Here is a 141695-nt window from a genome sequence, read left to right as displayed (position 1 = left end):
TCCTTCCTTCCTTCCTTCCTTCCTTCCTTCCTTCCTTCCTTCCTTCCTTCCTTCCTTCCTTCCTTCCTTCCTTCCTTCCTTCCTTCCTTCCTTCCTTCCTTCCTTCCTTCCTTCCTTCCTTCCTTCCTCCTTTCCTTCCTTCTTTCCTTCCTTCCTCCCTTCCTTCTTTCCTTCCTTCCTTCCTTCCTTCCTTCCTTCCTTCCTTCCTTCCTTCCTTCCTTCCTTCCTTCCTTCCTTCCTTCCTCCCCCCCTCCCCTCCCCTCCCCTCCCCTCACCTCCCCTCACCTCCCCTTCCCTTCCCTTCCCTTCCCTTCCCTTCCCTTCCCTTCCCTTCCCTTCCCTTCCCTTCCCTTCCCTTCCTCTTTCCCTTCCTTTTTTTTTTGAAATGGGGTGAGAGGTAAGAAGGAAAAAAAATCAAAATTAAACTTAAAACAACAGCAAAGTAGGTTTACACCAGAAAGAAGATGTACAATGTTGATTGCAAAAGAAAACTACTTTAATTTGGGGTTTATTATTGTTATACCTCCAGAGTCATTTAGAGCAGCTTAAATAAATCTCGTTGGTTGTTCGAGTATAAGGGGGGGGGGGGTGTGTCTCCCCTTAGAAGTCTCTTTGGGACTATCTGAATTTTATTCCACTGTCAAATCAATAAGCATTTAGTCATTTTTGAAATTATCTAAGAGTATTCAGGTCTCCTGTTAAGGACCATGCATAGAATACAATATGTGTCAGAACACCTGTATAGTTTGGGGATCTGAACAGTACTGGTGCTAGGTGGGGAGAGGTGGCAGAAGGGAACAGGAGCTATACTACACAGGTCCTTGGAAACAACAGCAAAAGACTGGTGTCTGGGTAAGTCCATAGCTAGTAATTTCACTGGCCTGCAAAGTGTTTCCCTGAGATTCCACATCTGAAATAATGGAAGAATAGCAGAGGATGAAAATGGTAGGTACCAAAAGTAGTCATAAAGAGCCAAAGCTGAGATCAGGAACCAAAATAGGATGAACAAAACTATATCAACACCAGCAAAAACAAGGAGGATGCAGGGAAAATGTAAGTAGAGATGATTAGCTGGACACCTTTGGGTGAGAAAAAGGGCCTCAGACCTTAATCCCCCTACCTGAGCCCACAAGTAGTCTTGAATAGAAGCTTCTGTTCCCTGCCTCTTTGTCCTTATTCTTTTCTGCCCTTAAGTGGTAGTTTGGATAAGACCCGACCTTACAAACTTTGAAAGGCCAGAAAAGGGAGCCACCAGAGATCTGGGAGCTGTAATTCATGACAGATTTTATGGATAGCTGAGAAGAATGAGAAACAAAATTCCCAGCAATCTCTTTTGATAGCAGATCAAAAGCAGAAAAGATGGAGTGACAACATCTCATTTACCAACTGTGCTGTTTCTAGAAATTACCTTGGAAAGATAAAAGTTTTGTTCAAATTGCTTTAAATGATTTCATTTATTATTTTTAGTATTCTTTTTTAAATTTTGAGCTCCAAATTATCTCCTTCCCCTTCCTCAGTTCTTTATTCGCTGAGAAGGCAAATAAAATTATATTGCTTAAGATGTGAAATCATGCAAAATGTTTTCATATTAGCCATATTACAAAATAAGCAAGGACTAAATAAACCAAGAAAAGTATACTTTAATTTGCACTCAGAATTCATCAGTTTTCTCTCTGAGGAAAACATTTTTTTCATCATGAGTCCTTTGGAAATGCCTTGGATCATAGTAATGATCATAATAGAGAAGTCATTTATAGTTGATCATCATTCCAATATTGCTCTTACTGTGCACAATGATCTCCTGGTTCTTCTCACTTCACTTTGCATCAGTTCATATAAGTATTGCCATATTTTTTGTTGTTGGTGAAACCACCTTCCTCATCATTTCTTATAGCACAGTAGCACTCTATCACAATCATTATCACAACTTGCAACCATTCCCCAATTGATAAACATCCCCATAATGTCCAATTCTTTGCCACCACAAAAAGAGCTGTTACAAATATTCTTGTACATATAGGTTCCTTTTCTGTTTACCTTTGATCTCTTTGGGCTACAAACTAACAATGATATTGCTGGGTATGAACAGTTTTATAGCCCTTTGGGCATAGTTCCAAATTGTTCCCCAGGACAATTTTGGACCAGTTCATAAAGCCACCAATAGTTTATTTGTGTAAGTATGTTCCTCAACCACTTCAGAATTCATTATTTCTGATAGGTGTGAGGTGTATCCCAGAGTTGTTTTAATTTGCCTTCTCTAATCAATAGTGATATAGCATGTTTCCTTATGACTAGAGAGAGCTTTGATTTCTTCTAAAAACTGCCTATTCATATCCTTTGACCATTTATCAATGAAAAATGGCTCTTATCTGTATAAATTTGATACAATTCCCTTCATATTTGAGAAATGAGACCTTTATTAGAGAAATTTGCCCTTAACATTTTTTAAAATAATACTTCATTGTCCATGGGACTTTTAAAGCAAAATGCAGTTTGCCAGACTCTTTTAAATAGGTCTGTTTTTGCTTTTGCTTTATTTGAGATCATGATTGCTACCCCTGCCTATTTTACTTCAGTTGAAGCATATTAGATTCTGCTCCAATCTTTTGTGATCCTGACTGTGGCTCCATGATATCTGAATTATTTCATTCTGGCTACTTGAAGCATTTTCTCCTTGACCTAAGAACGCTAGAAATTGGCTATAATATTCCAAGAACTTTCCACCTGAGTTCTTTCAGGAAGGGAGCAATACATTCTTTCCATTTTATTTTACCCTCTGGATCCAAGATATCAAAACATCTTTCCTTGATAATTTCTTGAAATATGAAACACAGCCTTTTTTTTGATCATGGCTTTAGGTAGTTCAATAATTCTTAAATTATCTCTCCATCTAATTTCCAGGTCAATTGTTTTTCTGATCAGATATTTCAAATTTTATTCTATTTTTAGAATTCTTTTGACTTATTTTACTGTTTCCTAATGTTTCATGGAATCATTAGCTTCCAGTTGCCCAATTCAATTTTTTAAAAATTATTTTCTTCATTAAGTTTTTGTACCTCTTTTTTCCATTTGACCTGTTCTGCTTTTTAAGAGATTCTTTTCTTCAGTGAATGTGCTTTTTTTTTTAACCACTAGGCAAATTCTGTTTTTAAACATATTACTTTCTTCAGTAGTTTTTGTGTCTCTTTTAGCAAACTGTTGATTCTCTTTTCATATTTTCTTGTACCATTCTCATTTCTTTCCCCATTTTTTCCTTTACCACCTTTATCTCTTTAACTCTTCTAGGAATTTTTGTTCATCTTGAATCCAATTAGCATTTTTCTTTGAGGCTTTGATTGTAAATTTTTCACATTTTTGTCTTCTTTTGAGTTTGTGTCTTGGTCTTCCCTGACATCATAGTAGTTTTTTTTATGATCAGATTCTTTTGGGAGGGTCTGTGCTCACTTGGGGATGGGGAGGCACCAAACCAAGCTTTAGACTTTTTTGTGCTGCTGCTTTCAGAGGTAGTTGTGAGGATCTATAAGTTTTTCAGTGCTTATAAGGTAGTGTGATCCAAGTAGAGGGGTAGTCACTGCTATCCTGGTCTGCACTCTGGTCTTTACCTAGGGAGGTCCTTTGGTCCCCTGTAGCTAAAATTTGCTAGCACTTCTCCTGGCCCTGGAACTGTGACCAGGTCTCCTGTTCTCCTGCCACCACAAGTGTTAATACTCTTCATTGCTTGGAACTGCAACTAGGGACCCTACTACTTACATGTGACTGACCAGAAGTGCTCCTCTCTGCCCTAGAACTATAACTCAGAACTGATTGTGGGCAATATGATTGCTAATCAAAGCCACTTGTACCCAGTGCCATAAAAGGTCTCTTTTAATCCCAATTATCTGACCCCCTTATTGACTGTGGGCTGAGATCTCCTGAAACTGTTGCTCCCCCCCACCCCCACCCCCATGGTTGCTGTTGCAGCTACCTCTAGGTTCACTGTTGGTGCTGCTCCAGTGTATGATACAGACCATTTCCTCCCCAGTGTCACAGTCCTCTCTTACTTGTCTTCTAATTGTTTTAGCCAAGAAAAATGTTTCACCCTGAGCTTTTGTTGGTTCTGCCATTCCAGAATTTGATTTGAGAAGTTATTTTAAAGTTGTTTGGAGGAGTATGTTAAAAGAGTTTACTTAAGTTGCTGTCTATACTCTGCTACCTTGATTCTGACTCCTTTCGCAACTACTTAAAAGATGAATTCACTCTCAACAGGGATTAAAGTAATATAGGAATAAGTGTGCCCCCAAAATGTTGGGGGGGAATATTTATATAAGGTCTTCAAAGGCTAATTTATCATTTCTGGTCAAGTGGTTGATTACAGGACAAAGACTGATCCCCTTAGAATGTAAATTCCATGAGGGAAGTGATTGTTTCATTCATTCTACTTGTATCCTCAACAATTAGCTCAGTGTCAAACACACAATAAGTGTGTATATTTATTATACATAATATTTGCTGATTGAGTGATTCAATCTAACCACACAGGAAGATCAGTAGGTTTTGAACTTATCTGTTGCTTGTCCCCAGCAAAACTCCTAAGTTTGGCTGAACCAGATTAAAATATAATTGGGAAATGGTTAACAAAATAAATAAGAATACATGCAATAGAATGTTAACTTGTGATTTTCCAAGTCAATATATATATAGATATTCCACAGGAATCTGTTTCTATTTGAATTTGACACTGCTCACTACTCTAAAGAATCTGTTAGAAATTTTTTGTAGTATATAATAGTTAAAAGAATTGTAGGGATTTAAGAGGTACAGGGAACAAGGAAGGTTTTGTAATAGGGAATAGAGGATTTAAAGGGATAGAGGGAATATGGATGCTGGTAAAAGGAGGTAAAAGGAGAGGTACCCCCTGATGAGAGGCTGTCTTTGAAAAATGGGGTTCCTGAGAATTGGGCCAACTATGATAGCCTGAGGGGATGTCTTCTCTATTGACTGATGTTGAAGATACTCCAGGGCAGGTAAGTACAGATCCTCCTGAAGGACAAGCCTCCCTCTAGACCAAGGTCTTCTGGCAGAAGTCCAATATGGTTGTATGGCTGTCCTTAGGTTCAGCTCCCTCTATGTTCCTCTGAAATGATAGTCCTCTTCTCTGACTGCGGGTTATTTAACTCAAGATGAATTTAATAACAAGTTTGGCTTGAGAAGGTATCAGGGAAGAGGGAATTGGGATTTCCCTAGATTGGGTTTGAGTCTCTCTCTCAGCTTTTGAGCTGAGGCCAGGCCTTGCAGGCTGGTAGAGTGTTTCTTTTTATTCCTGTCTAATGCTAATCTGTGCTAGGTTTCTTAAGTTCAAAGTCTTTAGCAGCAGCAGACAGCAAGAGGAAGAAAAGGTTCTGACCTTAAAAGCTGGTTGGGCCTGTCTCTTTGGGCTGACACCCCTAAAGACCGGCCTTACAGTTCAAACTGCTCCCCTTAAATCCTTTTGTTCGATGACACTATCACAAGAATCCAGGTAGAGCACACAGTTGGGAAAATCAGGAATAGAGGTACTTTTATCCCGAGACAGGGAGAAAGCACTCCTTCCAGTATGAGGGTCAGGAAACAGAGTCCTTCAAGAGCAATTGTCACTCCCCAAGTTGCCCCTCACCCCCCCAATTGTCATCGCTGTTCATCAGTTTCACTCTAACCTTCCAACTGCTGTTTGCTCCACCTCAGTGGCAGAAAGTCCAGAGCTTGATTCAGTTTTCTTTTCCACAAGTATTACAAATCATAGGTGTTTGTGTGTACATATATTAAACTAACAAGTGATTTTTTTTTATCAAAACACTCCATGAAATGCAGAAATGTAACCAAGAAGAATGATAATCAAAATACTCCCAAAGGAAACACCAAAATGAAAAAAAAAAAACTGGTTTGTGTACAGGAAAAACATAAAGATGATCAATGTAAAATAAATGTTAAATGATCAAGAAACCCTGATAGGTTAATTTATGTAGTGCAAAAAATGAGTAAGGATACAAAGATAAATGTATAAGGATATGAAGACTGAATGTATAAGGAATTATCTTATAGAAGCAGTAGCCTTCCCATTGCATAATTAATCTAACAATGAGAGAACAATTAAAGTAATGTGAAATAAGATAAAGTAAGAAATATAAATGTTTTAATGAAACTGATCAAATTTGGCCCCACAACTATAGATTTTAGTATGAAAATGCTGAGATTCAGGAATGCTTCTATTTTTCCTTTTTCTATAGATGTTTATTTAAATTTGTATGCATTTTCAATTTGTCTATCCCACTGACCTTTTCCTATTTAATGAACAACCAAGAAAACAAGAAAATCCTCATCATAAATCAAAGTAAAATAAATTCCCACATCAGCCATAACTGAAAATGTTTGTGTGTCTCTCTCTGCATTTTAAGTTAATTGTATTTCTGGCAGGAGTGAATGAAATATTTTATCTTCAGTCTTCTGGCCTCCTGGTTTATCATGTCATTTAATATTATCTTGATTAGACTTTTGATCAATAATATTTTTAGTTAGAATTAAAAGAAATAAATAAAGAAAATCTTTGCAACAAATTTTTGTGATAAAGGTCTCATTTCTAAAATATATAAGGAACTTATTCAAATGAGAAAGTTAAGAGTCATTTACCAATAAATGAATGGTCAAATGATATGAACAGGTAGTTCTCAAAGGAAGAAATGCAAGTTTTAAAAAGTATTTATTTAGGGGGCATTTGGGTGGCTCAGTGGATTGAGAGCCAGGCCTAGAGATGGGAGGTCCTGGGTTCAAATGTGGCCTCAGACACTTCTTCCTGTATGACCCTAGGCAAGTCACTTAACCCCCATTGCCTAGCCCTTACCATTCTTCTGCCTTAGAACCAATACAGAGTATTGATAAGGGTTTAAAAATATTTATTTATGATGTTGCAATTTAATAAATTATTATCATAGTTCTGCTCACTTTGTCTTGCATTAGTTTATAGAGGACTTTCCAGTTTCCTCGGAAATTGTCCATTTCGTAGTTTCTCATGACACAATAATATCCATTTCATTTATATAGCATCATTTGTTTAGTCTTTTCCCAGGAAAAGAATATCTCCCTATGTTCCCAATTTTTGACTACCACCAAAAGGGCTGCTATGAATACTTTTGTATATATAGGTCTTTTTGCTCTTTTCTTTGATGGCTTTGGGGCATAATAGTCTTAGTAGTAGGATAGTTACATCAAACAGTATACACAGTATAGTATCTTTTGGGAGTAGGGAGGGTGAAAAGCTGTACCAAGTTACATTTTGCATCAATTGTGCATCGAAGTCCCTTTTTTTCCACAGACCATTCAACATTTAACATTTTCATCTTTTGTCATCATTGCTTTGGAGGGTATGAAAAAGAACTCCAGATTTGAAATTGCTGAATTATTAGTGATTTAGAGCATTTTTTCCTATGGTTATTGATAGCTGGTATTTCTTCCTTTGAGAACTAGGTGTTTGTATTTTTTTTATTATTTATCTATTGGTAAATGGCTTAGTTTTCTAATCTGATTAAGTTCCTTATATATATTTTTTTTTAAAAAAACTTTTAAACATTATTTTATTTGGTCATTTTCAAACATTGTTCATTGGAAACAAAGATAATTTTCTTTTCCTCCCCTCCTCCCCCCACCTCTCCCATAGCCAATGCATGATTCCACTGGGTATCACATGTGTCCTTGCTCTGAACCCATTTCCATGTTGTCAGTATTTGCATTAGGATGTTCATTTAGAGTCTCTCCTCTGTCATGTCCCCTCAACCCCTGTAGTCAGGCAGTTGCTTTTCCTCGGTGCTGTTACTCCTACCATTTGTCCTCTGCTTATGGATAGTGTTTTTTTCTCTTAGATCACTGCAGATTGTTCAGGCTCACTGCATTGCCACTAATGGAGAAGTCCATTAAGTTCGATTGTACCACAGTGTGTCAGTCTCTGTGTACAATGTTTTCCTGGTTCTGCTACTCTTGCTCTGCATCACTTCCTGGAGGTCGTTCCAGTCTCCATGGAATTCCTCCACTTTATTATTCCTTTTAGCACAATAGTATTCCATCACCAACATATACCACAATTTGTTTAGCCATTCCCCAATTGAAGGGCATCCCCTCATTTTCCAATTTTTTGTATATTTTTAAAATACCTTTATCAGAAAAAATGGTTTGCAAAGATTTTCCTTCATTACCTGTTTCCCTTTAAATTTTAACTGTACTATATTTGTTTATTAAAAAACTCTTACATTTTCTAAAATGAAAATTGTCCATTTTTATGTTATATGATCCTCTCTATTTTATTTTTAGGTATGAACTCTTACCCTCTACATAAATCTGAATAGCAAACTCTCCCCTTGCTCTTCTACTTTGCTTATTTGTCATGTGTCTGTTTAGAGTTTAAGTTGGTACATGTATTTTTATATTTATATATGTATAATATAATAATTTATATATGTATAATATTAAAAATATAATATAAAGTAATAACTATAATATAATATATATTGTAATATAAAAGGGATAGGCAGGTAATACAGTAGATTGAGAACTGGGCCTGGAGGCAGGAAGATTTGAGTTCAAATCTAGTATCGGACTCTTACTAAACTGTGTAACCTTGGGCATTTAAATGACATCATTATTTGTCTTAGTTTCCTCATCTATAACATGGGAACACACTAGAAAAGGAAATGGCAAACCATTCTGTTATCTCTGCCAAGAAAACTCCATGGATGACTATATGGGGTCACAAAGAGTCAGACAATTGAACAACAAAAATTATATATATATATATGTATTTTGCTATCCAATTTTCATAGCAGTAAAAAAAAATCAAATACTGAGTTCTTCCACTAGTAAAAATGGTCTTGTTTATCACACTACTATTATTTGTTTACTTCCATATATTATATATCTAAACAGTTCCATTGATCAATTTCTCTATTTTTTAATGAAATCATTTTAATGGTTGCCATTTTGTAGTACAGATTGAGCTCTGGCATGAATAGATTCTTTTTCCTTCCCATTTTTTCCTTTATTGATCTTGAGAAAATCTTGTCATGTTCATAATAATCTTGGAGTACCTAATCTAAGAACTGAAGAAGTTAAAATGTGGTAGTATTTGGAATCTATCAAACTTCTAAAGATCAATAAAAGAGAGTTTTTATTCTTATACCTTTAAGAAAAAATCCTGAGATTTCAGAAAAGATCCCATATTTAGAAAATATTACAATTCCATAATGTTGGTGGTGAGATTAAGGTAGTCCAATGGAAAAAATTTTACTTGTGGCACCAATATAGCTCTAGGGACAGCTGAGGAGGTTCAAACCAAGAGAACTGAGGATCAGGAATAGGAGGAAGAGGCTATGGGAGTAGTGACAGCAGAGTCATAGAAGGGGAGTTTCAAAATTAAAATTGAAATCTAGGTTATAGCAATTGATTGGGATCAAGGGCTATGGTTAGGAAGGCTATAGTGATTAGTGGGGCCAGATCTACTCTTTTTTTGACTTCTATTTATATAAGCCTGGTTTGGGTTATAATTAGTGCAGTATAAATTATGGAAAGACTTCAAAGTATTGTTCTGGTCATGAAAATAACTATATGACATATTGAGGAAGAGTTATGTGACATAAAGTAGCACACTTAGTATTCAGAGAGGCTGCATGCATTTTTATAGAAATACTCTAGGTGAACATTAAAAATACGTACCAAATTTAACTTTGCAAACCTACTGTGGCCTTTTCAATATGAATCTTATTTAAAATTTGCCCTTGGAAAATGTCTTTCATGTGGAATATTCATAAATTTCTAGGTGTATGAGACAGTATGTGATATGGTCAATATTAAAAGAAGATTTTAAAAACTCAACTGCCAGGAATTACTATGAACATTACCTTATACAAAGAATAGAAACAAAGGATTCCCTACAAAGGAAACTGTGAACTACTATACATAACTTATTTTTTTTTAAGTATAGAGCAAATTAAGGAGGTAATTACATTACTGCTTTTTTTGTCTATCTCCTTTTGAACTTCCTTTTGCTCTCTTCTGTACAGTTTTTAACATTTTACTGATATTTTCTATCTTTTCTTTTTTTTTCTTATCACTATCCTCACTTCCTCAACAACATTTATTGATTCATAATTAGAAGGGATCTTAGAGGTCATCAAATCCAGTTGAGGAAAGTGAAGATAGAAGAGGTTACAGTGACTTGTTCAAGAATTGTCAGAGCGCTGAGATTTGAACACTGATCACTGACTTTGAATCCAGGATCTTTCTGTTACTCCAGACTGACTTTTCCCTTTCCCCTAACAAATATAATTGCTCCTTTTTAACAAATAAGAAAAACCCGTTGTGTCTAAAAATATATACCTTATTCTCTAACAACAGTTCATCTGACTTCTCCTGCAATAGACATGAATGATGCCTATCAGTCATCTAGACATTGTTAAGTCATTCAAAGTTCTTGTCTTTTACAATACTGTACTGAATGTGTAGAAATAGTTTTCCTGGTTCTGTTTACTGTACTTTTCAACTGTTCACAAGCTTTTCTGAATCCATCCCTTAAAATTAAAAAAAAAATCTTAATAATAAATTTTATTTATTTATTATTATTTATTAAATTTATTATTATTAAATTTATTAAAAATATATTATTTTTATTTATTAATTAAAATAAAACATGAGTTTTCCCTAGTTATATAATCTAAATTATCTCCCTCCCTTCTTCCTTTCCCCCAACTGGGGCTGACAAGCAATTCAATCTGGGTTATATATGTATTGTCATGCAAAACAAGTTTCCATATTATTCATTTTTGTAAGTGAAATAAACTTGTTAAACCAAAACTCTAAAACATATACTCAAATAAACAACTGATAAATCATATACTTCCATCTGCCTTCTTACTCCAACAGTTCTCTCTCTGGAGGTGGATAGCATTCTTTTTTATAAGTTCCTCAGAATTGTTCTGAATCGTATTTTAGTTGCAAGGTCTATCACATTTGATCATTACAAAATATTGCTGTTACTGTGTGCAAAATTTTCCTGGTTCTGCTTATTTCACTTTGCATTAGTTCATGTTGGTCTTTCCAGCTCTTTCTGAAATTATCCAGTTCATCATTCCTTATAGCACAGTAGTACTCCATCACCATCAGATACAATTTGTTCAGCCATTCCCCAAAAGAGGGATGTGATGTCTCTTTAGTTTCCAATTCTTTGCCACTACAAAGAGAGAAGCTATAAATACTGCACAAACAGGTCCTTTCCCATTAAAAAAAAATCTCTTTGATATAGATCTAGTAGTGGTATAACTGGATCAATTTTGGGGGCATAATTCCAAATTGCCCTTCAGAATGGTTAGATCAGGTTCACAACTCCACCAGCAATGCATTAGTGTCTCAATTTTGCCACATTCCTTCCAACATTTATAATTTTCCTTTACTGTAATATTGGCCAATCTGATAGGTTTAAGGTGATACCTCAAAGTTGTTTTAATTTGCATTTCTCTAATCAGGAGAGATTTAGAACACTTTTTCATGTGCTTATTGATAAGTTTTATTTCATCATGTGAAAACTGCCCAAGAGGGATTTAGACATTTTTCCCATAGGATTATTGATAGCTTTGATTTCTCCCTCTTAACATTGCCTGTTAATATCCTTTGACTATTTACCAATTGGGGAAAAGCTACTATTTTTACAAATTTTACTCAGTTCTCTTTATATTTGAGAAATGATAATTTTATTAAGAAACTTGCTATAAAATTTCTCCCCATTACCTGCTTGCCTTATAATTTTACCTGTTTTGTTTTTTAAGACAATTTTTGTAGGTTTATTTTATATTGAGCTACTTTACTAAAATTGTTTCTATTTTTGTTGTTGATGTTGAATCTCTTATGTTTCTTCATTTTTTTCTTGTCATGGCTTTTTTTGCATACATTTTTATGCATACATTAAATGATAACGATGACAATAGATATAGCTTTAAACCTAATATTATTGGAAAGGCTGCTAACATTTCTCAATAATAATGCTAGCTCTTAGTTTTGGATATTATTGATTGTATTAAGGTCTATCTATTTCTGTTTGCTAGTGTTTTGTAACATGTCTGGTGCATTTTGTCAAAAGTTTTTTCTTCATCTATTGATAAAATTATGTCTTGATTATTATTATATTTCTCCTAATGTTGAACCAAATATTTTTCAATAAATTCAAACTGATAATAGTATGTAATCTTATAAAAATGTTGCTGTAACCTTCTTGTTAATACTTTATTCAGTATTTTTGATATACATATTTATTAAAGACATTACATAATTTTTAAAAATGTCTTTCCCTATCAGGATCATGTTTGTTTCACATAAATTTATTAAGAAGCCATCTATTACCAATTTTTGCAAATAATTTAGGTAAAAATTAAGTAAATAGTTGTTTGATAGAATTCATTTGTAAAAAAGCATTTCATTCTGATCTGTACCTGGGAATTAATTTATAATTCTTTCAATTTCTTTTTCTGAGATCAGGTTATTTAAATTGTCTCTTATTTTGTTGACCTAGAGATTTTATAATTGATAAACATAATTATATTACTTAAACCATAAGCTTTTGTGATATAACTAGGTAAAAATAATTCCCTTTATTTCATCTAAATGTGTTTTAGATTATTCTTAATTTTTGATATTGGCCACTTGGTTTTATTTTTAACCTTTTAGTGATTTTTATGCATCAATTAGGCTTTTTAAAATTTTGCTTCTCTCTGATTTTCAGAAATTCTATTTCTTGTGCTCTTTTGGGCCTTTTTTATTCATTGCTATTTTGTATTTGCACATCCAGTTCACTGAACTGTTTTCTCTTACTTTTCTTTTAATTGATGAAAATGTTTAGAAATATACATTTCCCCTTAAAAATGGTTTTGGATGCATTCCAAAAGCTTTGACATGTCTTCTTGTTGTTATTTTCTTTACTGAAAATATCTTTTGTGTCTATTACTTTTTCTATGACTAATTATTTAGAATTAAATTATATAGTCTCAATCAAGATTAAATAAATTCTTCAAGAGTCTTTTTTATTAATTATAATTTTATTGTATGTTGTATTGTATTGTTCATGAAAATGTGCTTTAGAGTTGTTCTAATTATGATGTTTTTATTGTTTGTCACATATTTTTTGTACAAGTTTTAATTACAACAAGAAAATTGTATAATTATTTCAAGTACTATTCAGTAACTGCCAGACATCTATGACAGCTAAGTTTTCTCAAATTCTATTCCAGTTCCTAATTTTTCTTATCTCTGTTATATTTTCCTGGGCCTGAAGGGAAACATTGAATTAATCTATTTCAGTTTTTCTATCTCTTCCTGAATTTTTAGTTTTTCCTTTAAGAACTTATATTCTATGCCATTTGGGTTGTATGTGTGCATATTATATAAAGAGATAAATATTGCATATTCTATGGTGCTTTTAAATGTTTAATATAGTTTTAAGTATATTTTAGTTTGCTTAATTATTTTTAATTTTGTTTTGTCTGATATTATTGTTAACTGCTTATTGGGGTGGTGGGTGGGTGGGATTCACTTCAGGTAGAATATTCTGTTCCAACTCCTCATTTTAACTCTTAAGGAATGTTTCAAGTGTGTTTGTTGTATGTATTATTTGATTTTGATTTTGATTCCATTCTTCTAGTCTTTATCTTGTGGGTGAATAGGGCCCAGTTATGATTGAGAATTGTTTGCCTCCATCATATCCTCTTATACTCTCCCCACCCTTTAACTTTCCATTTCCCTTTTTACAAAGGAGATAGTAAAAGTAACAGAATGATCAACACTAGTAATCTATAATGTCAGTCCATTTTTTCACCAAAGTCTACTTCTTTTACAGCCTTTCTCTCCTTTTAATCCCCCTTCCACTTAAAATTCACCACTGAATGCAATATTACACTCAGCTTTGCAAGTGTTATTCTTGGTTATAAAAACCATTGACTTCTGCTTTTTGTAATATTATAAGATTTTCTCTCCTTTAGAGTAGCTGTTTGTGAGAAACTAGGTAGCTCAGTGGGTTGAGAGTCAGACCTAGAGATGGGAGGTCCTAGGTTCAAATCTGACCTCAGATAATTCCTAGCGGTGGGACTCTGGGCAAGACACTTAATCCTCATTGCCTGCTCCTTACTGCTCTTCTGCCTTAGAACTAATATATTGATTCTAAAATAGAAGGTAATGGTTTAAAAAAAATTTTTTTAAATAAAGTAGCTGCTTCAAGGTCTTGTGTGATTATGACTAGATCTTCTTTCTTACTCCTCATATTTCTTCCTTTGATTTGAAAATTCTAGACTTTGGCTATGACAAGCCCAAATATGGGAGTTTCTTTTAAAAGGTGAACAATATTCTATATTCATTTTGCCCTCTGGTTCTAATAAATCTGGGCACTTATGCTTTTTGAATGGTTCTTGCAATATTATTTTTTTATCATAGTTTTCAGGGAAGCTAATTATCTTGGGCAGTTGACTTGGGCAGTTTTTTAAAATGGTAAATATCTTTATGGACTTATTGAATTATAACTGCTCCATTATGTTTTTCAATGTGCCTAATACTTCCATATGGTCTTCCACTTTCTGCTGTATTAGGTTTCTTTCCTCTTCAGCTTTCATTGTTTATTTTTTGCTTCATTTCTTTTTTTTTTAAACCCTTACCTTCCATCTTAGAATCATTACTGTGTATTGGTAGAAGAGTGGTAAGGGCTGGGCAATGGGGGTTAAGTGACTTGCCCAGGGTCACACAGCTAGGAAGTGTCTGAGGTCAGATTTGAACCTAGGACCCCCCATCTCCAGGCCTGGCTCTCAATCCACTAAGTCACCCAGCTCCCTACCTTGCTTCATTTCTTCCAAGTATTCTTGTAGTGTTTATGATGCCATTCCTTTTTTTTTTTTTCGAGGTTCTACTTGACTTTGCTACGGGATTCCTCTCCTCTTCTAGTTTTACACCTTGGTAAATTCATATTTTTTTAAAAATGTCTTTTTTTCTTTCTTTTAGTTTACTTATGTCTGTAGATTCAATTTTTGAAACAGAACTTTGTTTTTGGAACAGATTCCACTTACTCCTACACGAGGTGGTAGACCCTGCTTGGCCTTGTTCGCTCTGTAATCTGGATAGTGATGGATGTGGTGACTGACTAGGACTAGCCCTGTAATCTGCAGGTATTCCTAGCTTCTGGTCCAGGCTCCTACTTTCTTGGCTGTTTGCCTTATTTTTTCTTTAACAATATTCAACTAGGAGTTAGCTTAGTCTCTTGCTATAGCTCTATACTCCTTTAACTGGATGATGTTTGCATTATCATCAGGTGTCCTGAAAGATCTAAGCCACTGCTCTGCCCATTTCTTACTGCTCAGACACGGTCTGATTGGGTGCCATACTGGCCTCATCTGCTTTGGTTCTATGTGACCTAGCTTGCCTTAGTTCATCGTCCTCACAGGCTTCTGACAGTTCTTCTGGGCAGTTCTGGACAGGGTGGTGCATATAGCCATTTCTCTTTGGTTTTATTGTTGTTCCTTCTAATGCATTTTTAGAAAAGGAAGGAAAGAAGGGGGGGAAAGGAACAGAAGAAAGTACTTATTAAGCCCCTCCTATGTATGTCTGACACTATACAGAACACCTTACAAATATCTCATTTGATCTTCACAACCCTAAGAGGTAAGTGCTATTATTGTCCTCATTTCCCATAAAAATATTAAAGTAGCAGAGATGAAGTGACTTGTTCAGGTTCACACAGCTAGTGTCCAAGGACCAATCTGGATTCAGGCCTTCTGGGCTCAAATCTAGTGTCCAAACCATTGTTCCTACTTGAATGTTTGTAGATTTGGATTTGTCTAGGTTCTTTCATATCACCAACTTAATCACTAAAAGCAGTAATTATAAAACTAGCTGATACCTAGAAGCTGCTTCTTTACACCTCTGCTAAGGTGCTTCCCCTCCTTTCTAATTTAAGGATCAAATCTGGCCTAGAATTGGAGTCCCAGCCAGAGAAGGTTCCTATTCTCTAATATCACGTCTTTGTATAGCGACTTCTGAGAAGGGTCTAAGTGATTTCCCACCTCCTAGATGAAGACCACAGCCATACCTTTGAACGTCTCCCCCTCTCCTCAGACACTGACTGGCTTCAGAGACACAAGCCATTCCAGCTCTCCCATTGCTCATTCCTCTTAGGGAAGAGCACAGTGCTGGGAAGGCGGAGTCCTCTAGACAAGCTCGACCCAACAGACCCAATAGCTCATGGCCTGGGCCACTCAGAGCCCAGTATTGATGTTTCCATCAGGTATGAAGATATCAAGTAATTAATAGGCTAAAGATTTTGAGGATTTTCTGAATGCTAGACCCAGCTCCCTGACTCAAGCAGTCTTTTCAATGCTCTGGTTATAGAGGTGAAAATGCCTACTTTTCATTGTGTCATTTCAGGCAACACAATGGTTATTTTACAGTATTTGGTGGGCCATTCCTTGGGAATCTATCATATTATAAAGTACTTTATATGTGTCTTGATTATCATGATATGGATAGTGGTTATCCTAGCTTTAGAATTCAAACAAAAAGATAACAACAAGGAGAGCTCACTTTGGCAGAGGGTCAGCCATACAGTTGCCAAAAAGTACATAGCAATAAATGGTCAAGTCCCTGGCTAACATTATGTTGAGTCCTATCCAATGTCAACCAATTTCTCTGTACTCTAACTCCTTTTGCATCAGCATGCACTGCCTTTGGCCTGTTCCTAAGATATTTTTAACTTCTTTAATATGGCCCTGGCTCCTCATACCAGCTGCCTTCCTCTACTCCCACCAGACTATTCCTCCTTATCCTCTGCACTTACAGCCCATATCTTTTTCCGTGGCTCTCTTCACAGAACTTGAATTTCTTGGGCATTTCTTTGTCATATATCTTAGGAATTTTCTTCATCCTGTGTATATGAAGGATCATGGGCTAAATACCTTCAGAACTGAAGATTCCTTCTTTCCTGAATATGACTGATGCACTATTTTAAACTATCATTTATGAATTGAATGGAGGAATCCTTGGAGTATAAAATGTTTCAAATTAAAGGATTGGTTCTACAACAAAGACAAATTCTTTAATGATGGTAATTCCTCTGAACACTAAGCACATTAACCACCAGTTAATCACTTCTCTTTGGCAAATATTAACAGCTCCATTTTATGGATGAGATAACTTGCAACAGTAATGGATGTCTCAAACTATTATTATATTCATGGCCTACCTATGATAAATGGACTGGTGGTCTACTGTGCACAGATGAAAAAATATTATGTAAAAGAAAACAATGGTCTCAGTACTGCCCAGGATACTTAAGACTGTTAGTCTAATGGACTTCAACAAGCCAAATATTTAATACTACATGACAAGCTGATACTTTTTCACACACATTTTCTCTATTCTCCATTAAACAATCTATTTCAAAGCTATTTTTAAAGTCTACCTTCAATGTAGAAAGAGGTCTTTGGTTGGAGTTAAAGGAACCTACAGGATCAAAATCTTGGCTCTACCACTTACTACCTTTGTGATCTTGGGCAAGTCCTTTTGATTTCAAAGGAATTCAGTGTATCTGTATAATGATGGTGTTAGATAAGATTATCTCTGATTTTTCAAACTCTAAATCTACAACCCTATGATTGTAGATGATCTATTTCTATAGTAATAGAATAAAAACACTTTAAGCAATATTTTATCTTTTCAAAGTATTTCCACATTAACTGGATAATTAAAACTAAAATCCAATTAATAGCCCTAGGTTTATCCTAAACCCAAAATAACCCAAAATTGGTAGATTCCTCAGTTTACTTTCCCCTAAAAACAATTGGTATTTTTTCCTAATTAAAAATTAAGAGAACTGAATTGCTATTTATTTTATGACCTTTCCAAAGACTCGTTACAGTTGCAATTGTCTAGACATTGCTTAGTGTTATCTTAACAAGAGATGACATATGGTACTGTTACAGTTCAGAAATAAGACAAAATATTAATTATAAAGAAAATTTGCAGCTTCCATTTCAACTAACTTCCCCATCAAAAAGAAATAAATGCAAGGATAAGTTTTATTGGAATAATAGTTACCAGCACTAGAAGATAGTACATATATTTTGGAAGCTAGAAAACCAATTAGACAAGAAGAAAAATTACTTATCAATTCTTTAACATTAATTAAAATAGGTCTAATTAAAAATAGGTCTAATACTAAATTTTTTTTAATAACCCTTACTTTCTGTCTTGGAGTCAATACTGTGTATTGGCTCCAAGGCAGAAGAGTGGTAAGGGCTAGGCAATGGGAGTCAAGTGACTTGTCCAGGTCACACAGCTGGGAAGTGTCTGAGGCCAGATTTGAACCTAGGACCTCCCGTCTCTAGGGCTGGCTCTCAATCCACTGAGCTACCCAGATGTCCCCTAATATTAAATGTTTTAAGTAACCATAATTTTTATGCTTGATAAAATGAAAACATTTAAATAATTTAATTGGACTAATTTTGGAATTAAAAATATAGCTTTTCATAAAATCTTTGTGCTCTTGAGCGCTCCTACCATTCTTGTTTAATTAATCAGTAAGTAAGCCTTTATCAAGGACTTACTATTTGTCAGGCAAATTCCTACCTTCAAGGAGATTACATTCTTCTAGGACTGAGGACAGGGTGGGAAAGAAGCCAATATATATACAAATGAGTATATATAAAATAAACACCAAGTAATTTAGGGGTTGCTAATAAGGAGAGAAATAGGAAAGGTTTCACTTAGGATATGTCCTTAGAGTTGAGCTTTGAAGGAAACCAGGGATTCTAAAAGGCAGTAGAGAGGAGGGCATGAAGGGGCAGTCTTTGCAAAGATATGAAAATGGGAGATGGAATGTTGTATCCAAAGAAAAACAAAATGAGTTTGGCTGGTCTCTATTTGTGTTCAATTGAATAACAGACAAACTCTTCAAATCCAAGTTTCTACCTGAAGGTATCATAACAAGGACCTACAAGCAAAATACTCAAGGCAACCTGAAGTAATCCTTTCTTCTATGTAAGTTTGTATAAGGATGATTTGGGTGTCCTTATATATGCCACTAACATAGTTGTCCAGCTGAATAAGAATTAAGCTCACCAATTTATAATTAATTGAAAAAATAATATAGAAACCACTCAATGTAGGTCCAATAGTAATTAGCTAATTAAAAAAAAATAAAATCTTTAATGGGGCAGCTGGGTAGCTAAGTGGATTGAGAGTCAGGCCTAGAGACAGGAGATCCTGGGTTCAAATCTGATCTCAGACAGTTCCCAGCTGTGTGACCCTGGGCAAGTCACTTAATCCCCATTGCCTAGCCCTTACCACTCTTCTGCCTTGGGACCATACCCAGTATTGATTCCAAGATGGAAGGTAAGGGTTTTTATAAATAAATAAAATCTATAAAGGGTGAAAAAACCAGCTTATAAAAATATATAAATTTATGTGGCCTAATGGGGGGGAGGGGAGACAAAAAAAAAACTGAACTTAAAATAAATGTCAAAACATGTACAGTGAAGAGAATACTGGGTTTGAAGAGGGGGTTCTGTTTAAATTCCATCTCTATATCTATCAGTGCTACCCTGGGCTTTAGGCTTCCTCAACTATAGTCTTTAACCTTTCCCACTTTAAATCAGTGATTTGAATTTAAAATGCAGTAATAAATTAGCAGCAAAAGAATGTATTTCCTGGAATATATACTCATATAAATGACTATGACTGCAACCCTTGACTGAGCACACCTGAAAATCTTAGGAAACACTAAATCAGTTTACCAATTAATAAAATCTCCAAGTTAATTTATTTTTACAATTTGTTTAAAAATTGAGCTCTCCTAGCACATTTTAAATTATTTTATTTACAGAAATTTACACACAAGTTTCAGGAACATATCTATTGGGAGAAAAAAATATGAGGTATATATCCACACAGTGAACATCAGCTATCTTATAACAGAAAATCCATTATCTAAAACATTATATATATATATATGTATATATATATATATATATATATTACTATTTGGCATAATATACCGTTCCTCAAATGGAAAATATCATAGGATCAAGTTCTCCCACTTTAAAATTAACATCTTTTTTCTTATTTTTAGTAGTTGGAGAGAACTATTGAGTGACTATACTGTTTAGAATGATTAAAAGCTAAAATACTCCCCCCATAGAAGTAAAAAAGAAAAAAGAAACAATGGTCCACTGTGTACCAATATTCACAGCAGCACTTTTTATGGTAGTTACTGGAAACAAGGTGGGTACCCATCAATTGGGAAATGACTAAACAAAGTATGGTATATGAGTATAATGGAATATTATCCAGTAAAAAATTAATTACAAAAGTGAACTCAGAGAAACATTAGATCATATGAACCGATGCAGTGGGAAATAAGTGGAACAAAACTATGAAAATGACAAATATACAATTCAAATAAAAAGGTCACCAACAGGGAGCTAGACTTTCGAGTAGCGGAAAAACCAATAAGGGTCCCTAGAGAACAAATAATAAAATATACCTCCTTCCCCATAGCAGTGGGATAATGTAATTGCAGGGTAGAATGTTGTACATATTATCAGGGAAGGTCACTGAATTGGCTGTTTTTGTTTTAACTTGTTTTCTTATGAGGATGTACGGTTCAATTTGGGAGTAGGAAAAGGGAGAGAAATTTTCAAAAATACAGAAAAGACATCAATAAAAATTAAAAAAATCCTAACACATTTTAGTGCCTTATATTTCTAGCATAAGTTTTTCAAGAATGTAAAATATAGGCTTGCTTTTATACACAAAGATTAAACTGATTCAAAATTAAAAGAACATGAGGTTTGAGCTGTTTTTTCAGGACCAGCTATTGGTGGTTCTGGCTATCCACCCACCCACCCACTCTTTGAATTTGTTCCCTTGAGATTTAATGCACCGATTTTTAAGATGGCCAACTGGAGTCTAGGTATGCTCTAGCATCATGTCAGAACACTGGCCCCAAGAACTACTTGTACTAGACCAAATTAGTTTTAATCAGCCACAGACTTATAATTTGGGAAACCTATTTTCCAACAATGTGAGTATAGCATACAATTCACGATTCACATGCTACATTATATGCTTTATACTATAGATCGACTCCTACAAAATGATGAATTTTCAAGTATTTAAAATTTTTCTCTAAAATGTAGGATTTCTAAGACTGAATATGAGTGCATTTATAGATTCAAAAGGAAAATATTTCATAAAAATATTTCAGGAAGCAAAACATAGGCACTTAAGGCTGATGTGTTTTGTTTTTTTTTTTCTTTTCTGAAAAGTAGATAACTTCAACATAACCAAAACTAAGGTCCTGCCTTTGGGTAGTTATGTCACAAAACCTTTTAAATCAGGGATAGAAGTTATATGTTAAAAGATTATCAAGATAAATGCAAATTAACTACACATTTTTCCTACCAACAAAAGCAGCTTTTTTCCACCCAGCTTAACATTTTTATGTTACAAATAATGAATACTGAGAGGTTTAAACTCCAATATCCTATTCTCATATATTTTCTTCAAAAGTCAGTCCTCAAAGTGACAGGATTTGCAGCAACTGAAATGACACTAGTTCTGTTAAGATAACAGTTCATTAAGACATTGGTTTCAAGGATTTTTTAAAAATACTTTTGAAAGATCATTATATCTTTGGGTTACATTTTACATTGGTTTCTCTGCCTATAAATGCAAAATATTACATTCCATCAACTTCTTAATTATTCTGATACTAAGAACATTAATTGAATGTATGAAAAATCAATTACTGAAATCTCAGTAAATAAAATTTACATATTCAAATCCTTTCATATGATTTCTAAACAAGAACAATTTGACAAGAGGATTTTTCATACATAAAGGTAAAAAGTCACCCAATACTCACACAGGTGATTAATACTGACAATTCCCAATCTAAGACCAATCTTTTAAAGTCCTTAATAATTACAATGAATGTGCTTATTGAGGCTGTCTGCTTTTTTTTATCTTGAAGCTTCAGCTGACAAGTTACTTAAATTTAGTGATTACTGTGCAAACAAAAAAATATACCTTAGCAACAACATAAAAAATAATAAAAAATATTTATAATTTAAATGATTGAATGCTAACCGCACAGCAAAAGCACCCTGCAGAGCTTATTAATCCTCAATGTAGATGACTCACTTTTCATGTACTCTTTATGGAAAATAAAGCTCATGTAATTAATATTCAGAATGATTATCCAAATTAAGTAAAGCCACTATAAGTAGAAAGTTAATTACTTTTTTTTTTCCTAAGCAGGTTTTCAATTCATTTAAGAAAGAGAAGTGGGGAGGATTCAAGGGATATTGGCTGGATTTTCCTACCTGGCAAAAACAAATCTTCCAATCACAAAAAGGAACACACCTGCATTTAAAAGAAAAATGCAAACACAACTTAACCATGTTTTATTTGACTGCATCTTGTTTAGACAGCTTGCACATTTCAAACTCCATTATAATCCTTTTCTCCAAAGGATAAGGAACAAAAGAAAATAATGCAGCATTATCAAACAGCAGTTCAATATTTTGAAATACACGTGATATTTTATAGATACCCAACTCATATCCAACTCCACTATAATTTATGGTTATGTTTTTACAAACCTGACAGCCCTGTAACATTATAGCACTCAATTTTAGTGATGTCATGGTGCAATGAAAAATAATTTTGAAGCACTATGCCAATTAGAGTATATCTCCACCTCTGGAAAATGAGGGATTTCATGATTTGGGGCCACTGTGATACACATATCCATACTTATACATGTCAGCCAATGCCAGCATACAGTGCAAGGTAAAGTTAAAACATAAGTGACAAAGACAAACCCCTTTGTGTAGACTTGTCAAGCAAATGATAGTTGGGGAGAAATGAGGAGAGGGAAATCCTTAAAACCAAATCTAAAAAGGAAATTAATCATTTCTTTGTTGCTAGTTTTAACTTGAAATACTATTGCATTGTTTTCTGAACTAGGGCTTTATGAGTATTCTGGTCCTAATTCAAGAATTACAATCAGATCACACATCAACCATGAGAGTACATACCCATTAGCTTCTTTTAATGCTAACATGCACAAGCTTCTTTATAGCCTGTAATGAAACTATGCACTGTGGAAACTGCCAAACTGTAAATCTTTAATAGGCAATACTCTTTTAAAAGAAAGTTGTACCCATTTTGCTCAGTTTTAGCTATGTGATTTTCAGTGTCATTTATAAATACAAACTCAATGGTACTATAATTATATTCAAATGAAAGTCCAGTACCTCAAAATAATGGGCCTAATACTGTAAAATCAGGGGAAAAAACTCTAATTTACCCTCCCCAAATATCCATTTTAAAGGCTAAAATTATTTGAACTGAATGGGGTTTTAATTTTGATAGTGGGTTGTTACAGTTCAATAATTTCAATTGGGCAAAATAATTTTTGTGTGTAGAAAAAAATGTCTCAAATATGCACAGGATATGTTGAATAATTGTGTTACCATGCAACTTTTCAACTTAAGTTATGTGATTAAGGCTTTGTCTACATAATGCCAAAACAACCAACGGATTCAGTCAGTTCAGTGAAACTGGTCAATCTGAAAGAAAAAAGGTCTATATCCATTATTTCACTGACTTGACAAATTAAAATGCTAGTATGATTTGTGTAGAGGCAGAAATTTTGCCTTCCTCCTTACAACTCTGCATGACAGTGGTCAAATTCCACTAAGTATTCACTAACTTATAAAAGCATTCACTTCTGAACCATCAATTTAAAAAAGTAATGAACTAATCTTAAGGACTTCTGTGCAATCAGTCTGTTGTTTCAATTCAACTTCCCCTTATAGTTAAAATATAAAAAGTACCACTATGATTGGTAGTATTCATATCATTAAATGCCAGGGCCTAAATGAAAACTGCCAGGTTATCCTTAAAAAAGGATTCTGTTCTAAAGGATGTCACCCTTACAGTGCTATGTGAGTTCATGTGCACCAATCCTATTTTTTTTTATTGTACTTGTTGTTTTGACAATGGGGCCTTTAAAAATGGTGCCAGATGAATAGGATGTGGCAGTCTTAATAATAAAATCTCTTTAGAACAAAGACAAATGAACCCACAAGCAGAATTTTAAAAAAATTTTCACCATATATATAAACTGATAATTTTATTTGAAAAGTGCTTGTTCACTTCAAATGCATTCTACTGAGCAAAGAGTAGCTTTCCTTTAATTTTTTTTTCCTGAAAGTGGAACTTTTTCAAATGTTAATGGAGGTAGGGTTTTCTTTAATGTACAGTAATTATAGTGATTTAAAAAAATAAAATTAAAACCAAATCCTAACAGTATAGGTATATAGTAAGGCAAATCTGAATTCTGAAAAAGCATGTTTTCTATAGAACATTCTTCATAGTGAGTGCATCCCTTCCATGGATACTTCAGGTTTTCCAGTTACAGGAATAAGCCAATACTGGTTTATTGCTAAAACTGAAAAACAATTTATTTTTAATAAGCTGTTATATTGTGCCAATTGATAAGTTAGCAAAACACAAGGAAGCCAGTGATGATTGGTGGATCACACAGTGATCACCATGATTGATGATTTTTTGACAAGTCTTGTAACTCATTCAAAAAAGGATGTACACTCTTTTTCCCTTTTCATTTTTAGGAGGGAGAAAAAAAAAAGATAGCTCCTCCCCCAGAACTTGCTCACATAGCTTAGAGGAAAAAAAAAAAGCAGCTGAAATGGATAAAATACACCTTGAAATTTATTTCCAAGACCAAGAACTGAATATCAAAGCATTTTAGAACACTGAAGCAATCTGGATCCAAATCAAGTGAAAAAAAGTTCCAACTGCTTTATAAAAGCTGTTTTTCACAGCTCGTAGCAATAATTTTGATTAAATAAAATCATACCAATTTACATTAATTTTCTATTCTTTTCCAAAAATCCCTATCAAAAAGAAAAAGTGCATCCAAACCCAGCAATTTACTGGAGCCTTCAAGTTCCCACCCTTTTCACCCCTACACCGTTTTAGCAACTATTTAAGAATTTTCCAAACAGCTTCTATTTTTGTTGTTGTTGTTGTATAAGAATAGCTCTGTCTCTTGCCTGGGAAAAGTATCCAAATTATAAAATCTGAAATAATTTATTATCAAATTCAGAATTTAAATAAAAGCAGTTTTCTTGCAAAGACATTTTTAAAGGAAATAAAAAGAAAGCATGCACTAAAAAATTAGAGATAAAGACAAATATACTTATCTATACAGGCACTGGGAGACGCAATTTAATTGTTACTGTTACTCATTGTAACACACACACCCCACCCTACAATACACTTTTTTCATTCACTAATCACTGAGGTACCAATATTCAAAAATGGAAAATTCAATATTGAAAAATAAAACCTAAAATTGAAGCTTTCCCTCCCCCCAGAAAACTATGGCAAGTTTTGTATGAAATGTTAGTATACTTAGAGAATTTTACAATCTAAATTGGCTTTTTTTCAGGAACAAAAATTATGTTCCACATACAGGTTCTGTGATAAAATGTTCACTGTGTATATAACGTTGTCAGTAGACTTGCAAATGAACAAACAAATCTTGGCTAGCAACTGGCACATCTTGCTGGTACCAAAAGAACTTTTGAAGTTTGAAATAATCTTTTAATTCAGAACAAATGTGCCATGCCATAGTGCAACAAATATGTGCGACACTCAATGAGACACTGACAGGTAAGAGCTGCATGGAAATTACGAAATCCACCTGCAAAGCAATTCTGTACAAATTGCATTGCATGCAAAGGCCGACTGTGCGCTGTTGGGAAGTTGTTCCTTCATGTCATAGTTTCTTTTAACGCAGCCATAGTTTAAGACGCAGTGCATCAACTCCATTTAAATAGTATCTGAACAGCCTTTTATCTCGCACAAAACCAAGATTTTCATAAAGTTTCAAAGCAGATTTATTTGTTATTTCGGTTTCCAAGACAACCTTTAAAGAAATGAGAAAAAGCTTTATTAGTTATTTCAAAATTAACAATGTGAAAACTCAATTGTTTGATCTGAGTAAAATCTGACAGTGTAGTACACAAAACAGTTGTTTAATATTACTGAACCCAATAGCTGTAACAGCAAATCAATGTAGTTTACACATTTTTCTTTCCTCAAAAAATTTCAGAAAGCAAACTAGTTTAGGAAAAAAGAGAAAGATGTAAAGATTTATCCTTAAATTTTTCTTATTTCTCCTATCAAAATATAATTTTACCCCAACACTAACAGATTTGCCTGGAAAACAAATATACCAAAATTCAACCTAAAGAGATAGCATGAAATTTCTACCCTGGATATATGAAGTGTCTATTAGACATTCCTAGTTTAGTAATGAAGAAAAGTGAAAATGGATCACCGTTGACACGTCAGGATGCAGCAATTTCAAATTCCTCCTAACACTTTTTATGTGTTTTTTCTTTATAAATTTCATCTTCTTATAAAAAGGTAAATTCAAAAGTGATGCTTTAATTCAATTTCTTTTGTCAGTGAAAAGGAACTAAATAAAAACTTAGAAATGTACATAAAGTTATCTCTAATAGCCTTCATAAGACATTTAACATATGAGTGGCAAAAGCCCAGCAAGTCAGTAAGGAGAATTGCTTAAGAGAATATTGAGCAAAAAAATTGTTTAAGAGAGTATATACATATAGAAAAATAAAGATCTATATCTATATATTAAATAATATCCAGGTTAGCATCTATTTATTTGGGGAGAATAAACAGCACCTATCATTTTAACTTACTAAAATTAATCACCAAACCTGAAGCAAAATGTTGACAGAATCACATCCTAATATATGAATAGGAGACACTTTTTTGGGAAAGAAACCTAAGGCTATCTTTTGCTATATTGGGTCAATGCTTTTATACTTTTCACCATCAGTATATTCAGTACAGAAAGATCTGATTTATATAACTTAATAATACCTTCTGCTGTCACAACTAACTGATCAGAAAGAAGAAGAAAGGATTTATTTTGTTGTACTGGCATAGGGGAAAAGCTTTATGGGTTTTAACAATCACCTCTACTGACCACTAGCTCATTTATTTCCAAGTCTTGAAATAGACAAAGGAATGTAAAAATCACTACCTGTTTGTGCTCCTACTAGGATTACTTTAGGATATAATTTTATTTTTGTATTTTTAAAAAGGAGATCAGTTTATAAGAGAGATAGTATAGCAAAATGAAAAGTTGTGAAGTGGAAAATAGGAAACTGCTCCTAGTTCACTATGACTGAATTATGGGATCTGGGGCAGGTTCATTGACCTTAGTTTCCTATCTATAAAATCAGAGGGGTTTGTACTAGATGTTATCTAAAGTCTCACTATGGACAATGTGGAAAATTAAAAACACGTGAAGATCAGTAAATTACACCCCCCCACCCTTAACAGTAAAGACCATGTTATTAATGTTTCAATACCAAGCACAGAATTACACTGTACAAGTGATGAATCAATACTTGTTGATATAGTAAATATATTCTTCTAAGAATATAATTTTTAAAATTTGGGGGCATTTCACAATTGTTAACATCAAAAACTTGGATTCTACTTTCAGCTGTTTCCTACTATTTTTGTGACCTTGGAAAAGTCACTTACTGTCTCTGAGCCTTAGCTGTAAAATGAATAGATTGAACTTGACAGCCTACAGGGTCCCTTCCAGCTTCAAATTCAAATATATGATTCTGAGGCCTTTTCTTAGTGTCAAAACAAAAGAAAAAACATCCTACTTCTAAGAACATTATTTATTTTTTAAATACCAATTTTACAATATTCTTGGAAAACACAAAAAACTCAAGCAGCAATAACTTCATATACAAGATAATGTACACTACTGACCAACTTCCTTCTCTAGTCTTCATTACTACTTTCTCCTGGTTCTCTCTAGTCTCTTGAGCAACAAAACAGTAGTATTCCTCCATGTTCTGTCCGAAGTACTCTATTCTTTTTTTCTCTCAATGATCTCATTAGCTCCTATGGGTTTAGTTACAATGCAGATGATTCAAAGATCTATATACTGAAGCTCTCCCTGACCTTCAGGCTCCTCTTCCTAACTTCTTATTGGACATTTTAAACTGCATATTCCAGAGACATTTCAAATTCATTATGTCCAAACGGAACTCATTCCATTTCCTCCCAAACTCATCCCTCTTCTACCCCATTTCAGCTGAAGGCAGTACATTCTTTAGTTGCCCAGGTTTATAACCTCCGGGTTATTCTCTCATCCTAAGTATCTAATCAATTGGCAAATCTTCCAACTACCTCTGTAACACCTCTCATGGCTGATAGTCTTCTAATTGGTCTCCCTATCAAAGTCCATCCACAACAGAATAGATTTGACCATGTGACTCGACTCAAACTCCATCAACAACCTATTCCTTCTAAGAGCAAATACAAGCTCCTATGTTGAGCTTTCAAAGTCCTTCATAACCTGAAATCAACATTATCTTTCCAAGCCTACTATATATCACTCTCCCCCCCTCCCATACTCTGCAAGGCAGCTAACCTGACTTCTCTGTTTCTTACACATGGCACTCTAGCTCCCATCTTCATGCCTTTCACTGGCCATTCCCCTTGCCTGGAAGGTACATTTTGTTCTCTCTCTCCCTCTCTCCATACACACACACACACCCTCCCCCCATTACATCACATCTTTTAAGACATAGTTCAAAGGCACTATTTTCTAACATCAAAGCCTTTCCTGATCCCCCTCAAAAAGTATAACTCTCCCTCTATAATATATTTGACAGTCATAGGCTCTGTGTGTGTGTCTATCTGTCTGTCTCTATCCAAGATTACAGAACGATTTCTACTCACTGGAATTGTCTCAACTGGTTACTATATATTGCTCTTTAAAAAAATCTCCAATTTAGAAACATTTTAGAAATTTAACCTTTCAAAAGAAAACTATATAGAGTATTCCAAAAATCGTAGTGCAGTTTTAGGCTAAAAGCTTACAACTGCACAAAGACTTCTAGGATACCTTATCTAATGATAAAAACAGCTTTCGTTTATATAATCCTTCAAAATTTATCTTCCACCTTAGATATTTGATCTCTACACAAATCTCCCCAAGATACAAAAGTATACTGCATAGGGCTGGTCCAGGGATGCATTTATCATCTAAGCAGAGGTTGACAGAGGGTGTTTTTTGACTGTTAAAACTAATGAAATCTATCTATGTAAGTTATGAAAATCATGATGGTGACTTTCACTGGTGTAGAGTATACATACCAACGAAATTATTGATCCTTGAAATTAAGGATCAATTAATAAAGTTTGCAAAAGCTTGAAGTAGATAGTACAAAAGTTAATATCTTCATTTTACACATTAAGAAATTGAGGATCAAAGAGATCTAAGTGAGAGGTGGGATGGTATTGGGGAGGGGGGGGGGGTGAAATGCTAGGTTTGAACCAGTAGACTAATGTTCAAATTTAAGTTCTGCTTCTTAAAACCTGTATTTCTCTATCTACAGCCAGAGGAAAAACTGTGGGAGTAGAAACACGAAGAAAATCAACTGCTTGACTTACATAGGTCGAGGGGGATATGGCTGGGGAGGTAGACTCTAAATGAACATCCTAGTGCAAACACCAACAACGTGAAAATAGGTTCTGATAAAGGACACATATAATACTCAGTGGAATTGCATGTCAGCTATGGGAGGGGTGGGGGGAGAGGAGGGAGGAATAGAAAATTATTTTTGTAACCAAGGAATAATGTTTGAAATTGACCAAATTAAAAAAAATGTTAAAAAAAAGAAAAAACTAAAAAAATGTATATAACTCTAATATTAAAAAAACAAAACAAAAAAAAAACCCAAACCCCCAAAACTGTGTATCTTGGATAAGGCAAATAACCTAAGTATGTTTCCTCATCTGTAAAATAAGAGTGCTGGATGGAGAACCTCTAAGATCCCTCTATTTCTAAATTTAAGTCACTATGACTCATCCAAGATCACATATCTAAATAATGTGGCTGAAATTGAAACAGAAGTTTTCTAATTCCAAGTCTGGGTCCTCTCCAGTAACTCCATGCCATCTGAAAACGCTTATGTACTAAAAAGTTTGTAATCTGAAAAAATAAATATTTGTCAGGTTGGTCAATCCCTTATTAACCATTCCAGTCCTCTCTGGGATGTGTAGGGACAAGAACATGCAAAAGTAAATAATGTATCATGAAGACAAGAGTTGTTTTTTTAATATTCTTATTATTAACATGCCGAAGAGCTCTTTCATTATATCATCAAGCCTTTTAACTTCTTCCGTTGAGGTATGGACACTGATTCTTATTTGACATCACAAGAGTATATATATTATTACCTGGCCAATTCCAAGCCAAATCTGCATAAGAATAATTCATTTCATGTTTATGAAGCAATATAACCCCTTGTTTTAAGCCAATTTTCTCTTTTTACATCATAAATTTCTATTCATTTACATAACTGTAAAATTTCAATAGTCTTTGGGTTGCTGTTGTAATGTATGATCACATTTCATTTTTTAATGTAAAGGCCCTGTAAAAATGATTTTAAAATAGTTGTTAAATTGATATAATGTATATATTATAACATGATTTGGAAGAAAGACATTAGTTTGTTTGATCACTGATGTATTTGGCTTAATTTATTTCTGACCTTGCCTTAAAATGGCAAGGGATAATTTATCATAGCTTAATTAACCATACCATAATTTACCCTTGGGCAACTATATGGTGCAGTGGATAGACTATCAGGTCTGGAGTCAAGAAAATTCATCTCCCTGAGTTCAAATCTGGCCTCAGACATTTACTAGCTGTGTCACCCTAGGCAAATCCCTCTTTGCTCAGTTACATCATCTGAAAAATGAGCTGGAGAAGAAAATAGCAAACCACTCCAGTATCTTTGCCAAAAAAACCCAAATAAGGTCATTAAGAGTCAGCCATGACTGAAACAAATGAACAACTGAATTATCTGTAGATAATTCTTTACTTTTTCAGAATAAATAAAAAATATAAGTAAATGATTTACTACTATAAGCTATTTTGATGGTGGTTATATAGTAAAAGTATATATTGAAATAAAAGTCAAACTATTATGTTTAAAAGCATATATACAACACAGAAGTCTATTCTTAAAAAGAACACAAGCTTATCCTCGCAAGCATACCAAAAAACAAAACAAAAATTCAAATATTTCTAAATTACAGTAATAATTATATGGAATTCTACATTTGTAAATGAAATCTTTACTTCCCAAATGAGTTAATACTGCTATTGCATATATAATTTTTTAGGAGTTAGATAAGGCAATCTAAAATTGATTTAAAAGGCTTCTCTTTTCTCTTGTTTTTGGCTAATTGTTAGGTGGTGCTTGTTGGAATGAGTATCTTTGGCTACAGGGATATGTTTAGGTCTAGATGGATTGAGCAGATAAGGGGCAAAAAAAAGGCAGAGCAGGAAGGAACAGAGATGGCTTGACCAGTCCAAATTATACTGCTGAAAATTATATGTAGTAATCACTGTCTATAAATTCATATTCCTTAATTCTTTGGTCAAAGTTCACTTAAGCTAATAAAAACAAAAATATTCATTATTGACAGTTACTCAATTATTTGACTAAATGAGTAGCATTTATATTCTTGGAAATCAAAACTTTCAAGGTCTTATAACACATTCTTATGTGTAATTTTGTTTCTGTCAAAAATAATATGAATAGCTAATACTGTGATAAATGCAACACTTTTTTTACTTTGTCTACATTGTAATCTTTCAAATATTTTTGTTCATATTGAAGCTTGCCCTTCAAGTTCCTCTATTTCTTGGCATTCTTCTCCTACTTAGAAATGCTCTGAAACAACTTAACATCTGATGTGTAGAAAGTGTTCAAAAACTCCTTCAGAATGAATAAATCAACCTATCAGTTTTCCTATAGCCCCAAGGCAAAGTCTATATATGCAAATTACAAAGAACTAGAACTTTCTAAACATATGAAAGGTATAGGGGGAAAAAATCACTGTATTAAGGACTTTCTAGATCTATGACCCTGGACAAGCCATTTAACCACTGAGTTGTATATGTAAAATAGAGATTGGGTATGCTTAGCAGGGTTTTCTTTCAGCACAAAAAGTTCTGTAATTAACAATTGGGGAGGAGGGGGAGCAGCTAGGTGGCATTGAGAGCCAGTAGGAAAGACTGGAGATCTTGGGTTCAAATTTGGCTTCAGATACTTCTAGCTGTATGACTTCTGACAAGTGATCTCACCCCTACTGCTGTTCCTGTCTTGGAATCAACAAGATAAGGGTTTAAAAAAAATTAGTGAGAAGAAAAAAAAAAAGATATCCAGATTAAGAAACTATTCATAAAAAGAGAAGTCTAAGACAGAAAGCATGTTTAAAAAAAAAATCTTTTAAAAGAAGTTAATTCATGGAATTTGCATATTTCTGGATGAAGTAACATTATCTAATCAGCAGATTCTTTTGCACAATATTATTTCTACAAAAGCATTAGTCTCATTTATCTCCTTGTGTAAATAATTTAGATGTTTAAATTTTAGGTGAAGAACTATAATTTTTGTTTAAATTTTAGGTGAAGAACTATAATTTTGTTTTATGGTTATTACAAAGAGATTATCATAAGGCCATGAACAGAAGGGAAATTTCATCAACTTTCATATGACTGATGTCTACAGGACTATTTTCTATATAGCTATATTCAAAATGCTCTAGGTTTAATAGTTAGGATTATATTGCAGGGTGACTACATTTGGGAACATAAGACTATTTCTCTATAATTAAGTCCCTTTTGTTTTTAGGAACTGGCTATCAAAGGTTCTGATTACAACACAGCAATTTGTTTTTGCATATTTAAATTGTTCCTCACACTTCCTTCTATGGTCTGTCTTATCCTTTCTTTCCTACAACTCATGCTTTCAGACTAAATTCCCAAAATTTCACAACTTCTTTAGCCTTCCTACTATAAAACAAAATACATTAGAATTCAAGTCAGAAACAAAGTCATTTACTGAGACTCCAACCTTTTCCTAACCACAAATTCACCTCAAATTCATACCTTCTTTCATTTGGAATTTCTAAAAATTGATATCTTCAAGATCCTTAGCTGAAATGAGGAAAAGTCTTATAGGACCAAAATAAAAAGCAAAATAGTTCTGTCTCTTTAAATGATTCATTTTACCATAGAAAAACTGCCCAACCCAGAAAAAGAATCACTTAAACTTTAAAAGGAACCCCACTGTATAAAAACATCTGTGACAGTGAACAACTCATAGTTTTTCACATTTCAAAGTATTAGTGATTGTTGTTTTAAAAGCAATAGAAGGGGGCAGCTAGGTGGCTCACTGGATTGAGAGACAGGAGGTCCTAGGTTTAAATCTGGCTCCTGCCACTTCCTAGTTGTGGGACCCTGGGCAAGTCACTTAACACCCACTGCCCAGGCCTTACCACTCTTCTGCCTTGGAACCAATATTGGTTCCAAGACAGAAAGTAGTAAGGGCTTTAAAAAAAAAAAGCAATCGAAAAAATAAACCAGTGGTGGATAATGCAAATATAAGATATAATAGCCATCTGAAACCATAGTTCCCACTAGATTTTTCAGAACATTCAAAGAAAAATTATTTAGGCATTAACCATATGAACCAGACAGGGAAAAAAAAAGCAATGCATAAGAAAACTAGTATTATAATATTCATTAAGATAATGTCTTATTTGCTAGGGAGTTGGTGGAAATTACCTCTCTACTATTTGGAGAATGGAATATATTCTATTATTCAAAAGTCTTCCCCAGTTTATTTATTATATAGTGATAAATTTTTTTTTAACTTTTTTCCTTAATAGTAATCAAGCCAGCAAGGATATAATGTAATGTTCATGATTCATCTTCCCCAGTTTTCCCCTGAAAACTTCAGTTGTCCGCAATCATCTATCTTTTCAATTTTAAAACAAACTTCATAATTTTCCAAATTGGGAAGTCAACTGTTAAAATTCCCTATGCATGAATTATCCACTTAAAGAATTTTATCCACAGATGATTTTAAATCCCTAAATGTTTCTTTTTTTCTTCTGCTAAATAGCATGTTTTTTGGGATCTCCTCCTTTAAATCTAATTTCCCCTAGTAACTTATAAAAACTCTTTATCAGGAAGATAGACCTGCTGAGGAAAAAAAAATCTGTGTTTTATAAAATTATTTGCTAAAGAGGTGTAAAAGGAAAATGAGTGTTCAAACTAAAAGTTCCCTTCATTTATGATCCTTCTTCAGAAAATTACTAACTCAATATGCTTTCACCATTCCCCTTGTGAAACTCCTGCTACAGTTTCAAAATCTTATCAATTTAGTACTACAATGGAACCCAGGAAATCATCTTCATTTTAGTTCAATCTGAGGCCCACAGAGAAGTGACTCCTTCAATGATATAAAAGTACGAGGTAATTAACAAAGCAACATTGAGAAGCCAACTGAATTTTCTGCCTCTAAATTCAGTTCTTTTTTTTTTTACTACCAAAAGTGGTAGTATAGTTATGAGTTAATACTTTGCTTTTTGAATTTTCTTCTATGCTACCTATTAGAGTCATGATCTTGAGTGAGTTGTTTAACTTGAATCTCAATTATATCACCTACAAAATGAGGATAACACCTGCCCTCCTGATCTTAAAGATTTGCTGTAAAGATCAAAAGAATTAACAAATGTGAGAGTATTATACTTTGTAAACTATAAAGTGCTAAACAAATATATGGTATCATTATTAATACATAAATACTTTTTTCAGGCTACTAACTCCCACCACTTAGCATCATAGTAACATAATATTTATTAAATATCCCCCCCCCCCCAATTTTTGGAGGTTTTTAAAGTCTGAATAGTCTTATCTCTGGGTAGGCAGTTTTCCTCAAAGTGAAAAAAATATTTAATGAGAAATTAAAGTTTATAATTAATTTAGAATAAAAAATATATGAAATGTATCTAGCTCCTTAGTTTGTAATATATTTCACATATATTATCTTACTTAGAAATTCAACATAGGCTGCATTGCTTGACAGTGACATTATTCAATGAAAAGTAAGATTGAGGTAGTAATTTTCTGAGAAAGACATATGGAATTATTATTATTATTCATAATTAAGAAATCAAATTTTTGAATGTTTATTTAAAATACTTACATCAAATCTTACTTTTAACTTTTACTTACATTTCCATTAATATCTCAAAGTATACATGCATAAAATATTAATCTTCCAAAACATGTAAGAAAGTTTATATTATTTAAATCTATTAAACATTTACAGAGACTTACCTCATCACAGTCTCCTTCAACCATGGCATAAATAGCTTTCTTAACCAAGTTAGTACCTAGAATATAGATTTCACTGTTAGTGTTCTCCAGAAATCGTTCTGACTCTAAAATTGTCTTTGGAAAAACAAAAGCACAAAAGAAAAATAAGGATCCATGAGCAGGGCCTAAAACAAACTCACTGTATCTTAAATTCTATAAACCACTGGTCTCACGAACACTAGGCTAATTCGGACAAATCTGTGCAGTGGGTCTAGGATTTAAAGCTGGAGACAAGGATACACTAAAGCCAGGCAGTATGTACTTAAGTATGATCTTAGGGGATATTATAATCTAGGTAAAAGGATGCCCTACCATATGCTGATCCATTATGTCATATAGTTAAGTAACCAACTTGCTTATTGATATTTTTGGTAATGTAAGTTTCAGAAAGAGTCTAAACTTAAAATGTCTTTATGTAAAACAATATTTATTCCAAAATAAACTGGATTTTTTAATATACTACTTTAAATTACTTAACTATAACATCGAAGATTCTTCCTTTTTAAATTTTTCCCTCTTTCCCCTCCACTTGCCCAACACACCCCATATCCAAAGTACAGGGTTACCAAATAAAAGGGTCTTTCTCCTTCAACCTTCTGCCTATTCCTTTTCTCCTTTCCTCATTCCCATCCTTAAGAAGAAATCACCCAGTATTTCCAAGACATATCTTTAAGGACAATCCCTCCCCAATCCCTTGACCATGCCCTGCAGAGTAGATATGGTTTCTCATAGCACTTGGATGAGCTAGGAGTTTACCAATTACCATCCTCGAGGCCTTACCATCTGCCCTATTACCATCATCTGAACTGCTAATTCATTCTAAGGATTCTTGAGCCTTGTCATCTATCCTGTTGCTGTATGTTTAGGACTTCTGGGCTTTCTTATCCACCCTGCAATGAACCCATCTTTTATGTGTTATCTCCTCCAGTTTGGGGAAGAGTTCACTGAGAAGAGGTTTTTGTCTTGCTTTTCTAATTGTGTCTTTCCCCTCCCTATCTACTACCTAATCTAGCATAATGCTTCACTCTTAGAAAGCACTTTGAAATTGCTTTTTCATTCATTCATTCTTTACACAAACTTCATAAAAGATCAATCACGTAATCATATAAAGTAAGAGTTGTTAATCTGTGAAATTTTTACTAATATAGACAGCTGCATGTAACTTTTCCTGTTATATCACTGATATATTTGCATTTTTAAACTAGAAAAAAACAAAATATTTACATTTATGTTCAGTTGTATTAATAGGTTTCAAAGGAATTTTCTGGAATCTTTCTGAAAAATATGCCAAAGGTACAAAAATTAAGTAGTGTCAGGAAATGGTCAAAATATCAAAATGAATCATAAAGGTTCAAAAGAGCTATTATTTAATTAGCTGCTGGGACCTCCTCCTCAAATGTTACCAGTACTTAAATACATAGAAATCAAGTCTTTTGTCTACAGAGTAAGTTCTAAATGATAAAATTTTAATTTTCTTTATAGCTTTCCAGTCTACCCTAATCATGTTGTATTTTTATGTTGGCTAGTAGACTTAGCTCAAAAGTTTTAGGAAACCAAAATTACAAAAAAAGAGGCATGTGGGTACATTGGATAGGATGCTAGACCTAAAGTCAAGAATACCTGAGATCAAATCCAGCATCACTTATTAGCTGAGTGATCCTGGGCAAGTCACTTAACTCCTGTCTACCTCAGATTCTCATCTTTAATATGAAGACAATAGTACCTATTTCCCTCGGGAGTTATGAGGACAAAATTAGCACTTTGGAAATCTTGAAGTGCTCTACAAATACTATCATCAACAATGACACTTTATAGTGAAATTGTGAACTATTAACAAAGCCCAAAGATAAAAAACAAAAACAAAAAAATACAGATATGATCAGTTCCTCTAGGAAGACTCATGCAAGCTGCCAATGGAAATTACTTGGGAATCCATATCGTTCACCCTCATCTTGCCTTCTATTTCTGTGCTTTTGTCTATAGCACAACTTATGCTTGGAAAATCTACCTCTTCCGTAATTTGCCTCCTTTAAGGCTTAGGTCTTCCAAGATGGCTTCTAGGATCCCACCCCAACCTGAAGGGACCTCTTCTTCTTAACTTTCTCAGGTAACTCTACTGTATCTTCTCTATCAGCTTAACTAATGAAAAGCCTAAAATGATTTACACTTTACTTCTTCTCCCCTTCACAGAAAAAAAAAATTAAGTTCCTTCAAGATAGGGATATCATTTTTCTTCTTTATATCCCCAGAGACTTACAAAATAGAATACATGTGTTTGTTGAATTGAATTTCATGAAAGTCCCTAAATCATTACTGCTTTAGTGGTAAAATAAGTCTCCAATATATTCAGAAAACCCTTCCCTGTGGATTCCTCCATCACAACAAACAAATAACCCAGTGTTATATGGATATGTTTTTGACAGAAGTCACAGAAAAAAAGGACAAGTTTTGAAATTGTAAAATACATCAATTTTTATTTCTTCACCTTTCCGAGTCTTCCTTCTATTTATAAGAGTTGCTAGTGATTACTATTTGGTGCTAGTGAGACCTGAACAAAAATTGTATCCATTATCTGAGGTAAGTAAATTGAAGTTTTCTTAAGGACAAATATCAAATACAACTACAACTCTGCGAAGCCTGTAGCATATATTATAAGTCAAAACATCTTAAATGTTTCAAAGGTATTTACAGGTGGAAAAGCTCTCCAGAGGCTTAGAACAGAAATTCTTTATATGTGTTCCTTCAAGATCCAACTCAGTTGAGTTTCTATATGAAGCCACCTTCCCTGATCTTCCCTAACTGATAGTTATCTCTCACTCCACATTTCTCTATAGCACTTTCACTGGCCCTCTCCTTTATTCTTAGCATACTCTTTCCTTTGTATCCATGGTTTTCTGTGTATGCTCTTCCTGTTAACTGTGAATTCCCCTAGAATAAGGTTGTATCATATTTACATATCCCAAGCACCTAGATAGGATCTTATATATCACAGGTGTTTAAAAATATATATATGAATTAAGTTGAAAAGCATAAAAGAAAAAAAAATTTAAATACCTTAAGTAAAAAATGAGATCTTGTTAAGTATACTGAAAGGGTGTCAGATAGATTTAGCTTATTTTCCCTAGTTTCATAGGCTCATTTCTAAATATCATTTTCATTTTTACTAGCCTTTGGTTTCAAAACTTGTAAGTACCCAATCGCTTCTTTAACTACATGAATAAAAAATTTGTTTTTCTTACCAATGCCATTTCTTCTGTATTTGGAATCCACTGCTAACATGGCTATATAACCTCTGCGGAACATCTTTTTGTGCATATCCAACTTGCAAACGATGGCACCTACACACTCCTCCCCTACCACGGCCTTAAAAATAAATGAATATTTATGAAATATATATTCTCATCAGACACAATACATTTCTACAATCAAATAGCTCTAAATATCTGAATATTTTTTAGCCAAGAACCTCAAAATAATGATAGTCTAATCAAGTCAGAATTTCCTTAAAAATTATAACCTAGGACACCCTGTGACTTGCCTGTCTTATTATATTATGCTTATTGACAGCCTGAAAAACAGGTCAGCTAGAATATCTTGCACAATGTACGTGTTGAGTAACTAGTGATTTGACAATGAAACAAATAAGAATTATAAAATTTGCATGAATCATGATAAGCTAATATTACTGACTTTTGGGGACAGAAAGGAGAAAGAATATATGTAGAAAAGAGAGAAACCACTGATTCAGGACACCTGAGTATGAACCATAGGCTTAATTCCAATACTCTACATTAGCCTTTACATCATATGGACTTTTTACTAACATGTTTAATGGAAAGGGCAAATATAATTATATTGGAATAAAAGTGCATAGCATATTACTTCAACCATATTAGGGTCTTTTCTTTAAAAAAATGTGTCTTTACTCAGCTGCCACTCACTTTTTAAGAAAATGGATATACCCAAATGTGCTATTATAAAATATAAATTTTACTCCTGCCTTTACTACCTAGAAAAGAATTCATTGAGAGAAAAATACATTTAAAAGGATATGTTATTTAGTAACTAAAATTCTTTTGAGATTCAAGTGTCAAAAAGACCACATGTAAGGCAGCCTAATCTATAAGGCGATCTTAAATCATAGGCCATGAGAACACTATCGTGAGGAAGTTCTGGCATATGAATTTTAAGGTTTTAAGCTTAATAGTGCTTCTCAGTTTTTCTAGAACTTTGTTTTTTAAAAAGTTTATTAGCTGAATTTATAGGAGTCTTAATTAATAGTATTGAAGAGATGCTCCACATAATTCCAGTCACAAAAAGTTTGAGTCATGCTGGGTTTTAACAAATTTCATCATAACAGTCTCTCCACCCATTCATTGACTGGCGTGGATGAGCTGTGATTTGTCTTCATTTTGTTCTTAAGACAGAAAAAGTTCAGTGTAAGAAAACACAAAACATTGTTACTTTAAAAAATCATCTTCCATCTCTAAATCAATGACCCAACAAACCTTTTTTTTTTTAAAGAATTATATAGAATACAAATGATTAGACTGTGGCTTCTGAATCTTTTATCCTAAATTCCCTGTCAGTTAAAATATATTTGAATATCTCATATAATTATTTGTTTTATCACAGTTCCCAAGCTATTTAGTACTTACAAAACCCTGAAGTTTTATTTGTGCTTTCATAACTTGAAACAAATTAATATATGATTCATTTTGATTTTTTAAAAACCAAAATTCTTTTGCTATTAAGATTTAATGGTTAGTTTCATTCCAGAGGAAACTGTATACTAAGCCTGGATCCTGTGGAAAAAATAGAATATTATAATCATGATGGGCTCTTCTCCAGAATAATGCAAGCACATTAAGGGCAGAGATTATGTCTTCTTTTCTTTTTTTTTTACATTTGTATTCCCAATGCCTTGTACATAATTAAGAGCTCAATAAATGTTTGTTGAATGAAACTCCTGTAACAATGATGAAAAATTACATAGAACGCATATCTTATATAGTAAAATGTATTTACAACATGACCTCAATAAAAGTACAACTACACAAAATAGCATTTGACTGAAATTGTAATTCATTTTAAAACTTAAAAGAAAAATAAATTACAGTTTTTAGAGAAAAAATGAGAGATAAAAGCAATACTAAAAATAATCTGAATTAATCAACTTGCTTATTAGGAAAAATATTGATGCTAACCCACATAAATTGACATAATATTAAAAAAAAATCAACAGACATACATTAGTATTGATTTCCTTGAGTTGTAACTTTTAAATAGGAAAATGTCCATATAATTTACTATACTTATCTAGAAAATTATGACAAATACTAGAAGAGACTTCTGGAATTAACCCAGTTTATATAAATAAAATTTTAATAAGTCTCTTATCTCTCTAAGACTCAAAACTGTAATCGCTTAACTGGAGTACTGAAGTCATCAAAAACACTAAATCTAATACACCTTACTATTAACAATTAGATTGAATTCACTCAGTCTATCTCTAATCCATTAGTCAAGCAGAAATAAGCAGACAAAATACTTGTGTATCATTTTCAAGAATAAAAACTCCATTTTATACAAAAAAGTCCAAAATCTAATATAAATGAAAAAAAATTTTTTTTGCAAAATATTAGTAACAAAGTTTATTAATCTTAAAAAGCTTCTGGCTCAAATCTTAAAGAACTGCTAAGGATATGTCCATTTTAAATTGGAATTGGGGGCAGCTGGGTGGATTAGTGGATTGAGAGCTGGACCCAGAGACTAGAGGTCATGGGTTCAGATTTGGCCTCAGATACTTCCTAGCTGTGTGACCCTGGGTAAGTCACTTAACCCCTATGCCTAGCCCTTACTGCTCTTCTGCCTTAGAACCAATACCCAGTATTGATTCTAAGACAGAAGGTAAGAGTTTAAAAAAAAATTAAATTGGAATAATTTTGTTAAGATTAAAATGATATTTGAACAATCTAGACTTCATTGATTCCAAATAAATTTGGATTTCCAAATTCTGAATCCAAAAACTTTTGAACATACACTCTGAATCTATTACTATTGATTTTTCTAAGTACAGAAAATTATCTTTGAAATACAACTTAAAAAAGATCAGTGCAATTAACCCGAGAGCAATCACAAAGAATATAAATTGGACAATTATATGGACTTGTTCACAAATCTAGGGAAAAACCAACTGAAGCTTTGGATCATGCATGTTTAAAACAAATAAAATAAAGTAGTACTTTTATAAATCTAACACATGTACAGAACTCATTACCATAGGACACATATTTGGAAGTAATTTTCAAAAAAGTTTTAGATAAATTCAAGGATGGTTATAAAAAGAAATATATAAAACCGCTTTGTCAATTCAAATAATTTTTATGGTTTCTGCTATTTTAATGCTATCTTCTTTTAATCCATTAGAGGTTAAGGACATCGTTAGGGGCATAAGCTATATTCAACTTCATTTATGGTCATAAGATACACAGGCTTAGGAAGAGACAGTACAAAACAGTGGCGAAATGGCTGGTCATGGAGTCAGGAAAAACTGGGTTCAACTCCTGCCTCCCTTAATAGCTGTGTTGACCATGGGAAACTGGATTAGCATTTCAATGTCTCAAACCATTTTCCAAGGGTAGGTATTTTGAAAGGAAATAAGATTACCTCTTCTATAGAACCAAAATTAAAAGAAAAAACACATAGCTCCAAGGAATCTTTGAGATTATATTACATATTGATTTTACAGAAGGGGAAACAAACCCCAGAGAGGTTAAGTAACTTACTTAATGTGGCACAAGGCATAATAGGTCCCACAGTTCAATCAAGATACTGTGATTGATAAAGAGGCATAAAGGAGAAAAATAGAGACAGTGAAGAGTCTTAAGACCAGATCAAGCAATAGGCTGAAAAAATTAAGATATGATAGATATCTTCAAGTATCTGAAAGGGCTGATGTGATGAGTAAATTTATCCCGGATGATCACTTGTTGGGAAGATTCCTATACAGGTAACCTGTTGGATGAAATAGACTCTAAAAGTCCCCTCCAAAACCAAGATTCTTTAATTCCCCACCTGATGTTCTTTCTAATCTACCATTTGCCTGCTCTTGGATCTAAATTTTCATCAGGAGATACAGTATCATCCAGCAATCAAAAGCCTTGGGCTGCCACTATATGACCTTAGTCAACACAAACTCTATGGGTTTCAGTTTCTTCATTTGTGGGAAAATAAAGTTAATCTACAGTTTCTAACAATTCCTAAAACCTGCAACTACGTACAAATTTGAATTTATCTTTAATAGCTCTAGTTCTTAATGGAAAATCTAAATTTTTAAAACTTCCATAAAAGGAACACTAAGTTCTAACTGGACTCTAATCTTCACTGCTTAAAGAGCTAAATATGCAAACAAATCTTGCATTGGGAAATCCCAATTATTGGATATTAAGCCTTTGTCCCTAAAAATTAGCAGGAAAATCAAATGCCCTATAAAAATCATGACCCATGTCTTCAGTATTTACTACAAAAACCTTTCCTTTAGAACTTATAGTACAATTCTATGGAATAAGAGAAAGACCAACTATGAAGAGTCTAAAAACTCAGTTGACAGACAAAAGTTAAAGGTATTTCTATTAAAAATCTAGCTCAATACAAGTGAAAGGGTTATTTCTTAATTAATACTTAAAGTTACATATTTAAATACAAAAAAGGCAACTGGCATAACCATTAGATATTCCTAATAAAACTAGAAAATCATGTTTAAAATACCGAATGAAATCACTATTTCTTACAAACAATAATTCCCTCTCTAATGGCAGATTCAACATAAAGTAAAAGAAAAATTACCAGTCCTAAGGATAGACTGAAAATGGTACTGTGAGCCACAATGATCAAATCATTTTCTCAGATTAACAGAGTGAAAAATTACTTTTGGGACAAACCACCTGTAAGAAAAGTAAATAGCTTTAAACCAATAGTGAAAAAATGGTTTGGATAAGTAAGTCACTGAGAACACATTACACTGAGAAAAACAGTGCTAATGTAATAGATAGTTTCTCCTTTCAAAATCATAAAAGTTCTAAGAATTTTGGGAGTGCTACTTTTACTTTTACTGGACAAAATAAACAATTTATTTGTATTTACATAATAATAGTCATATATATTCACTCCTATTAGAGCTTACTTAATATATATATATATATATATATCACTGCCACCAGCAAGCAGTAGGCTAAAAAACTTGGTAACCAAATGCATTAAAAAAAAGAAAACCTCATTCCATATATATCCTCTCAGTACTAAAAAAAATTGCTAACTTAAAAACACAGCAATAAAACAGTTTTATATGACACATAGAAACCCTTATTTTTTTGTCTGACTACCAATTCTCAAACAAAAATCAAATTAGTAACAATTTCACAACTAGTTTTCTACAATCTTACACAAGTACAACTCCCTTGGTTTCAAACTCCAAGCTAAAATAATTGTTAGTAGGAAACTAAAAACCAAGTCAGCTATCATGATGTTAATTGTTCTAAAGTTTAAAAAAAACCTTCTGATTACAAAATGTATTTATAGGATTTAATGCTTCACCTTGGCCATACCATTATAGATAATCAGACTCATCAAAACATGTTTTTGATTACTCTTATTGTCACTACAGAAGTTTTTGGATACATTTCTCTACTGAAAGGATAATACAGCCTGTCTGAGTAGAAACATGTTCGAAATTAATGACTGTAAAGCGTTTTGAAGATGATGAATGGATTTTCTCAACGACAGTTAAAACACAATTACATACTACTGATATGACCCAAGAACCCTAATCCCTTTGCATTAAACTTCCATTCCATCAATATAATTGCCCATCCAAGATTTCTTACCTTCAAAACAGTTTAAAAAAAAAAACAAACTCTCAAATAATTGTGTGTATACATTCTGTACTATGAAATGCTGGGGTTTAGGAAATGTGTCAGCTGCCACACACATTCCCTCCCCTGCATGGTCTGGATCCTGAGGGGTCACCCCCACTTTCTCCTTCCACCCACTTACCAAGAAGCATAGCTGTGGCCAGTTGTGGATAAAATATCTATAGGTATAAATGGAGTAGGGTTCAGACAGATCTTTGGTGATCAGTCTCATGATATCGGGCATTTGTAGCTCGGATTCATATCGGACATATCGTATCGTCCGATCCTCCTCAGGTTCTGCCTCCCTGTCAGAGGAGGTGGTTAAGCTGCAGGCAGCTGTCAGGGACGAGGAGAGCACCAGCAGCGATTCATCTTCCTCCTCCTCTTGCTCAGTCCCTCCAGCCAGTCCATTGCGGGCCGACGCCAGGCCGCTTGTTGCTGCTGTTACAGCTGCTGCCGGTGTTGTAGGGTTTGGGAGCGCAGTTCTTGCATTATTGGGGAGAGTGTGAGGGGGTCTTTCACTGGGGGGCTGCCCAGCTTTTTTGGTTGCAGTTGCCCTCGGTTTCCCGTCGGTGGCGGGGCCCGTGGCCGCCGTGTCAGCAGCGCCCACGATCTTGCTCTTGAGCGAAGCGGCTGCTCGAAGGTGCCTCAACTCGGGGCTGATCAACCCGTTGAGTTGCTGCTGCTGTTCCTGCTGCACCGGTGGCGGCGGAGGCAGCGACGCCGCCAGTGTCTGCGGGCAATGGAGACGCTGATGCCCCTTGGAGGCAGCGACCTCGCCGGCCGGGCTCCTGCCCCTGACTCCGCTTTCTCCTCTTCCTCCTCCTCCTCGGTGCTCCTCGTCGTCCTCTTCGTCCTCGCTGCAGCAGACCGGGGCGGCCCCCGCGGGGAAGGGGCAGCGGGGCTCGGCCGCGGCCGGTGGCGGCGGCGGAGGGAGGAGGCTGCTAGGCCCGGGCGGTATCTCCGCCATCCTAGAAGTGACACAGACCGAGAAAGGAGCCCATGAGTCGGGCCGCTTCTCTAGGTGAAGGGAAAGGGGGTGAGGGTGGGGGGCGTAACTGGGGAGAGGGGAGGGGAACAAAGGCGGAAACCGTTCCTCCCAGAGTAGGTACCCCTAGACCCTTTATTCTGACCCCCCACCCCCGCCCCTCCTTTTACAGCGCCGCCCAGCTGCCCGGCGGCACCCTCCACCACCTCCACCCCCAGCGCCCAGGCCGGGCCGCCGGGCCTGCCGCCCCCCTCCCCTGCACCTCCTCGCCACTAACCCCACACCAGTCTCCGCCGCCGCTCCTCCTCCTCCTCCTCCTCCTCCTCTGCCTCCTCCCTCTCCTCCTCCGCTACCGCCTCCTCCTCTTTGGCCGCCGAGCCGCCGCCGCTGCTGCCGCCACCGCCACCTCCTCCTGCTCGGCCACCACTGCCGCTGCTGCCGCCGCCGAGGTTTTTCACTCAGCCTCCCCTGCCGTAAAGCGCCGTCGCTGTTACCCCCCGGTAAAGTTTCCTGTCCCCAGCTTTACGACACTTCCCTGCCTAGCGGCTTCCTGAGTGCTCAAAAGGAAAGAGAGGAGGAGAAGGAAGGACAGACCCACCTGAGCTGGTGCGGGGGTAAGGAGGGCTGACTTGCTGCGGTCTAGTCGCGCAGGCCCTTCCCCCTCCCTCCCTCGGGCCGCTGTTGGGTGGGGTTTCTCGGAACCTTGGGCGGGGGTGGCGTGGCCGACTTTGGAGCCCTTCCCCTCTCTTTCCACCCACCAGCAGCCCGCGCCCCTGCTCACCTTTCCAGTCTTCTTTGCTAGGCATGAGTACCAGTCGGGAGCGTGGGGCTATAGGTCAGAGGTGCGCCTTCCTTTCCTTCCCCTCCTTTCCTTTCCCTTCCTCCCGCCGCTCCCTCTTCCTCCGCCCCTTCTTTTTAGGTCCACCCCCATCTAAAGCGTGCTAGGTTAGGGGAATTCCTGGTCCTTTCTCCCGAGTCTGTTAGCCTCTGAGCACCTGAAATTTCTCTGAAGTGTTTAGGCTTTCCATTTATTCAATGAGGTCCCAGCTTTTAAGGTTTGCCCTGCTTATGAACAAACTCTTTTCATCAATGAGACGGGGTAGAGAGTAGGGGAGAAAAAAATGTAGAAAGTCCAAATATCCCTTCTGAGCTATATGGAGAAAGTTGGGGATTTCCTGTTTCCATGTTTGTAATAAAGCTTCACTTTAGCCCATAAAAATAATTTGAAGCATTCCCTTTCTCAGAAACATCCTAAACTTTACCCAAAGGTAAAGGTTGTTATTTTTCTTCCTCCTGTTGGTATTGTGTTTTGCAAAAAACCCGGTTTTAATCTCTTTAGTGTTGGTGTTTTAAGATCCTAAATGTTAAAAATCAAATCGCGAAAATAAAAATGGAAAAAGTGTGATTACGACAGAAATTTTAGTTATTAAAATTTACATGCAATTACTTCATACAGTCTATTACATACAAATCTATTACACATAAGAACGTAAATTAAATGAAAAATAAAAATTAACCGAACAAAATAGAGAACTTAATAAATTTTCAGAAAAGAAATTGAACTGAAGGAACCACCAAAGGGAGGATAGAGTAGCTAGCTTTAGGTGAATTTACAAGTGAATTCTGTTAAACTTAGTGAACAATTAGCATCATTAATACACAAAATTTTAAACATTATGGGGAGGGCTATACTCTTAAGCAAACAAATACACAAATAAAACAACTTAGGGAAGGACAAAAGCAAAAACAAACTATAAACCAATATCGTTAATGAATATTGATTCAAAAATATTCATATAAAATGCTGGCAAAAAGACCACAGCAAAACAAGCCTCCAAGATTTCCTCTCTACATTCTAATGGACCTGTTGATGTTTTGATCTATTTGACTCATTTTTATACTTTACTTAAATACATTAAAATTAAATTTGTCTTTTGACTTCCCCATATCCTTTCAGAATAATGCTATTTATCAAATTGTTCTATATGAAATGTAATAGAAAATGGATGTTTAAGTAAGAATACACATTTGGGTAGTTACATTTTTAATAATAAAATATTAATGACCCCACACATTTAAAATAAGAACTTAATGGAAAATTTTATTTAGATTTGAAGCCTGAGACCATTATTCCTTATGTTCTTTAGATAGATTTACTAGTGTACTAGTATCATACAATGGAGGATTATTGATTAACATTTTGAAATTTTTATTTGTAAGTCTATACTTATATCCTTAGACTATACTAATAGTATATTTTGCATATATCTAAAAATTTAGCTCTGATTGAAAGTCCAAATCATTCATTAAAATAAGAATGTAGTAGAACTAAAACTTTTTTGAGATGGTCATCTACCTGCTTACCTGTTGCTCTTAAGCCTGAAAGTCAAATGTGATACTTTGTTTCTGTTTAGAGTGAAAAGTAACAGTGTAGCATTGGTCTACCAGGAGCTCTAGCCTTTCTGGGAATGAAATGGTTCTCATCACTTAATTGTGTCAGAGATTGGGTGCTGGTGGAAAGAGCTACATAATCCAATCCTTCCTTCCTTCCTGTTTAGTTTGCAACCATTGAGATACTTTTACTGGAATTCAGTGGCATTGACAGGCCACTCAAACTTACATAGTGTAGAATGAGTGGTTCAAAGTAATTTCTCCTCCAATCAGTCTACTTCCAGAGTTCAGGCCTGTAATGCAAATAAATTGTGTGATTTATTGGAGGTAAATTTAAAATAAGCAAACAAAGAACTAGAATGATTTTTTTTTTAACCCTTACCTTCCTTCTTGGAGTCAATACTGTGTATTGGCTCCAAGGCAGAAGAGTGGTAAGGGCTAGGCAATGGGGGTCAAGTGACTTGCCCAGGGTCACACTGCTGGGAAGTGTCTGAGGCCAGATTTGAACCTAGGACCTCCTGTCTCTAAGCTGGCTCTCAATCCATGAGCCACCCAGCTGCCCCCAAAAGTTTGTTTTTTTTTTTAATGATTCTGCCCCTAGTACATAAGGTATATATAATACATTTGGCAAGTCACCTAACTTTACTTTGGATCTGTGTTCCTAGAAACATAGAAAGGAAAAAAGTGTGTAGTGGAAAAGGAACTAGGGTAGGTGGCAACATGTTAGGGCCTCAGATTCTCCACAGTAAAGTCCTTTCCAAAGTCCCTCTGATTGGAGAACTCCGACCTCACTCTGGAAAAGAGGCAAGTCTTCAAGACAACCAAAGTCAGGAAGGAGACCTTTAGAATGGCTCCAAGGTGCACATGTCTACCTTTTTCTACCCCATCTTAAGAGTCTTGTTTACATATAGACAAAAAAAATTGTCTCCATTCTTATTGGACAAGAGGATGAGGGAAGAAGCAAGTTGTAGCTTCATTTAAAAATTTCCCCTTACAATCCAAAGGTTGTTTTGGGGTGCTAAAGAAAGGGAAACAGTTTAGTACTAAATTTCCTCAAAAGGATATGGGCTTGCAGCTAAGAATAACTTGCCCTGCAAAATTTAGTATAATGTTTCAAGGGAAAAAAAAGATATTTATTGAAATAGGAGACTTTCAAGCATGCCTGATGAAAAGATCAGAACTACATAGAAACTTCCCAGGAGTGAAGAGAAACATAAAAAGGTAAGCATCAGTGAACAAAAAAGATCTAGACAAGTTTAAACTGTTTACATTCAAATATGGAAAGATGGTATATGTATCCCCTCTGAATCTTCAGGGTGTATAGAGGAAGTCCAATTAAAGGCCTGATAGTTGTATTATGTCTTGATAGATGATTTTAAGGGGAAAAAATTGAAAGAGAAGGGAAGAAGAATATAATAGGGCAGGGCAGGGGAGGAAGGGAAAGGAAATTTAGTGAAAATTATCTTACATAACTAGGGTGCACAATAAGACATCTATATAAAGAGGAGGTAGTAGAGGGAGTGACTGATTATTGAGCCTCACTTTTATCTGAACTGGTCAAAAGAAGGAAGAATATATATACACATAGTTGGATGCAGAAATACATTTTACTCAACAGAGAAATAGGAAGGAAAGGGGAGAATGAGGAGGGGAATTAGGAAGTATATTAAGGAAAGAATTAGTCTTAAACAGAACAAACTTAAAGAATATACAAAAATCTGTTTAGCTCTTTTTAAGGTGGCAAAGAATGGGAATCTAGGGAATGTTCTTATGTTGGGAAATAGATAAACAAGTTATAAAATACAAATGTGATTAAAAAAAAAAAACTATTGTACTAAACTTAAAAGCATAATGACCAAGCAGGACTCCAGAGGACTAAGTATGAAATGTTACTCAACTCCTGATAGAGAGGTGAAGGACAAAGAATTCAGAATGAGACAAAAATATGTTTAAAATATGGCCAATGTGGAAATTTGCTTTGATTAATTAAGCATGTTTATAATGTATTTTATTTTTCTTGTGTTCTCAATTTAGGTGGGGAGAATTCTGGTGGGAGAGTGAAAAAAATGGATCTTGGCTGATTAAAACAAAATTTTTTAAAACACTGCCACTTGCCTATTTGGATTCTGTTTTCTAGCAAACAGATGATGCAAGGTTATACTAACACCTTTTGTCCAGAGTTGTCTCTTAGGAGTTTGGTGATTCAAGATGGTCTGTTCAAACAAAATGAGTAGAGCACAGAAGACTACTGCTAAATGGAAGTGGTACATTAAAAATCATACTTGTTTGTGTTCCTCTGGTATTAATGCCCTTCACAAACAGGTGTTGGCTATTTTAGAGACTGAAACCTCCCATCTTGAAACTTTTCCTTTTTTCACTAGCCCCCACCTATAAAAACATGGATCCTTTGGAATGCTATTTTGATGGTTTGTTAACAGTTTCATTTGCTATGAGATCAGTATATAAAGTTGGACTTTACTAGCCACTAATATGGCAACAAGAGATACTCTAGGGAACAGAGGCCTTGGCAAGTCTCAGTGGGCTGAATTCCAGGCTGCATGATTGGCATGTGAGATAGCCTGGTGTGAGAGGGCAGAAAAGATCTTCATCTACATTGATTTCTAGATAGTAAACATGGGGTTTTGATTTAAGTAGTCCGGGATCTGGAGAACATGGGACTAGGTGATCAGAGACCCTCACCTTTGGGGGTCAGGATAAATGGAAGAATGTTTCTATGTCTCCCAATAGAAATAGTATTCCTATATTATGTGAGCACCCATCAGAGACTACATATACTAAAGAAGCTTAGAACTATTATAAGAACAGCAGAGGTTGAGGAACAAGTCCTTTGCCAATATGGACACAGAAATGGTGAAGCAACATTGTGCTGGACACAGGACCATATGATCCTCCTTCCTAAGAATTAGACTGCTATTCCTGCCTAGCTATACTTGTGTGAGTTGGAGCACTTGACTAACCCAGACTCTCAACCTGTCCCCAACTGGCAAAACGTCACTTTCCTATTTCAAAGCAAAAGATTTGCCCCAACTAATCAACAACTGCATAATCATGTACTTGACTGCTCATGTCATGTGTCCAGCCTCCTGGAAGCAAATTAGTGCCACCGCAGGAATCAGAAGGGCTTTCTAGTCTAATGATTTCTAAGGCCCAAGCTCCAGAAAGATTTATCTGATAAGAATGAATTGGTTTTTAGAAATAATTCTGGTGAACTCTTTCTATCTTTTCCTTAGGCCTTCCCCAGCACACAGTGACCTTTGCATCAAGGTTTATGCCCCCTTAGAAGGCACCCTACCCACTGGAGAAATTGTTTATGTCTTCTTCAACTGACTGGTGTCCTTGCCTTGTAGAAAGAGCATATGAAAAAGCATAGGGGACCAAAAGGATGGTATTACTGGGATGTACTCTTGCTTTCTAATAGTGTGGGGAAAGTTAAACTGTATAATTAGGATGAATTTATCCTAGGGGAGAAGCCCCCTATCTAATTCATTAGTAATTCTTAGTCCTTAGATGGAAGTGACAGAGAGTATTTTACTCCTGTGGAAAAAGAAAAAGCCCCTCCATGGGTTTTCAAGAGAGCAAAGATTTCATATTCCACAGAAGTGGCTCTCAGGGAGGAGAGAGGTGGGAGAGTTTTGGTATTAGTTTAGATCCAGGCACAGGTTGCATGTAAAAAAAAAACCTCTTAGCTACTTTACTATAGATGATCCTGAAGTATGAAAATTTGTTGCCTGCTGGAAGTCATCTGTGTCATGTTCTTGGTGTTTCTGGTGCTACCTCTGCTCATCATCATTGATTTTCCTCAGAAGAATAATCTGTGATTATGGCTGGAGGTATTATCAGTAGTGCTATGTCTTGTATATTACTGCTGCAGCTCTAGGTCCTCATGAGCCCTTTGCAATAAGAGACTCACTATGAAATGAAAAGACAGCATCACCTACCATATGGATCATTTCATTGATATCCTATACTTATTTCTTCTGAAGGGGAATGAAAGGACTAAGATTTTTGGCTTCTGTTATTAATATTGTTTTATTTTTCTTTATGGTAACTCCTGGTAAGGAAGAGGGTTGTAATTTTTCTTTCATTTTTTTCTTTCTGTAGTACTACCTAGGCTAGAAAGATAATCCAGTAGAACCCGTGAAAACATTTAAATGGTAGAAGGTTCTCTAGAAGATCCCTAGGATGATAGGGACAGTATTTACCAAACTTCTTTTTTGTCTTCAAAATATGAGTTAGGAAGGCTTATGCTTTGCCTTCCATAACATAGGCTCTTCTTGATAGTGTCGTGGCTTTTTTTGGAAAGCCAGGAGCATAAAAGTTCTCACTTTCATGGAGTCAAGGCCCTTCCAAATTGGAAGATTATCCAACTACCTTCATCCTGTTCTGCTGACCAGATATGTTTCTATATGGATTTGAGGAAAGCTGCTTTTATAGAAGCTAAATACTATCCTATCCTTGTATGTTCTCCCTATATTAGGGCTAAGCAAGACTCCTTTTGTTAAGTGTTTAATGATTTATTAGTATTTCATTTCATTCCAACATTAGACCTGTATTAACAGAGTACTGAGGTCAGGCCCCATCCCACTAATAATGATCTTTTAGCTTCTTCCAAGTTGCTTTTTAGGTTTGTATTTCAAAATTTCTCAACTATGCTCTTTTCTTTAAGAATGCTTGAAAGACCTTTTTTTCTATCGGGATATACAGAGGGTTCAGGAAACCTTCGTACATCTGTTGTGAAGGCTTAGTGAGTCCTTCTTTCAAGGTTGCTCATCTTCCTTTGGTCTACTTCCACCCAGTTCTCACCTGTGTCGGCAAGAAACTGTAGCATATGTATGCATTGGTCACACTTAGCAAAACCTCAGCAAGCAAGCTAAGCCAACCTGAAGGAAACTGATAAACCTCAAACCCATCAGAGAGTTAGAGGGAGTGTCTGCCCCAATCAGACCCCTGGAGTCATGGGCAGAGGAGAACAAATTTTCCGTTGGTTATGAGCATGGCAGAAGTAGGCACCATGGAGTGCTTAGAGCATTAGACACTGAATAAAACAAAATCATCTATTGCGGTTCAACCTATCACCGTATCTTGGTTTTTGTCTTGCCACTGGACTTTGATGACTTTGGGAAAGTGAGGCTGACCACTTCACGCAACTCTGCCAAACTTAAATCCAATTTATGCACAAGTCAAAAGATAACACCCATACCATTTTATGTTTTACTATTTAGCTTTCATTATTTTATACCTACATTGAAATCCTATAGGGATGAGCAATTAACAAAGCAACAGTTTCAGATACACTGGGACAGTGGTCATAACCCTGCACCCAGGTGACCCAGGGCATAGAGTCATCTTCTCATTGGACTGAAATAGCAGTAGGATTCAGCTGACCCCATACTTCTCACCTCCTGGCATGAGTAAGGGAATAGGAAAGGTTCCCTAGGAATTGTCTGCTTCATCCAACCCTGCTTATAGCAGTTAGTAGGGATTCCACCCTTCAGTCAAAGCAAGAACATTTACAAAAACTTTTATGAAGATGATTTCATTCACATTAGTATATGGAACATGTGCATGCTTTTGGACACATAAACTCTAATAGACCTGAAAGAGGAATAGCTCTTGTTGCTTGAGAATTCAGCACAGTTTACATCTAAAGAACAGTCCTGAGTGAAACAAAACTGACTAATGAAGGTCAACTAATTGGAGTTGGAGCTAGAGATACATTTTTCTGTGATGAGGTAAAATAGAAAAGGAGTAAACATCAGGCTCATGACAATGTGATTGTCACTTACAGGAAAATGCCACACCACCATCATCAATGTGTATTATCCCACTATGCTGAACCCTTATGAGGTCAAAGAAAACTTTTACTAAGACCAAGAGACTCCTGTCAACAGTGTGCCAAAAGAGGATAAGTTTGTAATTCTGAGTGACTTTAATGCCAGAGTAGGCACAGAATATGGAAGGGATTCCTTGGGAGGAATTGAGTTGGAACAGCAACAACCACTTACTACTGAAGACTTGTGTGTCACATCACTGCATCACCAACATTGTCTTCCATTTATCTAAACTCAATAAAACTTTCATGGATTAGCCCTTGAAGCAAACAATGGCATTTAATAAAATGCCACTATAAGGGAAAAACAAAGAATGTAATAGTGATGAAGGCAATATGTGGCATGTGCAGAGCCAATTATAGCCTTATCCTCTCCAAACTAAGTATTCTAATTCAACAAAAGCAGTGGCTCCATGGCAAGAAGACTAAAAGAAGAATTCATGTCAAGACATCAGAGTGCTTTCTCAATTGCAAACAGTTTGTTGCTGACTTGGAGGGAAAATTGATCCAACATATCATTAGCAATAGTGGAATAGAAAAGTAGTGGTCAGCTTTCAGAGATTTGGTGTACATCATTGTAGTTACTCATCTGGGTGAGAGTATTCAAAAACATCAGGATTGGTTTGATGGAAACAATGGGGAAATTCACAATTTCTAAATAGAAAATGAGAACTCCATAGGGTTTACCAGCAAAATAGTTAATCCATCTCTAAGAAGTCAGCATTTAATTCCATAAAAAGTAAAGTGCAAATAAAGATGAGAGATTCAGGATTCTTGGCTCAGTAAAAAGGCCAATGAAGTTTAATTTTATTCTGATAGTAACAATCCAAAGTGTTTCTATGATATACTGAAGACTATTTATGGGCCAAAAACCTATGGTGCATCACAGCTACTTAGCTCTAAGGGAGCCACACTGATCCAAGACTAAAGTGAAGAGAGAGTTGGCACATGACTTCTGTTTGCAGAGAATTGTGCATTCATTGCAGTCTCTGAGACTGAAATGCAGTAGATGGGTTGATTCTCTGCCACTTGTAGTAATTTGGCCCTGACAATTGACACCAAGAAAAAAGAGGTTCTCCACCAGCCAGCACTGTACCATCCATATGTGGAACCATTGGTTACAACAAATGGAGGAGTTTATAATGCTATGGATTAGTTCACTTACCAAGGCAGTATACTTTCCAGGGATGTACACATAGATTATGAGGCTGATTCACGCTTTGCCAGAGCTAGCTCAATGTTTGGGAGGCTCTGAAGGAAAGTATGGGAGAAAAGAGGTATTAGACTGCCCACCAACCTGAAGAGCTACAGAACTGTTGTGCTGACCTCTTTGTTGTATGTGAAACCTGGACAATCTACTAATGCCATGCTGAATCACTTCGTTGAATTGTCTTAATCTGAAGGTGAGCAGGCAAGATGAGGTACTAGGCACTGAGGCCCTTTCTTGAGCTGAACTGCCAAGTGCTGCAAACTCTGTTGCAAAAAGCATAATTCTGATGGATTGGCCACGTTGTTTGAATGCTGTGATAGGGAAAGGACGAATGCCAAATGTTCATTTACCTAAAAGACTATGTTACATAGAACTCACACATGAAAGTCAGAAGAAATGATACAAAGATACTCTATAAAGGTCTTTCTGAAGAACTTTGGTATTGGTTGTATGACATGGGAGATACTGACATTGGACCTTCCTGTATCAAAGGAGGCACCATACTCTATGAGCAAAGCAGAATTGTAGTAGCTCAAAAAAATATGAGATACAGAAATTTAGAGATCTCTCCATCCAAAATGTTCATATAGGCTATTTGTACCTGCCTGTGATAAAACCTTTTGAGCTTATACTGATATATAGTCAGATGTACTACACAGTGACTCCAACATAGTGGTGTCATTTTGGTCCTCTTCCAGTAAGAAGGGCAGCAACCATTCCACTGAAGGTATCCAGTATTATAAAGTAATGTGTTTAGTTGAAAATTTTTATATGTTGCCTTTTGATATATCCTCTGCCAAAATTTTCTCATAGTACCAGCTGCCAGTTTTTGCATGATCCTGATCATGATTCCTTATAACTTGACCTCTTTATGATAGTTTTTCTCTGACTTCTTCATTTTGGACATGACATTTCTGGAACTTTTCATTTGGTGAGAGAGAAGAGGCATAGAGGCCCTACAATTCCAGAGTTTTGCCTTGGCTGAGTGTTCTAACATTGCATTTTAAATTTATGCTCACTCTCCCCCATGGACACAGTGTGTATTGGTAAGAGAGTATGTCTCAGCTTTATGGGGAAAATGTTTTTTTAAACTATTTTTTTTTGCTGTGCCATTTAATAACCACCTTTGTTAAGAGTTAATTGAGTAAGGAGCAGTTAAATAGCATAGTGGATAGAGTGACAGGCCTGGAGTAAGGAGGACCTGGGCTCAAATCTGGCCTCAAACACTTTCTAGCCATGTGACCCTAGGCAAGTCATTTAATCTTTCTATTTTTTTTTTTTTAGAATCAATACTCCCAATTGTAAGACAGAAATAACTTAAAGAACTCTTTAAAAAAAGAGTTAATCGAGTCTCCTGGATGACTTATTAATTGGAAGCACATCAGTGTATGCCTAGATGCTACAGTATTAGTAATATAACTACCCACAAGGGTTAACCCTAGAACCAGAAGTAGCAGCTGCCCTACTGACAGATTTCAGCCTTAGATCGTAAGCACAAGTTTGTGGGGACCAATACCTATAGGAGGTTGATACATTTGTCTCGGTTTTCTCATCTCTCAAATAGTTTGATATTACTTTCATTACATACCTCACCTGGTTGTTATGAAGAACAAATGAGAATGTATAGCCATATAAATATCAGCTATTATTATTTTCATTATAGATTCAGTGATACTTGCATTTGAAATACTTGAGAGACAATACTATCAAAGTTCTTATTTTTGTATTCTGTCAGATAATAGAGGTAGAGGAGGGCTAAATATATAGATTATTATTTATGAAATATGAGAGTTGTATAAAAACCAAAAGATTCATGTTTTATGCTTAATTATCTTTGATCTTAGAATTCTATGGGAAAGATTTAAAATAAGACTTTCTTGTGGATATGACTTTTTCATGTACATTTTGAATCTTCCCTTTGAGATTGGAGAAGAAAGCAATCACAGGTTCCACATAATCAGCTTTTTTCCTCTGATGGCATGTCTGGAAATATCTATTTCTTTCCATAGAATCCTATTTGTAGGTCTCTAAACCACAATGATAACTACGAATTCTAGGAATGGGTGTATGTCAGAGTTCATTTATGTTAAAGAGGTGGTGGAGGCAAAGAAGATAGTTATAAGTGAAGTCAGTAACCATCACCCTGGAAGGAGACAAGATAGAGATAAAATCAAGAAGGCAAGAAGGTAATGAGACCATAGGGATGATGGGGGTAAGATTGGGAAAGGTCTCGAAGGGAAATTCCAGGAAATACAGGGATAATAATGGGTTCCTATGATCAGCGGTTCTCAACCTCTCAATTTGTAGCAATGAGAATACATAACGCTTATCAGGTATTTACATTCCGAATCATAACTGTAGCAAAAATTACAATTTTGAAGAAGCCACCAAAATAATTTTTTGGTTGGGGGTCACTGCAACATGAGGAACTGTATTGTGAGGTCATGGTATTAGAAAGGTTGAGAACCACTGCTATAGATGGTAGTTTGGGGTAAAGGAAGGTCAACTTAGGGCAAACAGAGAAAAGCTTTCAGGAGGAAACTTGTGTCCCTTTCTCCCTTCACCCCTAATTTCAGCATCTTGGGAATGAAGCTTCAGTTGCCTTACCCTGCTCAATCTATTGCTCCTTAGAGGGAGGCATACGGTATCAATACTAATCTTAGTTTCATTCTTCTTTTCCCTGCTAATTCCCTACCCTCCTAAATCTAGAAGTAGAGTTTACTATATACCTAGGTATAATAGCTATCCTATGTCCAATGCAAGAATGTGATCTTCCTTCCTTTGGAATAGGCAGTTATTTTAACTCAAGTTTGTTCATTCCAGCAGAAACCTCAGTCTTAAAATTATTTTTTACTTCAAACAATTGATTGCTTGCAATTCAGGTTTTACCATGAAAAACTCCAATGTTCCTGGGTTAAAGTACAATATAGAATTCTTTAGTTTAAATATTTTTGTCATTGTTCAGTCATTTTCAATCATGGCTGACTTCATGAACCTTTTTGGAGTGGTTTGCCATTTCCTTCTCCAGCTCATTTTTCAGATGAGAAAACTAAGGTAAATAGGGTTAAGTGACTTGTCCAATGTCTGAGAGGATTTGAACTCAAGTGTTCCTGATTCTACACCCAGTTCTCTATTTGCTGTATTAGCCACCCTAGTTTAAATAGTATATACCTCAGAATTGGTATATAGCAATTTGCCATATTTGCCCCCTTCTGTCCTGTCATCGAGCTAATATCCTAGTTCAACACTTTAATACCCCATTGTCAAGATTATTACAATAAACAGATTCCTAACTGATTAGCCTGCTTTTACTCTTTTTTACTCTCTAGTTCGCTTAACCATATAGCTACCAAAAATATTTCTAATACATTGGTACCATGCAATCAAAATCTTCAGTGGTTTCCTAACACTTTTAAGTGATGTTGCTCTTTACAATCTGGCACCTATATTCCTTTCAGTCATTCATTCCATAAATATTTATTGTGACTACTATATGCCAGGCATGGGATGTGCTAAAACTACCAATAGTAAAACAGTTCCTACTCATAAGAATCTTTCATTCTAATTGAGGACACATTTAAGACATATAAAATTGTATACTAAATAAATATAAAGAGTTAAAAAAATACAAAGTTTTCAAAGAAAGGCACTACCAGTTGGGGGAGCAGGAAAGGCATTATATAGACTTTTTTGAGCCCTGTCTTAAGAGAGGAGAGATAGTCTATGAAACAGAATGAGGAGGCAGTATAATTCCACATCTCAGGATTGGCATATGGTATAGGATTGGAAGACAGCTAGTCCAAAGATAGAGAAAAGAAATGGAATATACTATATAAATTATTAATAAAAGGCCAATTAGGCTGCGCTGAAGAGTACAAGAGGAGGACTGGTGTCTAAGGTCAGAAAGGGGTTGAAGTCAGGAAATGAAGTACTTTAAAAGCTAACAGAAAAAAAATCATATTTGATTGTAAAAGCAACAGGAAGTCACTGGATATTGTTGAATAATGGAATGTCAGTGTCACATTTTCACTTAAGGGAAATTATTTCAGCTGAGCTATGGAGGATGGACTGAAATGAGAAGCAACAAGGTAAGGAGGGCAATTGAGACACTCTTGTAATAATCTAGGTGAATAGTATTAGGGCCTGAAATAAGGTGGTACTTGGGTGAGTAAAGAGAAGAGACTGGATATGAGAGATATCCCTGAGGTAGAAATGATAAGATTTGGCACCTGAATGGGTATGTGGATTGAGGATGAGGAATTGAAGATAATGCCAAAGTTACAAACTTACAAGGTTACAAACAGTAGCCAAATAGTAGTGCCTTCAAAAGAAATAAGGGACTTTGGAGGAAGCATAATATTGGGAGGAAAGATGATGGGTTCTATTTTGGACATATTGAGTTGGAAATAATACTCACTTTGAAATGTCTAACACATAACTGATGAAGAAAATGGAAAAAGAGAGAGAGAATAATAGATACAGAGAGAGGCAAAGGGAGAATGGAAGAGAGAGAAGAAAAAGGAGAAAGGAAGAGAAGTAGGGGAGGAGAAAGGAAGAGGAAGAGGAAGAAAGAAGAAGAAGAAGAAGAAGAAGAAGAAGAAGAAGAAGAAGAAGAAGAAGAAGAAGAAGAAGAAGAAGAAGAAGAAGAAGAAGAAGAAGAAGAAGAAGAAGAAGAAGAAGAAGAAGAAGAAGAAGAAGAAGAAGAAGAAGAAGAAGAAGAAGAAGAAGAAGAAGAAGAAGAAGAAGAAGAAGAAGAAAGGAGAGCAGAAGATTAGAGAGGAAGGGAGGGGACAAGAGAGACAGAGAAGAAGAAGGAATCTAGACAGTCTCATGGAACACCCAAACTTATTAAATGCTCTATTTCCTACTTCTTACTTCCCACTACTTCAACTGAAACATAATTCTAGCCATACTGGCTTACTGCCTATAACTGGAACTCAATGTAGTAGGAATTTGAGTCCTAATTAACATTATGAGATTTGTAGTTCTGAGCAACTAATGTTCCACCAACCTCCCTTCAACTCTGAGAAAGATTTGGACCATCTCAATCTTTTGAACAAGGAAGGGATCTTAAGTTACTCCTGGGGATTTTGAAAAGAGGTAAACAGAATCAGTCATGGAGAGACAATAAAGGATGTGGAGCAAAGCAGATGCAAATGATGGAACAAAGCACTATGGAATCCCTACAGATAGCTCACAGATGTTGCTTTAGCTATATGAACTAGACTTCAGGTCAAAGCCTCCATTTGATGAAGCAAAGAACTTGGGCAGATGTGGAAAGTTCTAATTGCCCTTTTAAAAATTACCCTTTTTATCATTTCCCCCAAATTCCCTTCTCATGCCCATTTCAGACATACTGTATTTTTTCTAGTTCTTTATCTAAAGTTATATCTTACCTGATTTTCACTTCATATGAAAATCTGTGCTCAAGTATTAGTGCTTATATTGCAAGAATATACACCCCCATATATATACACACATTCTTACACATTTAGATATGTTTTACATATATGTGTATATAACAAGTACATAAACATACATGTTATGTGTGTGTGCACATGTGGGCAGTGAAAGAGGAAACCAGTAACTAACATATAAATACATAATCATAAAAAGGTCAGGGGACCTTATCCTAGTGTTCAGACTTCAATTCTGATCTGGAGCTTAAAAGCTATATACAATTTTTATTAATAATATGCATTTTTAAAAGGTTCCCCAAAGTAGAGAAAGCAGTCCCACATATACCAGGTTAGATTAAAATGAGCTTATAACAGGATATGGCTGCTCATGATCCTTAAACAATTCATCCTGGGATGCAGAGAGCAGAAAGTTGTAGATGGGTAGGGTCCTGGGTCCAAAACAAACTTTATTCTCTACAGAGACACCTAGTGGTTGCATTAACTTTGCATTCCTCTCTGTGATTTGACACCACAGAATCCCCTTTAGTTGAGTAGTTTAGTAATCTTGCCAGTAAAGGATATGAAGTTAGTCTGGCATGACCTATTCTTGATGATGCCCTCTGGCTCTGAAATCATTATTTCGCCTTTTAGAAGTTCATAAACCATATCCTAATGATGCATTCTAAAATTTCCCCAGAAATTGGGAATTAATCTTGCCAGCATTTAGATCGCCCATTACAATCTCTTTACTTATTTTGAAAACCAGGACAACTTTTTCCATTCTCCAATTTTGTGGTTTGTATATAGTTTATCTCTGGCAGGTGTCTTAAATTTGTCAAGGGCAGCTAGGTGTTCTCTTACCAACTCCCTTATTTATCTTGGTTATTAACTCTTTTATTAGTCCTTTCTGTTTTGTTCAAAGTCAGGTCCTCTGCCTTAAAGTTCAGCACTCTCCTTAGTGTCCTTCATCTCTTTTATACATTCTAAATCAAGGTGGTTTTTTAAAATAGTATTCAGGTTTTCTGTTTTCTCATTCTCAAAGTCAACAAAAGACTATTTGTCCCCCTCCCCAAAAGGTTATATTTAAATTTATAATTCTAGGGCAACCCAAAGAATTCCCTAAAAAGAAATGAAGTGACAAACTTATAGCCATACAAAGAACGTAAGACCTTCTTAACTGGTTTTTATAAAATCATTTTCTACCAGAATGCAAATCATCCTTTCTTTCCTTAAGATCTCATCAAAAGTTATACAAAAGTCATGGATGATTGACTATAAAAACCACCTGAGTAGTTATTTGGCATGTAGGATCATACATTTAGAGCTGAGGGGACCTCTTGAATTATTTTAAATAATCCCCTCAATTGCAGATGAAAAAACTGAAGTTTAGATAAGTTGGGTGAATTGGCCAAGGTCACATGGGTAGTAAGTTCCATACCTACAAGGTGAATATGAGTTTTTTGGTCTCACATCCATTTAGCAGAAATTACATTGTTTTTTTGACTGAATGAATGTTTTTTTGACTGCATAACCAATTAATCTTGTTCCACATTCACTTAGATAATAATAACAATAACTGGCATTTTGTACCTTCTATGTGCCAGGCTTTGTGCTAAGTTCTTAACAAATGTTATTTTATCCTCACACCAACTCTGGGAGATAGATTCTTTTATCCCCATTTTACAGTTGAGGACACTGTGACAAGTTAAATGGCTTTGCCCAAGGCCACACAGCTAGTGAGTATCTGAGGCTAGATTTGAAATCAGAAAGAGGAGTCTTCCAGATTCCAGGGCCATCACTATATCTACTTCACCACTTAGTTGAACTTTTTAATTAAACCTTTTTTAATTAAAATCAAGCTTTTTTTTTTTTGAAAATCAGAAAAACACTTCTCCAATATTAAGATATCTTTTACATTCTTTTTTTTTAAACCCTGACCTGTCTTAGAATCAATACTAAGTATCTGCACCAAGAATGGTAAGTGGTAGACAATTAGTATTAAGTGACTTGCTCAGGGTCACACAGAAGGGAGTGGAGGTCATATTTGAACTCAAGGTTATGTGAGGAGATGAAAGTAATATCAACTCAGCAACTGCTGAAGGAAATGGAGCCAAACAACTTTTAAGTTTAAAAGAGCTCCAGAAAACTCTTTAGCATCCTGTCGTTCCAGAGTTTGGGATTTTAACCAATGCAGCAATGTTGCCTTGAGGCATAAAGAGAGTCAAGCCTCCTTCAGCATCCATTCATTACAGACTAGCTTTCATAGGCAGCACAGCATTAATGCCTTGAAGAACAGAGTAATTTTGGGATGTGAAGTTCAGGAACTCAACCTAATGGTAGAAGAGATACAGAGTCATCTGTCAGTCATGCCAGCTCTAACATGAATTTGTTGGGAGCAATTCTATGTGAGAACTGAGCTGTTTCAGGGCTGATCCCCAATTCAGGAGGGAATTATGCCCTCAAGGCAGAGGGGGAAAATATTTTCATACTTGTTCTTGAAAAATCTTTGAAGTAAATACTCCTTTGTAAAAAAGACCTCATGTTGACTCTTTAATGTGGGGTCTTGAGTCAATGGCAAAAGATAGAGATACCCTCAAACCAATCTTGGTACCTTAGAACACTGAATCAGCAAAAGTAGCCTGCCTGGTACTGAGGGAATGGGGCCAGAGTTTACATTATGTTTTAGATTAGGTAAAACATTTGTGAATCAATTACTATGTTTTAAGCAATATGTTGGCAATACAAATACTATACAGGCAAAAAGAAAAATAGTCCTTTCCTCAAGGAGCTTACATTCAAAGATGTGAAGACAGAACCCAAAAGGGGGTTGGAAAACTGAGGTAACTGGGGAGATACACAGAAGGGAAAGATAGAAAAGTCTGAAGATTCGGGAAATAAACAGGACTTGAAGTGGGCATGATTGGCATGGCATTAAATAGAGATTCTGGGGAGGAACTTAACAGTTCATAAGGGGAGGATGTCATGGGGGAGAGGCATCTCCAGCAAGAAAAGGTGGCTATGGTGAAGGTGGAAAAGATTGAAGAGTCTGGAGTAGAGTCAGGTTACAAGTGAGCATGGATGGCATAGGTTCTTCCTCAAATAGACATTCTGGGGAGCAGCCTATCAATCACATTTATTTGTGTGATTAATGCTGGTGTGGTTAGAGCTTTCAGAAGAAGTTTAACCCTTTCAAAGGAAAAGGATGTATTATTTTTCTTTCAGTGCAATAGGGGTTTGAGGTTGGGTGGCTCAAGATAATGTTACCCCCTGAGATTTTCAACAAAATAAGTCCTACCTAAAAGTAGCAAGTCCTTATTTATTGCATAGATCTTCAGGCAAAAAGTAACTGTGCAGTTTAGGGGTTTGATTTAGAAAGAAGTCTTGGTACAGATTGAAAGAGACAGCCTCTCAAGTACCCTCCACCTTTGAGGTTCTTTGTTATTTTACACCTTTATGAATGCCATATCCTATATAAGTGACTTCACAAATATTCAGATAATGTCAGTATATGTTTTGAAAAGATGACATTGCTGTTCTATTTAAATATTTTGTCTTAACTTTGGTTCATTGTGTGGTGGACAGAGCAATGGACTGGAACAGAAATCTGAATTTTCATTCTAACACTGCCATTTATTGACCATTTGACCTTAGGCACAGTTACTTTCTGAGTCTTAGTTATCTGTCAAAAGAGGCATTATTAAGCCTGCCCTCCTCATAGGGTTGTTATAGGATAATATGTGAGAAAGTACTTATAAGAGATAAACACAATACAAAAATAAGCCATTATTATTTTATGAATTATTAAAGAATAAAGAGGAACATGCTGTAAAATGATATGAAAATAGGGCTTTGGATTTCATTTTTAAAATGTGGTTTTTAAAAGTATGAACCAATACACTTCATGTCATATTAAAGTTATGAGGCAAGAACTTAACATTTCTGAATTTACATTATTTGAATAAATTAGAATCTCAGCATTAAACTTGAAAAATAATCATGATTTAACCAGAGAAAACACAAGAGGGCAATCTTGCACAACAATAGTGTGTTCGGAGAAACAAAAAAAAAACCCTTTTCAATCAAATGAGTTTAATGTTAAATTAAAAAAAAAAAACTCACACATTAATAGTATTCATATTTTGCTACACATTTTGGCAATATAGTAGTTTGCAAAGAATGCCTTTCGAATGTTCAGTGATAGTGTCAATACAAATAAATTGCATGAATTTTTAGTTAATTTCTTTTATCTTAGAAAGAAATGGATTTGTATTCCATTTGTATCCCTGATGAGTAGCCTGGTTTTTCAATGCACTAAGGTTAGACATATCTAAAAATAAGAGAAAATAAATCTGACACAGAAGAGATCCTTTAAATCTTACCAAATGCTGAGTAGATATTATTTTACAGAATTATACAGAAGGGTAAACTAGAAAGAGAAGAGATATGGTCTAGTGATCAGGAGACTCTTAGACCTTAATCCTTAATCTTTAACCAGACCTTCATTTCCCTGCAATTAAGTGGAACTGTGCTTTCAACTGACTGACTATGCCCTCAAAATTGAGGGCAAAGAAAAATAGCAGATTTAGTTCAATTACAAGTGCCTCTTTGTACCCACAAATTTTGAAGGAATTATCATTTCACAAACAAACCACAGCCAGAAATACAGTAGATTCTATATTTAGGACAATGTCTGCTTATTTTCTACTTTTAAATAATATTTAAATTAAGTTTTTAAAATAATCATTAGGAGTACAATGCCAAATAGTTAAGATATAAAACAATATCAGAAATAAGCTTTCTATTATTCTCTTCCTTCTAGGTCATCTGTACAAATAGGAATGCACTAATTTCAGCTAATGTGTACTCAGCAACATCCTTCATGAATGTTATTATGGCATTGGCTATATTCTGGGCCAGTCCTACCTCAGGCAAAGTCTAGAGATTTGGGGTTAAGATTAGAATTCAATGAGGTCCTCATTGTCATAAAATGCAAAAAGAATTTTAAAGGATACAATTCTTACTTAAATTTAAATTTTAAAAGGACTTCCCTCTAGATCTGCAACTGATAGTACTCTGATTAGTGAGGTGTCTTAGGTAAACAATAAAAATTCTGATAAAATTTCAAACACCAACTCCCTATGCACTAAGCATTTTATGCCTTTGGCAGTAAACCAATGTTGATCTCTAGAAGGGCCTTTCCCATCCCCCATAAAGGAAAGCCAGTCCAACCAGCATAAAATAGAGGCACTATTACCGTAGGGTTTTACTTTTCAATCAAATGAGTTTAATGGCATTAAATAGAGATTCTGGGGAAGAACTTAACAGTTGATAAGGGGAGGATGTCATGGGGGAGAGGCATCTCCAGCAAGAAAAGTTATAGAATCAACCCTCAAATAGTTATTCCCAGGTGACGCCTCCCCCCCACCCCAGATAAAAAGCTGATTTTGCAATTTAGGGTTGCTGCCATCCTTGGTAATAGTCTAACATCTTCAGGTGGTCCAAAACCAAACAGATGTACCCCACCTCTAATCTATTAGATTTAACTGCAAATTTTCCATTCTTAAAAACAAACAAAAATACTTGAGTAAAACCAGTTTAAGCAAGGAACAACATTTTCTTCTAAAGGTGCTACTTTAAAAAGAAACAAATGCCATAGGTGCAATTTGTACCATTCTCACTAATCCCTAATTTTTCCTTTATTTACCTTTAATCCTAATTTCATAGTCCACAGTCCTTTCTGGTGGTTTATCCTCAATGTCTGGACTAGTTTGAAGTCAAAGTATCCTAGCCTGCTCATTTTTGATATCTCCTACTGCTTAGAACTTCAATAGTTGCCATGGAGAACAAGAAGGATGACAACAATGAGAATCTTCTAGTGTCTACTGAATTCAGAAGAATTAGAAGGGCAAGATCAGTTAAATATTGTCAAGAATTTGAAACATAAAGAAAATCCAAAACCTTTTGTTTTTCTGTAGAACAACTATGTTTGCCAAATTGAGGTAACTTTGTCAGAGTGCTCAATGATTATAGCCTAACTGAACCTTTCATTAGCCTGTTGGACATTATTATGATCCTCTTGGCTTTGATCTCTCTTCCTTTAAAATACCCTTTCTTCTGTCCTTGTAGCTTCATGATACACATCCCCAACTATTGATCTTGACTCCCCTTTTGCAACTTTTCTGCTGTCAATGTAGGAACCCTCCTACCACCCTTCCTTCAAAATCTCCATGATACCCTTTCAGATATTGATGTTGCTGAGTACTGGCCCTAAGAAGAAGAAAGAAGAGTATACCCTTGCTGGCCATTTTCTACTTGTCCTAGCCTGGTGGCATTCACATATGAGTTAATAATTAATATTTTAAAAGTGTTTTATAATAACCGTTTCAGATAGTACAATTAATTTGCCCCATTTTACAGGTAAGGAAACAGGTTCAGAGATGTTGGATAACTAAACCAGTTATATAGCTAAAAATTGTCAAGACTGGAATTAGAAACTAGATTGTTGTGGTGGTGGTGTTTGTGGTTGCATTTGTTGTCCTTGATGATGATGATGATTCTTGTGATCAATCAATGGAATGAATCTTCTCTCTGCTCAGCTATTTAAATTAATTATGAAAACAATTACTTATTTTAACATTTTCCTTTCACATAGACTTCAAGCACACTAATGTAAGGGAAAGGATATTGCATTGAAAATATAAAGATTTTAAATTCAGGCTTTGGCGGAGTCACTTTCCCACTGGGTAACCACAGCAATCACCTTATCTTTTTGGCCTAACCTTCTTCATCTATAAAAGGGAAAATTTTCCTATATTACCTATCCCAGGGATTGTTAAGAATCAAATAAGATGTATATGGAAGTGTTTTGTAACTATAAAGCAATAAAAATAATAATAGTATCTATATAGCATATACTATGTGCCAGGTGTGCCACACACTATACAAATATTATTCTATTTCTTTCTCACAAGAGTTCTGAGAGGTAGATGCTAATATTTCCCTATTTTATAATTGAGGAAATTGAAATATACAAAGGTTAAGTGACTTGACAAAGATCAAACAACCAGTAAATATTTGAGGCCAGATTCTTCCTGATTCCAGGACCAGTCCCATTAATAATAAAAATAATAACTAACATTTATATAGTACTTGTTACCAGTCAATTTTATAAATATTATCTCTGGAGCATACTGCTTCTCTGTATAAAGGAATAGCTGGGTGATTTACTCCCTGAGAGTAAACTCTCCCCTCACTTTATCCCCTTTAACAATAGACAGTATTTAATTTCTCTTCCCACTATCTATTTCACATCTTAATGTAGAACCAGGAGCAACTTGATTTGTATATGTAACAGAACACTGAGTCCAAAATCCCCCAACAGACAGGAAATTACCCCATGTAGCTCTGTGTCAGGGCTTCACCTTTTGTGGATCAGTCTGATGAAGCATATGGACCCCTTCTTAAAATTTTGCAAATGAATAAAACAAAAAACATAGGATACCAAGAAGGATAAATATAATGAAATGTGATTATTAAAGTATTAAAAAACATACACATTTCATAGACCTCCTGGTTTCCTGAATTCTCTGGAGATCTGTTTTGCCCCTGTGGCTGACAACATGGTACCTTCCATTCTTAAGAGAGGGGGAAGGGAGGCAGGGAGAGAGGGAGAGAGGGAGAAGGCCCTGGAGGGAGGAGAGTGTGGAGATAAGAGAAAGTGATTAGAGCTGCAATCCTGCCACTGGTAGGCTCCAAGCTGGATGAGGCATTTATGCAGGTGGGTAGAACTACTACTGACTGTAGCCTCCTTGAGTAAGTTGGAGGGGGAACAAAAGCTAAGAAACCAAGACAAGGGCTGACTGGTCGGTGTAAGAGGGACATGGAGTAAATTTCAAATTGCAGGGACCATTCATGCACTGGAGAACAGAAATGATGATTCCTCACATTTTTTTGCTTCACCACCACACCTTCTTGCTCTCTCTTGGGAGAGATTTGAGCCTATTTCCCAATCTCTGCTATTTTGTTTAATTTCTATTTCACCATTGTTTTAGAAGCTGGTTTCTCTAAGATAAAGTAGTTAACCATTACATTGATATCATTATTCAAAGGCAGTTGAGAAACACAATAGGGGGTGAAGTTCACAGAAGGGAGAAAGATGTAGATTCTCTTTCTAATTTCTGGATGAAGGAAGGAATTCCCTGGTATGGGATAAGTTGAACAAAAGGGAATTATTATTTCATAATTTTATAACTTCCCCAAAAAGTGAGAAAAACATGAATTCAGATGACCCAGCTCCTTGCCCCCACCCTGGCCAAGCAAATGAGAAAGATTGGAATAAAGTAGAACTCTTATGAAATTGGGTACTTTGAATACTACCTTTCCCAACTATTTCTTTCCAAATTCTTCTTTAAAATTTTTTTTTATTTATTTAGAATATTTTTCTCTGTTTACATGATTCATTTTCTTTCCCTCACCTCTTCCCTCTTCGCTCTCAGAGCTGACAAGCAATTCCACTGGGTTGTACAAATGTTATCATTTGATACTTACTCATTTTTGCTATAGAGTGATTTTTTAAAAGCCTAAACCCCAAATCACATATCCATACATACCTGTGATTCGTGATGTCATATGTTTTGCTTTTGCATTTCTACTCCCATAGTTCTTTCAATGTGGATAACATTCTTTTACATAAGTCCTTCAGGAGTGAGCTGGCTTGTTGCATTGCTCCTAATAGCAAGGATTTGCATTGGATTTTTCTATAATGTTTTACTTTCTGTGTATGATGTTCTTCGGGTTCAGGCACTTTGCGTCAGTTCATGGAGGTTCTCCCAGTTCATATGGAAAGCCTCCAGATCATCAATCCTTATAACACAATAGTATTCCATGATCATTAAATACCACTAATTTATTCAGCCATTCCCCAATCGATAGACACCCCCTTATTTTCTAATTTTTTGTCATTACAAAGAGTGCAGCTAAGAATATTTTTGAACAAGTATTTTTCCTTATTATCTCTTTGGAGTACAAACCCAGCAGTGGTATTGCTGGATCAAAGTGTATGCATTCTTTTAAAGCCCTTTGTGTATAATTCCAAATTGCCTTCCAGAATGATTGGATTAATTCATAACTCCACCAGCAATACATTAGTGTCCCGATCTTGCCACATCCACTCCAACATTTGTTATTTTCCTTTACTATTATATTGGCCAATCTGATAGGTGTAGGGTAGTACCGCAACATTTTTTTTAAACTTGCATTTCTCTATTTATGAGAGATTTAGAGCATTTTTATGTGCTTATTGATATTTTTTATTTCTTTATTTTCCAAATTCTTTAAAGGAAAATCAAGTCACTTCACAGGAATTGAGTAGAAAGAAAGTCATCTTGGGTGAGGGACCACAAAGAGGATATAATGACTCCTTTCCTCAGTGTTACTGTTGCTCAGACTGTCATGTTCAAGTTCTTTGTGATCCCATTTTGAGGCTTTCTTGGCAGAGATATTAGAGTGGTTTGCCATGTCCTTCTCCAGCTCATTTTACAGATGAGGAAACTGAGGCAAACAGGGTTCAATCACTTGCCCAGGGTCACAAGCTAGTAAGTATCTGAGGGCAGATTTGACACAAAGATGAGTCTACCAGACTTCAGACCTAGTACACGAGTACTGGATAGATCCAGTATCACCTAAATGTACATATATATGTGTATATATTTACAAATAATATGTAAAATCTCATTGTATCCTTACAATAACCATTTGCTGTATAAGTGATTATTATCCTCATTTCACAGAAGAGGAAACTGAGAGAAATAGGATTAAATGACTTACTCAAGACCACACAGCTAGTCAATGTCTGAAATAGGATTAGAACTCTGGAAGATGATTCTTGATTTCTGGACTAGCACTGTAAAGTGCCACCTTGCTGCCCTCTTTCCTTAATAGTAGCAGCAGCTACCACAATTTAGACACAAAATACTCTTTTCCTTCTTTAACAATCTTTTGTGAATTAGACTTGAGGCAGAGAGGTAGGTTATCAAGAAAGATCTCATTAAAAACTTTTGTTTCTAAGGTACTTAAGCTAAACAAAAGATTTTTGAATACAAGTCAAATATACTTTTGTAAAACAGAGGTTTAAATGTTTTACTACAATCTTCTCAATGATTCTTCTGGTTAATAGATTAAAAGGAACTTCTTTTTCTTGTAGTGATCGGATATCCAAGAGTTCAATTACTATCTTTATGTAGATGACTTATGAAACTATACTGTATATCCATTTCTAACTCTCTCCTAAACTCTGGTCTGGTACAATCTGTCTGCTAAACATCTTTATCTTGATGTCCTGCTGGCCTTTCAGACTCAATACTTCCAAAACCAGCAATCTAGAAGTCAGGGCAAGAATGACAAAACATATCTGGAGTAATGAGCACAAAGGACCTCTCCAATAACCAGTTAAAGATTAATTCAGGTACTAAGAGGAGCAGAAGACCTTCCCTATGAGGTGGAAACAATGACCTTCTAGCCAAGTTGTTGCTAAGGAGACAGTGGCTGGGAAGGCCACTTCTAGAAGGGAGGGCAAGTTGGGGCCAGACTGGAGCCCAGCTAGGCTGCTGGTTGGAGATGGATGAAAGTCTCCCCCCTTTTAGCTTCCTATTTTAATTAAATTATCCTTTCTAACCAGGCCTTAAGAAATAATTGTTTCTGTCTGTTAGAGTATAAGTGCTGTTAGTGTCTTCTAAGTTTAGATATTCTTGGCCAAAACTTGTACCACCTTCTCTGGTTATACCTGTGCAGAATTTTTAAATTTTTAAATTTTTTTTATTAGAACTCTTACCTTCCATCTTAGAATCAATACTCCAAGGCAGAAGAGAGATAAGGGTGAGGCAATGGGGGTTAAGTGACTTGCCCAGGGTCACACAGCTGGGAAGTGTCTGAGGTCAAATTTGAACCCAGGACCTCCTGTCTCTGGGCCTGACTCTCAATCCACTGAGCCACCAAGTTGCCCCCCCCACTATGCAAAAATTGAACTCATAAACCAGTCCCTTCTCTAAACTTCTTATCTCTCTTGAGGGCATTATCCTGCCAGCCATTTCAGTTTTGCAATTTATGGCAGCCTTGATTATTCCCACTCCCTCCCTCATCACTATCCCATATTTGATCAACTGCTAAGTTTTGTTACCTGCTTAGCATATCTTATGTTTAAAACCTTCCATAATCTGAGTCTAATATGACTTCCCAGATATCTTCTATTAGGGGTAAGGGGAAAATGAATAAGTACTTATATAGAATCTGCTATGTACCAGGCACTATAATAAGAGCTTTTTGTAAATATCTCTTTTGATCCTCACAACAACTCTGTGAGGGTGGTGTTATTATTATTCTATTATTATTCTATTCTTATTCTATGCTGCTATTATAATATGCTATTCTTCTTTTATAGTTGAAGAGACTGAGGCAAACATGTTTAAATGACTTGCCCAGAAGCACACAGCTAGTAAGTGTCTGAGGTATTGAACTCAAGTCCTCCTGACACTAGACCCAGCACTCTATCCATTGTACTATTCATCGGCTGCCTCAACCTTTTTATTACAATCTTTAAGCACAAACTATTCCAGGAAAATGGGCTTACTAGCTTACTGAGGTTGTTCAGTACTTAAAATACATCTTCTCTTCATTCTTTCCTTTTAGAATCCTTCCTTTCTTTTGTTGGATAGAACTCAACCCAGAGGTTCTAAGATTGTCCTGGTAGTAATTCCTCTATTCTCAGTCCATTTTGCTGAAGGGTCAGTCAATCAGGAGACAGAACTAGAAGATTAAAAAAAAAACCCTTTTATTTGCATCAACTAATGGATAGTTGCCAAGTGGCTAACAATCCAATGAACTGAATGAAGGGAGATACACATTTATAGGATTTTACAGAGGCTATGGGTAAAATTACTAAAGGCAAAAGGAGCTTTTCTGTCAGATTGTTCAGCTACTTTTTGTATAGGGGAGATTGACAATAGTGATGAATGCTGGGTGATTTGGGAAGAATGTGTTAACCTTAGATTCTTGGGAGTTGCAAAAATAAGGTTTACTTCAGTGGAATAATGCATTTCTTGGAAGTTAGTCTTATCAGAATCCCCTGGTGGGACAGGAAATCTATAAGATAAAAGCGGTAGAATATTTCTAAGATAGTAAAGGGCTATCTTCCAGAAAGAAATATGTAAGCTCCATCCTGCCCTTGACAGCCTAAGGGTCTCTACCTGACCCTAGAGTTCTGGTTCTCTGACTTCTAAGATTACTCTTTCTGAGAAGAAACTATTGTCCTCAAACTCACAAGTTATTTTCCTCCATATATTCAAAATGCAGAGACCACCCTTTTAGTGAAATCTTGTTGGTTTTTTTTTTTTAACCAACCTTCTTTCCTCAAATTATCTTACATTTCCTTATGGATGTATGTGTTGTGAGAGACACAATAGCACCAATGGATAAGTGGATCAAACATAAAGAAATCTCCAATTGCAAGAAGATCCAGATATTGGATTTAGGTCTAGGTTCCATAACCATTTATGTATATGTACATATATATATATGTCTGTGTATATATGTATATATATATATATAAATAATATCTTGGTAGTATATATCTACTGTTACATACATACTATCTATGTATAGATAAACACTTTAGTTTCTCAGTGCCCTTAGGCAATTATGTCCAAAGGTTACAGCTGTTGACCCATATAAATAGAGAATGGTCCCTCACCCTGAATTCCCTAGACTAATGAAATTACACCTGAATTTTCTTCTGGGGAAAAAAAAAAGCCAACCCAGATATTAAGCTTCTTGAACTAAATAAACACACAAGAATCTTGCTATAAAATTGGCATTAAAAAAAAAAGTGTCTTTGATCCTTTCCAAAGAGTCATTTTGCTTTGTCATTTTTGACATTATCATGACATTTGACATGACACAAATGACATTTGACATTGACAGTAACATTGTCACTTACTTGATCACCTAATAAGCATCTATTATGTGCCAGATACAAAGCAAAACACTGGGATATTTTTTTAATGCTCTTATCTTTTGTCTTAAAATCAATATCAAGTATCAGTTCCAAGGCAGAAGAGTGGTAAAAACTAGGCAGTGGGATTAAGTGACTTGCCCAGGGTCACACAGGTAGAAAGTGTCTGAGGCCAGGTATTTCTTCTTTTTTTTTTTAAGTGAAAAATTTCCTAGCACGGAGCTTACATTCTTGGGAGGGAGATAATATATGAGCACATACAGAATATATTCCAAATGAATGCCAAATGACTTTGAGGTGGAGGGCACTAACAACTATGGGAAATGAGATAAAGCTTTTATTAGATTGTGAGTTCTTCCTCAGATTGTGAACTCCTTGAGAGCAGGAACTGTTTTCCCCTTTCTTTGTCACTGACACTTAATGTGATGTTAGCTTCATAATGATACTTAATAAATGTTTGTTAACTCTGATTTAAATTGAGCTTTGAAAGAAACTAAGGATTATAAAAAATAGGGATGGGGTTGGAGTACATTCCAGGTGTAGGGGGACAGTTAATACCTAAAAACAGCAGATAGATGGTCAAGTAGAAATGAAATACAATAAAGTGGGCATTTACTGTCTGTTGTTGAAGGGAATAAGGTGAGGGAAAAGTTTACTCTCAGGAAAATCACACAGCTATTCCCTTATACAGAGAATCAGTATATTTCTTATAAAGAAACTAGATCTGGAATCAGGAAGGAAGATCCAAGTTCAAATCTTGCCTCAGACACTTACTAGCTGGTAATCTTGGGAAAGTTACTTGATTTCTGTTTGCTCCATTTTCCTTAAATGTAAAATGGGGATAAATAATAAAACCCATCTCCCAGGGTTGTTGTGAGGATTAAATGAGATAACATTTCAGCATAGTACTTGGCACATAATTAGTGCTATATAAATGTTAGTTATTATAACCAGTCCTTTAATAATAAAAAGAATAATAATAACTAACCAGATGTTATATAACCAGAAAACAATGCTGTTACTAAGACTAACTCATGTATTTTTTAAAAAACTCTTATCTTCTATCTTAGTATCAATTCTAAAACAGAAGAGTAGCAAGGGCTAGACAATAGGGGTTCAGAGCTTTGCCCATTGTCACACAACTAGGAATTATCTGAAGCCATATTTGAACCCAGATCCTCCTGACTCCAGACCTAGTGCTCTATCCACCATGCTACCTAGATGCCCTAAGAGTCATCTTCTTGAATTCAAATTTGACCTGAGACCCTTACTAGTCATGTGACTTTAATGATTTGCCTCAGTTTCCTCATCTGTAAAATGAGCTAGAGAAAAAAATGACAAACTATTTCAGTACCTTTACCAAGGATAATCCAATTAGGATAATGAAGAGTCAGATACCACTAAAATGACTAAATGACAGCAATGACCATTATTATTATCACCATTTTATAGTTGAAAGAAAAAATTCCAACAGGTTTGAATGACTTTCCCAGGGTCACATAGGTAATAAGTGTCCAAGGTCACATTTGAACTCTGATCTTCCTGACTTCAGGCCCAGAACTCTATTCACTGTACCAACTAATTGCCTCCACAGATGTTCATTTTGGAAAGTGCTTTAGAGGAAAAGATGATTTCTTATATTTGCAGTTTTATATTTAAAAAAAGGAGGTTTTTTTAAATTTGCTTTTATACCTGGGCTTGAGTAATGGTCTTTCCTCTAGGGAAGAGCATGGTAGGTACCAAATACATATTTGTTGAATAAATCCAATATTATGTAATAAAATGCCAAAGAGAGTTAATATGTTAGTTCTCATGAATCAATCAATAAACCATTTTTGTACTTACTAAATATTATATGTATACTCACATATATATTACTCTGCTAATTCAACTTTCCCTTATATTAAGAGAAAGTTGAATGCATTTGAAAATAACTAATACAAGAATATTTTTCCTTTGTACATTTCCATCTCTACTTTAATTTCCCCCTGAAAATGAGTTTGTTAGAATCTTTTCTGAGCATTTCCTGATATGATCAATTTAAAGATTTCTTTATTATCCTTGTATAAAGGTTTGGGAGAAAGCCCATTTCATCTGTTGTCCTTTTCATACCTTAAATGTGTCAACAAGATGATAGAATCACTATGGCATTAGCTGACTTCTATTTTTTAAAAAATGAATAGATTTAATGGAATGCACAAGAAGCTCAGTTTGGGAGCTTTCATGTAATTTGAAGGATGTCTAGCCTAGACTCACATGGCAAAACTGTTTGCAAAAACTAAGTTGCAGATGGTTCAATATAGTAAGTGCAGAATTCCTTTTTAAAACTATCTTTGAGTACACAAGGAAAGAACCACTGACTTAATTTCAAATGAATATTCAACTAAAGAAAGTCTTAACAGAGAAGAGCTAAACAGTTTGAGGAATGAAACATGGTTAGTGTACAATTGCCTATTATACAACCCAGTAGTATTTTATTAACATTTATTAACATTGATCTGTACCAATCTTGACCAAATTTGGAAGACTTAATAGACTGAGTTTACAGAATGGAGGGCAAGCATTGGGATACTACTTGGGACACTTGCTTTGGGAAATTTCAACTTCAGCTAACTCTAGTATCCTTGCCTATATAAACCACAGAAGCTCAGCTAAAGAGTCACATTGATTGCCCAGATTCAAAGAAGGGGTGATAAGGGAATAAGCATTTATAAAATGCCTACTATGTCCTGGCACTTTATAAATATAATCTCACTTGATCTTCACAATAATTCTGTGTGGTAGATGCTATTCTTGTCCCAATTTTGCAGTTGAAGACACTGAGGCAAACAGAGGGCAGATAACTTACCCAGAATCACACAGTTAGGGTCTGAAGCTAGATTTGAGGTCAGATCTAACTGACTCCAGGTCCAGCGTTCTATCCACTGTGCCATCTACTTACCTATAGGTCAGAATCACTAGCACAGTATGAGTAAAAGTCACTTTCAGAATCAGTACTAGCCACCATAGAAGCAAAGAAGTATTATTTTTTTTGCTGCAACCATGACTTAGACAGACACACTAGTGGCAAACATTCCTAAAAAGAACTCAAGTTGATGTGTTAGAAGCTGAATTCCAAAGAATCAACATGAGGAAATGAAGATGGTGCCAAGGATGGAGGTCATTCTGGATTTCAAAGCTGTTACCATCATTTGCTTATGTACCTATATCAGTGTTGGCAAACCTTTTAGAGATCTCCTGCCCAAACTGCACCTTCAAGCTACCTGTGAGCCTTCCCCCACCCCCGTTACCTCAGACAGTGGAGAGAGGAAGTACTCGCATTGGACTGCTGGGTGGAGGGGCAGGGCATGTGAAAAATGTTCTCAGGCACTGTGAAAAGGAGGAACAGAGCAGCCCCCTCTGGCACACCAAGGCATGTGTGCCACATCTTCACCAACATGGGCTTGTATCATCTGGACTCATTGAACTCTTTACAAAAATTACAATAAAAACTGAGAATGTGGCACATATGACTGTGCTGTATAGTGGATCACATTTGGGTATAACATTTTAATAATTTTTAAAGAAACAATTGAAACATTATTATTTTATAATCTATGAAATGACTAGTACTTAGTAGACTGAGTACCAAAGGCTATTTGTAACCTTGAAGTTTCCTAGGAAAGTTGCTGTCATCAAAAGTAAAGTAATGTTTAGATCCATCTACTATTGCTGAGGTATAAGCATTAAATGGGGCTAGTTCCAATTTATTTAACAAATATTGTAAGCAAAAAAACTCATGATGTCAACTGTTCTATTTGACCATGCATATTGCCTGCACAGAGGCTTACAGAAAAATAGAAGGAAAGGTAGGTCAACATTGGAAGCATACTAGCAATTGAAACTCTATCTTGAGAATGGATCTTAAGAAAATTAAATTTGATCGTTCACCAGTGCCAGATCAATGAAAAAAATCAGTTGAAACAAAGGTTCAGAAAGAGAATACTCTTATTCTCATTTCATGGATGGGATGTACAATGTGATAGAGAAGCAACTTATAGAATATACTTTACAGATTCCTGATAATTTCAAAAATAACATCAGAAGAGTATTTTATCTATGATGGAAGAACCCCCAAACCATCTTAAAGAATTATTGAGTCTAATAGGTCATATCAATCACAATTGTGTAGCAGTAATACACAAAAAAATGAGAAGATATGTGTGTGGACTATCAAACTATAAACAAAATAACTAAAATGGATTTATGTACAATCCCAATTATTCATGATGTTTTGGATTGTTTCTTAGGAATTCAGTTGTTTTCCATGTTACCTATGGCAGAGGAAAACATGGGTAAGACAATTTTCATTTATCCAGCTGATATTTTACTAATTATTGTGGATGACTAATGATATGTTGGTGGCATCCTATTTTCCCATGGCTGATGGAAAAAGCAGCTATTAGAGATATGAATTCTCTGGAAGTGTTACTTAGATGATCTCATTGTTTTTGAGAAGATACTTGAACATGAAGAGAGACTGTTGAAAATATTGGATGAGATAGAGAAGATGTGCAAAAACCTTTCAATTGGCAAATGGAAGTTTTACAAAGTCTCTGAAAAATTTGTTGTCAAATATACAAAACATATTTTATCTCATCAAGGAGTTAACTTATCAAGGAGTTAATACTGACCTAGAGAAAATAAATACGTCTTAAGTGGACAAATCCAAATAACCCAAGAGATTTAAGAACTTCTCTGGGATTTGGAGCCTATTATCATAGTTTTATAAAGAATTATGCCTCTGTTACTACATCATTTAATATTTTACTTGGGAATATATGATTTAAGAGGACCAAAAACAGGTCATGAAAAGACAATATACCCTAAATCCTTCCAAGTTATTTAGATATTGTTGGATGAGGAAATGTGAAAAATCTTCTTAAAATTTTATCATTTTATATATAGAGGCAAATATGTACACATGCATACAAATACACATACACCAGTATTGGCTTATGCATGTCAAGGTTTTTGTTCTACATACTGATGATAACTTGTAAGGCATAGAAGTTTTAGTAAATACGAACACCTAAAAGTCTGGCTGACTGTGATATTAACTGATAATCATTGAGGGAATCATAAAAATGAGGGGAATTATGAGCTATGGTACCAAAGGACCCGCTCCACCCCCAACTCTTCAGGATTTCCCATAAGAAGGGTTTACTTTTACTCCTGTAGAGGGGACATAGTAGCCACCCTCTGGGGAACTGACTTGCCAGTGTGAGATAGAGTTGGGATAGTAGTCCTAACACCTGTGCTACACATCAGAATGATCTATAGGAGTGCTATTTGGGCTCACTGAATAGCAAGTAAAAAGTAATGACTAGCAGTTCATTAAGAGGACTTTGAGAAGAGCCTGTACAGCAACTTAGGCATCTGAGCTACTATGTATAGAAACCCCACAACTTTGCCCATCACTGAGAAAGATCCAAGTTCAAACAAGAATGGGAAGATGTACTAAATCAAAAAATAACAACCTTCTTGCCTAAAACTTCATTGATGGAGGCCTCAGAGAAAAGGAATTGGTTATAAAGTCCATACAATCATTATCAAGTTCAGATGCTGTACACATACACACACACATACACAGTTGCTTTGTAATATTGAAATATATATATAAATATTTTTGACTGACTTGCAAGTATCATGTTTATGTTACTATTTTTAGTGTTGTAGTCTTCTCATTTGAAGCAGGCTTTCAAATGATGCTTTGCATTGTATTTGTATTTTATTATATTAATATGTATTTGACACACCCCAAAATCATTTGAGGCAACTAGTGGCATAGTAGAGAATGGATTGGTCTAGAGTCTGGAAGACCTGAGTTCAAGCCCAGTCTTAGATACTTAGTAGCTGTTTGACCCTGGGAAAATCACAATCTCTGTATGTCTCAGTTTCCCCAACTATAAAATAAATATAAAATCAGCGTTTTATGAACTTCAAATGAGATAATATTTATAAACGACAGTTAGCACAATTCATGGTACATAATAGGTTAGCTATATAAATGTTTATTTTCTTCTCTTCCTTATTTTTAGGGACTAGATATTTGTGGTCACAGTGAATGATGTAACACCAGATTCAATAGCATCTCCCTCAAAGACTATCTTTAAGGTGGTATTGGAAAGTAACAATTTAACTGTTATTCCAGAGAGATTGTTAACCATGATAACTAATGAAAGCACAGAAGTAAAGGACCAATAAAACTTATTTCCTGAGAGAGTTGTCTTTAGTCCTCCTCTTGCAAAGAAATACCCAGAGACCTCTTGTAAAATATTTTACTTGGAAACCTCAGAGAACAAAATGGTGGGATTATATTTCTAGAATGGAGGAAGTTAGTGGTTGTTGTGATGGTTAAAAGTGACTTTGGTTCTGGTTTTTCTCAGAACTGATACATTGTAAATATGTATTTATATTTGCTTCATTATTTGCTACATTATTAACACACAGCATTGGCATGACCTTGATGCCAGATTAGTGGGTTAGAGAGGTAGATAATACTTAATGGAAAAAAGTTTCTCTAGGTTTTTAAAAAATTATATTTACCAAATTGTGGTGGTGTATAGAACTAATTGTTTAATTGATGGGAAATATTTATCAACTTTAGTAATTAACATGGAAATATAACATATTCCTTGATTACCTTAGAACCCAGGATGAGAATTAATAAAGAACATGAAAATGAGAGAGACAGAGACTGAAAAAGCAGAGAGGTGATGTTACTTAGGCTATAGGAGAGTATGATTGACCCTAAAGCCTTGATACACAAAGATAGTTTTTGCTAAGTCATCATAAACTCTGATGGCCTTGCTTGACCATGTATTTCCAGCCCCCACTAGGAAAATGTGCAAGGGATAAAAAACAAAGCCAAAATCTTGTATGTCTTGTTTAGATAACTATTCTTTGTTATAAAGGGCTTGGTACTAAGTCATGGGAATGTCCTGCTCACTTGTTGAGAAACCTCTGAGGCAAGACTTTTGGGAAGAGAAGAGGTGGGAGCATAGTAGTATCACAGCCAAACAATTTATGTACAAATAATATATAGATAGGATAGATTGGAGATAATCAACAGAAGAAAGATATTGACATGAAGGGGGATTGAGAATCGCTTCTTTTCAAAAGGCTTTTAGCTTGGGCTTAAAGGAGGCCAAGGAAACCAGGAGGAAGAAATGAGGAGAGATAACCAACATACCAGGCATGAGAAACAGCCAGTGAAAATAGCTAGAGCTAGAGATGGAGTGTCTTATACAAGCAATAAGAACAGTGTTATTAGATCATAGACTATGTGGTGGTAAGATGTAAGAAGACTAGACAGGTAAAAGTGGGTTAGGTTATGAAGGATTTTGAACAACAAATACAAGATTCTGTATTTGATCATTGGGGGGGGGGACAGGAAGCCACTGGCAGATCTAAGATACCAGGCACAAACTCCACCTCATTGGTAATATTAAAACTTTCTCGGGATACTAAGGGTAACCTTGTTGATGGGAAATACATTTTCCCTACTCACTATAACTGTTAAATCTTCACTCAATGCTTTTTTTGTATATGAAACTAGCCACACTAATGACACTTTTGGATCTTAAACACAACCATTTAAAATAAATAATAATATTATGTATAACAATATGATAAAGCAAACATATTAATAATAAAATACTTTACAATATACTTGTAAACACAGATCTCACTACTTCACGAATATACTCACTACTTATGCTAAAGAATGGGTATACCTGGTAGAGAAACCCACAAAGAAGGAAAACTCATGTGCTTAGGATAACTCATATCTCATAGTTCTTTTATTTAGCCTTCATCTTCTTTTTTAGAATTGATACTATGCATTGATTCCAAAGCAAAAAAGTGGTAAGGACTTGGCAATTGGAATTAAATAACTTTCCCGGGGTCATACAGATGATATTTGAGGTCCCATTTGAACCCAAGACCTTTGGTTTCCAGGCCTGGTTTTCTACCCACTGAGCTGCCCAGCCATCCCCTCTTGCAGTCTTCAATGCTGTTGGTCCCTTAAAAATATGACCACAATATATATCCACATGAAACTGCTTTTCTGTTCACAGATAGATTGTTGACCCTTGACACACTTAAACTGGGAAAATCCTCTTTCCTGTTTTAACATAGCCTTTACAAACTCTTAGTTAGTTATCACCTTTAAAAGGGCATTTAGAAAGTGCTAACTCTCAATGTGAATGACAGTTCTCTTTAAGTCAGAGAATGGCAAAGCTCATCAAACTGGCCATCTTTGGGCTCACTCAGTATATGTCATATTGTCCATCTCGAATAGAGTTTAACTCTAGCTCATCAGGATATGAAAGCAGCTACAAAATCCCCTCTACTTTTCCTTCTCAAAGCAGACATAATAGCAGAAAGTAATAAGCCTTTACCTTTCTCCAACTCTAAGTCATCATCATCAACAGACCTCTTGGCCCAGAGGCGTTTAGCTGTCAATGGTGCTCTTGATCAACAATGTCAGTTATTTCCTCAACCAATCTGGAATCACTCAGCTTGAAGTCTTCTTTCAATTTACTGCTTTATTTTGTTGTTGTTGAGAGTTTTGTTAATTCATTTGTTTAAATTCCCAGATTCACTGTTAAATTAAATTGTTACATTGTTAAATAACATCATTGTTAAAATTTCCAGATATCTCTATCCCTCCCTCCCCTCCTTGCCTTAGGGAAAGCATCATTTGACAGATATATTCAGAGACTATGTCTTTCATGTTTCTATTTTTCAGTTCCTTCTCTGTAGGCAGACATTCACATATTATCCTTCGAATATTAATTCTGTATCTGTAGACAATGTTCTCTTAGTTCTATTCATTTCATCTTTTATAATTTCATGTAGATCTTTCCATGTTGTGGATGTTTATTAAAATTAACCTGTTCCATCGGGGGCAGCTAGATAGTTCGGTGGATTGAGAGTCAGGCCCAGAGATGGGAGATCTCTGATCTGATCTCAGATACTGTGAGTATACTTCCTAGTTGTGTGACCCTGGGCAAGTCATTTAGCCCCCATTGCCTAGCCCTTACCACTCTTCTTTCTCTGTCTCTATAATATTAAACTTCACCTATACATGAGGCATTATTCAACCTTGTTGACGAAGTTCTAAATCTCATTTTTCTTTCAAACTATCCAAAAGCTCATCTGAAAACTATATTTCTTCATACAAATTATGTTAGCAGTGTATACAGGGAGTTCCAAAAGTATTAGTGCATTTTTGAGCTATTAGAACACCCTATATTGAAACAAAATTCTTTTTCTATTCATCTATAAGGGCAACAATATCCCATATCTTTTGACAACTAATATAAATCCTTTCCTTTACATATAATTGTTCTTTCTGCACTTTTGGTCATTAATTATTCCTTATAAAAAGAATCTGAAAGAAGCAGTGTCCTAGGACCCAATAACATAAGGTGAACATTTATCTGTCATAGTCAGAGGACCTAGAAATTGAGTTTAAGATAGTCAAAATGCTGATTTGTTCTAAAAAGTTTTCTTATTTGATGCAAAGGAATATTAATCTTGAGAGAAGGCAGAGTCAAGATAATAGAGTGAAGACAGCATTTTTGCTAAACTTTCCTAATACATGCCCTCTACAACAACCTAAAAAAATGCTCATCTGAATTCTATAAAGGAAAGCTGAAAAGCCACAGTAAGTCATTTCTTTTCCAACTCAAGGAAACTTAGGAAGATAGAAAGAGGGGTCTATGGATATTAGAGTTGGGATAGGCAAGGAGTAAACAGATCATCAGAAGTGGTACTGACTATGGTAGCTATGGCAGCCAAGGCACCAGTAGGAGCCCAACACACAGGGATGGTAAGAAGACTGAATACCTGGGCAGAAAGAGATCCCAAGGGACCTGTTTATTAATATTGTCAGCAGAAACAAGGTTTATCTAGTCACAATGTCATCCATTATCCAGTTGTGGGTCACAGTTCTGGGGGAAGAGGAGTAGGAACAGAGGTCCAATCTGAGAAAGAACAGAGAGCAAGGGGTGATAGCCAGACCTCTGCCCAATTCCTACAACATTAGAAGCACTTACAGATTACCCAAAATAAGCTGAGAAAGCAGCAAAAGCACATAAAAGAACAGAAGCTCAGAACAAAGTCCACCCCCCACTTCCTCACACACACACACACACACACACACACAGAGGTATTCAGAGTCTAGCCTGACATGAAATCCAAAGTCATGAAGTAGACTAGAAAAATGTGCAAACAACATAAAAATAATATGGGCCTTAAAAAATAAGCATTTTGGTGACAGGGAAGCTCAAGAAACAAACTCAGAAGAAGATAATGACTTGAAAACATCTATATGCAGAGCCTCAGAGAAAGATATAGATTGTGCATTAGCCCAACAAGAATTACTAAAAAAGTTTAATGAAAGAAACTAAAAAAGATAAAAAATAACAATCAAATAAACACTAGAGGAAAAATTGGGAAAAGAAATGAAAACTATTCAAGAAAATGATGAAAAGAGAATTAACAGCCTAATAAAAGAGGCACAAAATTCTTCAGAATATAACTTCTTAAAAATTAGAATTGCAAAGAATCGAAGGATTATAATGAAAAAAATGTTTTATTTACCAGTTTATATTTGTGTGAATTTTGAATTTAACAAGGTAGGTTTTGCCAATTGAACTGTTATTTGTTAATGTTTATATAATTAAAAGGAAACATTTTAAATAGATTATAGGGAATTCCTCTTTTCATTTTCCCCTCCTTTCTAAACCCTCTCTCTCTACTCCTTAGCCAACAATTCAGTACCTTAGATAGATATATATATAAACCCTAATTGCTGTCTTTTCACCTGTGAATACACCTCCATGTATTTCACATTTTTAAAAGAATAATGAGTAAGAGGGTAGTGGTGGTAGGGCAGTGTGTGGTACATTGTAAAGCATTACCACAAATGGATTTTGTATACAGTTATGGAATGCCTTTCAAATATTTGTCTTCCATGTTTATCATAGTTGAAAGAATATGGTTGTGATAATATATGTCATTTGGGGAATACAATCTTTCTAATATTTACTCAATATAAATTATGAAAAGGTATTTTCTACTAGGGATAATTGGAAGCCCTTCACATTAATATTCATCCTTTTCACAAATTGTATCACTTTGGTGGTGATACTTCCCAATACAAATATTGAAGATTCAGACACTCTCATTCCATTCAGATGAATGCTAATGGGCTCCAAAGGCAAATGAGGAACCTTTAGGTTCTGTTTCTTTAGTGAATCTGAATGGAAAACCACACCCTTTCTAACTGTACAGAAGGATGCTTGTCTATAATATAGAAGACAGTATCTTTAAAAAGGAAAAGCTAACAAAATGGTTCCTTTATTTGGTCTAGTTGTACAAAAAATGCAGTGCAGAGCATGGACACTGGCTGTATATGTCCCTTGTTTCCAGAGGCATAGGGGTTGTTTAGGGCAATCCACAAAGTTTTTCTCCCTAATGTCCATGCCCCCTACTCTTTTAAGACTGATTCATCAAAACATCATGAACTAGAAAATGAAATTTGAAAAGCATCTTCTGCTTTATTTTCTTAAGAGTATTTTCTGAACCTTTTGCTCAAAAGAACATATAAAAGTGGGTTAATAGCTGAATTAAGCAATACCAGTCAGTTAGATATTGTTTGCAACTGCAGAGGAAGTGTCCACCTACTGTTTACCATTGTGATTGCCTCCAACATGTGTTCCATTATGTGGGAGATCTAGCAACAAAAGAAAATAAAAATCACCAGAAGTAGATGAAAAGTGCTATTGTGTTCAGAAAGAAGGGAGTTGTGCATTTTGCAAAAAAAAAAAATACACCAATTTTCCCTTTAAGGAAAAAAAAAAGCTGGGTAAGTGTAGAGTATCAGTACTGTTTTGAGAACATTCTGTGTTCTGATATGAGATATTTCTCCTAAGGTGTGCAATTACCTCTTAGAAAATTCTTGCCTTTCCTGTCCAAAGAAACCTATGTTTGACTTCACCATTCTCTGCAATTTGACATCCACTGTCATGTATTTACCTGGCATGATCCCTAGCTCAATGAACTCTATTCACATAACAAAAACATCATCCCATAAGGAGAAAGCAGGAAAAAGCAGGACATCATAAATCTTGGGTGGTTTGAACTATATCTCCAGTTGTTCATTGTGAAACTATATATTTCTGTAAAGTATACACAATGCCCATGTTCTGTTTTTAGTAATATTTTATTTTTTCTAATTACATGTAGAAATAATTTTAAATATTCATTTTTTTTTTACATTTTGAGTTCCAAAGTCTCTCCCTCCCTCTTTTCCTCCTTCCTTGAGACAGTAAGCAATTTGACATAGGTTATATATACAGTGCTCATCTCTACAGGGGATGAGCATCTTGTAAAGATACCTGGCATATCGTAGTCTATGTGTTATAATCAAAATGAACCAAATTAGTAGAATTAGTACAATAACTAGTAAAGGGGTCCTATGTACCCAGGGTGTAGCCATGGCGAGCCCTGAAGATGTGAGGGAGACTCTATAAGCATATCCTATATATAATCATTAATGTATAAACAAATGCAGCAGAAAGAATAGGTTATTACTGAGTAGATACACCTAAAATGCACATTATACTACCAAAGTTTCTGGTATTATAGAAGTGAGATCAGAAGATAAAAGCTTTCTGGAAAGAAATTTTAAAAGGATGGAGTAAAAAAACTTTGGCATTAGTAAATAAGATCAATCATACATTATCTTAATACAATGAATTGTAGCAGTTCTAATAATTTGTCTGGTGTTGGAGGTTTTCAGGTGAGCAGAGAACTAGCTAGGATAGCACCACCTTTCTTAACTCCTCCCTTCAGCCAATTTCTGTTCCCTCTTATGATGAGAGGGACAATTCCATTAGAAAAAAAAATGATAGTCAATAAATGGCAAACTTTCCTGAAGTGCCCTTCTTACCATTCTTCCTTCCCTAGTGGCAACGTTTTAACTTATTTATATGAAGTAGATAAATAATAATCTATTAAAGTTTACTTTATTAAAGCACTGTGCTAAGTGCTGAGGATTAAAAAACAGTCAAAAGACAGTTTCTGCCTACAAGAAGCTCACAATATAATGGAAAGACTGTCAAAGGAATATATATATATAGAGAGAAATAAGCTATATATCATATATATGTATGCACAAACATATATAATAGATATGAAAGAATTCTAACAGAGGAAAGGCATTAGAATTCAGAGAAGTTGGAAAGGCTTCCTGTAGGAGGTTGGATATCATGAGGTCTAGGTTTCTGTGGTTGGTTATCTTGCATATATGAAGGTCATAAAAATATTAAAAAGCAATATTAATAAGTGTCTCTCTTTTAGCAGCAGCTGGGTGTTATAGTGAGTGAGTAGAATGCTGGACTTAAAATAAGGCATACTTCAGTTTAAATCCTGCCTCAGACACTTAAAATATATATGACTCAAGGCCAATTATTTAATCTTTCAGCTTTAGTTTTCTCATCTGTAAATTTGGGATAATAATGGTACCTAACTCATCAGGTTGTTTTTAAGGTCAAATGAGAATATATGTAAAGCACCTTGTAAACTTTAAGCATTATTCATTTATGTATATTAGTTATTATTATTATTTAACTCATTAGTCAACAATGGAGAAGAACAAAAACATTCCTTTTCCTATTAATTTAAAGCAAAATTCTTTTCCTTTCACTGTATACTTCATCGCTACAGCCTTTTTTCCCCTCTGGTTTTCTTAGAAATTGTGAAGCACGCAGATCCCAGATAGTTACATCAATCATGTAGTCAGCAAGTTCAAAATTAATTAAACAGGAATATCAATGCAACTTAAAAACAAAAACAAAACCAAAAATGAGACGCTTTGGAAAAGGAATGAACTCTCCCTGGGAGAGGAGTTAAGGAGACAGGGAAGGGAGACAGGCAATTCACCATCTGTAATAGTTCTCTGCCAGGGGAAGTTCAGCACTGATTAGACATGCCTCTTGTTCTCAGGCTGCTCCATCTGTCCAGTGTGAGCAAAGGTAGCAGTGGCAATAGTGGAGCCCAGTGACTCTCCAATATCATCCACATCAGCCATTCCATTTCTAGTCTGTTTCTCCAGACTCCATTTTGCACTTCATTTCTTCATACTGACTCCCCAGATTCTGAATCAATTCACCACTTGCTGTTCCTCCTCACATAATTTCTACCTTCTCTTTCCATATCCAGGAAAAGAAGGGTATTGTATTTTCCTCTGAGGCAATGACAGCTTCTCTGATTCCAAAGGCTGGTTCAGTCTGCCAGCAGAGAATTGGCCTTCAGTTCCCAATGTTATACATTCAAAATTAACACTCACTCCCTGAAGGAGAAGTTATATTTTGGTGTTTCTGGATATAATTTAGCCATAAGCATAGACACTGTTAGGTGGCAGTTACAGCTTATTAACTTATTCAGACTATATGGTATCTTACCAAGAGACAAGCTCAAATAATTAAACTATTGAGGAACCTCTCACAACAAAGACTATATGAACATACTTATATTGTGAACTGGAATGTGGCAAGGTGGAAGTGAAGGGGTGGCTGAATAATGCTTTACCCTCAGGAAATAAGCACACAATAGCTGTATTATCTTTATGTATAATGACAATCAGAAATTTAGAGAGATGGTACTAAGAACTGAGGATCATAAGATAATAAATTTCTTATTGTAATAGACCTCAGAGATCATCTGTGGTTTAATGGTTTAAACCTCCCATTTACGGTGTATCTATACTAAAAGAGCTGGACTTAAACCAAGTCTTGAGCTATTTATTTTGTATGTTTCATAAACCTACAGAAAAAAGAAATTTCATTGAATGCAGTCAAAACTTTTCTCAATTTTGTTTTTGATCTTTACCTATTTAAAACCATGCTTTCCCCTTTCTGGTTCCTGGATTTCTTTGCAAAATGCTTATATACATTGCTGTTCCAATATTTTTTTTAATTTAACATTTTCAAATTACATGTAAAAACAATTTTAACATTCTTTTTTAACTTATGCATTCCAAATTCTCTCCTTCCTCCTATCCCTCACTTCTCATTGAGAAAGCAAGCAATTTGATGTAGTTTATACATGTGCAATTATGCAAAACATATTTCTATATTAGTCAAATTATGAAAGAAAACATAGCCCACTCTCAGACCTCCCTTCAACAAAAAAAAGTTTTAAAAATATGATCCAATCTGCATTCAGACTCCATCAATTTTTTCTCTAGATGTGGATAACATTTTTTATCACAAGTCCTTCAAAATTGTTTTTGATCATTGTACTTCTGAGATTAGCTTAGTCTTTCACAATTGATCATCATACAATATTGCTATTATTGCCTACAATGTTCTCCTGGTTCTGTTCATTTTGCATCTGTTCATAAAAGTCTTTCCAGGTTTTTCTGTAATTATCCTGTTCATATTTTTTTGAGAACAATACTATTATATTACAATCATATACAACAACTTGTGGGGTGTATGGGGTGCTCAGGGAGGGGTAATATCTCTGGTATGGAGGGCTTATCGTGCCCTTCTAGGACAGCTCTCCAGCCACTGACCCTCACCTGACACCCAGCTCTCACTTGTGGCTCCTAGTAGCTGCTAGCATGCAGCAGTGGCCACACCCCGGGTAATGGCTTCGACAGGCTGGCTAAACCTTGTGAGGGTAGCCATCGGGTCGATGTCAACCCCTGGTGAACTAGGGCTTTGCTCACCCAGCATGTGAAGACTGCTTCGGTGGAACAGGTGGAAGAAACCAACAAGAAGGTTCAACGGCTGAGATGGCGATGCAGCAGGGCACTGTGGAGTGCTTAGGGCGTGATGGAGCACAAAAGACAACACGGCCATCCAATGCAGCTGAGGAAGTCTCCAGGTGTAATGACTTTTCATGCCAATGGACCCAGGCTTCCAACACCGAGAGAGTGGGACTGTCTCTGTGCATCGACTTTTCCACTTAAATCTTCATGCACAGGTATCTTTGTGCACAAAAACGCACAAAGACAATCGTCATCCTTGCTTGAGAGACAACCAACAACAAAAACAACTTGTTCAGCCATTTCTCAATTCATGAATATCCCCTCATTTTCTAATTCTTTGCCACCCCAAAAAGAACAGCTATTAATATTTCTGTACAAATAGGTCCTTTTCCTTTTTTATAAAATATTTTGGGAATGTAGACATAGTAATGATATTCCTAGGCCAAAGGATATGCAGTTTTATAACCCTTTGGGCAAAGTTCCAAATTTCTAGAATGGTTAGATTAGTTCATAACTATCAACAGTGCTTTGGTGTCCCATTTTTCCCACATCCCCTCTAACATTTGTCATTTCCCTTTTCTGCCATATTAGCCAGTCTGATAGGTATGGGGTAGTATTTCAGAGATGTTTTCATTTTTATTTCTCTAATGAATGGTGATTTAGAGCATTTTATATGCCTATAGTTTTGATTCCTTTGTCTTAAGACCCCCGTCTATATCTTTTGACATCAGTTGTAGAATGACTTGTATTCTTAAAAATTTGAATGAGTTCTCTATGTATTTGAGAAATGAAACCTTTATCAGAGAAATATGCTATAAAATTTTTTCACAGTTATGATTACTGTGTACTTTCCTCTATCCTATTTTTCTCCTATTTATCCTTCTTTTTCTCCCCTTTCACTCATCCTTCCTCAGAAGTGTTTTGCTTCTGACCACCACCTCCTCTGATTCTCCCTCCTTTATATCAGGCCCCCTTCTCATCTTCCTCCTCTCTTATTTTTCTGTGTAGATTTCTATACCCAATTCAGCATGTCTATTATTCCTTCTTTGAGCCAATTCTAATGAGAATAAGGTTCAGGCATTATCCAACCCCCCCATGTTCCCCTCCATTGCAAAAACTCTTTTGTACCTCTTTTATGTGAGATTCTACCTCTCCTACCAATGTATCTCTCTTTCTTACTCACTAATTACACCCATGTCCTCAGTTGTTTTTTCAATGAGGTATTTCATGTTTTCTTCTATTTTTCATATTCATTCTTTTGATTTGATTTTGTTTCTTTATGTCTCATGGAATCATTAGTTTCTTTTTATCTGATTCAATTTTTAAATAATTTTCTTCAGTGAGCTTTTGTACTTCTTTTTTCCATTTGACCAATTCTATTTTTTTTTAAAACCCCTACCTTCCGTCAGTACACAGTATTGGCTCCAAGGCAGAAGAGTGGTAGCTAGGCAATGGGGGTCAAGTGACTTGCCCAGGGTCACACAGCTGGGAAGTGTCTGAGGCCAGATTTGAACCTAGGACCTTCCATCTCTAGGCCTAGCTCTCAATCCACTGAGCTACCCAGCTGCCCCCAGACCAATTCTATTTTTAAAAGCAGTTCTTTCCTTCAGTGAATTTTTATATATCTTTTCTCATTTGTCCAATTCTGCTTTTAGGAATTTCTTCTTTTTGTACCTCTTTTTCCACTTGACCTATTTTGGTTGTTAAGACGTTATTTTCTTCAGGGTTTTTTGTGCCTCCTTTACCAAGTTGTTGACACTTTTTCATGATTTTATTGCATCATTCTAATTTCTTTCCCCAAGTTTTCCTCTACCCTTTCTTATTTTATTTTTTAAATCATTTTAAAGTTCTCCCAGGTGTTCTTTTGGAGCCTCAGGCCAATTCAAATTTGTCTTTAAGACTCTTTTATAATTATTTTTAAAATATATTAAATAAAATATAAGAATTACAAAGAAAACAAAAGGTTCATTAATATAAAAATGTGTTAAGTATTTAAGAAGGCTTGATCTAGAAAATCAGAACCTCTCAATTGTAAACAAAGCTCTATGATGTAAGGTGATTTACTCAAATTTAAACCAGTAGCAAGTAGCAGATTTCCTCTCAGGCATTTTGGCTATAAATTTAATATTCTTTCTACCACTCTATGAAGTGATTAGACAAAAAACAAATATTATTAGCTCTATTTTGTTGGTATAAAACTTACCCAGGATGTAAGGGGGAAAAAAGGAGTTTTTGTATAAAGGCTGGACTGGATTATTAAGAATAGGGTCACCAGGAATTTAATTAATTTCAAAGAGATTTATTTATAATTTATTTACAAAATATAGAAAGAGTGAAGTAAGGAATCAGAGAGAGGATAGGGTAAGATATATAGCCTACTCACTAAGTATTTTGCTCTGACGCCTGGCTCAAAACCAGGCAGGGTGGTTTAGTCCTTAACCAGAGAGGCCTTGGCCCTTGTAGCTGAGGACCTGGGGATGCAGGGAGGCCTCTTTCAAGAGGGTAGGTCTCTCCTGAGGCTGGTCTCTTCAGAAAATCCAGGAAAGGAGTCAGCTCTTTTCACTCACCATGTGTCAGTCCAAAGGGAGAAAGATTTAAGAATAGCCTCACCAGGAAAGGTCTCAGGTCTAGTCAGCAGATTCTTTACCAGCCCACAGCTTGAACTCAGAACTCTGATGACTGAGAGCAGTCAGAAGACCCAAGCACAAAGAACTTGAGAACTCCTAGAAGAAGTCTCCACAGGAAGTTGTTACTCCCTTTTAAAGACACTTTCATTTAAGTCACTTCCTGTGCCTTCCTCCACTTTTAGGCATACCAATTACAGTTGAAGCTTTGCTTAGGCCTGCCCAGGGGCAGTCAGTTTGATACTGATTCATCACCCACTATCACACATGTGGGTCACAGACCTCCCACCCTCAAGTGTGAATGGGATATTTAAACTTTTGGTGATTAAGTCTAAAAATGGGCAAGTGAGTTAATTTAATCTTCACAGAAGCTACTGTGAATTTTAGATTTACTCCACCCTGCTTAGTCTAACAAAACAGGAATGTCTACACCCCTATTTAAGGATTAAGTACTGAGGAGGATGGCCTATGACAGACATGTGCTAGCAAATGACAGATCAGCAACAACTGACAGACCCCTGGGCTGTCCTAAGTCAAGCTTAAGCTACCATTGGTACATGTGAGATGCAGGAAAGTGATGTAAAAATGGTCTATATATTTTGTGTCACTTCCTCTCTCTGGCCTCTTTTTGCGGAGAGGAGGCTCTGGCAGCAGCGTGCTGAGCGTCTTGGCGTCTTGGTGTGGTGGAAGCTATTGTCCGGGTTTTGTGGTGAGTTTCCTTGATACAATACTGGGAGAAGCTTAGTAGTCTAGTTTAGGTGAGGCATCTTCACTGAGCTCTCTCGGAGTTTAGGCTGATTCTTTTCTCCTTTACCTTCCAAACACTATCCTCTTAGGAAAGCCTCTAATCTTCTGAAAAAACCTCGTAGCAGAGATTTGAACTCCCCCTGGCACAGGCCAGGTGGGAGAAATCCTATACCCATTCTTTCTCTCTTCTCCTTAATTCTTTCCCTCTATATTAATTAAACCACCATAAAATTTCCAAACTGACTTGGGTATTATATTTGGGATATTCCTTGGCGACCAAATTCATTTAGATGAAGTGTCAACCCTAAAATTACCCTTCATGAATCTTAAAACTGCTCAGACTCTACCTTAGAACATTTGGTTAAGGCTATTCCCTTACTATAACAAATGGAGGTACTTGATCAGGAATGTATTGGGGATTTTAACATTACTCCACCCATACTTAGAGCCTTAGGGGAAGATAAAGTTGTAAAATTCCTTACTGAACAATGAAAAGTCCCCAACTCATACTTATAGTGAAGCAAAAACCCTAAGCTAGGTCTATTTTAGATCTAATACAAAAGGGTGCTAAGTACCTATAAAGGTTAAATTAATCACTGAAAAGGTCAAGCAACTTACAAAAGGCAAGAAGTGTAAAGTTTTAGTCTACTTAGAGAAGGTGATAGCAAAAGAAGATGTGAACTAAGAATGGTCAGTCCTGGAAAAAGTCTACTGTTATTGGTAGATGTGAAAATTTAGGGGAGGTGACATAAGAGAAATTTCTCTTTAAAAGGAGCTGGCTCTCTGAACTTAGGGAGAGTTTGGAGTTAGTTTGGAGGAGCTGGCTCTCTGAACTTAGTTGAAGTTTGGAGTTAGATGGAGGGGCTGGGTCTCTGAACTCAGTTCAGGAGTTGAGGATTTCAGTGAAGGACTGGAGTTTTGCTCAGTACAAATCTTGTGATGAGTGATAAAAGACTGACTAGTTTCTCTTAAGGTTCAGGCCTAGGCCATTTGGCCTAGGCCCTTCATACTAATTTTTCTCTTATTCTCTCTCTCTCCCTTTCCTTAATTCCTTCATTTGTATTAATTAAAATTTCCATAAAACCCAGCTGACTTGGGTATTTTCATATTTGGGAATTTTTTCCCATGGTGACCACTTATTTTTTATTTAAATCAAGACACTAAAAATTATTCTTACAGTTTTGGCAATTCAAAGTCTTGAAACCCACATTTTCACGGTTACACCTTATACTACCATATGATTTTTTCCCCCAAGAGAAATGACTTAGAGAAAGAAACTAGCTCTATCTGAGGCAAAATCTGAACATGAGCTCCTTGAGGACTATTGGATTTTTGTTTTTGTTTCTACTAACTAGCACACCATAAGCACTTAATAAATATTTGTTAAATTGAATTGAAGGGAGACAGAATGAATTAGACTTTTAAAATGGTTTAAAAGATTAGTTTTCTTCCTTTAGTTACACAGATGATCACATGACTGATCATTAGTTCATACATTGGGATAAATTTAAAAGACCATCTGTTATTCACTTTGTCCTATTTGCTTTATCACATGGACAAAGATCAAATAATTTTACTTTTAGAACCAGTTTTATTTCTGCCTATGCACTTGACATATTACTTGAAATTATTCAGTTTTTTAGTCTTGGCAAAGTTGTTTTTAATTTTAATTTCTCACATAATGGAGAGACAACCTGTGATTTCATATTCTGAGAACTCCTGGTGTGGAACTATCACCACCAATGCAAATCAGCCTCTGACTATAACTTATTAATTTATAGAGTTGCCTAGAAACATGAGAGATTAGCTACCTTCACATGGTCTCACAGCTAATATGTGTCAGAAGCAGGACTTGAGCCCAAGTTCCTAATTCCAGTGTCAGTCAATTACTATGCTATTCTTCCTCTTTAACTGGGCTGTATCTCAAGGAAATAAAGGTTTAAGGTAGAATTTTTACATTAACTTTTAAAAAATGATTCTTTTCACTTTTAAAATTTTTGTTTCAAAAAAATTTTGTTTCAATATTTAAAATTACTTTAATTTCTAAAAATATAAATTAAAAATAGGCATGGGCCCTTTCAGCATATATACATATACAAGTATAAATGCGTTTATATTCTCAAATGAAAAATTGCCACCTTCAAATTTTATTGTTGACAGAGACCTTAAATCTCAATTATATCTGACTTGTAATCATCACAAAATCAAATATCTTTTTTATTTGTGATTAAAGCAGAAACCTGCAGAAGGTCTGGGTTAGATTATAGTTCACTTATGAATTTGTGACATGTCCTCAGGCAAATTGCTTAAGCAATCTCTGTACTTCCTGTGTGTATAATGAAGATAATCATACCTCCCAGGGTGCATGATTCCTGAGATGACTTTTTTTAGAACTTTTGAGATTTTTAGTTATAAACTATAATCATGAAGCAAGATAACACTTAGAACAGTAATTTCTGTCGAGAGATACATATTTATAACACATTTGTTCAAAATATACACTTATATAGATGTTTCTAGATAAATGCATAAAAATGAAATTATGCTTTTCTACCAATTTTACTCATATAGTCCTTCACGAAGAACTTGACCCCGTGCTGCTTTTTTTCAATTTTATCAAAGACTCAGTTAAAGGTATTGATGTCACACCTATCAAATTTGCAAATGATCAAGCCAAGACAGATAGCTTATTGAAACAATTTTGAATCCCTACTGGTTTTCATATAGGAAAAGAAGGTACCTAGTGGTGCATAAGTGGACCTTCCACGTGGAGTAAATGCCTCCTCCTTTTTTTTTGCAGCTAAATGCTGTTTGCTCAATGGTGTATGTATGACTTATTTCTCCTACAGAAATAGGTTCCAGTTTAAGCCAGGGATTCTCAGGCATTGAAAAATTAAAATATTTATGAAGGAGTGTGTGAATGGAATCATGTCACAAATATATTAGATACTACTTTAAAATGTAACACCAAATACCCTGGTCTCTCACTGCCTAATGGCATATTTCACTTTTTCTCTAGGGTTCTCCAATACCCTTAAGAGAATTTAGTAGTATCTAAACCCTTTGAAAATGATTCCAGTACCCACTGATGGTGTTTTTTCTGATCACAGAGGTAGGTCTCCTGCACCCCAGTTCCAGTTAGCTACTAACAGAGAATTACTTACTTCAAAAGGTATAATCACAAATATATAAGCTGACTTCCCAACCTTTGTGTGTGGCATAATTCTCCCATATACCACCTTAGTCTCTGGGGTAGGAAAGAATATTAGGTTTATGAAATCTCATTTCCTACATAATATGGAGTCCAACTAATTTCCAAATCTAAACCTCACCTCATCCTTGAGTACCAACCAAACTGGCTTCTCTGAGCTTCTTTGCCAGACTGCCTGGCTATAATATCTCACCTGGAATCCTGGCTCTAGTAAGAATTCGATCTACATCAAAAAACTGAGAACCAATGAAACAGAACAGAAACAAATACCCCAGGCTCATTTCTGAGAGCTGGGGTAAAAGGGGGAGAGAAGTCTCTGTCTAACCTTCTCCAGTTCAGTTCATAGTGCCTGGTGCTGTTGGTGAACTGTATGCGGTCTTTGTAGCAGGAAAGAGCTCTAGGGAAAAAGAGAGACAATCCCAATCTAACCAACCCATTTTTTTAAAGCAGCCAATCAAAAAAGGTACTGCCACTGACATGGTAAGGGATAGGACTACTTTCATGTTAAGCAATCTGGGCATGCCCAGGGCAAGCTCCTTACAAAATACAAGCAGACAAACAAAGTAATAAAAAAAACAGTAGAAATAAGCCAATTTTTCTTTTAGCTAAGTGGCATTCTTCTTGCTAATATGTCTTGTTGAACTTCCTAATGTATCTGTGCAAAGATTCTCATTGTCTATAAGATTTAGTTGAATGGAAAAAAAATAGAAATAAAAAGATATCTGCATTTGGGATGGGTAGATCTTGCTAGTTACTTTTTCTATGGATTCTATAAACCAAAATTTGAAAGTTGATGTGTCCTTAAACTCTTGTCTTTCACTAGTTTTGTGGGAAAAAACAAACAAACTTGACTGTGCTCTTTCCCACAGAACCAACTAGATGAGTATGAAACTGAAGGCCAAGCACAGATAAATGGGAGAATTCCACTAGAGAGCTCCTGTCAAGCTGACATTGAACCATTAGCAACTATTCTTTGAACAGACATAATAGCCAGGGTAACTAGCATTACTCTGACAACAACATACTCCATATTAGTCACTAAATGTTTTTAATAACTAAACTGTAACATTCAGAGTATTTGAAACTTCTGTTTTTCTATCTGAACATTCCTACTCACACATATTGAGCATTCAGGCTTAAATAAGTCTATAAAAAGAACTTGCAGTATGTGCATCTTTTGGATAGTGTAGAATAAACCAGAAAATATCCTGCAAGATTCATGCAATTGAAGTAGGTAGTCAATTGTTTGTATTCTTCAGTGTATATATAAGTTAGTCTGTCTGAAAGAATTAACCAAACACTTGCCATATTTATTGCCTGTTTGTTTCATTTCATGAAAGACTATATGAGAATGAAATTGATGCAAAAGTATCATTTTATGTCTATTCATTTGAATATTAACCTCTATCTGATCATATTTTCTAAATGTGTGTTATAAATATTTACATCTTGATGGAAATTACTTTTCTAAGTGTTATCTTGCTTTACCATTGGTTTATGCCTAAGAATCTCAGAAGTCCAAAAAAAATTTCATCTCAAGAACCATGGCACCCTGTGAGGTATGATTATCTTCATTATACACACAGGAAACAGAAATAGCAATTGCTTAAGGAATTTGCCCAAAGCCATGTCACAAATTTGTGAGTGTGCTCTAATATAACCTGGATATGTTAAAGGGTCCTGCTTTAATCACAAATGAAAAGCACGGTTGATTTCATTGTCATCTTAAATCAGATATAACAGATTGAGGATAATTCCCTCTGTCAAAAATATAGTTGGATGGTGGCAAGTTTTCAGTTGGGATTATATATGTAGCCTTTATGTTCTCCTTATCACAACCACTTGTACTGACAAATTGCATTCCCAGAGTCACGAAATACCTCAGAGATGTCAAGATATCCTTGGGATGATGGGATCTTTTAAATGTTATATTAACAAATCAAGCCTCATTTCTGGAATGTTCTCTCTAGTATCAATCACCAATTACCCGTTTGCATTTCCCTTATATTCCTGAATCACTTTTAGTGATTATTTCCTCAGTATCACTTATCCAATTAACACTAATTTGCTTTTACAAAACAATTGTTCACTGAGAAGATATAGCAGGAACTGAGGTATAAGCATTATCTTTCCCTGTATTGGGGGCCCACTATCCCTTACATCACTGTGGCCCCTGGGGAAAGTGGGCTCAAATTTAAAGTGGTTGCTGAAAAGTATTTGCCCCACCAAATTCAATTTGAAATATAGTATATTCTTTGGACAAAGTTACTAACTTGTTCATAGTAACCAGCATCTTAATGTTAATTCAATACTGGGCTGGGTTGAATAGGTTATGAGGGCTTTGCATTTGATCTGGTTCAGCTGATTGAAAATTATTTCATGAACTCTTAGACTTTCTAGGCTCATGAAGTCATGGCTTAATCCTTTCAGTTTCCCAGACTTTTACCTAAGGCAGGAAAGAATAGACACAAGTCACAGAAGCAATGTCAGGGTCATGAGTTTATGGCTTTATGTTGAACCAGGTGGAGACCCAGGAAGTTGCTGGTATTCTTTCCCACCAGGAGGCTTTTAGCATTTATTGCTTCCTCAATCAAAAGCAGCCAGGAACGAACAAGATCAAGTCAGGGGGACTAACACCCTACCATCAACACCCAAAGCTGATATTCTGTTTAAACTACTTCTTGAAAAAAAAAAACAAAAAAACGCAATTTGTATGCTATGTCAGTATTGAATTTTTTAATATTTTAAGATTTTTTTGTTTTATGTATATATTACATGGATTTATTTACCCCTAGCATATATCTATGTACAAGCTACTTATACATTACTAAATACATAAAATTATTAATTGTACAATGATTTGTACAGTATACGAATATTCTTAACCTAATATATATCATAATCTTACATAAGACATATTATGAAGACGGGCATAGACATTGTATGCATGGTTCCACGGACCAACTAATTTTTATGCATCTCCAATTGCAGAGAAGGAACCACTCAAAAAGCCTTTTTTTCACCATATATTAAATAGCCTAAAAATAATTATAGGATACCTAAACATCCTCTAATGTCTACCTGAAGGCTTGCATGAGGCCAAGTATACCATGAATGCTCATACGAGCTGGACTTTCATTTGTCAGACATTATTACATATGGACATATGAATATGCAGAAAATGCACATTAAGTCTCTATATTGAGAAACTTAAGACATTGTAATTTAAAATCCCCAAATATTCTGGGTCACATGAAAAGCAAGATGAAAGATTAGCCATTTTCTTTGATTCCTACCTCTCAAACCTCTCCATAGAAATTATGTGCCAAAGATGGGACAATTTCAATTTTTTATGGAGTAGGAACCTCAGGATCCAAAAGAAGGATAAAATAACAACCATCCATGGGCTGATTCTCAGACTCTGAGCTCAGTGAGACTGCACTAGCAGATTCATAGACACAACATAGAACTACTTCCACCTGATCTTCCCACTCTTTTTTCAATGCAGGAGATCCCAACTCCAAGATGTAATAATTTACACTTACTGTGACAATCAGCTAGGCAGCCACAGTCTCTCAGAAGCAAAAGCCTGCTGGGTGCCATAATCTGCACTCTTGCACAAGTATTCTAAAGCTGTGAACTGTAGAACTGAGAGATAAGAGGAATGGGATAAGACACCAAGAAAGAGCATGGTGTGTGTGTGTGTGTGTGTGTGTGTGTGTGTGTGTGTGTGTGTGTGTGTGTGTGTATTTATGTGATAGGGTTGGGGCTTTTCAGTACTACACTAAGTATGAGGGAAAGAACATATGTTCCAAATGCCTTGGCATCCAAATTCATAAAGGAAACATCTGAACTACAAGATGACTGAGTGACACGATAGTGACAGGAGACTTCAACATCCCTTTTTCTGTATTGGCTGAGTCTAACAGAAGGATAAATGAAAGAGAAAATAGGAACTAGATAAATTATTGGAGAAACTAAAATAAAAAAATTTATGGTATCTTCTAAATGGAACAACAATAGAATATAAGAAGGATAAAAATTGGTTTGAAGCCCACAAACAAAAGATACAGACACACTTGGCTAATCAGTGATGAAATCCGAAATAATGAGTGAGTAAAAGAACAAGCCATGGAAATAATTAATAATTACGTAAAAGAAAATAATAGTAATGAAACAATATGCCAAAGTTTCTGAGACTCAGTAAAAACAGTTTCAGGGAGAAAATCAAATACATAACAAATATACAACAAAAAGAAAGATTTAATTAACAAAAATGTATTTTGAAAATTAGAAAGCAAAGAAATAAACAAATCTAATAAGCACAAAAAAAGGAGATATTACAAATTAGAGGGAAAATAAATTGGAAAGAAAAACCTATAAGTGATAAGTAAAATTAAGAGTTGGCTTTTTGAAAAGACTAATAAAATAAATAAACTCAGAGCAAGTCTGATTAAAAAGAAAAGAACAGAAAATCAAATCAATAAAATAGTAAATAAGGAAGGTGAACTAAGTAAAACAAAAAGAAACAAAAATAATCATAAAGTATAGTTATATATTAAAAAACTGAGAACATGAAAGAAATAAAAGAATACTTTCAAAAATATAAAACATACAAACTATCAAATACCAGATTTGAGATCTTAACATAATCTCAGAAAAGGAAATAGATTTAGTAGTAAATGAATTACCAAAGAAAAACCTCCTGGTCCTAATGGACGTTTTGTAAGAATTCTACCAAATTTTTCAACAAGTTAATACCTATACTTCATAAATTATTCTCAAAAATTGAGAAAAAAAATACCTTACTAGAATTCTATTAATGAGACAAATATGATTGTAATGCCTAAACCAGAGAAACATAAAATGTGTGTGTGTATGTGTGTGTGTGTGTGTCTGAAACCTATAGGTGAATACCATTAATGAATATTATAACTTTAAACAAAAATTTATCAAACAGCTTATTGTGACTTATCCAAGAAATCACTCATTATGGATTCAAGAATGACTCAGCATTAGGAAATCTATCAACTTAATTAATCATTAAAATGGAACACGGAAAACCACAAGATTATCTCAACAGATGCAGAAAAAGTCTTTGACAAAGTACAGTAGTCTTTTATGCTAAAACCCCTGCGAAGTATATAGGAATAGAGGGACCCTTAAACATATCCATAATAATAAAAAAATGTAGCATAAAAAGTATCTATCTAAAGCCAAAGCAACTATCCTATGCATTGCAATGAGAATACACTGGAAGTTTTTCAAAAAATATGAGTGAAATAGGTATCTCTACTTTCCCTAATTTATTTTGATATAGTTCTAGAAATGCTAGCAATAACAGTAAGACAAGACAAAGAAAGTAAAGTTATTTGAATAAAGATCGGTAAAGGGGAGATAAAACTATCCATATTTGCTGATTTTGTGATTTATGTGGGAAAATGCTAGAGAATGTGCAAAGATATAAATTGAGATGACTAATGATTTTAGCAACATTGTAGGCTAGAAAATAAATCCTCATGGGGAAAAAACAACTCCACATTTCTATAGAATAATAAAAAACATTATATAATATATAATACATAATATCATATATGATAATATATAATGAATTCTATATAATAATAAAAAGCAGTAATACTCATGGAAACCACTTAAAATAATTATAAAACACATAAAATATCTGTAAATTAAATTTCTAAAACACACAAAATTTTTATATATTTAATTTCAAAGTGTTCCTTAAAGAAATAAAGAACAATTTTAAAAACTGTAGGAATATTCAACACTGCTGACTAGTTTGTACTCATATGATAAATATGATACCACCAAGATTATTTATAATTCTGTTGCTATGCCAACCAAATTACCGAAGGGTTAATTACAGAACTTGATAATAATAAAATAAAAATGACAAAATTCATTTGGAAATACAAAAGATCTAGAATATCAGGAGAAATGATGAAAAGTAGTTATGAAGGAATAATAGCACTTTCAGACCTTGTTCAAACTATATTATTAAAGCAACATTTATCAAAAAACATCTGGCATGGGTTAAAAAAAGATCAGTGCAAGAAACTAAAACAAGGAGATTTAGAAACAGTAGAACTCAATAACCCAGTGTCTGAAAAAAGGAGGAAAACATAAATTACCTAGAAGAAAACTTTTTAATTGAAAAACTGAGAAAACTAGAAACCAGACTGATAGAAATTATCCTTGAGTCAATACCTTATAACATATTCTACTGTACATTCTAAACGGGTACATAACCTAAATATTAAAGATCATATTATAAAAAAATCAGAAGAAACAGTTTATATGTCATTAAGCTACAGGCAGGATATTATTAGATTATCATATATAAAATCATATATTACTAACCAGAGAGAGAGGCAATAATTGATTTCTTGAAACTGAATAGCTTTTGAAAGACAAAATAAATTCATCTAGGATAAAAATAGAAGTAGTTCAATAGAAAAATATTTTAATCAAATTTCTTTGATAAATATTTTGTATATAAAATTTATGACTAATGGCCCTTTCCCAAGATAAATCATTGAAACATAAATGCAAAATATTTACAACATGAAAAATGCTCCAGACATTAAAATAATAAAAGAAATATAAACTAATACACCTTAGAAATTTCACCTCATAGCCTGCAAATTGGCAAAAATGACAAAAAATGGCCACAGTCACTATTGTGGAAAAATAGGCAGGTGAAATAGAAAAGTTAGCCAAATGGTTAGAAATAAAAAAAAAAGGAGTGGGATAGATATATGTAAAGTTTTTCACAGCTTTAAGGCAAACAACAACAAAAAATCTATCATTTAAAGTAGTTCAAATCACTTTCCTTACCTGGGAAGTTGAATAATAAAATTAGCATTTAAAGCATTTAGCATAGTGCCTGGCACATAGTGGACACAATAAATGCTTGTTTCCTTTCTTTGACAGTCTGGAGAACCTCATATATGCCACATAATGTTTTTAAATTCATAAAAAATAAAACATATAGAATTACAAAGGATATTAATTTATATAGGTATATCTGAGATATTACAGGTTTGGTTCCAGACTACTGCAAATTACAGCAGCCGGCCAGCAATTACTGCATAAAAGGGAAATCTATAGGAATCTGATTTTGAGGAGGAGAACAGAAGCTGGAGAGAGGGTTTGATAATATATATAGTAGTCTCTCAGTGACCGAGAATGACGATTGTCTTTGTGCAGTTTCATCTATGGTGTACCCTCATGTGGCTTTGCAGTCCAAAGACTGAGGCGCACAGTTTGTGGCACATGGGGCATGGGACGCCAGTTGTTACGGGAGGTGCGGCTGTGGCCTGGTGTCAGCGTTCACGCGCAGCAACAAGACGTCGACGTCACTCATCTTCAAAGGTGGCGGCGGCATGTTTAATGTGGGTTCGCCAGCTGCTTCTGACAGAGACAGCAAGTTCTAGTTGCTTTGGTGTAATGCCAGCCCACTTCAAGTTGGACTTTAGCTGATCCTTGAATCTTTTCTTTGGTCGGCCTTGTTTCCTGAGTCCAGCTGACAGTTCACCGTAGAATACCTGTCTTGGTATTCGCTGTGGGTCCATGCGGATGACGTGTCCAGACCATCGTAGCTGGGTTTTGAGGACCATGACTTCGATGCTGGTGGAGTTGGCTCTGTCGAGGACTTCCTGGTTGGTGATTCAGTCCTGCCATCGGATCCTCATGATTGACCAGAGGGAGCGTTGGTGGAATTGCTCCAACTGCTTCATGTGCTTCCGGCACAGTGTCCATGTCTCACAACCGTACAGGAGCGAGCTGAAGACCACTGCGTTATACACTTTGAGCTTCGTGGCAGTGCTTACACCTCTGTGTTGGAGGACTTTGCAGGGCAGCCGCCCGAGTGCCTGGCTGGCCTTTTGAATCCTGGCATTAATCTCGTGGTCTAGGGACCCGTCGTTGGCGATGGTGCTGCCCAGGTACTTGAAAGTGTTGACATTAGAAAGCTGCGTGCCGTCGATTATAATGCACGGCTGGTTAGTTGGCCTCCCTGGTGCAGGTTGGAACAGCACCTCTGTTTTGCTGAGGCCGATAGTCAGGCCAAACAGTTTTGTTGAGGTGGAGAACCTGTCTACAATGGTTTGGAGATGATTTTCTTGGTGGGCCATGAGAGCACAGCCATCTGCAAAGAGAGCTTCCAGGATGAGTCTCTCTGTTGTCTTTGTTTTTGCAGTCAGGCGGCAAAGGTCAAATAGTGAGCCATCCAGTCGGTATTTGATGTAGACGCCCAGGTCTAGATCCATCACAGCATGTCGTAATACTTGGGTGAAAAATAGGTTGAATAGTACCGGAGCGAGGACACAGCCTTGTTTCACGCCATTGGAGATGTTGAAGCGATTGGAAGTCTCTCCACCAGATAGGACTTCCCCTGTCATGTCGACATGAAAGAGCTGGATCAGTTTGATGAATTTTGCTGGGCAACCGAGCTTGCTGAGGATCACCCACAATGCGTCCCTGTTCACTGTGTCGAACGCCTTTGTCAGGTCTATGAAGACAATGTAGAGACTTAGGTTCTGCTCAAGGCATTTTTCCTGTATTTGCCTCACCGTGAAGACCATGTCAATGGTCTCCATGGGTTTGATAAACTGAGGCAGAAACACACAAATAAGATTGCAGGGAGGAAGGACTCTTCTTCCTGTTATCTTCCTTTGTAGGGCATACAGTGAAGGAAGATAAAAATAGCCAAGAATTCGTGGAATGTAGAATTCTTAGATAGAATTAGGAATCAAGTGTGAGGATAGAGATCAGTTAAGAAATGGTACCACTTGCAGAATTGGGAAATAAAACTCCAAGTTATTAAGGTTATGAGGTAAGAGGTACGTAATACATATGCAACAGCACATAGTGGATTTACATTGGCTTGACATATCAATGACAGAGGCGTGGTAAGTTCAGCCCACTCTTTTCAAACTCCCAGAACAAAGACCGCATGGCCTGCTCATAAATCATGTATTGGAATGCTGTCTGACCAGGCCAGAGCTGAGCTCTCTGTGGCTCAGGCCTAGAGATTCTTCTGGCCTCTGAGCTGTCTCATTAACTGCTCTGACCAAGTATGATATCCTATCAATATATTAACCACATTTTCCAGATGTATATGCCTGGAATCCTACACAAATAAAGCAAATATTACAATTAAGTGAGTTGCATATTTTTTTGTTTCTCAGTGCATATAAAAATTATGTTTACACTATACTATAGTTTATTAAGTTTATAAAATTATTATATCTAACAATGTGTATACCTTAATTTAAAAATATTTTAGGGACAGCTAGCTGGTTTAGTAGACAGAGTGCATGGTGTGGAGTCAGGAAGACTCATTTTTCTGAGTTTAAATTTGGTCTCCAACACTTACTAGCTGTGTGACCCTAAGCAAGTCACAACCCTGACTGACTAAAGAATACTAATCATCATCTGTGTATTGTGAATTTTAAAGCTACTCCATCCTACTCAGGCAGTACTTTAGAGGATCTGATTTAGCTATTTCCTGATTAGTAACAATGGAGATACTTGGTTTAACAGAATCAAGTCTTGGGAAATATACATTTCTCTACCCTAGTCAGTTTAACAAGGTCAGGATGCCTGCACCATACTCAAAGATTTAATTATCTGAGGAAATGGCCTTCAACAGACATGTGCAGAAAAAGTGGATAGACCCCTGGGCTGTCCCAAGTCAAGCTAAGCTATCATTGATACAGATGAGATACAGCAAAGTGACGTAAAACCATCTATATAAGGTGGTTTGGTGGTGAGTGTGCCCTTGAGCTGATTCAGGTTCGGGCATCTTGGTTGAGCCCTTTTGGAGTTCAGGTTGATTCCTTCCTCCTTCAAACTCAAAAACCTTACTTTCTAGATCTCTTAATCTTCCTGCCCTGTACTAGCCAGGAGGAAGAAATCCTACTCTTTTCCTTCTTCTTAATCTCCTCCACTATTTCAATTAAATCACCATAAAATTTCCAGCTGACTTGGGTATTTTATTATTTGGGATTTTCCCTGGCAACCAATTAAATTTAGATTTTAAGTCACAACGCTAAAATTATCCTTTACAGTTTTCAGTGAGTCATAATGTTTGTGCTGGTAGAAGTTCTTGCCTTAATGTTGATGACTGCTGACTGATTTGGGTGTTGGTTGCTGAAGTTTGGGATGGCTGTGGCAATTTTTAAAAATAAGACACCAGGAAGTTTGCAACTTTTCCTTTCACTTGGACACTTAAATGCTATTGTAGTGTTATTAATTGGCCTAATTCCAATATTGTTATGTCTCAAGGAAAAGGGAGACCCAAGGAGAGGAAGAAGGACAGGAATGGCAGGTAATTGACTGGAGCAGTCAATAAATACAACATCAATTAGGTTCATCATCTTATATGGGCTAGGCCCATGGAGCTCTAAAACAATTACAATAGCAACATCAAATATTACTGATCTCAAATAATTATAACAGACATAATAGTAATGAAAAAGTTTGCAATATTGTGAGAATTACAAAAATGTGACAGAAACCCATCGTGAGCACAAACTACTGGGAAAAATGGTATCAGTAGACTTGCTTGAGGCAGGATTGCCACAAACCTTGCATTCATTATGGAAAAAATTGTAATATCTGAAAAGCAAAACAAAGTGCAATAAAACAAGGTATGCCTGTATTGAATATAGTTCTCTATCTATATATTTTTAAAAACTGAGGATACATAACCCCAAATTATGAACTTGATTTTATCCATCAGAATATAGCCTCAACTAAAACTCCTTTTAATGACTCCAAACTTCTCTCTGAATCAAAGGAACATCTATCATCTTAATAAGGTTCCATTAGTGGTATTGCATAGATGCAAATCATGGAAGAGTACAATCTCTGGAAAAAATGAAATTAATATCATTCTGAAGGTAATAGCAATAGAGAGACATTAAGTTTTGATGGAGGAGTTGTAAGTAGATCTCAACACATAATGCATAATTGAAGGAGAACTGAAATTAAGGATAATTTCAAAGAAGAGCAAAAGAATTCTAGCCTGATCCTGTGGAAAGAGGGAGGGCTAATCCTTGAAAGGCATGCCTACTACGTTAACAACCTCATGTCAAAAGAAAGCAAAGTGGCTTTAGTATGTTGGGCATGTTTTCAGTATGTTCCCCATGTGGGGAAGAGAAATTGAATAGAATGATTTATTTTATTTAGTGCCTCCTATGTGTCAGATATTGTGTTAAATGCTTTATCAATATTCTCAATCTTATTTAATCCTCACAACAACTCTGTAAAATAGGTGCTATTGTTATAGGAAACAGCTAATAAGTATGAGACTAAAAATGAACTTGTCTTCCTGACTCCAGACATGGACAAAAGGCTCATTTATTGTACAAGTGTTATTGGGTTACAGTCCCCATCATTTTATTAGATAGAGTGTTAGATCCAGAGTCAGGAAGATCTGAGTTCAAACCAAACAACAGGCATTAGCTGTGTAACCCTGGGCAAGTCATTTAATCTCTGGATGTTTCTGTAAAATAAGAATAATAACACCTCAGGTAGGGATAATATTCATAAAGCACTTTATAAGCCTTAAAATACAGTATGAATACTAGCTCCTATTGCTATTATTATTGGAGAGAACATCCATATTAATGAATTCAAACACCCATTGGAATAAATTCAGCACTCTTGTGAGATTTCTTTTGAATCTTACTTTTCCAAGTCATCAACATTTCTTTAACTGATATAAGACAGTTGACACAATGAGGAGGCCAAAGGAACAAAAAACTGTCTTAAAAATTTTTTTTTTATTTTGCCAAGGGGAAAAATACAAAGCCAGAGGTGACACTGGTTTGGAATCCACATTTATTTGCAAAACATTGCAAAGAAGGATGATGGAAGATTATGAATAATATTACCTCATAAAACAGAAAAGTGCAGTAGAGGAGAAAATAAGCCTGCAGAAAGCTTGGCATGAAATCAAACTAAGCCAGATAATACAGAGAACATACATACTTGAAAATGGAAAGAAGATGACAAACAAATGTACCATACAGCTTTCTCCCCTCACAGTCTTCATGCTATGTGTAGGTTCAACATGGAAAGAAGGAAATGTATTCTTATCTTGGGCCCCAGTTCAGTCCAAATTTGACACAAATACCAGGAAAATTACCCCCAAAATCAAATAAAACAAATTGAATTACATCTATAAAGATTAACTGGACAACCCATATAATAAAATCCTTCTTAACTGTTCACAAGTAAATGGAAGACAATTACCTCTTTTGTTGTCAGATATTCCATTTTTGTCTACTGCTACTGTTAATTATGTTAGCTCAGTCTCTACAACTTTTCCTTTGCCTCTCAATACATCCCTCTTTTGCACTTTTGCTAAATGGAACTCCCAAGGTAATTTTCAGGGACACAGCCTAGTGATTAAGTATATAAGAGTAAAAAGAAAGTTTTTTGACCAAAGGTCAAATGAATTTATACTGTGAACATCTGAATTGCGGCAGAAAAGTTTGGTTCAAAGGCATAGTTAATATAAAATTTGCCCCCCCCCCCCATCAGTTGGTTTTTGTAACAAGAGATTTTTGTAAGAAAAGAACCAGGTAGCCACAGAGGATATGTGTCCCCACCCTAAGAAGGCAATACTGACTTTCCTTCATAATTAACTCTCTATACCTTTCATGAACTCAGTTGTTCTGAACATTTTCTTCTCACCTCAAACCTTTCCACCACTCACTCCCTGCTTTTTTTCTGCTGAGGATTTTGCTCATACTTCACTACCTTTCCTCCCCTTCTCCAAATCTCACATCCCTCTGACATCATGCCTTCTCCATCAGTCTGGCAATCCTCCATACCAAGTTACCAAACTGAGCTCCTTATATGTAGTCTTGATTCTAACCCTCCCATCTACTCCAACAGACAGCCCCCACCATCATCCACCATCTCTCTCATTTTCAATCTTCCTTTTTCTACTAGCTCTTTCCCTTTTCCCTACAAATCCCTACAAATTACCCCTGTCCTTAAAACAAACAAACCCTCCTTCGATCTTTTAATACTATATATTTATGTGCCACACACACATACACACACATATGTGATGCTCTATATATTTCTTCTTCTTGGCCAAACTTCTTTGAAATCTATCTATAATCACTGTCTGCCCTTCTTCCCCCTTCTCTTCTAATATTTATTATTTATCCTCTAATTTCATTATTCAACTGAAACAGCTCTTTCTGTGCTGTCAGTGATGTCTCAATCACCAAATCTAATGGATTTTTGATTCTCATCTTTCTTCATCATGAGACACTGTTGATCACATTCTCCTTAAGAATACTTAATCTTTGGATTTTTATAATCCTCTCTCTTGCTATTACTCTGATTGCTCCTCCTCAGTGTCTTATGTTGGTTCTTCATGTGTTGTCCACCAACTGTGATTGTCTTCTTTTTCTGTCTATACTCTTGATAATTTCAGTAACTCTCATGGATTCCATGATTATTTTTATACAGATGATTCCCAGACTTCTATATTTGACTTGTGGAAGAGACATGAAGGAAGAGAGAATTTCATGCATGCAAGACAAAGTAAAGGACTTCAGCTGTCAATCAAAAAAGAACATTCCAAATAGAATGTTCCTAGGAAAGACAGTTGGAGAGTCAAGCCAGGCTGAAGGGAGAAGAAGCTCTGACCTGGACCCCTGTTAGCTTCTGTTGTAGCTGAAGGATCCTTGGGGGGGCTTCTGGAGCTAGACTGAGAAGAAATTAATTTTTGTTGGTGGCTTAGAGTGTGAAAAACTGATTGTACATTTGAGATTTGAGTTTGAAGGAAAAAGAAAGATTAAACAGTTATCCTCCCGTCTCCCTGACAGACTTGTGTCACAGCTGGGACCGTACTGACAATTCCTAAAATCCTCCTAACTCTCCTTATAGATTAGGGAAAACCTCATCCCTCTCACCTCATCTTCCATCCTTGTCCTCCCCAATAAACCTCCTTATTTGAGAAAGAGAATAAAAATATCTTCTCTAAACCTCACAGTTCACCTTTGAATTACTTAGAAGGATGGCTGACTAACAGGGGGGAGGGGAAGGGAGGCAGGAGGGCATGGGTGGAAAACTGGAAGGTGAAGGGTGGAGGGTAGGAAATATCTTGATTTATTAGCCATCAGAAGTGATCAATAAGGCAACCCCAGAGTATCCCCTCTAGTAGTATCTCTCTATCTCTCAGAAGTATCTCCATCTCCATTACAACTAGGCACCCTCAGGTTTCCCCTAGTCTCTCTCTAGTCAAGCCAGAGTAGCCCATTTATTACAACTAGAAATATCTCCTCAGTATTCTATTTCTAATACAGGCTCCAGCTTCTCTGCTGAGTTCAAGTCTTACTTTCAATATTCAAGCCCTCAGATTTAATATTTCCAAAACTGAAATCATTATTTTTCCTCACAAATTTTCCTCTCTTCTGAGATTTTCTATTACTATTAAGGGGAACATTACTCTTCCGATCACTCCAGTTTACAGTTTTGGTATCATTCTTGGCTTTTTTCTCACTAACCCCACATTCCCCATCATTTGCCAAATCTTTTGGTATCTTTCAACTATATTCCTTCCCATTCACACAACCACCCTCACTACACAATACATCCTTAGACCCTCACTACTACTTAGATATACTATTTCATTAGCTTTTAGATGATCTTGCTGATTCAATACTCTTTCCACTCCAATTCTTCCTCCACACAGCAACCTACCATTTTCCTGAATTGTACCCCTGACTTGTTACCTAACTCAGTAGATTTTAGTGACTCCCCATTATCCCCATGATTAAACAGAAAGTCTTATGTTTAGCAATTAAAACTCTTTACAGCAGGATCCTTTCTTTTTCTTCCAATCCTCTAATATCCTAATCTCCTTCATGAACTCTCAGTCAAACTGGCCTAACTGCTGTTCCTCAAACAAGACACTCCATTTCACACTCCATCTGTTTTCACTGGCAATTCTCCATGCCTGCAATGTTCTTTCCAAACTCTGACTCTTTGAATCCCTGGCTTCAGTTTATACTGTACTCAAAAGCCACTTTTATAGGAGACCTTTGCTGGTCCCCCCAGCTCCTAGTGCCATTCCCTTCTAACTAACCTTTCCTCTACTCTGTATTTATTTTTTATTTCCTGAATTATATACCTTGTCTCCCTCAGAAGAAGGCAAGCTTGGAGGTAGGAAGTTAATTTTTTTTAACTCTAGTGCTTAAGATCAGTACCCAATACATAGTTAATGCTAAGCAAATGCTTGTTGATTGATTACTCAAAGAGCACATAGAAATTTCAAAGAGAAAGTTCATGCTTTCATTATAGGAGTAGAAGCTACATAACAGCAACAGCCAGATGAACATAGAACAGATGAACATAGTTCATCAGAGGCGCCTGCAAAGAGTAACAAAGAGGAACTCAATGGAGACACTAGTAGCAAGTAACTCAGGAAAGATGACAATGCATACCTGAAGACATAGATGGTCCTAGAATTGGAGAAGTGATGCATCTAGAATGCCAGTCTAAGAGAATGAACTACCCTGAATACACATATTTCTTAAATATATCTCCTCTGTCATTGGAGTGGAATATCCCTTAGTAGAATGTACTCTTATATATATGGGAAGGGCCCAGTTTATTTTCTCTTGTTTTGCTATTCTGGTTTATTAAACCTTTTGCTTTAAATTAATATTACCTTTGAATGGACCTGCTAAAACAAATACATTGGTAAGATCACAAGCACTATGGTTTTGAATGTATATTGATAAAAATATGTCCCAAAATACATTCAGTATTTTTGAATTATGTCATCAATTGGTTAAAGAAAAAGTAAAAATCAATACTGAATCAGGACAAAAAGTTTTATAAGACACTAAATGCAACTATTGCAGCTTCAACTTGACTATAAACTCTGAAAAATAGCAGATGGAGAAAAGTAAAGATACTGACTTTGACTCTAGAACTAATACTAAACTAAAAGTTTAGCCAATGTTCACCACGATGGGGAGGATGAAAGTATCCAGAAACAATCTGTCTAGAAAAATGGCATACTAGGAACTAACTTAGAGTAAGGAATGATCAGCTTGTCCAAATCCTCCAAACACAGAAAAATAGGAAATAAAACACCTCAAAGTAAAGGAAAGTGGAGGGACACATCTCCCTGGGGTGAGTAGGGAGAGTAGTCCAGTGAGCGAGGCTTGTGGGGAGCTTGCAGAGCACATAGTGGCACTCATTGCCAAGTAACTGCTAAGGCTATGAAACAGAAAAGAGGGAGGAATGGCCCAAGACCAGCTCTATGGGCCTGAAGTAAGGAAACTTTGAAGGCAATGAAACCTACAAGAGGATGAAGGGTTGCTAAGCAGCCTGAGGCAACAAGAAGCCTGAGTGAAGGAGCAACCTAAGAACAGCCTAGGAGGCAACAGGGAAAGTGAAAATAGGGGGAACAAAATCCAACTCCAAAAAGCTTCTACAAGCTTCCCCACAAGAGGCCAACTTAGTCCATCTACTAGAAGCACATACCATACCCCAAGCACCAGAGAAAGCAACACTACAAATGTGGAAAAGCACTCCCTCCACCCCGGGAGTTGAACAGAACCTCAACAGATAGACAAGGTAAGGAGAAGGTTGGGAAATAATAACTAGAAAAATGAACAAAAGATATAGAAAAATTTAGCCTTAGAAAGTTACTTTCGTGATAGAGGATCACATTTAAATTGGGAAGAGGACAATGGCAAAAAAGGAAACATGAAACTTCAAAGGAAAGTGAAAAAAAGGTGTCAGGCCCCAGAAATCTGTCATCAAACAGATCTTGTCAGAGTGATATAGCTGTCAAGGACAATCTTGATTCTACAGGTTCAATTGCAAAACATAATAGATAACAGAAGACAACAGATCAAATTATCTTATTTAAAAAACCATGCCAATGAGAAGAAAATGAGCCTATAAAGATAAACTGAATTATCTCAAGAGCTTTGATAGATGAAAGGAAAACAGGAAAAAAACAAGAAGAAATGGAGCAAATCTTTTTGTTTGTTATACTGATTTCCAGCATATCAATGTATAAACACATTTGGGTTCTAGCATCTTAATACATGGCATTCCATGTGACAAAGTTGCAAAGACACTTAAAAAGATAAAAATGCAGAAATAATAAAGACACTTTTTTCCTTTAAGGGGATAGATGCTGGGATGAAGTCTGAACAGCAGAGAGAGAAGAGAAAGAATGATGTAATGTGAGAATTGGCTAGAAGTTGGAATTTTTCATAAGACCATAATAGTTCTGAAAGCAATTCTGAAATCTCCAAACATTCTCCTCTAAAAAAAATTAAAGTAATATGTTAAATCAAATTTAAAATGACATAACCAGCACAATGTTGGAGTGAGACATTTTTCCAAAGTAGAACAACCTAGGAAGTCAGAAGAAGATGTGTATGACACTAGGGTGGTAAGTGCAATGTGACAATGCCAACTGTAGGCCTTAGAGGCTGTGGAGGCAGTAGCAATAGTAGTAGAAGCTCTCAGAGACCAGTAAAATAATTGAATATTTGGCTGGGGGAAAAAATTTAGACCATCCTTGTGCTAGCATTGGGTGTAGGAGTGGGTGCCATTATCATTATCATGCAAAACACACTTCATATTTCATTGTTGTGAAAGCATACTCATACAAAGCCAAAACCCCCCAATAAATCCATAAATAAACTGATGTAAAAGATACTATGCTTTGATCTGTATCTGACCCCAAAAGTTCTTTCTCTGGAAAGCTTTCATAAATCACTCAGGATTGTCCCAGGTCATTGCACTTCTGAGAGTAGCCAAGTCTCTCACAGTTGATTATTGGTCAATATTCTTGTCACTGTTCTCCTGGTTCTGCTTATTTTGCTCTTCAGTTGCTCATGTAGATCTTTCCAGCATTTTTCTGAAGTCATCCTGATAATAATCAATTATTTCTTATAGTACAATAGTATTCCATCACCAACATATACCACAGTTTGTTCAGCCGTTCCCCAATTGATGAACTTCCTCACAATTTCCAATTCTTTGCCATCACAAAAAGAACAACTATAAATATTTTTGTACAAGTAGGTCCTTTTCCAATTTTTATGATCTCTTTGGTATACAGATCCAATAATGGTGTTGTAACATCAAAGGGTATGCTTAATTTTATGGCCCTTTGAATATAGTTCCAAATTGCTCTCCAGAATGTTAGATCAGTTCACAACTCCACCAACAATATATTAGTGTCTCAATTTTGCCACATCTCCAACATTCATCATTTTTCATTACTATCATATTGACCAGTATGATAGGTGTGATGTGGTACCTCAAGTGTTGTTTTAATTTGCATTTCTCGGTGATTTAGAACATTTTTATATGACTTTTGATAGCTTTGATTTATTCATCTGAAAACAGCCTATTCATATCCTTTGACCATTTGTCAATTGGGGAATATATTGTATTCTTATAAATTTGACTTAATTTTCTATTTATTTGAAAAATGAGACCTTTATTAGAGAAATTTTGTTGTAAAATTTCCCTCCCAGTTTGCCGTTTCCCTTCTAATTTTGGCTACATTGATTTTGTTTGTACAAAAGCCTTTTAATTTAATATAATCAAAGTTATACATTTTATATTTTATAATGCTCCCTGTCTCTTGTTTGGTCTAAATTCTTTTTTATATAGATCTGCCAGTTAAAGTATTCTATGTTCTCCTAATTATGGTATCACTCTTTATATCTATATAATTATTTTGACCTTATCTTGGAAGATGTGAGATATTGTAGAGTACCATACTGTTTTCCAGTTTTCCTAGCAGGATTTGTTAATAGTGAGTTCTTATTCCCAAAACTGGGGTCTTTGGGTTAGGTTGCTAAGATCATTTACTCCTGTATATTATGTATCTAATCTATTCCACTGATCCATCATTCCATTTTTTAGTCATTATCAGACTGCTTTATAGTAAAGTTTAAGATCTGATACTGCTAGGTCACCTTCCTTCACATTTTTTTCATTAATTCCCTTAATATTCTTGAACTTTTGTTCTTCCAGATGAATTTTGTTTTAATTTTTTCTATAAAATAATTATTTGTTAGTTTGATTGGTATGGCACTAAATAAGTAAATTAATTTAGGTAGAATTGTAGCTTGACCTACTCATGAGCAATTACTCTTTTTTCCTACTTGTTTAGATCTGACTTTGTGTGAAAAGTGTTTTGTAATTGTAGGCATATCATTCCTATATTTGTCTTAACAAAAGAGAGATGTTTCAAGAATTATTGGACACTCTTAAAACCATGATTTTTAAAAGATTGTATATATTATCTTTCAGAAATTAAAAGGGGAAACTGCCCAGATCTCTTAGAACCAGATGGCAAAATGAAAAATGAAAAGAATCTATAACTCACCTCCTGAATAAGATGCCAAAATGAAAACTCCCCAAAATATTATAACCAAATTCCAGAGCTTCTAGGTCAAGGCAATAATACCAAAAATATCTATTAAGAAACCATTCAATTATTGTGGAGTCATGATCACTATCACATAAGATTTAGCAGCTACCATGATAAATGAACAGAGAGATTGGAATTTAATATTCCAGAAGGCAAAGATGCCTATGTGAAAGACTGAATTGTCATGAGAACTTTGGAAAGTTTCTTTTTTCTTGCTTCAAGAAAGGATACATGTGAGCCTAAATTTCTTCAGGAAGAAATCCAAAGAGAAAATTCAAGGACAGATATGTAGGGGTTTCTTTCCTTACGCCCAACATGACTCTGATTTTCTGCTTACTTCCCCAGAGATTTTGGAGTTCATATTAGGAGAGATCAGGAATTTTGTCTCTGTCCCTCTTGAGCTATCTCTTTTCTTGAAATGAGATATCTTGGTCCCATTAAGTAAGGTTGACTAGTGTATAGTCTCTATATTTTAATCTGTTAATTATACTGATTTCTATTTTCTATTTGTATAGATGAGTTTATTTGCATTTACATGGGTGTGATAATCTTTGGTAAAATCAGTGCTTGTTGGAAGGGGGTCAAGACTCTGTATATAAAGTGTAACCTTTTATTTAAGGAATGTCAGGAAAGCAGCTTGAATATAAAGATAATTTCCTCTAAATTAACAATATTCAAGGTTGGGGGAGTCAATCAATAAAAAAACAATTCTAGTGTGATACTCCATCTTCTAATGAGAGGAGAGAAACTAACTTTCCTCTAGGCAGAAATCAAATTCTCCCTTGAAGAGAGATGTGATAGATTCCAGAGATATCTTTTCATGCCTCCCTATGAGCCACATATAGATAATCCATGTGGACATAAACATATGCACAGCTGAGCAAAAACAAATGAGTGGAAAATTTCAACACTTTGCTAAAATAATATGATAAATTAAAACCATAAAAAGGAGAGGGATTACAGTCTTTAATAAATAAAGTGTGGGAAAATTGGATTTAGTATTTTTATGTATATAACTAAAGAAAAAAGATGGGAACATAGATTCCCTATTTTTTAAATTTTAATACAGAAGGAGCTATCATTCAGCAAACATTTCATAGATAAATCCAGAAAGGGAGATATTTAAAAAATATTTTTTTGAGATCATAATGTAGTAAAAGTTATGGCAATAAAGGAAATAAAATAAAAAGATAATAATGATTATAAGGAAGAAGAAAAAGAGACAAAGGAGAAGAAGGAGGAGGAGGAGAACGAGGAGGAGGAGGAAAAGAAGAAAGAGGAAGAAGAAAATAATGATTCAGGCTATATATCTAATATGTGTAGGTTTCCACTCACAAATTTGCATACATATATAGAAAGAATGATAGGGAGAGGCTTCTTTAATATAATATGTTTTATAATGTGTTCTTTAAAAAAAAAAGCAACAACTAGATAGACTTCTTGGTTAATGAATGTCCAGTTAAGAAAATCTCTCTCTCAGTGTAGATGAGCTCTTGCTCTGCAACTTAGAGAACAGTTTGTTCTACTGAGAGGTTAAATGAATCATAATACCATAAACATAGAACTGAAGGGGATTTCAGAAGTCATTGAGTACAACTCAATCCTCTTTTTATAAATGGGAAACCTAAGACCAAATAAGTTAAAGATTTGGCTGAGGTCATATAGGCAGTAAGTGACAGAGTCCTATAGCCTATTCTTTTATAAAAGCATTAGTCAACAAATTATTTGTTTTTAGTTTCCATAAAAACTTGAATCTTTTAATCATATTTGCCCAGTGATTGGGGAATCATGTATGTGATTACTATCTAGATATTTATTTTGGTTCAAGTTTATGAATTCATCAATGTAATGGAAACTAATTCCACTGAAGTAGATCAGAATCTTGTCAGTAGCTTCCAGTTTGAGAGTATTTCCATAGAATCTTATATGATCAATGACTCATCCAAAGTTACATAGTATGCATCAGGGGCAGAACTTGAGTCATGTCTTTGATATTTAGACTCAATTTTATAGGCCAGGTTATTTTTGTGGTTCCAGTAAATTTTTATTCTTTAACATATCTTATTCCAAGTTTGATTTCTTGAGGCCACGGAGTAATACTGTGTTACTCTGATTGCTCTTCTGCAGTATTTGAAAAGATGCCCCTCCCCCCCCCCAGTTTGCTTGAAGATTTAGTTTTTAGTTACTATAGTTCTGACATTTCACAACAATGTTCCCTGGTGATTTAAACTCAACTTATGTTTTCTGTTGTTTTCTGTTTTGTTCTTTGGAATATGTAGAGCTGACCTTTGTTATCTGCTTTCACTCTTTCTGGTGATTTTTTTCTGTATAATCATACAGAATATGGTTTGAATACATTGAATATGGTATTCAAGTCCTCCTAACTCCATTTTCCTATATGTATGTATGTGCACTCTCTCTCTCCACATATATGAATATATATGCATATACAAAATGTATGTATGAGTAAACATACAAAATTACAGGCTGCATCTAAAATTACTCAGAGGAGAAATCCAGTAGAAAACATATGATTTATCACTTGTTTATATTGGGGTTTTGATTTTAAAAGTTTACTCTATTACAAGAATGAATAGTGTGGAAATAGGATTTGAGTGATTATATATATATATATATATATATATATATATATATATATATATAATCTAGTAAAATTGCTTGTCAATCCCAGGAGAAGGGAGGAAAGAAAGGAGGGGGACAACAAGAATCAAGTAACCATGGGAAAAAATTAAAAAAACAAAATTTAAAAAATAAAGTTACTCAGACACAGGCTATATAATCTTTATATTGACAAAAGAGAAAAATAAAATAATGGATTTTTCACTTAAAAATTTTTAATGAGCAATTTGTTACCCTAAAACAAACACAAAGAATGATATAAAAATTAAGAGAAATCAAGTAAGAATTCTAGAATGATAACAGAATGAAAGACTTTATATGTTTATTTCTTCTCTAACAGAGAATAATATGAACAAAAAACACTCAAATCCAGAAAAATTTTAAATGATGAGAATATAAAATTTAAAAATACATCACTTACATAGTAGGCTAGATTAAAAAATAAAATTAAACAAAAAATCTTGTAAGTAAGAAGCATATAGTAAGGGGGAAAACATGGTTCTGATTACCAAACCTTAAAAAGACTGGTAATTCTTTCCCAATCTCTCCAGTTTTTAATGCTATCTCTCTTCTGAAAAAAAAAATTCTTTGTATTTTTAACATATAGTATGGCATCTGCTGAATAAATAATTGTTTAATTGAATAAGTTCCATGCCACCACATTTTAGTGATAGCTATGAGGTTAAAATTGCCATATCCATTGTCTATGATAGCCTTCATAATTCTAACTGTATTTGATAATTCCATTGACTCTATTAACTAAACTTCTGGTAAAAATCATGAATGTTAACTTTTGATTCTGTTTCTTTTCTAGTTTTTATTGTTGTATTGTCTTTGGACCAGTAAAAGGCTCCAAATGAGTTGCTAATACATTCATAATCAGTCAGTCAATAAGCATTTATTAAGTTCTTACTATATGCCAGGTGCTTTGCTAACCATTAGAATTACAAAGGAAAGCAGAAAACAGTCCCTGTCCTCTAGGAGTGTACATTGTAATAGGTTGTCATATTCCAGCACAGTGGTTATATTGAAAAACATGCAGTGTAATAGCAGCAGTAGCAGTAGCAATACATGTCAAATTGATGCTTATAATTTTCATAAAAAACTTCATTAATCTTTTTCTATATGTAGCCCTCTTAAGAGTTATCTGAATTTCAGCCTGGTCCATTTACATCGTACCATATTAAGAACACTGCATTTCCAGTAATTGTGGGAATTATTTTATCTCTTGCCTCCCACCATGAGAAAATGTTGCCTAGAGCTAATATTGGGTAATGTACCATGACAATGAAATACACAATAGCACATTTGCTTTGCTTTATATCCCTTAAGAGAATGAAAGGACAACTCCTTTGCAGGGAGACTTTTTTTTGCATGTGAAAATATTCTTTCTCTTCTATAAAATATTGATAAATGTCAGAAAATGTGATATACATATCACTAAAGAAAAAAAAACAACTTTCCAAATTTACATAAAAGTAGAAATAGATTATTTTTGAGGATACCTAAAAGCTGAATGGTGTTGAGTGTAGGAAACACAGGTCCCAGACATTCTCTAAGAAGGAAAGCAATGTACCCTGTTCTGGCACTTATTTCATAGAAATACACAGAAAAGGAGGAAAGAAGCAAGCAAGCATTTATTAAGTGCCTACTGTGTATAAATCATTATGCTAAGCATTTTATAATTATTATCTTATTTGATCCTCACAAAAATCCTGTGATATGCTATTATCATCCTTTTTTCCTTTTTTTTTAACAGTTAAGGAAAATAAGGAAAATAAAGGTCACACAACTAGTAAGTGTCTGAGATTGAATTAGAACCTAATTTTTCCTTATTCCAAAGCAGTCCTTTACCCACTGCACAATCTAGCTGCCATCTCTCAACTGTTTTTCATAGGTGGCTCTGAAGAAAGCATGTGACCTTTATATGTTTCAATTTCTTCATTTATGAGAAGAAGAAAATAATCTTTCTTTAAAAAAAAATAACAATGTCATAAACGTCCAATACTCAAGAAAAGAACATAATGGGGAAATGTTTTAAATGGAGATGCCCCAAAGATCAGTAAGATTTTATCATTGTTGATGTCTATATTATTAGGGGGGGAAAGTGTTCAAAAGTACAAGTGACATGGCATGTTAGGCATGGGGAAAATGCATTCAGAAGAAAGAATGGACCTCAAGAAGATATCCTAGATCTCCATGATTCAGGAATTCCTAGACAGCTAAGTGATGTAATAGATAAGAGTGCTAGCCCTGCAGTCATTAAAACTCATTTTTCTGAATTCAAATCTTGCCTCAGACATTTACTAGCTATGTGACTTTGGACAAGTCACTTAATCCTGTTTGCCTCAGTCTCTTCATTTGTATAATGAGCTTTAAAACAAAATGACAAATTACTCAAGTGTCTTTACCAGGAAAACCTCAAAGGGAGGCATAAAGAGTTGGACATGACTGAAAATGACTGAACAATAGGAGTTCCTACCTTAGGGCATTTCAGTCAGGTACATGCACTTTTCCTTTCCCTTTAGTGCATATACAAATATTCTTTTCCTGCCCCTGGGGCAGCATTTGAAAACTTAAATATTTCCAGATATCATCTGCCTGGTTCTGGCTATGCATGTATACAGTACAGTGTCTGGATTCATCCTTTCAAATTCCCATTCACATTTGCAATTTGGATCTCCAGAAGATTACTGCTATTTCTTCCCTCAGGGTTGTAGAGGTAAACTCTGATGAGTTGGAGAGTGTCTTTCTAATAACCTTCAATGATTATCAATTGATATCAGTCATCCTGTCAATTGGATTTTTAGAAACCAGTATATGCTAAGGTGGTATAATAAGAACAGTATTTGCAAATATCCCTCCCAAGTAGGGGTGCACTTTCCCATAAATACCTATAAAGTCTAGAAACTGGGCCTAAACAGAGAACTGGGAAGGAAAGTTCTTCATAAGAGAGTAAAAGGGAACAAGAGCTCTAGAAGTCCTTTTTGCCAGAAGTCTTTTTTCCCCCCTTAGGGGCCCTCATGAAGTTCTTGTGAATAGTGTAACTTTCTTCTCATTTCTTTTGGAGGATCTGAAAGCCACTTCTTCAATTTGTTCTTGTCTCTGGATTCAGACATTTTCAATAGCTACAGTTATTACCATTTTAGAGATAGTTCTAAGATACCAATGAGAAGTCCAAATCATCAGAACCTCTGAAATTCATAAGGTCCCTCTCTAGTCAAAGGAAGGGGGTTTACACTTCTCTCAAATAATTGTCTCTCAGGGACTTCAGTGGAACTTCAGTTTCTAATCCATGAAACACTTGAATACTAGCTTCTGAACTAGTTGCTATTTTAGAAGAGCCAGAGAGCATAACAGAACATAAACTAACTTAATGCCTTTGATTCAGTAGAGATGTTCTTGCCTGATAAAAGGCATTGGGACCAGAATATTTTTGTTAGTTACTTCCAGTAGAATGGAAATGATTGATTGCTTGACTCAGTTAATCTACACCTTTACAGATGATTCATGATGGGGTTGAGTCCCCTGTAATTGGTTGCTGAATCAGAAAAGCGGATAACTCAGGATTCCGCATTATCTGGTAGGTCTTTTGGAAATAGCTTTCCAGAATTTCCAGATTCTAGTTAAAAGGTAGAGAAAGGTCCTTCCCTATCCTGGCATAATAAGAGGGTAGTCTAGGCATCAACCGTCATATGAAGTATAAATTCAACTAGTTGGGCTTGAAATAGAGACACTTGACTGCCTTTTCTCTCCTTTTGAGTTTCTTTTCCTCTCCCAAGAACGCCATGAATTATGAAGGTTTGCAGATACTAATAACAAAGGCAATTATAGTCCCAGCAGTAGTAGCAAAATTGGGCTTGTGACAAACAAAGCAAAGAAGACATAATCATTGGAAAGATAGACCACAGAAGGAAGATCCCATTGGTGTTTGATCATAAAAATGCTAGTATAGGTGGGAAATGTAAAATAGCTAGCTAGGTTCCAGTGAGACTAAAATATATATACTAGTAGTGACAGATCACTAAATACTATTCTAATACTATAATTCTTTATTGCTCAGCATTTCTTTTTCGGTGTGGGAATAAACACTTGTTTTGAACTAGATTCATCACTGTGCATTGAATACCATTTTTTACTTAATACTCTTGCTGGGAAAAATCCCAACATTAGAATCCATAAACACATCTATAATTAGCATAAACATTCCTCAGAATAATCAGGTTAGAATGAGGTGGAATGAAAAATTGGGAATCCAACTTCTCATTATGAGAAATGAGGAAGGGCTATGAGTTCTGGCAATAGCTGCCTCTTGCCTCTATGCTAGATTTATATGAACATTTTATATGGGTAGCTAAAGAATAATAAATGATTTATGGAGACAATGTTAGGTTCAAGACCTGTAATTTCACTGATAAGGGAAATTCTTTTAACAGTGAAACTCCCTGGACCAGTTACTTTCTTTGTAACTTTGGGTCTTAGAAAACTGAGTGGTTAAATGAGTTGTGTGATTTCACACAGCCAGAATGTTTCAGAAGTAGGAATTGAACTTAAGTCTTCCTGGCTTTGAGAACTGCTCTCTAATTATTAAGATATTCTGACCTTCAGCATGACTCAAGAGGCTGATAATTATAGGATGATAATGTTGGAATAGACCCAATAGAATATAAACTTCTTGAAGGTGAAGACTATTTCATTTTTATCTTTATAGCCCCAGGGACTGGCAAGTTGTAGCTTAATAAATGCATGCTTAATTGAATTAATTTGACTCAGTAATTGTTTAGGTCAACTACTTTATTTTGTTGTTTGATCATGTCCTACTCTTTGTGATTTGTGGCAAAGATATTGGAGTGGTTCACCATTTCCTTCTCCAGATCATTTTCCAGATGAGGCAAACAGGGTTAAGCAACCCATCACACAGCTGATAAGTATCTGAGGTAAGATTTGAACTCAGGAAGAAGATGAGTCTTCCTGACTCCTGGTCAGGTACTCTATCCACTGTGCCACCTATTGCTGTTACCTTACTTGATGATGAGGAAATTGATAGAATTACCACCTCATTTTCTTGAGTGATTTTTTTTCTTCTTTTGTTAAGTGATTGTTAACAATCTTAACAATGCATTTAGCTATATATTCTTTTTGTTTTTAAACGTGACTTGTGCTTCTCAACTTCATGATTGCTATTGAGTAAAAGGGTAAAATTAGCAATACCATTTTCATAGTAATAATAACAACATAATAAATGTCATGAAGTAACTAGAATCCTTCACTATAGCAATAGAGTAAGGTTTCTTTCTGGTATTTTTCAGAGTACTAGGTGAACAGTTGTGGCTAAAAACCTTCCACTAGAGGTGAGGCTAGTCTTTATTCTGAAATGGCAACCTTCTAAAAAGGAATGGAATAATATCTGCAGTTAGCAGTCATTGGTTTTGTGCACCCCATAGAGACTGCCAGTCATCTGCTGGCTTTTGTCTATTCTTTGTGTAGAGCTTGGGCTCAGCTTGAACTCAAAGAAACAGCAGCTCAGACTGGAGCCTATCTTTCTGTGGAGAACGCAGCGTTTGATGTTTCTGGACATCTTTGCAACACACAACTCATACCCTGAATACCTGCTGCCTTACAAGCACTTCTCACATGAAAGTACAGGACTCTTAAACTGTACCTTCCACACACTGTCCTGCCATTTCTAACGCAGACAGTCTGTGTTTTCAAACAGTTGGTTGTCTCATTGGTATTTGAAATGGAGGAAAAAAGCACTGTGGGGTTATAAGGAAAATAGTGATTTCTCTGAGGTGACAACTCGATGTTTCAGAGTATAGACTCCCCTTGGTTTTCTGCCCTTGTGCTCTCCCTACTGTATCTCAAGCTTCTTCTTATTAGTAGTGCAACCTTTAGTCTAGGTTATTTCTATTTAGACTAGCTAGCTTTTCACGGGTTCACAACTTCCTGATCAAAATAAATATCTCAACGACTTTGTTAGGAAGTTGCCAGCATGAATGCATTGGTTAAGCTTTTAACAATCTTCATGCTATGACATTCACTATAGCCTGCCGGAAAATCTCCTTTATTTTATTTGTTTGTGAGAGTTTTCTAGCTCCCCTCTTCCATAAAGCCAGGAGGTACATTTTGGCTGTGCACAAAGCTGTAATCCTATGGGCTTTGTTTTGGCCCGAAGACTTTTGAGAAACTTTGATAATTCCCCAGTTTGCCATTTTGAAGTTCATGAATAGCATAAATATCTGTACTTACAATGCAATTTCTTCACTATTCAGTTTGAGAATTTTTTAGATCTATCTTTTAAAACATTATATTTTACATCTCTTTAGGAAATATCACTTAGTTTAATGAATACTTCAAGAATAATGCATGATCACGAAATAAAATGAAATTCATTTATAGAAATGTCAAGTGGTTTTGCTTAATTGCCCCACTATAATTTTAAATGAAATTTTTAAAAGTAAGAAATTGAGCTATTAGTGTACATACTGACATGCAATATTTATGTATTGGAGCTGGATGAGATGTTGTTCTGAATTGCATCACTATTTTGTCATATAATCTCAAGTAATGTGATTTTTTTTCCCCACCATGCTTAAGTTTCCAGTGTACCATTTGGGAGCTGAAGGAATCTGCTTTTGGTCATATATGACTCATTGCTGAGAAGCTTTCATTATTGATGAAAAGTTCCCTGACTGGATACTGTGAAAATTAAATTTAACTCTCCCTGATTGTGAAAATGAAATTAACTTTCCACTGATTGTGAAAATTAAATTAACTCCCCTGTTCATTTTTAGATCTAATCACAAAAAGTGTAAACATCCCACTTAATCTTTTAGTGGGAAGATCTGTGACCAACTTGTGTGATAGTGGGTGACGAATCAGAATCAACTGACTGCTTCCTGGGCAGTCCTAAGCAAGGCTTTAGACTATGATTTGTCCACATAAAAAGTGGAGGAAGGCGCAGGAAGTGACATAAAAGAAAGTTTCTTTAAAAGGAATTACAACTTGCTGTGAGACACAGTTCTTCATTCTTTGAAGTTGAGACTGGTGCTGACTGGACCTGAGACCCTGTTCTTAAATCTCTTCCTATGGACTGACATGTGGTGAATGAAAAAGGTGGCTTCTTTCCTGGATTATTCTGAAGAGACTAACCTCAGGAGAGACCTGTCCTCTTGAGAGAGGCTCCTTGCATCCCCAGGTCCTTGACTCAAAAGTAGAGGCCTCTCCAGCTAAGGACTAAACTCCCCTGCCTGGGCTAAGCCAGGGGTCAGAGAAAAATACTTAGTACTTAAGCTAGATATCTTACCCTATCTCCTCTTTGATTTTCTGACTTTACTCTTTCTATATTTTGTAAATAAATCTCTTTGGAATTAATCTAAATTCCTGGAGACCCTATTTTAAAATATAATCCAGACCAACCTTTTTGTATAAATTAACCCCTTTCCCCCCTTACAATACTGAATGGAAAGAATTCAATGAACTTAAAAAAAAAGAGAGATTTTTCTAGTTGCCACTCTCCAGTGGCAAAGGTTGCAAGATGTAATGAAGTATGGGGAATAAAATGTTGCAGTTGATAGTTGTAGTCATAACAATATGACCTTGTGCCTACTCTGGAAATCCATCTTTCTTTTGTGTTTCATTTCCTTCTTTAGGTAACCTAGCAGAATTTAACAGAGCAACTGTAGCAACTAATGCAGTGGGCTGGCAGAAAGTGAAGGGATTGTAGAAGAGATAGAGATCTCCAGAAAGAGTATTTATCAATCCTGGCTGTTTGAATGAACAATGCCTGGCAAAATGTAAAATGTCTAATTAGCATCATTAAACAAGTGTTTTATATTCTGATGAGGCTTAAAATGATAGGTTCTCAACTGATTATAACCATAGTTATAAGTTAAGATACTGGATGTTCTACTTGTTCTATTAATGTGTACTACAGTCCTCGTATGCTTAGCATTCCTTTTCTTTTGAAAAAGAATTAACTACCTGCCCAATTACCAATTTTATATTGTACATTGGATACTCCTTTTGTATGCTCCTTTGGGGAGACCTAGAGGTGTCCCCAGAATACTGAGTAGGAAGTTTTTAACCAGACAGTGAGTGTGAGAATGGGAAATTTAATCCTCTTAATTTAGGCAATCAACCTGAAGTTCACTGACCTTTTCGGGTCTACAGACAGATTTGAGAGAGTCTGGGAACTTGGATGGGGAAAAACTCCATCTTTATTTCAGTAGAATTGGTTTCTTCTGTAATCTCATGTATTTTCTTTTATTCATTTAAAACCATATTCTGAATAGAGGTCCATAGACTTCACCAGACTGCCAGAGGTCCATGAGAATAAGAATATTTAGTAGTGTAAGAGTTTAAATTTAGGTTTTATGCTAAATATGAGAATTCTAAAGTAATATTGTGGTCACCAATTTAAAAATATAACTTAAGTCAAAATTACTGTAGCAGCTTCATTTTACAATGAGGTAGTAAAGAGTAAAAGTGAGAAATGCAAGAAAGAGACAGAAAGTACTGCCTAGCTACAAATATCCTGAGTTTAATCCTAATGTCTCTGTACCACAAATGCAAATCTCAAAGCGAACTTCACCAGAATCCAAAGTCCTATTTAGGAAGCCAAAATCTGAAGAGCCAGGACATGCTGAAGAATCTGCTGAGAGCCTTCAGTGCACATGAGGCTAATACCACCAGGAATCTCACCAGAACTCATGCTGAAGGGAGTGTCCCATGGAAGTGCCAATGAGCAGAGAGGGTCTCCTCACCAAAGAACCAAGGAAGAAATCACTTCACTCACCACCCCAGGATCCAAGGAAAGAGTCTCTTCAAGCACTAAGGTAGGAATGACTCCAAGTCAAAGTCCTGAATGCAGGAAGCCATGCCCTTTTTATAGTCCTTTTCCCACATCACTTTCTGTCTCTTCCCCTCTTCACAGGAACCCAGCACAGCTTCCAGACTGAGAGGTTTTAACTTGTCAACTCTTCTACATAGGTCAAGTGTTAAGTAGAGGTGTTTTCAGTTTTTGATTGATTAAACTAAAGGTTGCTGATTGATTACATTAGAAATAAGGAAGAGATAGGATCCTATCTTCACAGTAGTTATTGTCAAACCCTTGAAATTGCAGCTTTAATTGTAATAACTGATCTGACCCCTGAAAATTAGCTGAAGAAGAAATAAACAAGCAACAAGAATAACCTGAGGAACTTAGTTCTTAAACATGTCCCTGAGGGGTCATGGCTTGGCACCTTAGTCTGAGAAAGCCTACCTCATACCTCCCTAATCCTTCTATAAAAGGTAACTTAGTATAGCAGCCTTAAATAGTTAAAATTCATTGGTGCTTTTTTAAAGATTTATATCCTCTTCATGTAATCCTTATAGAAAGTGGGAAGTATAATGATAAAGTGAAATCATAACAGAATTAATAGAACTGAACTATCATAATTATTAGCTGATTAAAATAACTGTATTTGAGTTGGAAATCAATGATTATATTGAGAGAAATTCCTTTGTTCCTTGCAAAAATACTTTTGCCAAGGAAAATTTGTTCATTTCTTTAGCATACTGGAATATATACAGACTTCTTAAGGCTGTGGTATCTCACTTGGCTTTGAAACTATAGGATAACTGTGGCCATCTTAATTTTAATGGTATATGGTAAAGGGGCACTATGTAACCTGCCCCATAAGAAGATAATGAAACAACCTCATCCTCTGGAAGAAAGAAATCTTCTAAAAGAGGAAACTTTGGTTGTCTTTCTGAGGAAAAAAATAGTCAGATTACCCCATCTCCCAACAAATACATTTTTTTGGGAAGATCTTGTGTAATCTAACATAATGTATATAAACCAGTTGCCATCTGGGGTTGGGTCAAATGGGGTTGGTATCTAAGATTGCACTTGACAGATAATGGCTTCTCAGTATATATTTTTCTTTTAAACTTCATACTTTTCCCACTTTTATTCTTGCCTGTCTGGGTATGCTTGTCCTACCTTTCTACATGGGGCCATAGTGTGGGATTAGAGAACAGAATCATAGTAAAGCTAATTGGTACATTGCCCTGGTCTAAATTCTAGGAATTGTAAAGTATACCCAAGCTGAGCATGACATAATTCCACAGCATTAGCTCTAGACAGAATTGTCAGTTTATCCTGGCATTCTTCACCCTCAGCTTCCTTCTTTCCCTTCCTTCTATCCCCTTCTCCAAGATCCTTTCTTTTCCTTCAAAAAGCTTAGTATCTTCATTCAATCAATAAGCATTTGTTAATAGCAATGTGCTAGGAAAGGTAACTAGCACAGTGGATGAGTGCCATGCCCAGAGTCAGGAAAACTCATCTTCCTGAATTCAAATCCAGCTTCAGATACTTACTAGTGTGGGACCCTGGGCAAGTCTCTTAAACTCTATTTGCCTCAGTCTCCTCATCTATAAAATGAGCTGGAGAAAGAAATGGCAAACTACTCCAGTATTTTTGCAAAGAAAACTCCAAATGGGGTCACAAAGAGTCTCACATGACTGGAAATGACTAAACAACAATGTTTCAGGCACTGTGCTAAACTCTAGGGATATAAAAAGAGGCAAAAGATAGATCCTGCCCTTGAGAAGCTCACAATCTAATGGAGACAGCAAGCAAATAGATTCATACAAATTACATACAGGATAAATAATTTTAAATGTGAAAGCATTAGAATAGAGATTGAAAAAGACTTCCTCAGAAGATACGATTATTATAGTTGAAACTAAAAGTAAGTGAGGAGGTAGAGATGGAGAGAGAACATTCTAGGCTTGGAGAAAATGCCTCTCTTTATACAAACTCTTCTCAAAAAATGTTTTTAATACACTAATAGTAGAATTTAAATGGTTTATTTTTAATTTGTATTTTAATAACAGATGCCCATATAAGTTTTTCAAAGTTATATGATCCATACTGTTTCCCTCCTTTCTTCCTTCCCTCCTCCATGAGTTGGCAAGCAATTCAATCTGGGTTACATATGTATTATCATGGAAAACATATTCCCATATTCATTTTTGTAAGTGAATAATCTTATGAAAACAAAACTGGAAAACATATACCCCCAAAACAAGTGATAAACCATATGTTTTTATCTGCATTCCTATTCCAACAGTTTTTCCTCTGGAAGTGGATAGCATTCTTTTTTTATAAGTCTTCCAGAATTGTCCTACATCAGGAGAATGTTGTACACAGAGACTGATACTTTATGGCACAATCGAATGTAAATAGACTTTTCTACTATCAGCAATGCCAGGACAATCCAGAGGAACTTATGAGAAAGAACGCTATCCACATCCAGAGAAAGAACTGTGGGAACAGAAATGCAGAAGAAAAGCATATGGTTGATCATATAGTTTGATAGGGATATGATAAGGGTTTTGAGGTTAAAATATCACTCTCCTGCAAATATTAATAACATTGAAATAAGTTTTGAACAATAATACATGTATAACCCAGTGGAATTGCTTGTCAGCTCTGGGAGGTAGGAACAAAGGGGGAAATCATGAATCATGTACCCATTGGAAAATATTCTAAATAAAAAGAACTAGAGTAGGAGATTCATACAGATCATATTTAACATGAGAATAATAATCCTTCCCTGTCTTCCTCTAGACCAATAGTATCCAAATTTTCTTTTTTGAGTAAAAATGCCTATCAATTAAAAAATTAATAAAATGTAAAAATAGAGCTTGGAAAAAAAAGAATTATCCTGGATCATTGTATTGCTATTAGTAGCAAAGTCTACCACAGTTGATCATTCCATAATATTGCAGTTACTATGTATAGTGTTCTCCTAGTTCTGCGTATTTCACTGTGCATCAGTTTCATGGAGGTCTCTCCAGCTCTTTCTGAAATCATACTGTTCATCATTCCTTATACCACAATTGTATTCCATAATCATCATATACCACAATTTGTTCAGCCATTTCACAATTGAGAGGCTTCCCTTTAGTTTCCAATTCTTTACCACTACAAAAAGAACAGCTATAAATGTTTTTGCACCAACAGGTCATTCCCCATTTACCTCTTTGGGAGACAGACCTAATAGTGATATTACTGGAACAAAAGGTGTGCATTCTTTAATAGTCCTTTGGACATAATTCCAAATTGCCCTCCAGAATGGTTAGATCAGTTTACCACTCCACCAGCAATGCATTTGTGTGCCAATTTTGCCACATTCCCTCCAACATTTGTCATTTTTCTTTACTGTCATATTGGCCAATCTGATAGGTATGGGGTGGTACCTCAGAGTTGTTTTAATTTGCATTTCTCTAATCAAAAGTGATTTAGAACATTTTTTCATTGATTATTCATAGCTTTGATTTCTTCATCTGAAAACTGCCTATTGACCATTTATCAATTAGGGAATGACTTGGATTCTTATAAATTTGACTTAGCTCTTTATATATATGAGAAATGAGACTTTTATCAGAGAAGTTTTTAATGAAAATTTCCCCCATTTTGTTGTTTCCCTTCTACTCTTAATTGCATTGGTTTTGTTTGTACAAAACCTTTTTAATTTAATGTAATCAAAATTATTCATTTCATGTCTTGTTGTGTTCTCTATTATTTGTTCATAAATTCTTCCCTTCTCCCTAGATCTGATAGGAAAACTAGTCGACATTCCCTTAATTTACTAAATTATTTAATTTACTAAATATCACTCTTTATGTTTAAATCATATACTCATTTTGACCTTATCTTGGTATAGGGTATGAGATATTGATCTAAACTTAATTTTTGCCATCTGTTCTCCCAACTATTTTCTTAAAATAGTGAGTTCTGATCACCAAAGTTGGGATCTTTGGGTTTATCAAACACTAGATTTCTGTGGTCATTTACCCCTAATCTATTCAATTGATACACTCTTCTATTTCTTAGCCAGTACCAATTCTTTTAATGATTACTGCTTTATGGTAAAGTTTAAGATCTGTTACTGCTAGGCTATAATCCTTTACATTTTTTTTCATTAGTTCCCTTGATATTCTTGACCATTTGTACTTCAAGATGAATTTTGTTATTCTTTTTTCTAGTTATATAAAATATATTTTTGGTAGTTTGATTGGTGTGGCATTAAATGAATAAATTAATTTAGTAGGATTGTCATTTTTATTATATTAGCTCAGCCTACCCATAAACAATTGGTGTTTTTCCAATTGTTTAGAACTAACTTTATTTGTGTGAAAAGTGTTTTGTAATTATGTTCATATATTTCCTGTATTTGTCTTGGCAAATGGATTGCCAGATATTTTATATTGTCTAGAGTTATTTTATATGCAATTTCTCCTTCTAACTCCGGCTGTTGAGTTTTGTTGAAATATATAGAAATGTTGATGATTTATGTGATTTTATTTTGTATCCTGCAACTTTGCTAATGTTATTAGTTATTTCAACTAGTTTTTTAGTTGAATTTCTAGGATTCTTTAAGTATACCATCCACAAAGAGTGCTAGTTTAGTTTCCTTTTTCCTACTTTAATTCCTTCAATTTCATTTTCTTCTTTAATTGCTCAAGCTAGCATTTTAAGTACAATATTAAATAATAGTGGTGATAATAGACAACCTTGCTTCATTCTTACTATTTATTATTTTATGGAAAGGCCCTTTTATTCCTATGTTTTCTAGTATTTTCAATAGGAATGGGTATTGTATTTTGTCAAAAGCTTTTTCTGCATTTATTGAGATAATCGTGATTTCTGTTAGTTTGATTATTGATTTGGTCAATTATGCTGATGGTTTTTGTAATATTAAACGAGTCTTGCATTCCTGGTTAAATCCCACTTTGTCATAGTGAATAATACTTGTGATCTATTGCTATTATCTCTTTGCTAATGTTTTATTCAAGATTTTTGAGTCAATGTTCATTAAGAAAATTGGTATATAATTTTCTTTCTCTGTTTTTGGTCTACTTGGCTTAGGTTATCAGCATCATATTTGTGTCACAAAAAGAATTTGGCAGAACTTCTTTGCTTATTCTGTAAATTGTCTCTTACAGCTTAATATATTAAATCCTGTCGAGTTCTCATTTAAATGAAGATTGTAGGAATGAGGTTTTTAATAATATGAAAACTTCAGAAGATTTATTAGACATTGTGTCCCTGACAAAACCAAAGTAATTAATCACCTATCTTAACTCTGAGTGAAGATGACTTTAGGAACAACTCTAACCTCACTCAGTCTCACTCTTCCTGATACAACCACCAACTTAAAAATTCCAGGATTCTTGCTATAATTTTTCCAGTGCCATCTTATATATGCACTGATAATTAGAATCAAAATGACCTAGGAGAGACTTTTGTTTGTTCACTTTGCTAATTAGTGGGACATATAGGACAAAAATACTTTGTTAATAAACTTATTACTATAATAATCAGATAATAATATTTAATAATGATGGCATTAGATTACAATAATGAAAGTTTAAGGATATATTTACAAATCCAATCACCAAAGTTATTTTGTCAAAATTATCCTATGAACAAAACATTGATTTGCTTATATAAAGATCTTTCTTTCTTTCTTTCTTTCTTTCTTTCTTTCTTTCTTTCTTTCTTTCTTTCTTTCTTTCTTTCTTTCTTTCTTTCTTTCTTTTTTTCTTTCTTTCTTTCTCTTTCTTTCTTTCTTTCTTTCTTTCTTTCTTTCTTTCTTTCTTTCTTTCTTTCTTTCTTTCTTTCTTTCTTTCTTTCTTTCTTTCTTTTTTTCTTTCTTTCTTTCTCTTTCTTTCTTTCTTTCTTTCTTTTTCTTTCTTTCTTTCTTTCTTTCTTTCTTTCTTTCTTTCTTTCTTTCTTTCTTTCTTTCTTTCTTTCTTTCTTTCTTTCTTTCTTTCTTTCTTTCTTTCTTTCTTTCTTTCTTTCTTTCTTTCTTTCTTTCTTTCTTTCTTTCTTTCTTTCTTTCTTTCTTTCTTTCTTTCTTTCTTTTTCTTTCTTATGGGTTCAATATCTCCTAAAATTTGTCTTAGATAATCTTGTTTCTTAGAGTTGTTTTATTTGCATTTCTCAATTTATTAGTGTTTTAGAGCATTTTTGCATGACTATAGAGCTTTAATTACTTTGTCTAAGCACATAAGTTTTGACCCTTATCAAATAGGGAATGACTTGTATTCCTAAATGTTTGATTCATTTCCCTATGTATCTGAGAAATGAGACTTTTTAAAGAGAAACTCTGGAATATCATATTCTAGGCCCTCTGATCTTTTAATGTAGAAATTCTAAATCTTGTGCTATTTTGACTTTGGCTCCATGATAGTTGAATTTCTTCTTTTTGACTGCTTGTAATGTTTTCTCTTTGATTTGGAAGTTCTAGAATTTAACTATAAAATATTGCTAGGAGTTCTTTTTGAGATATCTTTCAGGAAGTGATTGACATATTCTTTCGGTGTATATTTTACCCTCTAGTTCTAGAATATCAGAACAGTTTTCCTGGAGAAGTTTTTGAAAGATGATGTTTGAACTTTTTTTTAGCATGACTTTCAGGTAGTCCAATAATTGTTAGATTATCTCTTCTGGATTTATTTCCCAGGCCATTTGTTTTTTCCAATGAGATAATTCACCTTTTTTTCAGTTTTTTAAAAATTCTTTTGACTTTCTTTGATTTCTCTTGATGTCTCATGGAGTCATTAGATTCTACTTCTCCAATTCCAGTTTTTAAGTTATTGTTTTCTTCAGTGAGCTTTTGTACCTCCTTTTCTATTTGGTCAATTCTACTTTGTAAAGAATTCAATCCCTCAGGGCATTTGTGTACCTCTTTTACCATTAGACCTATTGCTGTGATGGCAAACCTTTTAGAAATGGAGTGCTGGGCCTCACTTCCACACACCCCTCCGACTGAATGCCATGTCTGTCCTTCCCTGAGACCATGTGTCATACCCCTCCCCCCATGGAGTGCCAGGTTTACCCTGCCCCCCCCCCTTACCTCACACAGGGGACAGAGGATGTGCTCCCATTGGGCTACTAGGCAGAGGAGTAGGTGAAGTGAGGAATGCCCTCAGCATGTTTACAGAGGAGGAGGGGAGTGGCTCAAGTACTCTGCTCCCCTCCAGCTGTGAGCCACCCTAACTTTACCACCTATGCACTCCCATTGGGCTGCTGGGTAGGGGGGTGAGTGATGTGAAAAAATTTCATTAGGCACAGTGGAGAGGGGGAGGGGAAAAGTTCTGCCCAAGTCCCTCTGCCTTTCTAGTAATGAGTAGGGTGTGTGTGTGGGAGGATGGCATACATGACCACAGAGAGTATTCTGTGTATCATCTTTGGCACCCATGCCAAAGGTTCACCATCACTGGCCTATTGTGTATTTTTTTAAGGTATTCTTTTTAAATTTTTTTTTGTGAGCCTTGTTTACCTAGCTATCAATGCTCTTTTCATGATTTTCCTGCATGCCTCTTATTTCTTTTCCTAATTTTCCTTCTATCTCTCTTATTTGATTTTAAAAATTATTTTTGAACTCTCCCATTAACTCTTTTTGGGCTTAAGGGAGATTTTTATTTTTCTTGGAGGTTTTGGATGTGGCAGTATAGACTTTGTTGCCTTGTTTTGAGTGTGTGTTTAGTTTTCCCTTCTACCAAAATAACTTTCTATGTTGAGTTTCTTTTTTTGGTGTTTGCTTATTTTCCAGCTTTTTTCTTTTCTTTTAATTTAAAAAATGTTAAATTTGGGATCTGTTCCTATGGTGAAATGAAGCACTGTTCCAGACTTTAGGTTCCTTGTGCAGCTACCTCCAGAGCTATCTCTGACCAAAAATAAAATGCCTGTTTTCAACAAATTTCATCAATCTTTTATCACAAGGCTCTTAGAGAGTAACTTGGGGAAGTCATATTCATCTCTCCTCTCCTTTTAAATAAAAATTGCATAGAAAAAAGATTTCATAGCCTTTCTCTTTTATTTGTTTTGGTGATTATGACAAAGTCATTGGCAAATAGGGGTGTCTATAATGATAATACTAGCTAGCATTTATGTAGCATTTACTGTATGGTAGGCACCATGCTATTATCTCATTTGGTTCCCACAACAACCCTAGGTGCTATTATTTTCTGCATTTTACAGATTTGAAAACTGAGACAAACAGAAGTCAAGTGGCACAGCAATGAAAAGTCTGAGGTTGCCTTTGAACTTAGGTCTTCCTGTCTCCAGGCCCAAAGTTCTATTCACTGTGCCCCCTAGTCACATTTATCTACAGAAAAGATTTATTTTTTGTCTCTGTTGTGCTAGATGTCCTTCATGATAGTGGCAAACATCTTTGACTTTCTCTCAAAGTCAAAAACTTTCTGTTTTTATGCCTTGATTAATATGAATAATTGTCAAATTGCTTTAAAAAAATCCTTATTTTTGCATATTTCAAGGAGTATCATATCATCTTAACATAAGCATGAGAGACATTATTAGAAGAGAACCCTTGAAGAAGCACTTTACGCTATCCAATCAAATTTTATTTTCAACAAACAAAAAAGAATGTCATATTCTCTACACATATCTCTCATTGCAAATGACATTATGTTGATTTCATCAAATCCTAGAATTCTACAGAGCCTTGTAAATGAGATTCACAACTAAATAAAAGGAATTGACCTAAAATTCAACAGGAAAAATCAAGCAGAATGAGAGGCATAGTTTCAGGGATTAGACAAATCGTAGCCTCATTGCATTATATGCCCTATTAATATCATAACAGAAGTGCTATGTTGATTTCTAGGCACTGTATTTTAGGAAGGACAGTGATAAACAAGAGAATATCCAGAGTATCATACTTTATCATGATTGGTTGGAGGAGAAAAACTTAATTTGAGAAAAGAATACTTTTGGGAGGAGCTTGGGTGATCATGTGAGCTATCTGCAACTGTCTGAGGGGCTATCATGAGTTTATAGACTTCTGTGTGGTTTCTGAGATCAGAAGTAGATAGAAGTGAGAATAAGGAAAATTTAGACCTGAGTAAGGAAAAACAATCATAACAACAAGAGGTATTTAAAAGTGGAATGTGATACCCCCAAAATAATGGATTCCTAATCAGTGGAAGTCCTTAAGAAAGGTTTAAATGACACTTTATATAGAGGAATTCTTGTTTGAGTACAAGACTGACTCTGTGGCCTCCAAGTTCCTTTCCACTCTGAGATTTTATAAAAAGTAACTTGCATCCAAACTATGATATGTAATTGGACAGACCACTTATTAAATAGGGGTGTATGAATATTCGTGGAGGACTAGCATCCTGGTGTGAGGACTTGCCAAGCCTTTTTCAGGGCTACTCATCTACCTTTCATGTCCACCTGGCACTTAGCTCTCACCTGTGGCTACAAGAATATGTAGCATACACAGTGACTACACCCCAAGCTAAACCAGGTTGATGGTAGCTGATAGGCCACAAACCCATTGATGAGTTAGCGGGTATATATCCAAGTAGGTGAAAACTTCCCCCTGGTGGAATGGGCAGGTGAGAATGAATTTTCCAAAAGCCATGAAGGTAGCTAAATCTTGTACTGTAGAGTGCTTAGAGATTGGTTAGGCATAAAAAAATGACAAGGTCATCCACTGAATCTCAGGCCATAGCCAGTCATCTTGACTTTTCTCTTTTCCCTGGACTTTGAAAAGAGAGTGAGGCTGGCAACTTTTTTTTTAATTTTAATTTTATTTTTAAATTTACTTTAAATTAAAATTTAAAAATTTAAATAAAATTTAATAATGAAAATAAAATTTAAAAATTTAAAAAATTTAAATTTATAAATTTTAAATTTAAATTCAATCCAAGCATAAGTCAAGGTATCCCTCCATGATTTCACTGGTCATCTTAGAGAATGAAGGAAAAAAAAAACATTTCAAATTGACCTTAGTAGTTCCGCCATGCTTGTCTAGGTCTCCATTTGAACTTCTCTATTCTGTTTATTTCTAAAATGAGTCATTGATGCATATATTTCTTATAGAACAACAGTATCTCATCATATTCATGTGCCATTATTCATTTAGCCATTTTTCAATCATTAAGAATCTAAGTTGTTTCTAATTCTTTGCTATCACAAAACAAACAAACAAACAAAAAACCGATGTTGTTTTAAATAGTTTGGTGGACATGGAGACTTTCTTATTCTTATTGTCTTTTGGGGGGTATAAGCCTTGTAATGGAATCTCTGGGACAAGTTTTATAAAAGTTTTAGTCAGTTTTTTTTTCATATTTCCAGATTGCTTCTAAAATGGTGTAGAGATCCACAACTTGAACAAGAATGCTGGTGTGCCTATCTTTCCAAATTTCTTTAATATTCACTATAACCATCTTTTGTTACCTTTGCCAATTTGTAAGGAGTGTGGTAAAATTTCAGGGTTGTTTTTATTTGCATTTCTCTTCTTATTTGTAGTTTGGAGCATTCTTTAAGATGGATGTTGGTAGTTTGTAATTCTTTTGAGAATCATTTGTTCGTATCCTTTGACCACTTGTCTTTTGAGGAATAGCATTTAGATATGTTAAGTATGTATATTACTTCATATTCTAAATCTTTTGTTTTGCCAAAGGAATTTGTTACTTTTATCAAATTCTGTAAAGTATCTATTTGATAATTTGTTTGATATAGCCTTAAACTTAAATTATCCTTTAAAATATTTTTGGTTTTACTATATTGGCAAAGCCAAGCCAGGGGAACTGAATATTCCTCTAACTACTCATGTAGTTCTTGATCTTTTTTTTAGGGAACACTTTGTAATTAAACCTATAAAAGAATTTTTTATGTTTTGGTAGCTTAATCCTCAAATACTATATGCATTTTTAGTTATTTGGAATGAGATTTCCCTTCCTATTATTGCCTCTAGGGTCTTGCTACTATAATATAGAATAATTCTTTATTTTTATGTGTTTATCTTATGACCTGAAACTTTTCTGACACTATTGACTCAATTGAATCTTTGTTGATTCCACAGGACTTATAAAACAAATTATCATGTCAGCAGTAGAATAATTTTTAATCCCTTTTTATGTGTCTTTAAGTTTTTTTTATTTCTTCCTCTTATCACAGTGCTATTATAAGCATTTCTAGAATTATATCAAATAATGATGGGGAAATGGAGAGTGAGCATCCTTGATTACTTATTTCTTTTATTTGATTGTCTAATTCTCCTCTTTCTCTCTCAAATGAATAGTTAGTTTAAATTCCCAAATTAGAAAAGGAAATACAACTACAAGAATTAAAAAAGGAAAAAAAAACACTTTTCCTTGAAGAGTTTAAAAGAATTCTATTAAACTTTAAAGAACAATCAATGCCAATACAGACAAATTATTCTTGAAAATTAAAGAAGAAAGCACAATGTCATACTTCTTTTATAAAGCAAACAGAGTTCTAGTACCTAAATTAAAAAAAAAATAAATCAAAGAAGGACAACAGAAGACTGGTATCATTAATGAATGCTAATTAAATAAAATTCAATCAAAGAGACTAGAATCATTCTTCTAGAAAAATCATTCATCATGACCAATTTGGATTTACAGCAGGGAAGCAAGGATAGTTCAACATAATTAAACATACTTCAAAAAATTACATTCCAAATTACGTGATTATTTTGAATGGTACTAAAAAGCTTTTGACAAAATACAACACACATTTATTTTGAAAACCCAAACCAAAAAACTCACAGTATAAGATGGGTTATTATTTATTACTAAAAGAAATCTATTTAAACCTCAAAGTAAACATTCCATGCAATTGTTATACATTAGAAGCTTTCCCCAAAATACAATACTAAAACAAGGATGCTAACTCAATTTCTATAAAATTCAATAATTCAGTATTTAATAAACTAGAAAATATATTTTACTTAGGAAAGAATACCCTATTGAACAAAAAAAATCTGTGAAAACTGGAAAGCAATCTGGCAAAATTTGAGCTTGAATTAATAATTTGTACCATATTTCTAATAATTTTGATAAATGATCTTAATATTAAAGATTATATCATAAAAGATTTTAAAGAGCAGAACACATATTTTGCACAGTTATGTAGTAGATATATTTTCATGCAAACAAGGGTTAGAGACAATTATAAAAGAAAATATTGATAATTTTAATTACACAAAATTGAAAATCCTCTGCAAAAACAAAAAATAAAAGGTAAGGATAAGAAGGAAAGCAGTTAAAAATAGGAAAATAATTTTATCAAATTTCCTAAATAGAGATATAGAATCCAAAATATACAAACACCTAAAAAGCACACACATATACATTTATATAAATACATATATGTACATACATGTGCATATATGCATATTTATATACATATTTGCATGCATGACTAAAAGCAATTTTTCAGTATATAAACAAAGGATATGAACAAACATTTCTTAAAAGAATTGTCAGTCATAACCTCACAAAATAATGCTTCAAATCATTAATAACATGAGAAATTACTTGAGAGTTTTATCTCTTGACCAAATAATTGTCAAAAATGACAAAAGATAAGAATAGTTAATATTGAAAGAGTTATGGAAAGATAGGCACACAAAAATATTCTTGGTGGGCTATAAATTGGTACAAACATTTTGGAAAAAACAATTTGGAATTATGTACAAAAATGACTAAAATGTTCATATTTCTTGACCAAGAGATTTCACTATTAGGCATAAGTCCTAATGAGGTTGGTCTTTGATCTTTGAAATATCATTATATAAAATATTTACGGTAGCACTTTTCATGTTAACAATGAACTGGAAGCAAAGTAGATTCCTGGGAAAGAAAGACCTAAATTAAATGTGAAGTGAATAGAATAAAAATATATATTTTAAATGACTATAATGATGTAAATGAAAAAAACAACAGTAATGAAACAATCAAAAGTGAATGTTTCAGAACTACAAAGACAAACCTAACCATAAAGAACTTTTAATATACACTCTTGTAGAGATGTTCATAGCATAGATGTGGAACAGGAATGCATTTTTAGACTTTTTCAATGTACTTGTTGGTTTGACTGATTCTTTACTTTTAAACTCTTTTCTTTAAAACAATCTTCTCTATTATATAGGATGAGTTTTTTTTTTTAAATAATCCTTACCTTCCATCTTGGAGTCAATACTGTGTATTGGCTCCAAGGCAGAAGAGTGGTAAGGGCTAGTCAATGGGAGTCAAGTGACTTGCCCAGGGTCACACAGCTGAGATGTGTCTGAGGTCAGATTTGAACCTAGGACCTCCCATCTCTAGGCCTGACTCTCAATCCACTGAGCTACCCAGCTGCCCCCAGGATGAAGTTTTTTAATGAGTGCAAAGAGAGAAAATTAGATGATAAGAAAAATGAAAAGTTATTTTTTAAAGGTTGCAAAGATTGTCCCTCACATCTAGCATAGAAGTGTCATGTAGTTCAAAAGGTAACATAATAGACATCTTTAGCCTCTTCTCTCTCACTATTCTCCAAAGGAGACTTAGATTTCCTTCCAGGAGGGGAAGAAGGAAATTGGGGTCAGAAGAATGACTGCCCTGATGCCCTTAGAGAGAGGCAGTAGCAGTCTATACAATGATATCTATTGGCTCCCTTATATATTATTGATCTAGGGAATGTTGTTTTTAGGTTCAGGCAAAACTTCTGATATTAATATAGGAAACAGGTGCCCAAGTTTTATATCCAAGTCTTGTCTACCTTCCCACTAAATATCAATTCCACAATGAACATAAAAAGCAATTAACAAAGAAATCCGTTTGTCCAAGTCAATAACAAAACAGAAATCGGAGAATATAAACCATACAGTACAATTCCCCATTGGGAATGAGATGATTCAGTTTAACCAATGGAGAGTCTCATATCTTATCCAAGGTGAAATTCCAGGAAGTTCCTAAAGTCACAAGTTAAGGGGTGGAGATATAATAGAGTCCACTAACTCCTCTCATGTTGACTTCTCAGAGTTGTATTCTCCCTTCAGCAATCTGAAGCAGAGTTGTCATTGTCTATATTCTCTCTAGATGTTAGAAGCCAGAAATATTCAAAGTGACTGCAGCATCCAAAGAGCCTGAGTAGACTCAAAGTCTCTCTTACCAACTCTACCATGATACTCATATGGAAGCAGGACATTGCTTTCTATCAACGGAGGAGAGAATCCCATACCAATAGTGTTTGTAACACACAAAAAAAGAAAGGTTATTTTTAAACTGTAGAGGAGACAATCTAGAGTGTACAGAATAAGGACAGGCTCATCTGTACATTGTGGGAGGATGGAGGAGTAGGGAGGAAAGAGGTGAATGTGAATAAGGGTGTAGACAAACTGGGTTTGGAGAAGCACATATTTTCTTTAGCAGTTAAGTATTCAGTATTTCTAAAATGGGAATAGTATTAGGAGGTAGGGGTATATTAACCATTAAGGAATGAGTCCAAGGACAGTAGCTAGGTGATATAATTGATGTATTGCTTCACTTGCAGTCATATAAATCTGAGTTCAAATCCTATCTTAGACAGTTACTATGTGTGACCTGAGGCAAGTCACTTAAGGTCTTTCAAATCGGTTTCCTTAACTATAAAGAGTTGACTCTTTATAGGACTCAGTTGACTCTTAGGTCCCTTCTAGCTCCACATCTGATTCTATGAGTATTAGTGGATGGGAATATTCAAAGAATTAAATATCTACTGTTAAGATGTTTCTATATATCCTACTCTCTGGGCATATTAAAGAAATAATTGAAGCCTCTAAAGATTGAATTTAACTTCTGAATTACATAAATGTACACAAATTTTGACTGGGGTAATTGTAGATAATGCAGTTATAAAATGATTCCATTAGGGTTAAGGTAGGATGTGCTGCCTAGTTTTGACAATCTCTACTGCTTTCCTTTACTGTTTTAATCGTCCTTCTTTGTAACCTTCAAAGATGCCCATTGAGCAACCCCTAGACCTTCCAATAGGTATACTAGCTAAGACACATTATATTTTTGATGATTTGGAAATTCAGGATCCCAAATGTTCCATCTGTTTTACCTTCCTTCTTATCCCTCTACCTATCTCAGGATTCCATTTCTTTAAGTGACTAGTGCTTACTTGCT

The 141695-nt window shown here is 35.2% G+C and overlaps 1 protein-coding gene across 11 annotated transcripts; it reads right to left on the bottom strand.

Annotated features, from left to right (window-relative positions):
- Positions 1 to 22445: 22445 nt before the first annotated feature.
- NAA30 (N-alpha-acetyltransferase 30, NatC catalytic subunit) lies at positions 22446 to 81765 on the bottom strand. Of its 11 annotated transcripts, XM_056810801.1 has the most exons (9): positions 65875 to 66019; positions 54727 to 54812; positions 47940 to 48003; positions 45597 to 45787; positions 44474 to 45302; positions 38659 to 38782; positions 36644 to 36694; positions 35381 to 35436; positions 22446 to 26038 (listed from the first exon to the last, which is right to left on the bottom strand). In XM_056810801.1, the coding sequence occupies exons 5-9, from the start codon at positions 45299 to 45301 to the stop codon at positions 25901 to 25903; spliced, it is 1197 nt and encodes a 398-aa protein (XP_056666779.1). In that variant the 5' UTR covers position 45302; positions 45597 to 45787; positions 47940 to 48003; positions 54727 to 54812; positions 65875 to 66019; the 3' UTR covers positions 22446 to 25900. The 11 variants fall into 11 exon arrangements, with proteins under 11 accessions (XP_056666779.1, XP_056666782.1, XP_056666781.1 ...); XM_056810804.1 differs by lacking the exons at positions 54727 to 54812; positions 65875 to 66019 and adding an exon at positions 81618 to 81765; XM_056810803.1 differs by lacking the exons at positions 54727 to 54812; positions 65875 to 66019 and adding an exon at positions 68780 to 69015.
- Between the last annotated feature and the right edge of the window lie 59930 nt (positions 81766 to 141695).

This window comes from Monodelphis domestica, chromosome 1 (assembly GCF_027887165.1).
Source record: "Monodelphis domestica isolate mMonDom1 chromosome 1, mMonDom1.pri, whole genome shotgun sequence".
NCBI classification, from domain to species: domain Eukaryota; kingdom Metazoa; phylum Chordata; class Mammalia; order Didelphimorphia; family Didelphidae; genus Monodelphis; species Monodelphis domestica.
This window is presented reverse-complemented; position numbering and strand designations above follow the sequence as displayed.

Excerpts from the sequence above, each read along its gene's own strand:
- NAA30 (XM_056810804.1), bottom strand. The coding sequence starts at position 45,301 with ATGGCGGAGATACCGCCCGGGCCTAGCAGCCTCCTCCCTCCGCCGCCG. Across the intron at positions 38,783-44,473 it reads GGCCACAGCTATGCTTCTTG|GCCGTGGTAGGGGAGGAGTG; the intron begins GTAAGTGGGTGG and ends TTTATTTTTAAG. Across the intron at positions 36,695-38,658 it reads ATACAGAAGAAATGGCATTG|AAAGATTCCAGAAAATTCCT; the intron begins GTAAGAAAAACA and ends CATATTTTTCAG.